General features: G+C 34.5%; 1 long non-coding RNA gene across 2 annotated transcripts; it reads left to right on the top strand.

Moving 5' to 3' along the window:
* Positions 1-73,884: 73,884 nt before the first annotated feature.
* LOC122230503 lies at positions 73,885-119,677 on the top strand. 2 transcript variants are annotated; one of them, XR_006207493.1, is made up of 5 exons: positions 73,885-73,962; positions 110,501-110,573; positions 111,552-111,621; positions 111,717-111,777; positions 119,583-119,677. It is a non-coding gene; the product is annotated as an uncharacterized LOC122230503 (long non-coding RNA). The 2 variants fall into 2 exon arrangements; XR_006207492.1 differs by lacking the exon at positions 111,552-111,621.
* Positions 119,678-144,179: the final 24,502 nt, after the last annotated feature.

Raw genomic sequence — 144,179 nt, 5'->3', positions numbered from 1 at the left:
TACTGTCTTGTTGATTATAGCTTTGTGATACAGCTTGAAGTCCAGGATTGTGATGCCTCCAGCTTTGGTTTTCTTTTTCAAGATTGCTTTGGCTATTCGGGGTCTTTTCTGGTTCCGTACAAATTTTAGGATTGTCTGTTCTAGCTAAGTGAAGAATGCTGGCGTTATTTTGATAGGTATTGCAATTGCATTGAATATGTAGATTGCTTTGGGTAGTATTGATATTTTAATATTTATTCTCCTATCCAAGAGTATGAAATATTTTTCCTTTTTTGTGTGTGTCTTCTTCAATTTCTTTCATAACGTTTCTACAGTTTTCAGTGTATAGATTTTTCACCTCTTTGATTAGATTTATTCCTAGATATTTTATGGTTTTTGGTGCAATTATAAATGGGATAGATTCCTTGATTTCTCTTTCTGTTGCTTCATTCTTGGTCTATAGGAATGCAAACGATTTCTGTGCATTGATTTTATATCCTGCAACTTTGCTGAATTCATGGATCAGTTCTAGCAGTTATTTGGTGGGATCTTTTGGGTTTTCCATATACAGTATCATGTCATTTGTGAAGAGTGAAAGTTTGACCTGCTCTTGGCCAATTTGGATGCCTTTTATTTCTTTGTGTTGTCTGATTGCAGAGGCTAAGACTTCCAATCCTATGTTGAGTAACAGTGGCAACAGTGGACATCCCTGTCTTGGTCCTGACCTAGGGGGAAAGCTCTCAAATTTTCCCCATTGAGGATGATATTAGCATTGGGTCTTTCAGATATGGCTTTTATGATCTCAAGGTATGCTTCTTCTATCCCAACCTTTTCGAGCGTTTTTATCAAGAAAGGATGCTGTATTTTGTCAAATGCTTTCTCTGCATCTACTGAGGGGATCATGTGGTTCTTGTCCTTTCTTTTCTTGATGTGGTGAATCACGTTAATTGTTTTGTGAATATTGAACCAGCCCTGCATCCCAGGTTTAAATCCCACTTGGTCGTGGTGAATAATTTTTTTTAATGTGTTGTTGGATCCATTTAGCTAATATCTTGTTGAGGATTTTTGCATCCATGTTCATGAGGGAAATTGGTTTATAGGTCTCCTTTTTAGTGGGATCTTTGTCTGGTTTTGGACTCAAGGTAATGCTGGCTTCATAGAAAGAGTTTGGAAGTTTACCTTCCATTTCTATTTTTTGGAACAGCTTCAAGAGAATAGGCATTAACTCTTTTTAAATGTTTGGTAGAATTCCCCTGGAAAGTTATCTGGACCTGGACTCTTTTTTTTTGGGGGGGGGGGAGAATTTTTATTACTAATTCGATTTCTTCACTGGTTATCATTCTGTTCAAATTTTCTGTTACTTCCTGTTTCATATTTGGTAGTTTATACATTTCTAGGATTTTATCCATTTCTTCCAGAATGCCCAGATTATTGGCATATAATTGCCCATAATATTCTCTTATTACTGTTTATATTTCTGGTGTGTTGATTGTGATCTCTCCTCTTTCATTCTTGATTTTATTTATTTGGGTCCTTTCCTTTTGCTTTTTTGATCAAACTGTCTAGTGGTTTATCAATTTTGTTAATTTTTCAAAGAACCAGCTTCTGGTGTCATTGATCTGTTCTACTCTTTTTTTTGGTTTCGATAGCATTGATTTCTGCTATAATCTTTACTATTTCCTGTCTTCTGCTGGTTTTGGGTTTTACTTGCTGTTCTTTTTCCAGTTCTTTGAGGTGTAAGGTTAGGCTGTATATCTGAGACCTTCTTCCTTCTTTGGGAAGGACCAGATTGCTATATTCTTCCCTCTTATGACTGCCTTTGCTGTGTCCCAGAGGTTTTGGGCTGTGGTGTTATCATTTTCATTGGTTCCATGTACTTTTTAATTTCCTCTTTAACTCCTTGGTTAGCCCATTCATCGTTTAGCGGGATGGTGAGGTACTTTTTAGTATAATAGTCCCAATTTTTTTCTTATTGCCCCTTATGACATTGCTGTCACTTAATTCATTTATTTGTACTCTGTAATCACCTATGCATGGTCCCTACTATTTACTTAAATACTTATCTTTTAGATAAATTACAAGTAAAAAATACAGATTTTGCTTTCATTTATTTATTTATTTTTTGGTACTTTTCATTTCTTTATGTAAGTCCAGGTTTCTAACCTATATCATTTTCCACCTCCCCAAAAAACTAATTTTAAAATTATTGCAGGACAAGTATTATGGCAATAAAATCTCCCAGTTTTTGTCTGAAAAGGTCTTCATTTCTCATTCACTTTTACAGGATAATTTCACTGATTATAGAATTCTACTCTTTTGTTTCTTTTAACACTTCAAGTATTTCACTCTGCTTTTTTATTCCTTGCACTTTTTATAGTGATATGTCCACTGTAAATGCTTGTTCATCTACAAATAGGGTGTCTTTTTTCCTCTTTTAATATTGTCTTTTTGTGAATGTGTTATCCTTTGGGGGGGTGTGTATGTGTGGGTGCACATATATTTTTCCTGGTTGGTGTTGGCTAAATTTACCTTGATGTAGTTTGGTGTCTTTCATTAATACCAAAAAGTTCTCCACCATTATTGATCTTTCTTCCTTTTTTTTCTAGTAGTATTCTAATTATCTGTATGTTTCTACTGTCTATCCTTAACTTCACTGATTCTGTCTTAGCTATGTTGAGTCTACTGATGAGCCCCAGAAAGGCAATTTTTATTTGTATTATTGTTTCTAACATTTCTTTACTATTTTAGTTTCCATCTCTCTGCTTCTATTATCTCTATGTTCTTTTATGTTGTCTAATTTTTTCATTAGAGTCTTTAAGTTTCTTCATCATACTTATTTTAAATTTCCTATCTGATAATTCTCACATCTATGTCATATCTTAGTCTCGTTCTCATGACTGCTTTGTTTCTTCAGGTTTCATTTTTTCTTGCCTTTTATAATGTTTGCATTTTTTTGAAAGTTGGACTTACTATCTGAGAAATTGGGGAACAGGAAATGAGATAAATATGTCTTTTTTATGAGGATTTAAGTTAATTTAGTTAGGAGTTGGGCTATGTTTAATGTTTGTTGAAGCTTTATGTACCAGGTGATTCAAATGCTTTTGATGTTTCTATGTCCTATCTTGACTTTGAGGAGATGGATATCTTTATAGAGGGTCTGTATTATACATCTCTTTTATCTAACCCCAGTATAATTATGTTACACTGGAACTCTATTTGTGTGGTAATAAAGTGGTGGGGAAGGAGGATGTTCTATAATCTACTGATTGAGAAACAGTGTTTTAGTGAATCTGTCTTTCAGTACTGAGACTTTCATAAGCATTTCTCTCATTAATACTGGAAAGTTCTCCACCATTATTAATTTAAATATTTCTTACATTCTTTGTCCTGTCTGTATTCTATAATTTGTCCTATTCCCTACTTTTTTCCCTGTCCGAAAAACTCCCAGCGTATTTCCTTGAAGCCTTGTCTCCTGTTGACTGTTATTTTTTTTTAATCATTTTTTGGAGTTCATGCTGGAGGGAACTAAAGGGTGGATCATCTCTTTTCCAAGAATGAATAAAGTTTAATAACTGTGCTGTCAAAATAGTTTTCCGTGGAGAGCAGTCTTTTATTCTGCTGTGGTTCATAATATTCTCCCTCTCTTCTGGCCAGAGCCAAGAGGGGATATTTCTTGGATCCTCATAGTGAGAACTCAAAATTTATGGGGTTTATAGAAGGAAACCCACAAAAAACAGGCTGCTTGAGAATGTGGCCCCATAAGTTCCTCACACTTACATTAGTCTTCACTCAGCCTCATGTTCACACAGGTCAACATGAAAAACTTTTTTCACCTTCTCTTAGAAAGTTCTCTAACTTCCACTTTGCTTATCTGCTGATGCTTATAAACAGTATAAAATATCCCATATTATGCATATTAAACATATGAAAATCATAATCTACAACACACCCTTCAGAACAGTCTTCATTCCTAGTCTAATCCTGAACAGGTTTTTGGAATGTGCAAATCAGTCTCCAGCACTTCATGCACTTGTTTTCTGAGTTCTATACCCCAAAAGAAAACCCTGGAGCATACTCTGCATACAAGAATTTTTCCATATAGAGTACCGATTCTCAAACTGACAGCACTGAAGAGTGACTGATTCTATTCGGTCCCTGGATTAAAAAAAGGAACAGAAGTGATTTTTCTTTATTAAACTTTTTAAGTGATTGAAATGTACAAAGGAGTTTAAAAAAAACTGGTATCTGCAATATTAGGCTTGATCAAATTCAACAGCTTTGTGCTTGAAAAGACACTAATAATATGAAAAGGAAAACCGCGGAGTAGAAAAACTATTTGCAAATCATATATGTGGTAATGGGCTTGCATCCCGAATATAGAAAGATCCTTTAGAATTTAAAAACTACAAATAATTCAAGTAAAAAGTGGGCAAAGGATTTTGAATAGAAACTTCACCAAAGATATGGGAATGGTCAGTAACCATATGAAAAGATCTTCAACTTCATTTTTCATTAGGGAAATGCATTTTAAAACCATAATCAGATAATGCTTCACAGTTACTAGAATGACTCTAATAAAAAACACACATAATAAAGTGTTGTCAGGGATGGAGAGATATGAATCCTCATGTATTGCTGATTGGGATATAAAATGTTTCAGCTGCTTTGGAACATAGCTTGGTAATTTCTAAAAATATATATTTTTTAGTATTTATTGATTTTTAGAGGGAGAGAGAGCACACTTACATGAGCAGGGGAGGGACAGAAAGAGAGAAACCCAAGCAGGTTCCGCACTATCAGCACAGTGCCCAATGCAGGGCTTGATCCCACGAACCATGAGACCATGACCTAAACTGAAACCAAGAGTCAGATGCTAAACTGACTGAGCCACTCAGGTGCCCCTTTTCTAAAAATCTTAAACATGAAGGGCACCTGGGTGGCTCAGTCAGTTGAGCGTATGACTTCGGCTCAGGTCATGATCCCACGGTTGGTGGGTTTGAGCCCCGTTTTGGACTCTGTGCTGGCAGCTCAGAGCCTGGAGCCTGCTTCAGATTCTGTGTCTCCCTCTCTCTCTGCCCCTCCCCCCCACACACTGTCTCAATCTGTCTCTTGAAAATAGATAAATGTTATTTTTTTTTTAAATCTTAAACATGAATTTATTCCCAGGTAAGAGAAATGGAAAACGTGTCCACACAAATACTTACATATGAATGTTTATAGCAGATTTTGGCAGAATAATCAAAAATGTAGAGATTGATAACATCAATGGATGAACATACTGTGGTATATCCATATGATGGAAGACTATTGAGCAATAAAAAAAAAAATCAAAGTACTGATGCTTGCAACAACCTGGATGATGAACCTTAAAAGCACTAAATGAAAGAAAGCTAGATGCAAAAGACCACATATTATGTAATTTTGTTTATATGAAATATCCAGAAAAGACAAATCTAAAATGGAAAGTAGATGAGAGACGCTGGGGCCATGAATGAAAAAGGACATTCACTGCAAATGAGCATAAGGATCATCTCAGGGTGATGAAAATGTTCTAAAATTAGATTATAATGATTTCTCAACTCTGAATTTACTAAAAATCATTATATACTTAAACTGGAAAAACTATATAGTATGTAATTTATACATCAAGAAAGCTGTTAAAAGCACTGATTGATACAGAACGTGAGAAGAGATGAATACTAAAAATTCACATACAATAACAATCTGCTGCCTGGTAGAAAAATAGTTGTATAACATAAAATTACTATTCTATGATTTCACACATTAAAATATCAACATATATGACAAAACATACATCACTACTGTCTTTTCAAAATTGAAGATGAAATACATTAAAAATTAACAACTTGGGTTCCCCTATGTACAGAAAATACTTAGCAGAAGTACATTTTGTAGTTTACATAGACCTACATTGAACATGTCTAATATGTTGAGTCCTCTGTGATTTGGGTTTTTTATGTACAAATTGAGTATTCTAATGTTCTCCCCATTGTATTAGCTCTTGTCAGAATGTAAAAGATTGAAATAAAAAGCGCTTAACACAGGCCCAGGAATTTAAGAGAAAATACTCCTTATGATATGTAACTGCATGAACAACTTCCTAGCAGGTTGTATCTGTTTCTTTGAGCTGTGGTAACAAATTACCACAAACTGAATAGCTTAAAACAAAATAAATTTTCTCACGCTTATGGAATCTAGATGCCAAAATCAAGAGATGAGTAAGGTGATGTTCCCTCTGAAGATTCTAGGGAAGGGTCCCTCCTTTCCCATTTCAGGTGGTTGTCAGCCATTCTTTGTGTTTTTAGCTTACTGTCTGTCACTCCATCTCTGCCTTTATTGTTATATAGTTGTTCTCCCACTGTGCCCAAATTTCTTTATTACAAAGATGTTAGTCATTAGATTAAATCCCATCTTAATCACATATGACCTTATCTTGATTACTTGTGCAAAGATCTGGTTTTCAAATTAAATCGCATTCACAGCTGCTGGGGGTTTGGGACTAGAATATATTTTGGAGGAGTAGGGGACCAGATATAATTCAAGCCACAAAACAAGTTAAAATAAACAATTATGTAAAACCTGTCTTAAAAAAAATTACTAGTACTAGGACCAGTCTAAATCAATGCTTTTATCGTGATTAAAATAATTTCCAATAGGGCTTCTGTGAAGTAAGCTGCCTTATTAAATTTTAAAATGTATTTGAGTTATTAAGAGTCATTTATACCCATGTATATATATGTTTCCTCAGGACTCAGTTTTTTGGTGCCCCTTATCAGGAGTTACAAAAGTCTATTTTTTATAAAATATAATAATAAATGTTTCCAGTATAAATTGTTTACACTTATGCAATATCAATTTCCTGAAAACATTTGAGAAACAGGATTTAAAGACAGTTATATATTACAAAATGAAATGAAAGAAGATTCAAATCATGTTAATTTGTGTGTGTGTTTAAGGCATCTTTTACTATTAGCAAGAAAGAAGATTGATTACGAATACACATGTAAGAGACAGTGTAATTATTTTCACAGTCAGGAATTAATCTTGTCCCATATTTGTTTTTCCAAGTTCAATGAAACTTCTGTTGGGTCTCTAACATAACTTAGCTTACAGGTGACTAATGAAAATTAGAGTTGTAGAAAAATTTCATTCCAGCTAATCAGAGAAATAATATATTGTTGATTTGATTTCCTTTTGAGAGATTTGACATTTTACACACTTTCAAGATAAATATATTAAGATCCATTTGTGGAGATAAGCATGTGTCTAACTAAATATACTGAGTTACTAGAAGCTGGACCATAATTGCTTAAGTACATTAAAATAGAGAAGCAATTCAGAAACATGATAATGTTAAAATCCCTCATTGAGTTAAAATTAGTTTTAAAATGTTAACACATTTTTTATTTGAAAAAAATAATTCAAATATTAATTTTGAGTCCTCAAATGAAGCATAATTGAAGCTTTTGTGAACTATTTATTTCGTATCTACTCTGGGTCATCGAAGTCACAACTGGTGAAACAGGTGACAACTTAGAAAGATTTTAAACTTACCTCGCATTTGTCAGTTACAACGTATACCTCAATTTTTAAGTGGATGCTTTAATTCTGATAGAAACATTTATGTCTTATAACCGTCTTGATTCTCCATAGTGCTCTTCTTAAATCTGGTGTTATATGTTCTATAATAAACGGATACATTTTGTAATAAAATGCATTAGGGACAAACAGTTCATAAATCACCAGTGGTGTTAAAATTCCAGTTTAGCAAGTCTTCTCACCACAGAGGTAAATAGACATCTGCACGTGCTCATGTGTGGATCCCCACGTGCACACATCTAAATTCAGAGTTGTTAAAGGTGAAGAGCTCATTCAAAAAGAACAGCTTTATTTGCCAGAGATGCAGAGAACTTCCAGTGGTGGTTTCCACAGATTGTTCCAAAATACTCCTGTTTTCATGTATCTCTTATATGTAATCCAGAACTGTTATTGATTTAGTAGTTTTTCTGTCACATTCGTGGTCTAAAGTCACAATTGATGGCTTATATTCCAAGAACATTAGATCTTGGTGTATTCCTATATAGCAATATATTCCAGTTAATGTCATACAGTTTCTTGAAGACCTGTTGGAACTCTATACAAATTCCTCCCTGCAAAATGATTTTTGTTTTATTTTTAGTTAAATGCATTTTAAAAATAATTGTGACCATAACAATTGTTCTAAATTTTAAAAAAATCCATTTCCTTTTTTTTTAAATTTTTTTAACGTTTATTTATTATTGAGAGACAGAGCATGAGCATGGGAGGGGCAGAGAAAGGAGGAGACACAGAATCCAAAGCAGGGTCCAGGCCCTGAGCTATCAGCACAGAGCCTGACGCGGGGCCGGAACCTACAAACCGCAAAATCATGACCCGAGCCGTAGTCAGACGCTTAACCGACTGAGCCACCCAGGTGCCCCTCCATTTCTTTTTTAATGCAATGTTATTACAAGATTATTGGAACAGAATAAGATACAGAAACAAAGTGATACACAAAACAGAGCTTGATTTGTAGTGTGATCCTAGACACAGCTTTTTCACCTGGATTTTCATATGGGGAAATAAAAAAAAGCCAGATTCTCCCATCTCCTATTGTACTGATTCAGTCACCATTTTGGAATGATCTGCTCCAGACGAGCATATGCACATCTTTGAACCAGCAGTTTCATTCCTAGACATATACCTAGCAGAATTACGTGCACATATGCAGTGAAGACAAATCAGAATGTTCACAGCTTCATTATTTGTGATAATCGCATAATGAAAACAACTCAAATGCCCATCAGTGTAAAATACATAAATGATAAACTTGAAATTATACACAATTAAAATAAGCAAAAGGCTGCACTTCTGAATGTATATGGTACACACATTTTTGAAGTAAACTAGACAGGAAAAAGTGAAACCTATACGATTCAGTTTACATAACTATCAGCCATCAAAATCAAACTTTAAGAAACAAGATAGTAGTAACTTTAAGAAGGAGCTAAAAAAGTAGTGGTTCCTTTAGAGGAGTTTTACAAATGCTGAAAGTTTTCTAAACAGTCCGCCACATTTTATTTACTCTCTTTGATAGTGTTTCAACTTATGATAACACATCAAGCTTCAGGTTTTAACGTGCACTTTTATATATTGTATTCCTAGTATGGTTTTTTCTTTCTCTTTCTTTTTTTAATGTTTATTTTATTTTTGAGAGAGAGAGACAGAGACAGAGAGACAGAGCCTGAGTGGGGAAGGGGCAGAAAGAGAGGGAAACATAGAATCTGAACCAGGTTCCAGTCTCCTAGCTGTTAGCACAAAGCCTGATGCAGGGCTTGAACTCAAAAACCACAAGATCATGTCCTGGGCTGAAGTCCAATGCTTAACCAACTGAGCCACCTGGGCCCCCCAGTATAAAACTTTTTAAGTACATACAATATGTTAATAAAATTTAGATGTCCTAGAGAGAATAAAATTTTTTTAAATAGTCTTTGTTATTAATCTGATAGAATTTTTTTCATGTTGCCCATACTTAAGTTAAAAATGGACTATTTTTATACTACAAAATGTTTTATCACAGAATATTTATCTCATATAGAAAATTAAAAATTTGAAAAAAAATATAAACCCTGCCAACTAAAATGCTTCTAAAAGTTCAGAATGTGATACCAGTGATGAAATAAATATGCAGTAGCTCATAACAGAAATGCATGCAAAACACCCCACACTTTATACATATCAAAGTAAAAAATGTATGGTATATGCTATAGCAGGAACATCTGAGAATGTTATTGAAGTCAGGAGAATGTATGCATGACAACTGAAAGAAGTTTCACAGTCATGAGAACGAAATCTACAAACTAAAGATACATGTGGTTAAATCATTCCATAGACATCACATTTCAAGTTGGCATAAATCCAATTAAATACACTGAAATGTGCACATAAATCTTAGAGATAAATGGGCTTCATTTCTTGTTAGGTCAGTGCATGTCTTCATTTAGAAATAATCAGAAGAAGACCTGAATTATGAATTAAGGCTATTCCATTAACTCGGGATTTATCAAAAAGGTAAAAGATTTGATTTAGTTCTATAAAATCATGTTTTAAATCTAGAAGATATCTTACAGCTCATACAGTCTAAGTCTCATTTTACAGATGTGCACATGAAAAACTCAAAGGAGAGAGGCATGATGACAAAAGAAAACTTGTGTACAGCAGTCTTTAATGAATGATAAACACACACACACACACACACACACAGAAATTCAGAAATTACTAGCAAATTATAATCAAATAGATTCTATAAATCTGCATTTATAGCACCCTTTTAAAGATTAGCAATCTTAATCTACATTAATAGTTCTTAACGGATCACGTACTTGATAGTCATTGATACAAAAGGATCACAAAAGTTCTACAGCTTAAAAAAATGAAAAATAATTAACCCAGATTTTCCCAAGGTTATTTGGCCACAGAATATACTCTCCCTCCCCAACCCTGCCCCCAATCTATAACCCTTACCAGAGAACTGTTGACAGTGAATTCTTATAGTTTTTTTATTAATTGGGGCAGAGGTGCGATGGTAGGGAAACTTCTAACCTGTTCCCTGAGATTTTTCCACCCTTTTTCAAGGAGAGTAGCCTGGGACAGGGTAGTCAAAAGATATGTGGAGACAGTAATTTGCCTCTGTATCAGCCAAGTAAAATTTGAAAATCTACAAGTAAATTTTCTATCTGGAGATTACAAGCACCTAGAACAGTGTCTTTTCAAGTTTCAAGTTTTGAATCTAACTCTTGTTATTACTTCCTTTAGAGATGATTTTCTTTAGTTTGCTCTGGCTATGCAACTAAGGATTGAATTTTGAAGGGCTCTGCTATATTATGTAAAGTAGGGACCTCTCATGGGAGATTTCTTTTATGGGAGGAATATGTGAATATGCTTTGAAAATTAAAAGTACTGAACAAATGTATGTATCCATTACTCCACTATCAATTCAACAAATTATAACTGACTACCTAACCTATGCATGGCTCTAGTTAGAGGAACTAAAAATGATTCCTATCCCCAAGAAACTCAAACATGGAAGATGTTTGAGTGAAAATAAGGTTCATTTGGAAATATCATGAAATACAATGACAAAAATGCAATAGGGAACTAAGTTTAAAAGTCAAAAAAGAATAATTGCATTGGAAGAGAGAAAAGTGGGTCAAGGAGCATTCACAGAAAATCTTTTTTTTTTTTTATTCCACCCTCCCCCCTCTTCCTTGTGAATCTTAACTTAGGAAAAAGAGTCTGAGAAGTGAACGAGAAGGTATCTTGCATTCAGGCACCACAAATTTTTATCAAAGGCACAAAAGAACATACCTTGTTTAGGGAACCATAATTTTTTGGTAATATTTAGGTTTATACATGAAAAACATGAAGAAGAAGTATTAGAACAAGTTACGTCAGCATTAGGTATGTAAAGAAGAAAACTGAAGGAAATGGGGTAGAAGGAAGGTACTAAAGAAAAATTTCACCCAGTTTTATAAAGATAATTGTACTTCATGATTATATTTAATGTTGTATTTATCTATGTTAGAAGTAAATATTGGCTGGATTAAGATAAATTTATATTTTGATATGCAAGTATTTTTCTGAAATGCAGAAAATTATCAAACTTGAGTAAGAATAATAGCATTTATAAAATTTATAGAGATTATAAAGAAGATATTCCCACCGGCCCTTATTTATTTTTGTTTTATTGTGATAAGAGCACAACATGATATCTACTCTTTTAACAGGTTTTTAAATGTCAATATGGTATTGTTGACTTTTGAACGATATTGTTCAGATTTCCAGAACGTATAAATCTTGCATAATTAAAACTTCATACCCTTTGATTAGCAATTCCCCATTTCCTTCTCCTCCCGAATCTGGCAATCTCCTCCCACTATCCTATTCCGTTTCTATGAGTTTGACTATTTGAGATATCTTGTATAAGTGAAATCATTCAGTATTTGTCCTTCCGTGACCAGCTTAGTTCATTTAGCATAATGACCTCAAGGTTCATCTATTTTGTTGTATGTTGCAGGATTTCTTTTTTTAAGCTGAATAATATTTCATTGTATGTATATACCATTTTTTTAGTATAGTTGGCACCCAGTGTTACATTAATTTCAGGTGTACAACACAGTGATTCAATTTCTGTATGCATTATGCTATGTTCATCACAAGTGTAGTTAACATCGGTCACTACACAACCCGATTACAATACCATTGAATACATTCCCTATGCTGTAACTTTTATTCCTTTTATTCGTTAGACTTATTACATAATTGGAAGACTCCCATTGCTTTTCACCCATTTTGGCAATCACCCCCTTTCCTCTAGCAACCATCCATTTGTTCTCTATTTATAGGTCTGATTGTGCTTTTTGTTTATTGTTTTCTTTTTAAGTTCCACATACAAGTGAAATCATATGGTATTTGTCTTTTTGTATCTTTTTTATTTCATTTAACATAATACCCCCTAGGTCCATTCATGTTGTTGCAAATGGCAAGATCTCATCCTTTATATGGCTGAGTAATATTCTATTTTATTTATATATTCCACTACTACTTTATCCATTCATCTATGAATGGGCACTTGGCTTCTGTAACTTGGCTATTGTAAATAATGCTGCAATAGACATAGGCATAAATATATATTTTTGAAATAGTGTTTTCATTTCCTTTGTGTAAATTCCCAATTGTGGAATTAGTAGATCATATTTCTATTTTTATTTTTTTGAGGAAACTCGATACTGTTTTCCACAGTGGCTGCATTAATTTACATTTCCACCAATAGTACACAGTCTCCCTTTTTCTCCACATGCTCAGCAACAGTTGTTATTTCTTGTTTTTTATTTTTATTTTTTTATTGTAGGCATTCTGAGAGGTGTAAGGTGATATCTCATTGTGGATTGATTTGCATTTTCTGGCATTTAGTTGCACATCTTTTCATGTGTCTGTGAGCCATCTGTATGTCTTCTTGGAAAAATGTCTATTCAGGTTCTCTGTCCATTTTAATTAGATTATGTGTGTGTGTATTTTGGATATTACCCTCTTATCATATATATCATTTGCAATATCTTTTCCCATTCAGTAGTGTGCCTTTTTGTTTTGTTTATGGTTTCCTTTTCTGTACAAATGTCCTTTATTTTAGTATAGTCTTAATAGTGTATTTTTGCTTTTGTTTCCCTTGCCTCAAGAGACCCATCTAAAACAATGTTGCTAACTGCTGTCAGAGAAATTACTACCTGTGCTCTCTTGGGGGATTTTTATGGTTTCAGGTCTCCCATTAATCATTAAACCATTTTGAGTTCACTTTTGTGTATGGTGTAAGAAAGTGATCCAGTTTCATTCTTTCACATGTAGGTGTCCAGTTTTCCTACATCATTTAGTAGAGTCTGTTTCCAATTGCATATTTTTGCCTCTTTGGTCATAAGTTAATTAACCATATAAGCATGGTTTCTTTCTGGGCCACATTTTTTGTTCCATTGATTTATGTTTATTTATGTTCTAGTACCATACTGTTTGGATTAGTACAGCTTTGTAATTTATCTTGAAATCTGGTATTGTAATACCTCCAACTTTTTTTGAACTCAAGATTGCTTTGGCTATTCAGGGTCTTCTTTGGTTCCATACAGATTTTTGTATTATTTGTTCTAGTTTTGTGAAAAATTCTATTGGTATTTTCAGAGGGATTACATTAACTTCTAGATTGCTTTAGATAGTATGGACATTTTAATAATAATATTCCATTCCATGGGCATGAACTATTTTTCCTTTTGTTGTGTTTTCTTCAATTTGTTTCATCAGTTTATTATAGTTTTCAGAGTATGGGTTTTTACCTCCTGGGTTAAGTTTATTCCTAGGCATATTATTCTTTTTGATGCAATTATAAATAGGATTATTTTCTACATTTCTTTTCCTGCTACTTTGTTATTGGTGTATAGAAATGCAACTGATTTCTTGGCATTACTTTTGTATCTTGCAGCTTTACTGAATTAATTTATTACTTCTTAAAGTTTTTTGGTGGAGACCTTAGGTTTTCTTTATATATTATTATGTCCTCTGCAAATTGTAACAGTTTAATTTCTTTTCCAATATGGATGTGTTTTATTTCTTATTCTTTTCTGATTACTGTGGCTATAACTTCCAGTACAGTGTTGAATAAAAGTAAAGAGTGAACATTTTTATCTTGCTCTTTATCTTAAAGTTCTCATTTTTTAATTATTGAGCATGATGTTAGCTGTGGATTTTTCATATATGGCCTTAATTAGGTTGGGGAATGTTCTCTCTAAACCCACTTTCTGGAGAGATTTTATTGTAAATGGATATTGAATTTTGTCAAATGCTTTCTCTGAATCTGTTGAGATAATCATATAATTTTTATCCTTCATTTTATTAATGTGGAGTATCACATTGATTAATTTGTGATTATTGAACCATCCTTCCATCTGTAGAATAAATTTCACTTAATCATGGTAAAATATACTTTAAATGCATTATTGAATTCATTTTGCTAATATTTTAATCTATCTTTATTAGGAATATCAACCTATAGTTCTCTTTTTTTGTGATATCTTTGGTTTTGGTATCAGAGTAATGACGGTTCTGTAGAACATAGAAGTTTCCCTTCCTCTTCTATTTTTTTAAATATTTTGAACAGAACAAGTATTAAGACTTCTTTAAGTGCTTGGTGGAATTCATCTGTGAAGTCATTTGGCCCTGAACGTTTCTTTTTTGGTACTTTTTGATTACTGATTTAATTTTGTTACTAACAATTGATCTGTTCAGAGTTTCCTGATTTACTTTTGGAAGATTGTATGTTTTTATGAATATTTTTTTCTGGGTTGTCCCGTCTATTTGGCATAGAACTGTTTTTAATATTCTGTTATAATTCTTTGTGTTTCTATGGTGTTGGTTGTTATGTCTCCTCTTTTTTATTTTATTTGGGTCTCCTTTTTTTAATTTAATTTAATTAATTTATTTTTTTTTTGAAGAGTCTACTAAAGGTTTATCATATTTTTTTTTTTATCTTTTCAAAGAACCAGCTCTTGGTTTCATTGAATTTTCTATTGTTTTATTTAGCCTCTGTGCCATTTATTTCTGCTAGGATCTTTATTATTTCCTTCTATTCACCATGGGCTTTGTTCTTCTTTTTCTAGTTCCTTTAGGTGTAAAAATAGATTGTTTATTTGAGCTATTGTTTTTTTTTCTTGAGGTGGGCTTGTATTGTTATGTATTTCCCCCTTAGAATTCCTTTTGCTAGTTTCAAAGATTTTGGAACACTGTTTTCATTATCAGTTGTCTCCATGTATTTTTTTTTAATTTCTTCTTTGATATCTTCCCCATTGGTTGTTTTGTATCATGTTGTTTAGCAGCTATGTGTTTGTGTTTTTTAAGGTTGTGATGTGTGTGTGTGTGTGTGTGTGTGTGTGTGTGCATGTGTATGATTGATTTCTAGTTTTATACCATTATGATCAGAATAGATGTAAGGTCTACTTTTAATTTTCCTAAATTTATTGAAACTTGTGACCATGAAGTTATCTATACTGGAGCATATGTTCCATGTGCACGTGCAAAGAATGTGTACTGTGTTGTTTTTGGATGGATGTTCGTATATACCTGTTATGTCCATCTAGTCTAAATAGTCATTCAAAGATACCACGTTTACTGATTTTTTGGATGGTACATCTATTGATGTGAGTGGGTGTTAAAGTCCCCTACTTTTATTGTATTATCACCAATTTCTTTATGTATTTAGGTGCTCCAGTGATGGGTGCATATATATTTACAACTATTATATCTTTTTCTGCGTTTGATCCCTTTATCATTATTTAATGCCCTTCCTTATCTCTTGATGCAGTCTTTGTTTTAAAGCCTATTTTGTTTAAGTATTGTTACCCTGGCTCTTTTTTCACAGTCATTTGCATGGAATATCCTTTTTTGTTCCTTTACCTTCGGGCTGTATTGGCTCTTAGGTCTGAAGTGAATCTCTTCAATGCAGCATACAAATTAGTCTTGCTTTTTTTTTTTTTTTTCCATTCTTCCACTTTATGTCTTTTGACTGACGCATTTAGGCCATTTACATTTAAAACATTTATTGATAAACAGGTACTTATTGCCATTTTGTAAATTGTTTTCTAGGTTTTTTTGTAGTTCTGTTTCTTTTTCTTGTGCTCACTTTCTCTGTGATTGATGACTTTTCTGTCTTTATAGTTTTCTCTTTTTTTGTATGTGTTTCTATTACAGTTTTGGGGTTTATGGTTAACATGATGTACATATATATCATTCTAATTATATAGCAGTGTATATTAAGTTAACGGGCATTTAAATTTGAACACATTTTTTTAAAAATTAGTTTTTACTCCCTCCTCCACATTTTATGTATATGTTGTCATGTTTTGTATGTTTTTATTCATAATATTTTTTACACTGAATTATAGTCTTTCCTCTTTCTCTTAAAGAAGTCCCTTTAACATTTCTTGTAAGGCCAATTTAGTTGTGATGACTTTAGTTTGAATTTTGTTTAACTTTTATTTGTCTGAGAAACTCTATCTTTCCTTTCATTCTGAATAACCTTGCCAGGTGTAATATTCTTGGTTGTAAATTTGGTTTTTATTCCTTTAAGCCCTTTGAATATATCAGTATATCACTTCCGGCCTACAAAATTTCTGCTGAAAAACTCAGCTAATAGCCTTATGGGGTTTTCCTTGTATGTAACTTTATGGTTCTCCCTTGCTGCTTTTAAAATCCCATTTATCTCTAAACTTTGACATTTTAATTATTATGTGTTATGGTATAAACCTCCTTGGGTTCATCTTGTTTGGAACTCCCTGTGATTCCTAAACCTGGAAGTCTATTCTTTCTCTAGATTGTGGAAATTTTATAGATATTATTTCTTTAAATAAGTTTTCTGCCCCCTCTATCTCCTTCTGGGACCCCTAAAATGCTGATGTTTGTTCACTTGATATTCTCCAAGAGATCCCTTAACCCATCTTTATGTTGAGGTTTTTTTTTCTTTTTGCTGTTCAGCTTGAGGGCTTTCCATTACCCTGTCTTCCAGATCACCGATATATTCTGCACCCAGTCATCTGTTGATTACCTCTTGTGTATTTTTATTTTATTTATTGTATCCTTCAACTATGGTTCCTTTTAAATATATTCTATCTCTTCTTGGAGGTCTGAGTTCTTCCACCCTCTCTCTAGCCCAATGAGCACATCTTTACAATTATTATTTTTAACTCTTTATTAGACATATTGCTTATCTTTGTTTAATTCTTTTTCTGAGGTTTTGTCTTTTGGAGCATACATTTCTCAGACCATTTATGTGTGAATGTTTTCTCCAGGCTCTCAATTCTGTTCCATTGGTTATATGTTTGTCTTTATGCCAGCATCAGCTGTTTTAAAACTGTAGCCCTGTGATACATTTTGAAATCAGGAATGGTGATATCTCTACTTGTGTTGTTCTTTTTCAAGATTGTTTTGACTATTCAGAATCCTTTGAGGTTCTGTCTGAATTTTAGGGAGGTTTCTTTCTAAGTCTGAAAAAAATGACATTGGGATTATATTAGAGACTGTACTGAATCTGTAGATCATTTGGGGTCATATGTATATTTTAACAATATTATCATGAATCCATGGCCCTGGGGAGGGGGACTTTCCATTTAATTGTGTCTTCTATGATTTCTTTTATAAGTATTTTATAGTTTTCGGTGCACAACTCTTTTATCTCCTTAAATTTACTCTAAAGTATTTTATTCTTGATGTTATTGTAAGTGAAGTTGTTTTCATAATTTCCTTTTCAGATAGTTTGTCATAAGTGTATAAAAAAAGCAACTGATAATTGTATGTTGATTTTGTATCATGCAACTTTAGTGAACTTGTTAATGAATTCTCCAAGTTTTTTTGGTGATGTCTTTAGGGTTTTCTTCACATAAGATCATGAAATCTGCAAACAAAAACAGTTTTCCTTCTTTGTTTCTGAATTCGATGCCTTTTATTTAGTTATTTTGCTTCATTATTCTGGCTAGGACTTCAGTCTATTTTGAGTAAGAGTGGCTAAAGTGTGAGTATTTTTAACCTTATTCTTGATCTTAGAAGTAAAGACATACAAAAAAAGAAAGCTACAGGCCACTATTTCTGATGAATATAGAAGAAAAAATACTCAGAAAAAGATTAGCAATTTGAACTTACCAACACATTAACAAGATCATATAACATGACCTAGTGGAATTTATTACTGGATGCAAGAATGGTTCAACATATAGAAATCAATTAATAGGGTGCCTGGGTGTCTCAGTCAGTTAAGCATCCAACTTCAGCTCAGGTCATGATCTCATGGTTTGTTAGTTTGAGCCCTGTGTTGGGCTCTTTGCTGACTGCTCAGAGACTGGAACCTGCTTCGAATTCTGTGTCTCCCTCTCTCTCTCTGCCCTTCACCTGCTCATGCTTGCGCTCTCTCTCTCTCTCTCAAAAATAAATAAACATTAAAAAGGAAAGAAATCAATTGGTAGGGTATGACACACTAACAGAATGGAGGATAAAAACCACATGCTTATCCTAGTGGAGGCAGAAAAAGTGTTTGTTAAAATTTAGACTCTTTCATTATGAAATTCTCAGTAAAGTTAGAAGGAAATTACCTGAACATAATGAAGGCCATATATGAAAAGTCTACAACTAACATCATAGTCAATGAGCATGGTTTTTCTTTTAATAATGAACATAACTTTGAACTGAAAAAAATATATTCATTATTTTTAAATCTGTAATCATTGTATCTAAATCTTTTCATTAAATAGGTTTAAAGCACTTTTTTATGACAGAATATTACAGTATACTTTAAACAAGGTTATGGATAATTATATAACCATAACTCTCATTTACAAAGTCAGAGGTACTATTTTATGTGAATTGAAACAAATTAATGATTATTAAAGTGTTATGATTTTCTGAGCAGAGTATAGATTTGAAAATGTTTGAAGATAATTTAATTTTGCATTTGAAAACTCTAAGAATGAAAAGAAATTGGAAAATCCATTGGACAAGAAAACATTATGGTTTTACCAAAAATAATTTATTAGAACAAAACAAACAACTAAAATAAGAGATTAATGGGATATCAACTGTTTAAAATGTTTGAAACAAAATGGTGTGTGTTTTTTCTTTTTACAATCTTTGACAATTCCAGCTTTCCATGTAAATTCCAAAAGGCCTGGATGCTTAATTACTAAAATGACTAGGCTACTCTAGAACAAAAAGAAAAAAAAAGCTTGGAATTATTAAAAATGTTTTACTTAAGGCTTATGATCTGGTAGTTAATAGTATGCTTTATATGGAGTTGTCTAGAATCTACATTTTTTAGTAAATTGTGAAATACTATATATGCTCTTTTATAAACTTCTATTGAAACAATAATACCAAATACAATAACTTACATACACAATATAAAATATATATCATTTAATCCTCCTAAAAACTCAAGAAGTCTTAAAAGTTCAAGAAGTTGGACGAATTTACAAAAGAGAAAATTTGTGTCATGGAATTGAAAACTCATATCTAAGGTAACACAGCTAGAATGTGATCAAAGCAAAACAAATTTCATGTACTTTATCTCAAAATTCTACTTTTTCCTCACTTTGCTAAATTTCTAAAGTTACTCTCTTGAATCAGAGGAAAGTCCAGAAAATGAACATAATTGTTGCAGATCTTTATATAAACAAGAAAAAGGGAATGCATTTTAAACTCAAAAATGGGACAGCTTACTTAGCTTATTGGGCATTCTAAAACCTCTACAGCTGATATATGATGAGTAGTAAACAGTCTAGCCCAAGTGGAAGAGCAGAGAAGTATCCTTGTAAAAGTGTCACATAACCAGCACCCTCACCATGTTAATTGAGCACTTGTTCCAAAAACTTAGTTTGCTCTCTTCTACACCAATAGCAGAAAAGTTCCAGATGGCTTTTCTTTCCACTATGAACAGAATCTCTGCTATAATTAATAATCAACCTGTGTCTCAACCAGGAAAGCAATCATTATCTGGTGGTTTGATAAGTGAGAGAGACAGGAAGATAAGATAGCCCAGTCAAAGCACACACCTCATGAAATAGTTATATTGGAGTAACTGATTAAAATTCTCAATTAAAAAAAATCACCTGAGCTACAACCACACAAATAAAAAGCCTTTTTGCATTTAATTTAAAAACCATATTTCCAAATAAATTGAAGGAAAGAAAGACAATACTGGATCTCAAAGTTGAGGTGAAGGATTTATTTCATAAAACAGGAAAAATATAAGTCAAAATTATAAGGGCATATGTGAGACTTGAAGAATAAAGTTAGGAGAGGAATAGTGAAATAGCATACATTCAGGAAAGAGAAGGAATAATTGATCAAATAATAGAGATGTTCTTGAGATGAAAAAACAAAGGACCTCAATTTTCCAAATGAAAGGGTTCACTAATTTCCAGGCTAGACTGATAATAGCAGAATAATAATTAATAATAATAGCAATAATATTTTCATAGAGTACACTTTTATAGAACTTACTACATGCCAGGCACTGCCAGAAGCATTTTCCATACATTCATTTAATGTTTACAGTAATCCTGTAAATTAAGTACTATTTTATGGTTTTGGGATCTATGGCACAGACATATCAAGTAAATCAATTGAGTGTCAGAGTCAGAGGCCATATTCTTAACATTATACTGACTTTTGAAGGACTATGCAAATTCTCAAACATATTGGAAATCTAAGGTTAAAGAGAATGTCTTTAAAACATTGAGGCAGCAAGGGCTCCTGGGTGGGTAAGTCCGTTAAGCGTCCAACTTTGGCTTATGTCATGATGTCACAGTTCATGAGTTTGAGCCCTGTATCAGGTGCTGTGAAGACAGCTCAGCGCCTGGAGCCTGCTTTGGATTCTTTCTGCCCCGCACCCCTCATTGTGTGTGCGAGCGCGCATGCGCTCTCTCTCTCTTTTTCTCTCTCTCTCTCTCTCTTTCTCTCTCTCTCTTTCTCTCTCTCTCAAAAATAAATAAACATTAAAAAAAAATTGGGGCAGCGATGACCTCAAAAGGAAAAACAACCAGATGGATGTCATATTCTTAACTATAACCTTGTAAGCTAGAAAGTAGTAAAAAAAATATTATCCACTTCACATAGCTTTTAAAAAAGTTCATTGAAGTTATACAAGAATTAAGAGTGATTTGATAATCTGAGGCAAGTGGTCATGAAAAGTCCAATCAATTAAAATGAAACACCACCAAAGACATGTGCAAGCAAAGATAAAAAGAAAAGTGAATACTCATGAACAGCACAATTTGCTACATACATATTTCAATTTACATTTAAATGTATAAAGATAAATGTTGGGTTAAGTTTCCTAAGATTCAAGGGATGAATTCTACAAAACCATTAAGTAAGTCTTGAGAAATCCTGTTAGAGCATTCTTAACATTTCAAAGGTTGAAAAAAAGATAGGAAGGGCCTGACCAATTTCTTTTGGGAGATGAAAGGCAAGGTGGAAGATAAATTCATTTTTGTGAAATAGATATTATGTTTGGGGTGGGAAATAGTTCATGCTGTTTTTCAAATAACAGAAAAACATAGTTGTGAACCAGAAAAAGTTTAAAGACAGATTTGAAACGTACCACTTAATTTCCTGTTTAACAATGCATGATGATGTCCAAGAAGTTAAAAGAAAAAAAAAAAATGAAGGGTAACATGTGTTTATATATTTGATGGCCTTGTGGTGGTAGGGGGAAAATAGCAGCCTGATTAGATACTAGAATATGAGATGTTAAAATAAATTGTTCTTTTGGTTTGACAACTGAAATCGGATTCAGTAGAATAGAGAATCTACAAATAGATCTTCATATATTTGAGAATTTAGTATTTACTAGTTTAGGGTCAAAAGAATAGATTATATAATAGGACTGTTAATTACACTAGCTATTTATTTATAAATACAATATAAAAAATACCCAAGTTAAGTCTGGATGGCTTTAGTATTTGAAATACTCAAATTGAGTATTTAACATAAAGTATTTAAAAATAATTAGCAGGATTAAGCAATAAGTTTCAAAAACCAAAATGGAGGTGATGCCAATTAAGAAGACCCCATATCTTTTCACTCAGTTTAAGAATGTATATAATTGACAGTGACTCACAGGTTTAGTGATTCCACTTACACTATAAACTGCTAAAACCATATCTTTAATTACTTGTCTGGAGGTGGGAGCCTGGGAATTGAACTGGAGATCAATGAGCAAGGATTCTGTTTTGCTGTCTTCCTCTCCAGGGATGTTAGGAAAGAAAAAATAGCAAGGAGTTACTTTTTATTGAGTTGTTTACTCTTGAAAGAACTCAAGAGAAGGAGAGTTTGATTTTTGTGGTTACAATAGTTTTATCTTGTTCTGAAGACAAAGTATAGGAATCCTAGGAAATAAAATATTTTTTAATGGCCACATCTTGCTGTGAAGTATAAAGTTTACTTTAGTTTTTTGGGTTTTTTTTTTTTTGTTTTTCTCCAAATTTATATGTTTAAATGAGCATTCCCACCCTCCGCCCACCATCAAATACCAAGAAAATTATATAAAAATCGATGTATCTCATTTATTTGTAATCATATTTATATAATGTATATAACATATAATTATGTATACAATTTTCCTGTTTGGGAAATGAATTTGAAATTAGAAATGCACACTAAATATTCATTTCTTTAAATGATTTGACAGAAAGGTATATGAGGAGCTCATTTAAGCATCTGACTCTTGATTTCAGCTCAGGTCATGATCTCACTGTTCATGAGTTTGAGCCCCACATTGGGCTCTGTGCTGACACTGTGGAGCCTGCTTGGGATATTCATTCTCATTCTCTCTCTCTCTCTCTCTCTCTCTCTCTCTCTCTCTCAAAATTAGTAAGTAAACTTAAAAAAAAAGAAAGGTATATGAAAATCAATAGGACTGGAAATTAGAATTTTTAAATGTACATTAAATGCAGGTTTATGAGTGCTTATGAAATGCATATATCTGATAAATATAATAGGAATTATTTTATAAATTTTACTTCTACTGACCTGGTCCTTCTACATGCCTTCTGCACAATTCTATAATATAGTCCATCTCATAGACTGAGATAAAGATTTCTCTCAACACTGCTCTGGAATCATATGAGAGGTTAAAAATAAAGTGTTAGTTGTAAAGAGAAGTCAGCAATTAAAATATTAGATAGTTCCAGAGTTTTAACTTCCAAAAAGAATATTTGAGTTAAATTGTTTTCTTTATAAATAAAACTATAGATTATTTGTCTGGTTTAAAATACCACCATTTCCTCCTTTATAAATATGCATGAAATAGAGACATTATCTTTTTTTGCAGGGCAAAAATACGGAAGTCAGAAGTTTGTCTGGCTCATCTCCCCTGGTCTCTGCTTCACTCCCCTTGGCTTCAACATCTCACCGCAGGCAAGCCACAGTGTTCTTTCTCTTGTGGCATCACCTGGAGTAAAACAAACGATTGATAAACAAAGACTCTGTTTTGAAAATAAAATTTTTTAGAACTCTGAATTTACTGGGTAACAAATGAAAAAACCCAAAAGGGAGGAAACTCCATAAGGCTAACGATTATTATTTAATGTTTCACATTCTTTCGTTTTCTCATGTACCAATTCGGGGAGGCAGCATTGTGTCCTCTCCCAAGTTTGCCTATTCTTTTTATCATGTTTTCCCTGCCTTTTTTTTTCATCCAGAGGTTGTGCAAATTATTTCCCCTTGTATTCTCTTGTTCTTCTATTCATGTATGGCTCTCTAAAGATTTCACCTATTATTTGTATACAGAGCCCTCTCATAATGAGAATTTGGAAAATGACATCTTTCCTGTCTATTTTAATTAGACAAACGCGAACTACTTCCTGGAAATTTCTACCACCATGGAATATTCTTTTTACTATTGGATAATAGCCTCAGTTTTCTTTTCCTGTTCTTCATTCAATCATTTCAATTCAAACAGTTTAATTTTTCTTGTACTGTGTTTAAACATTAAAACTGAAAATCAAATATATCTGCCCTGCTGCATGGGTTAAATTATATTCCTTTGACGTTAACTACATGTATATGTCAACAAACACATATCACAGTCAAAGTGTGCTTCTTTGAGCTGTCTCTCAAGGAGGTAATTATTAAATGATGAAATTTAAATGACACGTACTCAATTTAAGTATCCAGCACATGGAGAAAAACAGAAGAAAGAGCCTTTTGTCTCTTTATTGACTACCTCCTATGGAGATAGAAGGGTGTTTGTTCTGGTTTTCAGGTACTCCTATTTCCAATTTATATTCCCAGTGGTAGAGATAATACAGGTATACTCACGGTAATTATCAAATAAATGACATTAAACAAATATTTACTGAGTGCCTTTTATGTAAGGAAAAATAATAGGACATATTTGTTTAGGTACGAGATATTCACTTCATTCTTACTTTGACTAGGTCAGATCTCACCATGGGGGTATCATAAAATCACCCAGGTCAGGATTTTATAAATTGCAAAAATCAACATTATAAAGATGCGAATACTCTCCCAATCTGATCTACAGATTTAATTCAACCCATTCAAAATTGTATAAAGACAATAAAAACATTTTTTGGTGGATATTGATAAGCATATTCTAAATTGTCTAGGGACCACAAAGGTTCAAAGAATACCCCAGAAAATCTTAAAGAAAAATCAGGTGGGAAGATTTATACACACAGGTGCAAGATTATAATAAAACCATGACAATTAAGACAGTTTGGATGCAAAGATAAATAGAAAAAAATGTATAATTGAAACAAGCATAATGATAGCCCTAAATGTAAGAAAAAGCTCAATACAAAACATTAACAGAACTTTTTTTCTTTTTTTTTTTTTTTTAATAGGGCTCTGTTGGTTAAGAGTCCAACTTCAGCTCACATCCTGATTTCAAGGTTCATGGGGTTAAGCCCCACATCTGCATCCGGCTTTGTGCTGACAGCTCAGAGCCTGGAGTCTGCTTCAGATTCTGTGTCTCTCTCTCTCTCTCTCTCTCTCTGCGCCTCTGCCACTCAAGCTCTGTCTCTCTGTCTCTCTCTCCAAAATAAATAAAACATTACAAAAATTGAAAAAAAAAAGCTCAATCCAATGGAAATTGAGTTTTTCATTAATTAACTAGGGTCAATTTGAATATGAATGTGGGAAACATTAATATTAACCCCTAAATCATACCATACAACAAAAGTAATTTAATATTGACTGTACCTCTAGATGCGAAAGACAAAAACATATAAATTTTAGAATAACAGGAGATGACTATTCAATGAGATTGGTTTGGGTAAATGTATTTTGAACAGGACATATGCACACACACATAAATGTACTACTCATAAAGGAGAAACACTGATAAATTGAACTTCATTAAAATTAAGAGCTTCTATACACCAAAAAAAAAAAATCACAATTAAAACACTGAAAATGCAAACCAGGAGTGGGAGAAGATATTTATATTATATATGTTTGACAAAGAACTCAAAACCAAATTACATTAAAAGAAACAAGATATATACTAATTAATACAAAAAAGCAGGTAGTCATCTTTTAAATGCATATAGGTTTTCAACAGGCACTTCAAAAGATATACAGTGGTAAATTAACATTTGAAAAATTGTTTAACATCATTATTTATCAGGGGGCACCTGGGTGTCTCAGTCCACTAAGCATCCAACTTTTGATTTTGGCTCAGGTCATCATCTCTTGGTTCCTGGGTTCAGGCCCCACATAGGGCTCTGAGATGACATTGTAGGGTCCACTGGGGATTCTCTGTACCCCTCTCTCTCTGCCTCTCCCCTACTCATGTGTGGTCGATCTCTCTCTCTCTCTCTCTCTCTCTCTCAAAAATAAATAATCATTTAAAGTAAAAAACCATCATTAGTCTTCAGGGACTTCCAAAATAATTCTGGATACCTTTCTTTAAGTTTTTTTTTTAAATTAATTTTTTTAATTTATTTTGGACCTGCTAGGGACATGGAGCCACTGAAACTCATATGTACTGCTGGTAGAACAAAAAATTTACAGTCAATTTGGAGAACTCTGGCAGTATCCACTGAAAATATTACAACTTCTTGTATTATCAATGAGAAATGTGTACATATGTTTGTCAAGAACATGTACTAGAATCATTCATAGAAGCATTATTTATAATAGCCCAAAATTGAAAAAAAAAAGTCCAGAGATCCATCAACAGTAGAATGGATAAATTGTGGTACAGTTATACAATAGAATATGCTAAAATAATGCAAACAAATGAACTGTTGCTAAAGATAACAATGTGCAGGAATCTCATAAACATAAATATAGTGCACACGTACTCAAAAACCAACATAGTGGTTTAATGTGTTATTAATGGCTATACCAAAAACTAAGGATATCATTGCTTGTCAAATGAAATATTATGCAACCATTGAAGTAAGAAAAGGAAAATGTACTGGCATGAAAATATTTCATATTGGAAAGTGAGAGCAAATGAGTGGTATATAGTCTGACATGAGCAAATTATTCAGTATGATTTGAGAATTATATACTTCATGAATTATCTCTGTACATGCAAAGACGGTATTTGGAAACCTGGGCACAGGAAACTAGTAAAAGGCAGCATGGTACAGTGGCCAGAAATGAGGCCTTTATATCTTACCAAGAGTTAGATGGAAAAGGAAAGTAGCCTCAGTTCTTTTCACTGCCCCAGGAAAGAATTGCAGGACAGTGAAATGAACGCAGAGCAAAGTGTTATTAAAGGATGCTCCAAGAGGGGAGTGGGACAGTCAAGATAAAAAAAGGCCCTGGAAACTGTGGAGTGTGGGCTTATATCAATTTTTCTTTTGAGTGGGTCCTAGGGTCCCAACATTTGAATGACGGGCCTATATTATATACTAATTACCAATTATGCATGTCCTTTCCCAAGATGTATTTGAAATGGCTGCATGAAATAGGAAACTGTAACATTATTTCCTTTTTGTTTTTAAGAGAGAATGCATGAGGAAGGGGAGAGGGTGGGGATGGGGGTGAGAGAGAGAGAGAGAGAGGGAGGGAGAAAGAGAGAATCTCAAGCAGGCTCCACGCTTAGGATGGAGCCAGAAATGGGCTTGATCTTAGCACCATAAGATCATGACCTGAGCCCAAATCAAGAGTTGGACACTTAACTGTGCCAGACAGGTGCCCCATATTTCTATCCTAAAGACATAGGTCAATGGGGCGCCTGGGTGGCCTGGTTAAGCCTCCAGCTTTGGCTCAGGTCATGATCTCAGGGTCTGTGGGTTCCAGCCCCGTGTCAGGTTCTGTGCTGACAGCTTGGAGCCTGGGGCCTGCTTCAGATTCTGTGTCTCCCTCTCTCTATCCCTCCTCCACTTGCACTCTGTCTCCCTGTCTCTCAAAAATAAACATAAAAAAAAAACATAGGTCAAATAATAACTGGAGACACAAGAGCAAAAAGCACAACAAACTTAACTCTTCCTCTGCCAGAATTTTTATTTATTTATTTATTTTGAGAGAGAGAGAGAGAGAGAGAGAGAGCAAGAGAGCAAGAGAGTGAGAATCCCAAATAGGCTCTGCTGTCACCACAGAGACTGACTTGGGGCTTGATCTCATGAACCCTGAGATCATGGCCTGAGCCAAAATGAAGAGTCTGATGCTATCTGATTGAGTCACCCAGATGCCCCTTTCTGCGAGGATGTTGTAACCACAAACCGACTGCTGGCTGGGTAGAATGGGGTGGTCCCTGGGCAGCTCTAGTTGGGGTTCTCCATCAGGACGTCTAAGGCTCATCCTCGAGTAGCTCATGACTAGCTTCTTGACTAATATTTAGAGTCACAACACCTGGGTTAAATATTGTCTTCAACAACTACTAGCTGTGTTAAATAACAATGTTTCATATATTCTTCAATTAGTTTCTTTAACTTTGTTGCTTGGTTTAAACATAGGTATTGGAAATATTTAACTTTGTGAAAAGTTTTATTTTGTTTTTATGAGGGTAAAATACAGGATAGTATCTGACACATTGCAAGTTGTTATAATTCCTATAAGTTATTATATGGATCTTATATTAATAATTTTTATTATTTTAACAATAATATCTTGGGAGAGAAGTTGAGCCAGACAAAAAGAAAAAAACTAAAGATCAGATGTAGGTTATAATTATCAAAGTAATAGATCTATAGTAAGTGTTGAAGTTTCAACTGTGCCGTGTCTTTATTTCAAGGTAAAGGATATGATTTGGAAAGACAGGATCTCTGAGATTTGACATAGGAACTTGAAAACCTTGAATTCATAGACTCCCTCAAGTCCTTTGAATGTGTTGATATGGCTCACTCTTCCTTATTAGAAGCAAGTAGTTATTATACAAACATGATTCATAGGGAAATTACTTGTGTCTCTGTAAGGACGTGTACTCACATCCCCTCTGGCCTGACAAATCAGCACCTAGGATTATCTAATAATCCATTTAGTGAAGAATTGGATTTGCCAAGGGAGGAAAGCTCCTACTCACTCAAGAAGTGTAGAACCTAGCTAAGCGTAAATGGACACATGGTTAATAGCAAATGGTTGAATGGTTGATAAGAGTCTTGGAATGAAAAAACAATAGCAGTTTGGGGACAGAAAGTCTTAGGAGGAAACCTATGGATTCACATATGAGAGGGCATGTAGTATGATGATATTCGTGTTGCACATGAATGCCCATCAGAAAGCAGCTACCAAAGCAGAAGCACTAAGAAACCAAGTAAGTAGAATGACTCATCCAGCTGATGTCAGCCATCCTTTTCACCTTTGTATCCATTGTCCTTGCCCACCCCAGTTCCAGATAAATGGATTCATGGGTGGAGTAGCCATAGTGCCATCAATGGACACTATGTGTAAGTCCCAATCCCATGGGAACACACATGGACAAGCTGATATATCTACTGCTACTGCTCAGTGTTCAGCATGTCAGTAAAAAAATGAAAGCTATGCCTTATATATGGCCTCATCCCTCAGAGACCAACCAGCTATTAAGTGGGTAGATTGGCCACATCAGAACCCTTCTAGCTGGAAATGGCAGAAATTCATCTTTACTGGAATAAACACATATTCCCAGTTAGTCTTTCCTTTTTTATTGATGACAGGAGCTTGGGCAGCACCATTCTCTGAATGCTAAGTGTTTGCCCCATCTAAATGGGATCAGCTATTTTCAGAAGTATTCCTTTATAAATCTGATGCACACGTATCTCTACAAGTTCATTACCCAGGGAACCTGTCCAATACAACACATAGGCATGTAATATTAAATATTTGAGAAACAAAGGCAAGCAAACATCTTAAAAACCCCTCGACACACACACACATACACAAAGGCCTATTCAAAGTAGCAATAAGAAGACTGACAACAGGAAAACTGGGAGGCAGAAGTAAAGAAATGACAACCTTAAAGTGCTGAAAGGAAATCTACCAATGTGTCATATCATACCCAAGGAAAATAATATTCAACCATTGAAATGAAATAATTTTCAGAGAAACATAAACTGAGGATTTTTTTTTGCCAGAAATCTTCACTGAAAGAGAGAAAATAGAGTGCCTCAGGAAGAACAGTGATCCCAGGCAGAAACCTGGAAGTGCAGGAGAGAAAGAAAAGAAAAGAAAAGAAAAGAAAAGAAAAGAAAAGAAAAGAAAAGAAAAGAGAAAAGAAAACAACAAAACTTAGCAGGATAGAAATGGAATAAAAATGGGTAATCCAAAAGAATGCAGAAGGAGGAAAAAGGAAAATATATAAATGCAAAATTATTATCTTTTGATGATTCTCTGTTTTGGTTTCCTTTTTGAGTATGTGTGAAGATAGGGAGCCTTTTAACTCACCATTAGAGGAGCATCAAAGCACTTTTAATTACTGAGAATTCTGGCACAAAAGCAAAAGGAATAAATTTCATTGTCCCTATGTCACCATTTTAAGGAATGGGTCTGCATATTACATGCCAGTTCCAAGTTTCAAAATAAAATCCATGGAGTAGAACATACTGACATAATAAAAAATGGGTTTAGAAAATGCTAAGTTAGGAATTTGATTTCTATAGCTGAAATAATCACATGACAAAGATAGAAGGCAGTGAAAAGAAAAATTCTATAACTGAAAGAATTAAATGGATATTAAACAAAAAGGAGAACCACAATGAGGTAAGAGGCTTAAACCAGAAGATAAATCAGTGTACTCAATCCTTCACTGAGAAAGTCTTGAAATGGAAAACAATGTCAGTTTGACTAGTGACTTACTTAATTTAGATTCTGGTAAAAGTCATTGATTCTATGCAGACCCTGTAAACCAATAGCAAATTCATAAATAAAAGCTTGTATAGCAATGATTTCTATCATACCCTATTAAGTAAAAAAGATTTTTTAATAGTTCTTCTTAAAAATATTAATTGCATGGGCACCTTGGTGGCTCAGTTGGTTGAGGATCTAACACTTGATTTTGGATCAGGCCATGATCTCACGGTTCCTGAGTTCAAGTTTTGCAATGGGTTCTGTGCTGACAGTGAGGAGCCTGCTTGGGATTCATTCCCTCTCTCTCTCTCTCTCTCTCTCCCTCCCTCCCTCCCTCCCTCCCTCTCCCTCTCCCCCTCCCCCTGACTTTCTCTCTCTCTAAAATAAAAAAAAAAAAAAAACCTCTAATTGCAGAATAACTTCAAGGTAGACTCTTATCAAAGCATCACTATTCCAGATAACAGCACGAGTAATTTGTCTTATTTCATCATGTCCACGATTAAAAAGAGAATGAAGCAAGACTAATAAAAGTAGTTAATGCTATTACTTTTATAATATGGGCCTTTCACATATTTAAAGGTGGAATTATGTAGAAAGAATAGGTATTCTAAATTTATAGTGCTAGAGAAAATAATTCTCTCTTCATAAGAAAGCATAGAGAGTAATAGTCTCCTAGGAGAGGACACACTTTATCAGAAGAATTCTCCAAACAAAATTCTCCTCTACATCCATAGGTAAAGATACCCTATCCTAAGAAGTAAATTCACAAAAGTTCCTAAAAGTATATTCTACATCGTTTTCCACAGTGGAATTCAAAACATTCTGAGGAAACTCATAATAACTATGGTACAGTTTACCAGTGCTCATTTCTTAAGGTAAAACTACATTTTGAGGTCTCCTTGAGTCAAAATGACTATGTTATTAGTTTTCACCAATGTAGTATGAGTGGAAGTATGATTTCTAGGCTGGGGTGCTGACACTGACAAATGGGAATGTCTTCTGCAATCTTTTTTTTTTTTTTTTCCTCCCAATCCAGTAACTATTTTGAGAGGGCTTAAAGACCTTTATGAGGGGAGAACCACCAAAATGGAATGGAGGAAGACTAGTTTCTGAGTTACTGCTTAAATTCCATTCATTCAGGAGAGCCACCTATTCAGAAATACCCCTTAGGGGAATTGCATGAAGAGAAAATACATTACATTTTTATATATTATGGCACTGAGTTTTTAGATTTACCCTTTACACCATCTAGTATTACTTTCATCAATAAGAAATTAAATCTGTCCCTTTTTCCTGAGTCCATCTATTTACATAAATAGCATGTATAAATTACTTAATTTCTTTCCAAAACATTTGTGGATTTGCCTCATTACTTGATAATCACACCCAATTAAAATATAAAATTCTCTTGAGTATTTAATGGTGTGCAACCCAACATACATATTTTGGTAGATAAATGGGTATTATACCAAGTCTCAGCTCTCAGTGAATTCACAGCCTTACTGGAGGAGAGGACAAAATATATAAGTAATCTTCAAGAAAAGAAGAACAAAATGCCAGCTGGCACAGAGGTTCAGTTAATATAAATCAGGACCATTTCTAAATGGTGTCCACTTGGATATAAGGATGTCAGATTAGGGTATATGAAATTTGAAAACTGCTTATTTTAAACATTTACATGCATTTATAAATCATAAATTTATCAAAATATGAAGTAGACAACTATAATCTCTTTGAATTAGAGTTCTGGCATTAGTTTGTATATGTGTCATAAATATCTATTGTTTATGTTAAGCTGAGTAATATTCATTTAGTGTCCTTATTTTTACAGTTATTTTTATCTTTGAAATTAAATACATTTCTATTTCTATTTATATTCCCCCAAAAAATAATAAAATAGTAAATTATAATACATGCAATGGATGGGAATTAACCAAAATAAAAAAGACAACAAAATTCAGTCACACATGAATACATAAATGATACATATATTTTACTTTGGTTAATTGAATTTTACCAATGTAAAAGGAAATTTTCCTTGGTTTAATTCCATCTTAATTCTTTGCAAGAGAAATTAAAGCTATTTAAGTGACTGATGAACTTGCTGGGAAATGAAACTTACAGATAATTTACAAAATTAGTAGTCCAAATATAGGAAAACAATACAGTTAGACACCAATACAATGCAGTATACTCCCACACAAAGTCTGCTAAGCAATTATTTGCTTGCAATAAAGATCCTTAAATTTCAGTTAACTCATTATCTTTTACTGGTATTGCTAATGTAAAATCTAGTATTTGAAATTTTTTTCTCTTGATTTTCAAGCTTTGTTTTTAAAAATATTTTCAATTAAAATTGAAATTTTGTACATCCCAAAAATTATTGAAATTTTTAAGTGTTCTTAGTTTCTAGAAAATATATATTGAAATAAAGATCTTTTTCTTCATTGCTTAAATTTGAAGGCACACTATATAATTAAATCAAATACTTCTATTTAACACAACTAGCTTAGGAAGAAGCCTCATACGGCACACTATTTTTAGGTATTAGTTGAAGGACACTTTTCCAATTGAGCTTTAGGATTTGGAAATATAGTTACAATATAAGTTTAAGTTCCATAATTGCTTTCAATGACTATAGAATCCAGATATTACAATTGCATGAAAACTTAATAAAATATTAGCTCCTATAAGTATAATTTTATTTGAATTAATATTATGTTCTGGGTTTGACTTGCTAGAATACCATTTTTAGACATTTTTTCATATTAAATTAGATATAACTTTTCAGAAAGTCTCAGTATTAAAAATTTTAGATGTCCCTTGGTTCGTTCTAAAAGTCTAAAATTAAAGTTAACCAAAAGTTATGTTTATATTTAGAAACTGATACAAAAGCTAACATCTTAATTATATAATTAGATTTAAAGAGACATAACATGTCACTCTAGTGGCTATTAGTTTATTGAATGGAAGGTTTCCGTTTGTGTTTTATTATTTATTTACTTTTGTTTCTGTGGGTGGGACATACTCAACAGTGCTATACCAATAATACAGAATAATAAAAAACATGGATTATTTCTAGAATGGTTCAAATTAAATATGTTCCTATAAAATGCCATCATCCATTTCATAAAATGGGAAGCATCTAAAATATTTTTAGGATTCTATTTTCTTAAAACATATTTTAAAACATTTCAGATTTAATATGTAACTGTAAATTTTCAATCTTTATTTTCTTCAATACCTCTTGTAGAAGTGGAGGCTAACTGTATAAATGTGTTTGAAATAAAATTACACTACATAAATTTAGTGGATTCTCCATTTTCTAGCAATTTAAAAGTGATGTGAAAAATCTATTTTCCAAGACTCCTAACAGTTTGCTGGTTAAGAATCATGGAAAGTGCCATGGTTTTTATTTGAGAAACTGTTTTTTGAGGGGAAACCTGGATAAACAGCAATGTGCAGCATACAGGCAGGAGCAGGAAGTGCAGAAAGAGTTCCCAATCATCTGGTCAGGCTGTTCAGCTATTTTTAACTTGTCTGATTATTGACATATAAACTTTTCTGAGCTTTTGTTCTCTTATCTACAAAGTAAGAAATCAGAATTATATTATCTATAAGGTTGCTATTACAGTTTCATTCTCTCATACATAAAAATTATTTATTCAATATTGTTTTTCTCTCCTGTAGCAGTCACTGTACTTGTGGATGTGGCGGTATGTATTTTACTATGACTGTGTAATGAACTTGATGGTTTAAAACAACACAATCTATGAGCTCCATTCTGTAGGTTAGGAATGGGCCCAGCATAACTGGAATCTCTTCTGAGATTCCCACAAGGCTGTGATAGCTAAATTTTGGTCCTATTGTGATTCTCATCTAGAGTTTGGGATTTGTTTCCAAGCTCATTTATGTTGTTGGCAGAATTGTTTCTTGTGGCTCTAGGAATGAAGGCCATGTTTCCTTGCTGTCTGTCAGCTAAGGGCTGTGTTCTACTCTCAGAGGCATCTACACCCTCTATCTTAGAAGCTGGCAATAGAAAATCTGCCTTACGTTGAATCTATCCCATGTGTAGAATTTCTGTGACTTTGGATCTTTCACCGGAAGAGTTCAGACCCCTATAAGAACTCACCTGATTAGGTGAAGCTCACCAACGATAATCTTCCTATCTTAAGGTCAACTGATTTGAGATCTTAATTACATCCACAAAATACCATCATAGCAGCACTCAGGTTACTGGTCAATTGAATAACTGGTAAGAAGTGTGTGTTTCCTGGTCAGATGGGAATCTGGAGACACATCTTAGAATTTTGTCTACCAAGCAGTGAATAATCTCTTCTTTTGCAATGTATAAAATCAAGTTTGGGGAAAAATACACAAATAATGACTTAAATGTATACGTGATAATGTTAAATAAAGAATTGTAGGTTGCTTTGAGTGCAGTTTACCAAAATCATCTTAATTGGACAAAGAAATTGAACTATCCACTTGAACTCAAAACATACCCAGTCTTTAGTTTCCATTGAAGGAATTTATTTCCCTAAATCTTTCTTCAGTCAAAATTTCTCATGCAGATTTTACATGGTATTTGGATATTGCACTGGCTATTATCCATTTACCACTTCAAATCTACATCCTCATTTTTGCATCATGCTTTGCCCACCCCTCAAACCTTCCCCCTGGGAAGTGTAAGTTTATGGACTGTTTTAACTGAGTTCAATACCCTTTGTCTTCTGGTTGGATTTGACAATGGCAGACACCAGCAAGAAATCGTTGGGGGTCGGGGCGGGGGGGAGACAGTGATATTGTGGTATTTTTTTCTCCTTCGCTAACCTGTAGATTGACAGAGTTCCTGTCCAGGATACTGTCCATACAAATACAGGTCTATTTCTCTGGACAATAACACCTCCCTCTAACTGTTTCCTTCAATCTGGCATAGTAATAACTTTCTGCTATTTCTGACCTTGAATTCTTTATCATCTCTCTTTGATTCCCCTTACCATTACTCGAGAATTAATGGTCTCTCCTCAATTATCTTATTTGAGTGTGGAATCTCTTACTGGATACTCTAATACAAATACCTTATTACTACCTGGTATTTTTTTCTGGCCAAAATAACACCCAATTTGTTTAGGGTGGCAATGTGTTATGTAAAGCATATGAGACCATGAAACATAGTTTTGCCCAATTGAACATAATTAGATAAGCATTTCTGGAAAAGCATCTTAATTTCCTATTTCAGATTATGACCATTCCTTATTCTCCCTTCCTGCTTCTTCCTGTTTGGTTGGGAGGAGGAGACATGTAACCATAAAACCACAAGAATGTGGTGAGAGACCAAGCCCCTAGGGTGAGAGAGTAAAAAGATGGAAACAGCCTGAATTCCTAGTGACAACTTTGAGCCACCACACCAACCCTGAGCTTTATGATACAAATAAATTCGACTGTCAGCAGTATATTTTTGTTTCCAGCTGGCAGATGAATGTAATTTTGACCAATATATCCACTAATATATCCGCCTACCCTGTTTTGCTCACACTTCTTTCCATACAACAATGTCATCAGCAGTTTAAGTGAGGAAATATGTATTCGTGGAACATTTACTTTATTACTTCATCAGTCCATGATCAAAGCTCGGGAAGACAAAATAGGCTTGCAATTCCCAAGAGCTTCTTAAACATGCAAGGTCAAGTTACCCTTCATTACACACCTCTAATTTCTTATTTTCAGTAGAAACCCATCAAGATTCCTATCCAGACTTTCTCATAATACTTTGATAGAATTTCGTGTTCCTCAGCCCATAGTTTCTAATTACTTTACAGAATAAAAATAATGTAAAAATCATGGATGGGGTGGCAAGTTCAGTTCACTTTTACAAGATATGTGTGGAGTTCAGCATTCATAGGCATCTGAATACTATTTGATTAAACTACGTGTTTTGTTGTTGGCTCACCTCACACCTCACACTTCTGGTGGCAAAAAAACAAACCACTGCATCCCTCTGTTTTGATTTTTCCTCCATATATATCAACTTGATGGTCTGTGTATTTTGTCCTCGATCTGATTTTTTAACTCATTATATTTTTACTAAATAGTCCTGTGGATCTTTTTTGTCTGTTACATGATTAATATACTCTCTGATTTCTTCTCTGATAAGTACTGGTCATTTCACATTTTATCTGTGAAATGTTAATAGCTGATCTTCTTAATGACATTTAGAAAATTGGATGAACAGAAACAACCTATTTTTTTTAATTCCAGGAATCTCTGATTTCTTTACCCACAATTGAAGCCATATGAGCATTCAGAGATTTCGATCAGACATCTGCCTCTATACAGGTCTTAATTTAGCTCATAGAGGCTTGAAGTAATTAATCCTGATAAAGTTTTTCAGCATATATGGGACAAAATGGATCTGAAAGATAGCAAGGAAGAAAAACCATCAAATGATAGTAAATTTTATTTTATTAACATATGACAGAAGGAGTCTCATCATACATAATGTCTGATAATTAGTGATATTTGGTAGAGAAGAAGCAGATTTGGTGAGGCAAAGATATTTTGAAATTAAAAGACTGGATCATAAGGCAGCATGATACTTTTTTTAATGGGATATTCTTTCACATAACATTGATAGGATTCTGATTTCTGGGGCTGAGCTTTGCTACAGACCATTAAGTTTTGACTGTGAGCTACTGAGATGAGACAGCAGCAGGATAAAACAGCAAACAAAATTTAATGTGAGAAATTGAAATGGTCAGCTTGTTGAACTTGGCTACATTTTACTAATATGAAGAAAAATAAAATCTGTTGCTGAAATGATAAGGAAATGCCTGCAAATGTTTTTATATATTCATTTTCTGTCTCATTATGGTAAACAATTAAAGCTGAAATTGCATTACCAGTATTACTGCTGTTGCAGTGATATTTCATAGATACTATTTTGCCATACACAGAGTGATAAAAGGAAGCAATACACATTTTATGCTTTTGTGTAATAAAGACTTTTCATGCTTCTCTTCAAACTGTGAGATTATTCTTACTAACGAAATTAAATAAAATGATGATTTGGGGAATTCTCTGTCACTGCCACTATGCTTTTTCTGGCTTATATGTACTTTTGAAGGGTTTATGTAAGTACAACACTACATGACACAGCTTGGATTAACTTCCTTTTATCTCCAAATGCAAGAAAGTGCTATTTGTCATATTCTTGAATCATTTTCAGAGGAGTGTGATACTAACATCAAATTTGCCCATATTACATAAGTGGCAGCATGCATTTGTATCTTTAGGTGCCAGAAGTGAGGAAGAAATAGAGAGATGGGTAAACTGGAAGTGATGCCATGGTGGCTGGATGGGAGTCAGACAGGACTTGGTGATAAGATTATAATGTGAGTCCCGAGACATAAACCATAACCTCATACCCACATAAAGCCTGGAGCTGAAACTGAGCTGCCCAAATCTACCATACCACCCCCCCTAATGGATGTAAAGCAGTGGGGTAAATGTTTAAATACAACATATAGCTGTAAGCAACAATTAGGGTAGTAGCATGCTTTCTTTCTGCTTATACACTTGGTCAAAAACATGACCAAGATAAACAAGGCACATATTTAGGTGGCTAATGGATTTGGTCCAATTTGATCCTATCCCTTCCTCTACCCAAACAAAAAAGCGGCCTTGAGGTATTGGATTTGTATTGGTTGTGTTCATGGTGGTCACTTCAGTGACTTCCACAGAATAGATGTTAGTAAATATTTGCTGAATGATTAAGGTCATTTCTTTGCATTTTCTTTTTTATATAGGCAAGTTATCTAAAAAAAGAGTAATATCTACACATATTTTAAAAAGACGTCCAGGAATGGCATCATGCCATGTAAACAAATTACAGATGCCACAAATTTCTTACTAAATTTGATTATATTTAAAATCTTTTTCAAAATGAGTTTGCAGTATATTTCATATATAAAAGTTAAGTTACAGATAAACTTACTCTAAAAGATAAGACGTAAAAGCTTTCATTTCAAAATTACAGGTTTTATTGAAAGAGCTCCATGGATCCATTAATATTTTTAAGAAAAATTATTTCATTCTTGAAAAAAAATTCTACTTATAATTCTTTCTAGCTATATTTTTCAGTATTTGATTTAAAACCATCATTTTAGCATTTTTTTAAAAATTATCCTCTATATTTGCCAATTGATTCTTGACCCACATCTCTTTGTTAATAACAATAATACTAATAATAAGACACAGTGTGGTTAACATGCAATTCTGCTTTAAATATTAACTTTGAAAAGATGCTATTAGGTATTTTTCTCTCATTTGATTATCTCTCCCTTTTTAAAATGATTCATAAATATTTAATATATTTAAAATTCCAAGAAAAAACTACATAAAAAAAGAGTTTTAACTATAGTATTATCTTCAAAAACTTAATTCAATTTAGAAATAATGCAGAGAGAAGACATAAACTTTGAGAAGAAAATCTGATTGTATTAAGTCACTTTATAGTCAATATGCTCATTTAGGCATGTACACCTTTTAATTTGATGGTATTCCTATTACAAAAGTTAACAGACCTAGCGCATTTATCTGAATGTTATTTTTGTTCCTGCTAAAATTCCAGAAATAACATAGCTGGAAGAATTACTGTCTGATTGGAACATAAATAGACACTGCTAATTCAAATGATAATTCTATGATTTAAATACACTTTAACACTTACCTAAGGGTAATTATTGTTAGGTCTGGGTTTGCTTTCCTATTCTCAGTAAATCACTTCAAAGATGTTAATTTTCCCTATTAAACAATCCTAATTATGTCTAAGAGAACAATATCCTTCATCTGTGCCTGAGATGCCTACAACTGTCAATTTTAGTATGAATTAGTTACTTGCACACCAGTTGTGTCCATGGTTTTTGATATTGATTTTCCGTGATTGCAACACCCTGGTTCCCAGCCATTAAAGTCAAAATTCCTTCTGTTATGATATAGAGTCACTGCCTTCTTATTTATTTGAATCCAATAACACTTTTCCCAATTAAAAATCAGAATTGAAAATATTAAAAATAAAATCCACTTTAATTCAAAATTGTTTTCAAAAATGAAATGTTACATATTCTTCTCTCACTCTCTCCCTCATTCTCTCTCTACTCTCTCACTCTCTTTTTTTCTCATTATTTTACATTTGATAATAGTAGCATGTAGAACCTGCTACTATTTTATGTTATGAAATAAATTTCATGTCCTATGCAATGCATCTGACCATAAAGAGTAAATTAGAAATTTAAGAAGTAGGCATTGTTTGTTAATATGATATTTCATCACGGGTTATAAAACTTACCATAATATTATGACTGAAGGGTCAACCTTTCTAGTGGACTGTATTAGTCATACAGTAAATATTACTTTGGCAAATAAGCTAATATAAAATGCTTATTACTAAAAATTTTTCCTGAGAGGATGGCACTTTAATTCTCTTTGTTTCAATCTATTGTAATTATACAGTGAGGGTATATCTGGTTCTTAGCAACAATTCATACTTCTCTAACAGTAATAGGGCTTTGGGAATGTCATTTAGTGTATCATAGTCTTTTCTTCCTATGTTTACATATGAAGGTGAATGCTATGGTTTATTTTATCATTAAATATTTGGTTAGAAGAACAATCAAGGGGTGCCTGGGTGGCACAGTTGGTTGAGCATCAGACTCTTGATTTTGGCTCAGGTAATGATCTCAAGATTTGTGAATTTGAGACCTGGTGACTTCTTGGGATTCTCTGTCTCTCTCTCTCTCTGTCTCTCTCTCTCTGTCTCTCTCAATAAATAAATACCCTTTAAAAAAAATCAAGCTAAGAGAAATGACACTACTTGCAGAAAATAGTTTCATAAAGGGATAACCAAATACAAAAAAAAATATTACTAAATAACAGAGAAAAGATAAGTGGATATAAGTAATATATTTTAGAAAAATGTGACCTACCACTCTTGGACTTCCTACTTCTATATTATTTTCCCTTGTTTGAAGGATTTTCCTCTGTATCCTCTTCTGTTTTTCATTTATTATTATTTTAATTTCTCTAGGAAAATCTATTTTGTATATGTATTGCTGAAGTCTGTAAGTCTTAGAATTCAGTAGAAAAAATGAAAATGAAACCAGAAGTAAAAAAATTAATTTAAACATGCTAATTATACTTTCAAATATTATATGGCATGAGAATCACAAAATATACGAAAGATACTATAGAAGACTAAATACAGCAGACATGATAAAAAAAATCATATTAGAGTAAGAAAATAAAGTTTATTTTCTGGAGCAAAGTTCTGAAAATATACTCTTCATCTAGAACTTAAATGATATATAAGCTTCAAATTTGGTATTATTTCATATCTTCAAAATTTACATATTGATTTCCCCACTTTTAATTATTCTAGAAAGAAGACAGATAAGATTGCTATACACTTATAAAGTATGCAGGTGACTCATTTTGAAGTCTCCTTTGGGACTGTCATTGAACATCATTACCAAAACCCTGTGATAATACTTTGTATTATTATATGTCATTTATCAGACTGAGGAGTTTGGAGCAGATTGAAAGCTATGGAGAGGAAAAATTCATCTTTGTATTATTTCCTGAACCTCAAAAGTGGGTTTTCCTTGTTTCTTTGGCCTATTCTTTAAGTGTGTGATAATCTTCTGTTAGACTCTTTCTTTGATCTTCTATCTGGTCACTAGTTATTGACCAAAAGAAAAACCAGGTATTGTCTATGAAATTAAAGTTTCTTTTCTATTTTTATTTCATAAACATTTTGCATTTGAATCAATACATATCTTAGGAGATTGAAAAAGTTTAATAAACAATGTTATTTTTCCATCATTAGGTAGAATGTTTTTCTTAGGTTGTTTTTCTACCTTCATTAAAAGTTGTTTGGGGCGCCTGGGTGGCTCAGTCGGTTAAGCGTCCGACTTCGGCTCAGGTCATGATCTCATGGTCTGTGAGTTCGAGCCCCGCGTAGGGCTCTGTGCTGACAGCTCAAAGCCTGGAGCCCATTTCAGATTCTGTGTCTCCTTCTCTCTCTGCCCCTCCCCTGTTCATGCTCTGTCTCTCTCTGTCTCAAAAATAAATAAACATTAAAAAATTTTTTTTAAGTTGTTTTTTTTTTAATTTTTTTTTAAGTTTATTTATTTCTGATAGAGAGAGCATGAGTGAGGCAGGGGCAGAGAGAAAGGGAGACACAGAATCAGAACCAGGCTCCAGGCTCTGAGCTGTCAGCATAGAGCCGGATATGGGGCTGAAATTCACAAACCATGAGATCATGACCTGAGCTGAAGTTGGTCTCTCAACCAACTGAGCCACCCAGGCGCCCCAAAAGTTGTTTTATATAGTCATGCCCTCACCAAAGGAACGTATCATGCCAGTTTCATATATTTTAGAGAAATATTTTTAGCTATAATATTTAGTAGTTGTTAATAGCCATAGTCTGCTAACATATTTTTCCTAAGACTTTCAGAATTGAATCCCCAATATATTTTATCAACATATTAATAATAATTCTAATAAAAATTATACTATAATATCACTGTATTTTATATTTCTACTAACATAGAGACAGCTAGTTTGCATTTTCAGTGAATTGTAAAATATGATCTTTCACATTTTGGAGAACGGAAAGTAAAAATTGTATGTATGGAGCTTTCATGTTGAAATAAACTATGCTATGAATTCCTATATAATGTAAATTTTTTTTACCACTTCTCTAATTAATTACTAATGTTCGGACTGTAGTTTCATCAAGAACCCATTCTTTTTAAAGCCAATTTAAATATTCTTATTTTAAAGTTTATTCATTTTTGAGAGTGAGAGAGAGAAAATGGGGAGGGGCAGAGAGAAAGGAAGAGAGAAAGAATCCTGAGTAGGCTGCACAGTTACAGCATGGAGCCTGACTTAGGGCTTGAACCGAAAAACTGTGAGATCATGACCTCAGCTGAAATCAAGAGTCGGATTCTTAACCTATTGAGCCACCCAGGAACTCCTAAATATTCTTTCTTACCATGATGATGTCTAAATATATTATTTGGTAAATTACTTTGTATTTAGCAAATACTACTTCTCTCTAAAACTAGACTTTATCAAAGGGCCTAAGTTTAAATTTTACAACACTTGTAATTTTGTATTTGAGTTGAACTTTTTAAAATTGAACACACTTTTAAAAATAATTATATTTCTTTTTTTTATGTTTATTTATTTTTGACAGAGAGAGAGAGAGACAGAGCGTGAGCGTAGGAGGAACAGAGAGACAGGGAGACAAAGAATCCGAAGCAGGCTCCAGGCTCTGAGCAGTCAGCACAGAGCCTGATGTGGGGTTCGAACTCACAGACCACGAGATCATGACCGGAGCCTAAGTTGGACGCACAACCAACCGAGCCACCCAGGTACCACATAAAGTAATTATATTTCTGATCACTAGATAGCAAAACACTGTATTCCAACTATAGCTCTTTAAATTTGTTTATACCAGAAAAGACATATAACTTCTCTAGACAGAAAATAATACAGCTGCATATGATATAGCAGAGTTAAAAGGATACGGTTTCTTCACAGAAAATGAGGTACTAAAGCTTTTTGTTATTACCAAGCAGGTGGAATAATTTTAATGTTGGTAAAATATAAATGAAATATATGACAAGTTAAATAGTCTGATTAATGGACTGAAATCACATTAGATTCCCAAACTATTTTTATACTTCAAAATATAGAAATTGAAAAAAACTATACGTCATGCATTAAACCAAGAAGTCAAATTTTAATTTTTAAAATAGTAAATTATTTTTAAATAAAATTTTTAAATAAATATTTTTAAATAATTGAGCCTTTCTTTTTCCTTTTCTTTTTTTTAAAATAGTTCAATATATAATACTTTTTTTAAATATGAAATTTATTGTCAAATTGCTTTCCATACAACACCCAGTGCTCATCCCAAAAGGTGCCCTCCTCAATACCCATCACCCACCCTCCCCTCCCTCCCATCCCCCATCCACCCTCAGTTTGTTCTCAGTTTTTAAGAGTCTCTTAGGTTTTAGCTCCCTCCCCCTCTAGCATTTTTTTTTTCTTCCCCTCCCCATGGTCTTCTGTTAAGTTTCTCAGGATCCACATAAGAGTGAAAAGATACCGTATCTGTCTTTCTCTGTATGACTTATTTCACTTAGCATAACACTCCAGTTCCATCCATGTTGCTACAAAAGGCCTTATTTCATTCTTTCTCATTGCCACGTAGTGTTCCATTGTGTATATAAACCACAATTTCTTGGGGCGCCTGGGTGGCTCAGTCGGTTAAGTGTCCGACTTCAGCTAAGGTCACAATCTTGCGGTCCGTGAGTTTGAGCCCCGCATGGGGCTCTGGGCTGATGGCTCAGAGCCTGGAGCCTGCTTCCGATTCTGTGTCTCCCTCTCTCTCTGCCCCTCCCCCGTTCATGCTCTGTCTCTGTCTCAAAAATAAATAAACATTAAAAAAAAAATTAAAAAAAAAATTTCTTTATCCATTCTTCAGTTGATGGACATTTAGGCTCTTTCCACAATTTGGCTATTGTTGAGAGTGCTGCTATAAACATTGGGGTACAAGTGCCCCTGTGCATCAGTACTCCTGTATCCCTTGGGTAAATTCCTAGCATTGCTATTGCTGGGTCATAGGGGAGGTCTATTTTTAATTTTTTGAGGAAACTCCACACTGTTTTCCAGAGCAGCTGCACCAGTTTGCATTCCCACCAACAGTGCAAGAGGATTCCCGTTTCTCCACATCCTCCCCAGCATCTGTAGTCTCCTGATTTATTCCTTTTAGCCACTCTGACTGGCATGAGGTGGTATCTGAGTGTGGTTTTGATTTGTATTTCCCTGATGAGGAGCAACATTGAGCATCTTTTCATGTGCCTGTTGGCCATCTGGATGTCTTCTTTAGAGAAGTGTCTACTCATGTCTTCTGCCAATTTCTTCACTGGATTATTTGTTTTTTGGGTGTGGAATTTGGTGAGGTCTTTATACATTTTGGATACTGGCCCTTTGTCCGATATGTCATTTGCAAATATCTTTTCCCATTCCGTTGTTTGCCTTTTTGTTGATTGTTTCCTTTGCAGTGCGGAAACTTTTTATCATCATGAGATCCCAATAGTTCATTTTTGCTTTTAATTCCCCTGCCTTAGGGGATGTGTCAAGTAAGAAACTGCTGTGGCTGAAGTCAGAGAGGTTTTTTCCTGCTTTCTCCTCTAGGGTTTTGATGGTTTCCTGTCTCACATTCAGGTCCTTCATCCATTTTGAGTTTGTTTTTGTGAATGGGATAAGAAAGTGGTCTAGTTTCATTCTTCTGCATGTTGCTGTCCAGTTCTCCCAGCACCCGTTGTTAAAGACACTGTCTTTTTTCTATTGGATATTCTTTCCTGCTTTGTCAAAGATTAGTTGACCATACTTTTGTGGGTCTAATTCTGGAGTCTCTATTCTATCCCATTGGTCTGTGTGTCTGTTTTTGTGGCAGTACCATACTGTCTTGATAATTACAGCATTATAGTAGAGGCTAAAGTCTGGGATTGTGATGCTTCCTGCTTTGGTTCTCTTCTTCAAAATTACTTTGGCTATCTGGGGTCTTTTGTGGTCCCATACAAATTTTAGGATTGCTTATTCTAGCTTTGAGAAGAATGCTGGTGGAATTTTCATGGGATTGCAGTAAATATACTGTAGATAGCTTTAGGTAGTATTGACATTTTAACAATATTTATTCTTCTAATCCATGAGCTCGGAACATTTTTCCATTTCTTTATGTCTTCTTCAATTTCCTTCATAAGATTTCTATAGTTTTCAGCATTCAGATCTTTTATATCTTTGGTTAGGTTTATTCCTAGGTATTTTATGATTCTCGGTGCAATTGTGAATGGGATCAGTCTTTATTTGTCATTCTGTTGCTTCATTATTAGTGGATAAGAATGCAAGTCATTTCTGTACATTGATTTTGTATCCTGCGACTTTGCTGAATTCATGTATCAGTTCTAGCAGACTTTTGGTGGAGTCTATTGGATTTTACATGTCTAATATCATGTCTTCTGCAAAAAGTGAAAGCTTGCCTTCACCTTTGCCAATTTTGATGCCTTTGATTTCCTTTTGTTGTCTGATTGCTGATGCTAGAACGTCCAACACTATGTTAAACAACAGCGGTGAGAGTGGACATCCCTGTCGTGTTCCTGATCTCAGGGGGAAAGCTCTCAGTTTTTCCCCATTGAGGATTATATTAGCTGTGGGCTTTTCCTAAATGGCTTTGGTGTTTAAGTATGTTCCTTCTATCCCGTCTTTCTCGAGGGTTTTTAGTAAGAAGGGATGCTGAATTTTGTCAAATGCTTTTTTCTGCATCGATTGACAGCATCATATGGTTCTTTTCTTTTCTTTTATTAATGTGATGTATCCAATTGATTGATTTGCGAATGTTGAACCAGCCCTGCAGCCCAGGAATGAATACCAATTGATCTTGGTGAATAATTCTTTTTATATGCTGTTGAATTCGATTTGCTAGTATCTTACTAAGAATTTTTGCATCCACATTCATCAGGGATATGGGCCTGTAGTTCTCTTTTCTTGCTGGGTCTCTGTCTGGTTTGGGAATCAAAGTAATGCTGGCTTCATAGAATGATTCTGGAAGTTTTCCTTCCCTTTCTATTTTTTGGAAGAGCTTGAGAAGGATAGGTGTTATCTCTGCTTTAAATGTCTGGTAGAATTCCCCAGGGAAGCCGTCTGGTCCTGGACTCTTATTTGTTCGGAGATTTTTGATAACTGATGGAATTTCTTTGCTGATTACAGGTCTGTTCAAGTGTTCTATTTCTTCCTGTTTGAGTTTTGGAAGTGTGTGGGTGCTTAGGAATTTGTCTGTTTCTTTCAGGTTGTCCAGTTTGTTGGCATATAACTTTTCATAGTATTCCCTGATAATTGCTTGTATTTATGAGGGATTGGTTGTAATAATTCCATTTTCATTCATGATTTTATCGATTTGGGTCATCTCCCTTTTCTTTTTGAGAAGCCTGGCTACAGGTTTATCAATTTTGTTTATTTTTTCAAAAAACCAACTCTTGGTTTCGTTGATCTGCTCTACAGTTTTTTTAGATGCTACATTGTTTAATTCTGCTCTGATCTTTATCATTTCTCTTCTTCTCTGGGTTTGGGGTGTCTCTGATGTTGTGCTTCTATTTCCTTTAGGTGTGCTGTTAGATTTCGTATTTAGGATTTTTCTTGTTTCTTGAGATAGGCCTGGATTGCAATGTATTTTCCTCTCAGGACGGCCTTCACTGCATCCCAAAGCCTTTAGGTTGTTGTATTTTCATTTTCATTTGTTTCCATATATTGTTTAATTTCTTCTCTAAATGTCTGGTTGACCCATTCATTCTTTAGTAGGGTGTTCTTTAACCTCCATGCTTTTGGAGGTTTTCCAGACTTTTTCCTGTGGTTGATTTCAAGTTTCATAGCATTGCGGTCTGAAAGTGTGCATGGTATGATCTCAATTCTTGTATACTTATGAAGGGCTGTTTTGTGACCCAGTATGTGATCTATCTTGGAGAATGTTCCATGTGCACTCGAGAAGAAAGTATATTCTGTTGTTTTGGGATGCAGAGTTCTAAATATATCTGTCAAGTCCCTCTGATCCAATGTGTCATTCAAGGCCCTTGTTTCTTTATTGATCCTGTGTCTAGATGATCTATCCATTGTTGTAAGTGGAGTATTAAAGTGCCCTGCACTTACCACATTCTTACCATAAGGTTGCTTATCTTTGTGATTAATTGTTTCATATATTTGGGGGCTCCCGTATTCAGCGCATAGATATTTATAATTGTTAGCTCTTCCTGATGGATAGACCCTGTCATTATTACATAATGCCCTTCTTTCTCTCTTGTTACAAGCTTTAAGTTGAAGTCTAGTTTGTCTGATATAAGTATGGCTACTCTAGCTTTCTTTTGACTTCCAGTAGCATGATAGATAGTTCTCCATCCCCTCACTTTCAATCTAAAGGTGTCCTCAGGTCTAAAAGGAGTCTCCTGTAGACAGCAAATAGATGGGTCTTGTTTTTTTATCCACTCTGATACCCTATGTCTTTTGGTTGGCGCATTTAATCCATTTACATTCAGTGTTATTATAGAAAGATATGGGTTTAGAGTCATTGTGATATCTGTAGCTTTCATGCTTGTAGTGAGGTCTCTGGTACTTTGTGGGCCTTGCAACATTTCACTCACAGAATCCCCTTAGGATCTCTTGTAGGGCTGGTTTAGTGATGATGAATTCCCTCAGTTTTTGCTTATTTGGGAAGACCTTTATCTCTCCTTCTATTCTGAATGACAGATTTGCTGGATAAAGGATTCTCAGCTGCATATTTTTTCTGTTCATCACATTGAAGATTTCTTGCCATTCCTTTCTGGCCTACCAAGTTTCAGTATATAGGTCTGCTACCACCTTTATGTGTTTACCTTTGTATGTTAGGGCCTGTTTAACCCTGGCTGCTTTCAGAATTTTCTCTGTATTCTTGTATTTTGCCAGTTTTACTATGATATGTCGTGCAGAAGATCAATTCAATTCAGTCTGGAGGGAGTTCTCTGTGCCTCTTGGATTTCAATGCCTTTTTTTCCCCCAGAGCAGGGATGTTCTCAGCTATGATTTGTTCAAGTATACCTTACCCCTTTCTCTCTCTTCTTCTTCTGGAATTCCTATGATATGGATATTGTTCCATTTGATTGCATCACTTAGTTCTTTAATTCTCCCCTCATACTCCTGGATTTTTTTATCTCTCTTTTTCTCAGCTTCCTCTTTTTCCATAATCTTATCTTCTAATTCACCTATTCCCTCCTCTGCCTCTTCAATCCATGCTATGGCCACCTCCATTTTATGTTGTACCTTATTTATAGCATTTTTTTTTTAGCTCCTCATGACTATTTTTTAGTCCCTTGATCTCTGTAGCAAGGCTCTTCTATCCTCTATGCTTTTTTCAAGCCCAGTGATTAATTTTATGACTGTTATTCTAAATTATTGTTCTGTTATATTGCTTAAATTGTTTTTTATCAGTTCGTTAGCTGTTGCTACTTCCTGGAGTTTCTTTTGAGGAGAATTCTTCTGTTTTGTCATTTTTGGTAATCCCTGGAAGGCTCCAAACTGCAAGGCACTTCCCCTGTGCTGTCAGGAGAAACTTGTATTGGTGGGCAGGGCCACAGTCAGACAGATGTCTGACCTAGCCCACTGCTGGGGCCACAATCAGACTTGTGTGTACCTTATCTTCCCCTGTCTCAGGGGCAGGACTCACTGTGGAGTGATGTGGCCCCTCTCTGGGCTACTTGCACACTGCCAGGCTTGTGGTGCTGTTTTGATGGGATCTGGTGTATTAGCTGGGGTGTATCTCAAGGTGCACAGGGTCAGGATGAGCAGACTTAGCTCCCTTTGCCTTCAGTGGTCCCTGTGGCAGGGGCCCTGCAGCACCAGGAGGGAGGCAGACCTGTCAGAGGGATGGATCCATAGAAGCACAGTGTTAGGTGTTTGTGCCGTGCAAGCAAGTTCGGTGATGGGAACTGGTTCCCTTTGGGATTTTGGCTGGGGGATGGGAGAGGGAGATGGTGATTGCCATCACCTTTGTTCCCTGCTGAGCTGAGCTCTGTCTTCCAGGGCTCAACACCTTTCCCTCCCGGTGTCCTCTCGCCCCACTGCTCTCTGAGCAGTTCTGTTGACTTATAACATTCTAGATGTTAAGTCCCGCTTGCTGTCAGAACTCACAGACTCTGGCCCCTCCACTTTTGCAAGCCAGACTTCAGGGGCTCTGCCTTGCCAGGTGGGCTGGCTGCCCCTCCACTGCCCTGGCTCCCTCCCACCAGTCCGTGTAGTGCACACCGCCTCTCTGCTCTTCCTCCCCTCTTCCATGGGTCTCTTGTCTATGCTTGGATCTGGATAGTCCGTTCTGCTAGTTTTCTAGCAGTTTTCTAGGCATGTGTGGGTGGAATCTAAGTGATCACCAGGACGAGGTGAGCCCAGTGTCCTCCTACACCGCCATCTTCCCTAAAAGTCTATAGATATATTACACTTTTGAACCATGACCCTGTTTGCGTAGTATGACCAGTGATTAGAAAATCCCTGAGAAATATACTGAAAACAATCTAATGTTACTTTAATATATATTAGAATGTATGTACTCAGAAGTAATAAGAGTCTTAAATATCTCCCCACAAATTACTTAATAACTTTAAACTATGCAGTAATGAAACCAGACAATACTTCATACAAATGTTCCAAATTAACATGCCTAATATTGACAAACTGGTATATGTTAATGAAAATGTGATATTCTGAAAAAAAATAATTAATTTTATATTATTATAGCCAAAAATACATAATCTGAACCACGTAATGAGAAAGAAAGTCAAAAAACAACCAATCTCAAATTGAAATAACTGGGAGAGCAAATGCCAAGAAAGACACTGAAAAATTGAGGAAAGCTTCCAGATTAAACAAAACTAACGGAAGATGGTAGAGAACTAGGGGAACCAGGATTTCCCTCATCCCTGGAGCACAGCTGTATTGAGGCCAGAACACTTGGATTACCCATGAAATCAGTCTGCAGAGTTATAGAAAAAATCTCCACAGGTGGATGGAGACAGCTTGACTGAACAGAGGTGTGTGTATGCAAATTGGGAGAGATGAGTGGTGGCGTAGGTATGGAGGGGAGGGAACACCTTCAGTGTAGAGACAAAGGGAAAGAGAGGCTGAAGAAGTACTGTATTGTGTTAGGAAAAGAGAAAAACCTTTCTGGACAATGGACTGGGAAATGATAAATATGGAGAGTGCCAGTTTCTACTTTGCAAACAGCCTTAGGAGCTGAATATCAGAGTGTTCATACATGTGCAACTTTCTCCTGACCAAAGCCTCTGCCATGTGCATGTGCCTGGGAGTTGGATGTTCATGTGCCTGGGGGAATCAGCCCCAGGGTCAGTAGCAATCTTGGGGGCACAGTAAGAACAGTCCCCTGCCTTGAGTACTATGAGAAGAGGGCTTATTGCCCTCCAACCAAGGACAAAAGACTCTGCAGGTGCCAGCCAGAATCAGTCCCTTTGTACGCTGGGCAGAGTGGTGCTACCCCAGAACCAGGGCTGCCTCGTGAGAGATCCTTTAAGTTCCTTTATGAATCCCAACTGAGCGCATAGGAAGTGTGGAAGACTGTGGTACAGGAAAAGCCAGCTGCCTGCACTACTCTGTGAGGGCTGTCTGAAAAGTGTGGTTTGAGACACCTGGTCTGGGAAGGACCCAGGTATCACCATTTTTCTGCCCAACACCAACATGGTGGGGCTTCAGGGAATAGCACACTGGCCCCAAGTGGAGGCAGGACCCGCTTACACAAAACCCACCCACCTGTGCCTGGTAACTGCTTATATACCAGAACAGGACTAAAACTGACTGAACCAGACGGCCTCTCCTCTAGACCATTACAGCCACTGGTCCCAGGCATCAACAGACAACTGTCCTGTGGTTTTGTATGTTAGTCTGTTTTTTTGTTTCCCTCTTTCTACCCTCTTCTCTCTCTCTCTCTCCTCTCTCTCTCTCTCTCTCTCTCTCTCTCTCTCTCTCTTCTTTCTTTTTTTCCCTTTGGAATCAGACTAATAGTTTCTGATTTGATTTTTGGTCAATTCTTTGTTTTCTATATTTTGCTGTTTTGTTTGTTTAATCAGGCATTTTTACTCTATTCTTTTTACACCTTTTCTGTATCTCCTTCTTTATTTTCCTTTCTCTCTCTCTGAATTAAGCCTTATAGTTTATTTGATTCTCTGCTCGGTCTTTTTTTTCTTTTTTCTGACACTTTCATTTTTCTTTTTGTATAAGATCATACAAAGAGAGTTACTTTTCTTTTTTCAAGGGTTACTTCAATGAGCAGATCAAAGCACACCTGGGTTGAAGGTCCAACAATCTACCACTACAAGCAAGGAGGAGCTTTGTAAAGGACTGACCAGTGGAATAGAACAGCCAAATATGCAAAAACAGAGTGCACTCAACATACTCCAAAAACACTTCCTGAAGTGCCAGGCCCTGGACAGTGTATGAACACTTTTTCATATAGTGGTATTCACAGGTGCAGGACATATAATAAGCTATTAAAACGTGCAAAAGACAGAAACTTAGCCAAAATGATGAAAAAGAAGATTCTTCTCAAAAGAAATTCCAGGAAGAAATAACAGCCAGATAATTACTCAAAAGATATATGAACAATATATCTGATCAAGAATTTAGAATAACAATAATAAGACTAATAACTGGGCTTGAACAAAATATGGAAGACAACAGAAAATCTATTGCTGCTGAGATCAAAGACCTAAGAAATAGTCATGATGAATTAAGAAATGCTATAAATGAGATGCAAATAAACTAGATGTAGTGACAGCAAGGTTGGAAGAAGCTTAGGAGAGAATAGGTGAAATAGAAGATAAAAGTATGGAAAATGATGAAGCTGAAAAAAGAGGAAAAGGAAATTACTAGACCAACAAGGGAGAATTAGAGACCTAAGTGATTTAGTAAAACAAAACAATATCTGTATCATAGGAATTCCAGAAGAAGAAAAAGAGAGAAAGGGGCAGAAAGTTTATTTGAACTAATTATAGCTGAGAACTTTGCTATCTGGGGAAGGAATCAGGCATCCAGCTGTCTTCTGACATCCAAGTCCAAGAGGCACAGAGAACTTGTTTCAAAATAAATAAAAACAAGACAACACCATGACACGTCATAGTGAAACTGGCAAAATACAAAGATAGAGAATTCTGTAAGCAGCTAGGGACAAATTAGACTTAACCTATAATGATAGACACATAAGTGTGGTAGCAGACTTGTCCACTGAAACTTGGCAGGCCAGAAGGAAGTGGCAGGAAATATTCAATGTGATGAATAGGAAAAAATATGCAGCCAAGAATCATTTATGAAGCAAGGCTGTCATTCAGTATAGAAGGAGAGAAAAGGCTTTCCCAGACCAACAAAAACTGAAGGAGTTCATGACCACTAAACCAGCTCTGCAGGATACCCTAAGGAGGACACTGTGAGTGGAAAGCAGCAAAGACTACAAAAGACCAGAGACATCAACACAAGCACAAAACCTACAGAAAACACAACAATAACTAAATCCATATCTTCCAATGATCATTCTGAATGTAAATGGACTAAATGCCCCAAGCAAAAGACATAGGGTCCAGAATGGATTAAAAAAATAAGATTCATCTATAAAGAATCTACAAGAGACTCATTTTAGACCTAAAGACACCTACAGATTGAAAGTGAGGGGATGGAGAACCATCTATCATGCTACTGGATATCAAAAGACAGCTGGAGTAACCACACTTATATCAGACAAGCTAGATATTAAAACAAAGTCTGTAACAAGAGATGAAAAAGGACATTATAATTAAGGGGTCTATCCATCAAGAAGGGCTATTGATTGTAAATGTTTACACCCACAATGCGGAAGCACCCAAATACGCAAATATACAAATATAATCACAAACATATGCAGATAATAATATTGTGATGTAGGGGACTTTAATACTCCACTTAGAGTAATGAACAGATCATGTATGCAGAAAATAAGTAAGGAAGCAACAGCTCTGGATGACACATTAGATCAGATGGACATAACAGATATTTTCAGAACTTTTCACCCTAAATCAGCAGAGTACACATTCCTCTCGAGTGCACATGGAACATTCTCCAAAATAGATCACATACTGGGTCACAAGAAAAGCCCTCAAAAAATATAAAAGGGTTGACATCATAGCATGCATATTTTTAGATCACAACATTATGAAACTTGAAATCAACCACAAGAAAAAATTTGGAAAGCCCCCAAATACATAGAGGTTAAAGAATATTCTACTAAAGGATGAATGGGTCAACCAGGAAATTAAAGAAGAAATTTAAAAATATATAGGAACAAATGAGAATAACAACAGTCCAAACCCCTTGGGATGCAGCAAAGAAAGTTCTAAGAGGAAAATACGTTGCAATTCAGGCCTATCTAAAGAAGTTAGAAAGTTCCAAATATAAAACCTAACCTCACACCTAAAGGAACTAGAAAGGCAGCAGGAAAGAAAGCCCAAACCCAGAAGAAGAGAAGTAATAAAGATTAGAGCATAAATAAAGAGTATAGAATCCAGAAAACAGTAGAACAGATCAATGAATGTAAGAGCTGATTTTTTTAAAGAATAAATAAAATTGATAAGCCCCTAGCAAGACTTCTGAAAAAGAAAAGATGACCCAAATAAATAAAATCATGAATGAAGGAGGAGAGATCACAACCAACATCACAGAAATACAAACAATTATTAGAGAATACTATGAAAAATTATTTGCCAAACCTGGACAATCTGGAAGAAATGGACCAATTCCTAAATTCTCACACACTACCAAAACTCAAATGGGAAGAAATAAATAATTTGAACAGACCCATAACCAGCAAAGAAAATGAATTGGTTATCAAAAATCTCCCAACAAATAGGAATCCTGGACCAGAGGGCTTCTCAAGGGAATTTTGCCAGACATTTAAAACAGAATTAATTCCTATTCTTCTCAAGCTTTTTCAAAAAATAGAAACAAAAAGAAAGTTTCCAGACACATCCAATGAAGCTAGCATTACGTTGATTCCCAAACACAAAGGCCCCAATAAAAGGAGAATTACAGGCCAATATCCCTGATGAACATGATGCAAAAATTCTCAACAAGATACTAGCAAATTGAATTCAACAGTATACTAAAAGAATTATTCACCATGATCAAGTGGGATTCATTCATGGGCTGCAGGGCCGGTTCAATATTGACAAATCAATCAACAGAATCATCATATTAATAGAAGAAAGATAAAAACTATAAGATTCTGTTAATAGATACAGAAAAAGCATTTGACAAAATACAGCATCATTTCTTCATAAAAACCCTCAAGAAGGTCAGGATAGAAGGAGCCTACCTTAACATCATAAAAGCCATTATGAAAAACCCACAGATTTTATCATCCTCAATGAGGAAAAACTGAGAGCTTTCCCACTGAGATGAGGAACACGGCAGGGATGTCCACTCTCACCACTGTAGTTGAACATAGTATTGGAAGTCTTACCTCAGCAATCAGACAAGCAAACGAAATAAAAGGCATCCATCCAAATTGGCAAACAAGAAGTCAAACTTACACTTTTCACAGGTACAGGATACTCTACATGGAAAACCTGAAAGACTCCACCAAAAAACTGGTAGAGCTGATACATGAATTCAGCCAAGTGGAAGGATATAAAATCAATGTACGAAATCGCTTGCATTTCTATATACCTATAATGAAGCAACAGAGATATCAAAGAATTGATCCCGTTTACAATTGTACCAAGAACCATAAAATACCTAGAAATAAACCTAACCAAAGATATCAAAGATCTGTAGTCTGAAAACTATAGAAAACTCATGAAAGAAATTGAAAAAAGACACAAAGAAATAGAAAAAACATTCCATGCTCATGGATTGGAAGAGCAAATATTGTTAAAATGTCAATACTTCCCAAAGCAATCTACACACCCATGCATTCCCAATCAAAATAGCACCAGTATTCTTCACAGAGCCAAAATAAAAAATCCTAAAATTTGTGTGGAACCACAAAAGACCCTGAATAGCCATAGTAAGGTTGAAACAGAACCAAAGCTGGAGGCATCACAATCCTGGACTTTAGCCTGTACTACAAAGCTGTGATCATCAAGACAGTAAGGTATTGGGGCGCCTGTGTGGCTCAGTCGGTTGAGCAGCCGACTTCGGCTCAGGTCATGATCTCATGGTTCGTGAGTTCGAGCCCCGCGTCGGGCTCTCAGAGCCTGGAGCCTGTTTCAGATTCTGTGTCTCCCTCTCTCTGACCCTCCCCCGTTCATGCTCTGTCTCTCTCTGTCTCAAAAACAAATAAACGTTAAAAAAAAATTAAAAATAAAAGTAAGGTATTGGCACAAAAACAGACACAGAGACCAATGGAGTTGAATAGAGAACCCATAAATAGACCACAAATATATGGCCAACTAATCTTTGAAAACGCAGGAAAGAGTATCTAATGGAAAAAAAGACAGTCTCTTTAGCAAATGGTGCTGGGATAACTAGACAGCAACATGCAGAAGAATGAAGTCGGACCACTTTCTTACGTTATACACAAAAATAGATTCAAAATGGATTGAAAGAATAAATGTGAGATAGGAAACCATCAAAACCCTAGAGGAGAAAACAGGCAACAACCTCTTTGACCTCGGCCACAGCAACTTCTTACCTGACATGTCTCCAAAGGCAAGGGAAATAAAAGCAAAAATGAACAATTGGGACCCCATCAAGATAAAAAGCTTCTGCAGAGCAAAGGAAACAGCAAAATTAAAGTGGAACCAATGCAATGGGAGAAGATATTTGCAAATGACATATCAGATAAAGGGTTAGTATCAAAAATCTATAAAAAAAAAAAAAAACTCCACACCCGAAAAACAAATAATACAGCGATGAAATGGACAGAAGACATGAATAGACACTTTTCCAGAGAAGAAATCTAGATGGCCAACAAACACATGAAAACATGCTCCACATTGCAAGTCATCAGGGAAATAGAAATCAAGACCACATTGAGATATTACCTCACACCTGTCAGAATGGCTAAAACTAACAACTCAGGAAATAACAAATGTTGAGGATGTGGAGAAAGGGGAACCCTCTTGCACTGTTGGTAGGAATGCATACTGGTGCAGCCAATCTGGAAAACAGTATAGAAGTTCCTCAAAAAATTAAAAATAGAACTACCCTGTGACCCAGCAATTGCACAACTGGGTATTTATCCAAAGGATACAGGTGTGCTGATGCATAGGGACACACGTACCCCAATGTTTATAGCAGTGCTGTCTACAATAGCCAAAGTATGGAAAGAGCCCAAATGCCCATCAATGGATGGTCATGGATGAATGGCTGGATAAAGAAGATGTGGTATATAAATACACAATGAAATGCTCCCCAGCAATGAAAAAGAATGAAATCTTGCCTTTTGAGACAATGTGGATGGAATTGGAGGGTATTATGCTAAGTGAAATAAGTCAGTCACAGAAAGATATTATATGATTTCACTCATATGTGGAATTTAAAAAACTTAAGAGACGACCATAAGAGAAAGGAGAAGAAAATAAGAGACAAACAGAGATGGAGGCAAACCATAAAAGACTCTTAAATACAGAGAACAAACTGAGGGTTGATGGGGGTGAGGAAATTACCTATTGGCATTGAGGAGGGCACTTGTTGGGATGAGCACTGGGTGTTGTATGCAAGTGGTGAATGACGGGAATCTATTCCTGAAGCAAAGACTATACTGTATGTTAGCTAACTTGACAATAAAAAATTTTTTTTGTCAAAAAAAATAAAGAAGGGATACTGAGAATGAAAAACAGTGAAATATTTTCCCCTGAATAAATCCTTTATAGGAAAAGCAAGCAAACAAAATCCTTTGTAGGAGATTATTGTGAAATATAATGAATTTAAATATATAATTCAAGTTAAAGTGTATGTAAATGTTAAATTTTCTAAACATGATAACTAGAGCATTGCTGTTTAAATATGTTATTTAAACATGATATTTATAGCACTGAAATACTTGGTTCTTAAGAAATACACTGAATAGGGGTGGCTGGGTGGCTCAGTGGGTTAAATGTCTGACTTCAGCTCAAGTCATGATCTCACAGTTCATGGGTTCAAGCCCCATGTCAGGCTCTGTGCTGAGAGTTCAGGGTCTGGAGCCTGCTTCAGATTCTACGTCTTCATCATTCTCTGCCCCTCCCCTGCTCTCACTCTCTTTCTCCCTCAAAAATAAATAAATGTCAAAAGGTTTTTTTAAAATTTTAAATGAAAGAAATACACTAAATTAAGTATTAAGGGGTGAAGTGTTATGTCATAACTTGTTGAACCTGGACAAAGAGTACATGGAATTATTTTGTGTATTTTTCCAAATTCTCTCAAAGTTCAAAAATGTTAATTCAAGTGTAATTAACATACAATGTTATATTTGTTTCAGGTGCACAACATATTGATTTTACTATTCTATACATTACTCATTGCTCACCATGATGTGTAGGTACCATCTGTCACCATTCATTATTATAGTATTATCAGCTATATCACCTCTGCTGTGCCTTTTATTCTCATGACTTACTGATTTTATAATTTGAAGGTTAGACTTCGCCATTCTCTTTCTGACTCATTTTGCTTAATATAATACCACCTGGGTCCATTCATGTTGCAATGGCAAGATCTCATTTGTTTTTATGGTTCCATTGTGTGCCTGTGTGTGTGTGTATGTGTGTACATATATGCATATATTATTCTTTATTCCACCAATTATTCTTTATTTTATGTATAAATGGATGCTGGGTTGCTTCTATATTTTGGCTACTGTAAATAATGCTGTAATAAACAGGGATGCATATGTCTTTTTGAATTAGTGTTTTTGTTTTCTTTGAGTTTTCCTTGTAGTGGAATTACTGGATCACATGGTATTTCTATTTTTTTCTTTTCGAGGAAAATCCATTTATTTTCACAGTGGTTGTGCCATGTTAAATTCCCATTAACAGTGCTTGAAGGTTACTTTTTTTCCCCTATCCTCAACACTTGTTGTTTCTTGTCTTGTTGATTGTAACCATTCTGACAGATGTAAAATCTCATTTTGGTTTTGACTGCATTTTCCTGATGATTAGTACTATTCAGCATATTTTCATGTATCTCTTGACCATCTGCATGTCTTTGGGAAAATGTCTATTCAGGTTCTCTGCCCATTTTTAATTGGACTATTTAATTTTCATTGTTGAGCTGCAGAAATTCTTTGTATATTTTCAATATTAACCTCTTATCCAATATATCATTGCAAATATCTTCTCCCATTCAGTGGGTTGTCTTTTCATTTTGTTGATGGTTTCTTTTTCTGTGCTAAAGTTTTTATGTGTAGTCTAAATAGTTTATTTTTGCTTTTGTCTCCCTTGCCTGAGGAGACATATCTAGAAAAATGTTGGTAAGGTCGATGTCAATAAGATTACTATGTTTTCTTCTATGAGTTTTATGGTGTTAGGTCTCACATTTAAGTCTTGAATCCATTTTCAGTTTATTTTTGTGTATGCTATGAGAAACTGGCCCAGTTTCAGTCTTGTACCTGTCCAGTTTTCTCAGCATCATTTATTAAGGAGACTTAATCTCCTTTGTATATTCTTACCTCCTTTGTTGAGGATTAATTGACCATATATGTGTGGGTTTATTTGGGAGCACACTATTCTTTCCGTTATTCTGGGTCTATTCCTATGCCAGTACTATGCTGTTTTGATTGTTACAGTTTTGTGGTATATCATGAAATCTAGGATTGTGATATTTATAGGTTTGTTATTTCTCAAAATTGCTTTGGCTATTTGTGGTCTTTTGTGGTTCCAAGAGATGTTAGTATTTGTTCCAGTTCTGTGAAAAATGTTGGGTTTTTGATAATAATTGTGTTAAATTTATAGATTTTTTTTGAGCAGTGTAGACATTCTAATAATATTCTTCCAATCCTGAATGTGGAATATCTTTGCATTCATTTATGTTATCCTCAATTTCTCTTGTCAGTGTCTTACAGTTTTCAGGGTACACATCTTTCACCTCTTGGTTAGGTTTATTCCTAGGTATTTTTTCCTTTGGTGCAAATGTAAATGGGATTGTTTTCTTGATATCTCCTCCTGCTACTTTGTTATTAGATATAAATGCCACATATTTCTGTATTTGAATTTTGTATCCTACAACTTTACTGAATTTATTCATTGGTTCTAATATTTTTTTTGGTGAGGGTTTTCTATATTTAGTATCATGTCATCTGCAAATAGTGACAGTTTTACTCCTTCCTTACCAGTTTGGATGAATTTATTTATTTTTCTTTTCCAAATACAATGGTTAGGACTTCCAGTACTAAGTTGAATGAAAGTGGTAAAAGTAGATATCCTTGAAATTAGAAGAAAATCTTTTTTATTTTCACCATTGAGTATGATATTAGCTGGGGGTTTTCATATATGACCTTTATTATGTTGAGGTATGTTCCCTCTAAATCCACTTTGTTGAGTCTTTTTTTTTTTTTTATTTTTAAAAAAATTTTTTTTTTCTAACGTTTATTTATTTTTGAGACCGAGAGAGACAGAGCAGGAACGGGGGAGGGTCAGAGAGAGGGAGACACAGAATCCGAAATAGGCTCCAGGCTCTGAGCTGTCAGCACAGAGCCCGACGCGGGGCTTGAACTCACGGACCACGAGATCATGACCTGAGCCGAAGTCGGCCGCTTAACCGACTGAGCCACCCAGGCGCCCCTGTTGAGTCTTTATTATCATGAGTGGATGTTGTATTTTGTCAAATGCTTTTTCTGCATCTAACATAATGACTATATGATTTTTATCCTTTCTCCTTTGTTAATGTGATATATCATATTGATTGATTTTCAGATATTGAACGACGCTTGCATTCCTGTAATGAATCTTCCTTGATCATGGTGAGTGGTTTTTTTTAATGTGTTCTTGAATTCACTTTTCTAATACTTTGTTGAAGTTTTTTTGCATCTATTTTCACCAGAAACATTGGCCTGTAGTTCTCTTCTGTAGTGTCTTTGTCTTGTTTGGGTATCAAGGTAAAGCTGGACTTGCAACATAAATTTTTAAGTTTTCCTTCCTCTTCTATACTTTGGGATAGTTGGAGAAAAATGGGTATTAACTCTTCTTTAAATATTTGGTAGAATTCATCTGTGAAGCTGTCTGGTCCTGGATTTCTGTTTGTTGTAATTTTTTTATTACCGATTCAGTTTCATTACTAGTAATTGATTTGTTCAAATTTTCTATTTCTGATTTAGTTTGGGAAGGTTATATGTTTCTAGGAATTCATCCATTTCTTCTAGGTTGTCTAATATGTTGCATATAATTTTTCATGATATTCATTTGTACTCCTTTGTATTTCTGTAGTATTGATATTTCTCCTCAATCATTTCTGATTTTATTTATTTGAATCCTCTCTCATTTTGTTGATGAGTCGTTCTAAATATTTATTAATTTTATTGCCCCTTGCAAAGCACCCACTTTTGGTTTCACTAATCATTTCTTTTTTTTTTTTTTTGTCTCTGTTTCGTTAATTTCTGCCTTAATCTTTATTATCTCCTTCCTTCTACCTTTGGGATTTGCTCTTTTTCTCACTCTTTTAGGTATAAGATTAGATTATTTATTTGAGATTTTTCTGTTTCTTGAGGTAGGTCTTCCCTCTTAAAATTGCTTTTGCTGAATCCCAAAGATTTTGGAACTTTGCAGTTTCCTTTGCATTTGTCTCCATGTATTTTTTTTAATTTCCTTTTTGATTTCCTGGTTGCCCAATTCATTGTTTAGCATCATGTTGTTTTGCATCCATGTAGTTCTATTCTTTCTAGGTTTTTTTCTTGTAATTTATGTCTAATTTTATGCCATGGTGGTCTACCTAGTGTTTGTTTTGTCACCTAACATGTAATCTATCCTGGACAATGTTCCATGTGCCTTTGAAAAGAATGTGTATTCTGTTGTTTTTAGATGGAATCTTGGTATATATCTGTTAAGTTTATTTGGTGCAATATATTGTTCAAAGTCCCTGTTTTCTTGTTGATTTTCTGTCTGAATGATCTATCTATTGATGTAAGTGGGTTATTAAATTCCCTTGCTACTATTATATGTTTCCTTTATGTTATTATTTGCTTTATATATTTAGATGCTCTTAAGTTGGGAGCATAGATATTTACAATTGGTTTATCATCTAGTTGTATTGATCCCTTTATATGTGGGTCCTTTCTGTCTCCTGCTATGGTCTTTGTTTTAAGTCTGTTTTGTCTGACATAAGTATTGCTATCCTAGAATTTTTCTCTTCCTTTTGCAAGGTATATGTTTTTCTAGGCCTTCACTTTCAACCTCTATCTTTAGGTCGGAAGTGGGTCTCTTATAGGCAGATGTAGACGGGTCTTTCTTTAATCCATTCACTCATATTACGTCTTTTGATTGGAACATTTAGTCCATTGACATTTAAAGTAATTATTGATAGTCATGTGCTTATTGCCATTTTGTTAATTGTTTAATGATTGCTTCTGTAGTTCTTCTGTGTTCCTTCCTTCTTCTCTTTCTCTCTTCCATTCTCATTTGATAGCTGTCTTTGCTGTTATGGTAGACTCCTTTCTCTTTTTGTCTGTGTGTGTATCTATTATGGGTTTTTGATTTGTGGTTATCATTAGGTTTATATATAACATCTTTATGTGTATATCAGTCTATATTAAATTGATGGTCCCTTAAGTTTGAATATATTCTAAAAGCACTAATATTTTACTCCCCTTCAATTTTTTATTTATATGATGTTGTATGTATATCTTTTTATTTTGTGTATCATTTTACTGATATTTATAGAAAAATTAATTTCACTAATTGTTTTTTAACCTCCATACTAGGTTTGTAAGCAACTAATCTGCTACCTTTACTATCTTTTTGTGTTTTTCTGTGAAGTTGTTTTCCTTTATACTTTTCTTCTGGTTTTGTCTTTTATTCTATTTTAAAAATTCCCGTTAAAGTTTCTTGTAAGGCTGGCTTAGTGGTGATAAACTCCTTTATCTTAACTTCTGTTTGTCTGGGAAACTCTTTATTTCTGCTTTTATTTGGAATAATAATCTTGCTAGGTAGAATATTCTTGGTTGTAGGGTTTTGTTTTGTTTTGTTTTGTTTTGTTTTCAGCACTTTGAATATACCATGCTGCTCCCTTTGGCCTGCAGAGTTTCTGCTGGAAAATCAGCTTTTCCAGCCTCATGGGGTTTCCCTTGTATGTAATTTTTTCTTCTTCCTTGCTGCTTTCAATATTCTCTCCTTATCATTATTTTTTTGCCATTTTAATTATTAGTGTCTGGGTGTGGATATCCTTGGTTCAAACTGTTAGAGGATCTCTGTGTTTCTGGATCTAGATGTCTATTTCTTTCCCTAGATTAGGGAAGTTTTCAGAAATTATTGGTTCACATGAGTTTTCGGCCCCTTTTCTCTCTTCTCCTGGGATCTCTATAATACAGATGTTATTACTCTTGATGATATCACTGAGTTTTCTTAAACTATTCTCACTTTTTATTCTTCCTCTTTTCTTCTATCTGTTCTGCTTTGTTGCTTCTCATTACTCTGTCTTCCGGGTCACTGATCCATTCCCCTACATTCTCTAATCTTTTATTGATTCTCTCCAGTGTATTTTTTATTTCAGTTTTTTAGTGTTTCATTTAATTTTTTTATTTTGTAACTTTTTGTTGAAATTCTAAGTTCACCCACTCTTTTCTGAAGTCTGCTGAATGTATAACCATTACTTTGAATTCTTTACAAGGTATATTGTTTATCTCTGTTTATTTAGTTCTCTTGGTGTTATTTTGTCCCGTTTTTAAGTTTGGGACATAGTCCTCTGTCTCTTCATATTCCCTAATTGTCTGTGTTAGTTTTTAATGTATTATATAATTATGTATTTTAATGTAAGTTGTGTCTCTTGATCTTATAAGTAGTGGTTTTGTATAGAAGAGGTTCTATAAAATTATGCCCTGAAGCATCATCCCCTCTGGTCACCAGAACCAGGCACTGCAGGGGTGTCCCCTGTGTGGACTCTATATACCATAGTGTTGTGGCTGAGCTATGTTTGCCTTCAGCCCAGCCAGATGCAATAACCTTCTTTGGCTACGACGGACACAGTGGGCAGTTTGTTCCCTTGCTATAAGATTCCTGTGTGAGGTCACCACAGACTCACAGGTGGGGCAAAGGGGATCAGCAGTCAGAATAGATCTGCCATTAGCCTCTGTCACAGTTATGGTTTCAGCAAAAAACAGAATTTTCTCATTATGTGGCCAACAGAGTCATTGGTGGGCAAGCCTGGCAGTCAGATCAGGTGTCCACAGTTAGCCTCTTTGCCATGGTTGTGGACACCCTTAACCACAAGGCTTTATCCTTGCTCAGCCAGCAAAAAGATTTAGTTGCTGGAACTGCAGTCACACTAGTGGAGGCATTATTTCCTTCTCTCCCCAGGATAGGAGTCACTTTGGACTGGCATTGGTCCCTGCCTGGACCACGTACAAAATATGTTGGGGCAGTAACTTCTTTGGAGGAATGCCTGCCCAGGTGAATAGGTTGAATAGGTGGCTCCACAAAGGAATGTAGGGGCGGGACACATAGTGTTGGCAAGATAGGTGGAAAGTATTAGTGCTGGAGCCTGCAAGTGTCTGTCTATCTAGGATGGGGAAGAGAAGAAAAATGGTGTTTGCCACACTTTTGTATATCTTTTGCTTAACCTGAAGTTCAACCCTGCTGACTTTAAAACTTCCTAAGCTAAGCCCCACTGGTTTCTAAGGTCAGATGTTATGGGAACTCATCTTCCCAGGGTGGATCACTGGTTCCTGAGATGCCGGGGGCGAAGTCTAAGCCACTCACTTCTTTGGCCTTCCATTTGTGGTTAGTTTTGCTGGGGTTCCATTCCCAACTGTGTCTCTGCCTCTCTCACCCTTTTCAACGTGGTCCCCTCTCTATGACTGAATTTGGAAGTTATGCCAATGCTCAGGTCTTTTTCAGAGTTAGTTGCATAAACTAGCTATTATTTAGCTGTTATTTTGTTATGTCCATTGAACAAGTGAGCTCAGGATCCTCTTACTCTGCCATCTTCCCTGTGGCTTTAAAATTTGAAGATTATTTTAAAATAAAATATTAAAAGATAAAAAAAATAAATGTCCAAATCCATGCTTGAGAATCCAAAATTCTTAGCAGCTGAATTATGGACATATAAATTTGAATTATTTATTTTCTTTAAAAAGAATGTGCATTTCCTGAATTTTAAAGAGAGAGATGGAAGATTTATTTACATGAAATTTAGACCAAATCTATCTAGTTCAATAAGTTTATGCATTAAATCTTTCATATATCTGTAAGGGTATCATAAAAATTAAAAGAAAGTAGAAACAAAAAAATGAAGCTTCCTAAAATATTAAAAAGTCCTAAAAGCCAGGTGGAAAAATTAAAATGACTCCCAAGTGATTTAGAATAGTGTCTATTAATTTGGACTAAAAAAAAATTATAATTATATTATTCAAGAATATAAAAGGAGGGGCTCCTGGGTGGCTCAGTCAGTGGAGCATCCAACTTTGTTACAGGTCATGATCTCACAATTCATCAGTTCAACCCCCATGATGGCTCAGAGCTTGGAGCCTGCTTCAGATTCTGTGTCTCCCTTTCTCTCTGTCCCTCCCCAACTTGTGCACTCTCTCTCTCTCAAAAATAAATAAACATTTTAAAATTTTTTCAAAAAGAATATGAAGGGAAATATAAACCACATACATGAGGAATTATATAATTTAAACAAAGAATTAAAATCTAATCTTAAATTTTTAAATGGCTGAAGTTAAGGAATTATTATGTTTAATAGCAGAATACAGAATTGTTCATATGAAAGACTATAAAATATAAAATTATGGAGAACTAAACTGATGAACAGAAAAAGAAAGAAGTAAAGGAAATGCAGAAGTAAGCATAAAAGAGCTAAGGAATACAGGCAAAATATCTAAGTTTAAATAATATATCAGAATAAAAGTAGAATGAAATTGAAGCATAAAAAATATTCAAAACGATACTGTCTACTAAACTTCTAGACTTGAAGAAAGATTTTAACCCACAGAATCATTGAGTTTGGACTGCCCTGTAAAGGAAAAGTAAAAAGAAAGAACCATACACAGACTACCATAGTCAAATTTCCTAAAACCAGAAATGAGGATAAAATCCTTAAAGTGGCAAGAGGAAAAAAAGACACAACAACTTTACAAATACATGGAGTCTTTGGCTCACTATTGAACAGAAACTACAGATGCCAAAAGTTGAAGGAAAGATAATTTAAATGTTGAAAATAAAAAATATATATTAACTTAGAATTATTATGAGAATTGAATACTTTTGGAAAATACATGCAGAATATATATATATATATGTGTGTGTGTGTGTGTGTATATATATATACATATATATGTATATATATGTGTGTATATATATATATATATGTACATATACACTCTTATAAACAAATTTGAAATATTGAAAGCCTGATAATGAAAGGTCTAATGTTGTCTGTTAAGAAGCTAGAGAAATATAAAAACACAAAACAAAAAAGAACAACAAAGAAGAATAAAGTTAAACACATAGGAGATTTTAAAAAGTAAAAAAAAAAAAAATCTTAATCTAGCAAAGCCAAAATTAGTACTTTGGAAAAGATTACTAAAATGATTAACATCTTGAAAGATTAATCAAGAAAAAAAAATTATAGTCGCCATTAATAAGTGTGTTATTACTACAACTATAAGTCAATAAAAGAATGGAACATAAAAGAATCCAGACACAGAGCTAAACATTATGCTAAAGCATACCTAAAACTGGAGGATACAACATTACTATTTGGACACATGATCAATCCAGACATACACTGTGGTTTGAGGTATTGTGATGGCAATACCAAGTTTTAAGTTGTAGCTTTTTCAACTCATATGATCATCAGTTTTTCACACTCTTACTGCTGTACAATTATTTATTGGGTTAGTTGACAGATAATAGCTGTATCACAAAAATTAAAATTCTGGGGATCATACTCTTGTGCACAACAATGAGTATATAAGCTAGAAAGAATATTATCATTAGGAGTGTATTCCTAAGACGATCCCCATATTTCACAAATCTTGTCAATGAATGTAATTTAAAGCCAGGCCAAGAGAAATCTCCTGCTTTGGCACCATTCTTTTTGAGAAATCACCCATTTTCCTCATTTCAATATTTCTATATAAAGTTAATTAGGTAGATAAGAGCCCCATGGAAGAGGGTAGGAAGGGCGGAAAGGAGGTGTGTGCTACACAGACTGGCAGGAGGGAGTCCAGGGGTAGAGGGACAGGCCTCCAGGCAAGGCAGAGCCCCTGAAGTCTGGCTTGCAAAAGTGGAGGGGGCAGACTGCGTGAGTTTTGACAGCCAGTGGGACTTAACATCTGGAATGTTAAAAGTGAACAGCTCTGCTCTCGGAGAACGGGAAGGACAAGAAGACTCCAGGAGGGAGAGTTGTTGAGCCCTGGAAGGACAGAGCTCAGCAGGGGAACAAAAGCACTGGCAAGCACCATTTCCCTCTCCCATCCCCCAACTGAAATCCCAAAGATAACCAGTTCCCAGCACCAATCTTGCTTGCACCATGCAAACGCCCAACACTGTGCTTCTGTGGATCCATCCCTCAGACGGGCCTGCCTCCCTCCCGGTGCTACAGGACCCTTCCGGCAGGGGACCACCGAGGGCAAAGCGAGCTAAGCTTGCCCTTCCCACCCCTGTGCACCTTGTGGATTGAACCCAGCTAATACGCCCTCAGCCAGATCCCATCGAAGCAGCACCATAAGATGGCAGTGTGCAGGTAGCCGAGACAGGAGCCACACCACTTGACAGTGAGTCCTGCCCCTGGGAGAGGGGAAGGTAAGGTACACACCAGTCTGACTATGGCCCCAGTGGGAATAGGTGAATTAGAAGATAAGATTATGGAAAAAGAGGAAGCTGAGAAAAAGAGAGATAAAAAAATTCAGGAGTATGAGGGGAGAATTAAAGAACTAAATGATGCAATCAAATGGAACAATATCCATATCATAGCAATTCCAGAAGAAGAAGAGAGAGAAAGGGGATGAAGGTATACTTGAACAAATCATAGCTGAGAACATCCCTGCTCTGGGGAAAAAAAAGGCATTGAAATCCAAGAGGCACAGAGAACTCCCTCCAGACTGAATTGAATTGATCTTCTGCACGACATATCATAGTAAAACTGGCAAAATACAAGAATACAGAGAAAATTCTGAAAGCAGCCAGGGTTAAACAGGCCCTAACATACAAAGGTAAACACATAAAGGTGGTAGCAGACCTATATACTGAAACTTGGTAGGCCAGAAAGGAATGGCAAGAAATCTTCAATGTGATGAACAGAAAAAAAATATACAGCTGAGAATCCTTATCCAGCAAATCTGTCATTCAGAATAGAAGGAGAGATAAAGGTCTTCCCAAACAAGCAAAAACTGAGGGAATTCATCATCACTAAACCAGCCCTACAAGAGATCCTAAGGGGATTCTGTGAGTGAAATGTTGCAAGGCCCACAAAGTACCAGAGACCTCACTACAAGCATGAAAGCTACAGATATCACAATGACTCTAAACCCATACCTTTCTATAATAACACTGAATGTAAATGGACTAAATGCTCTAAATAAAAAACATAGGGTATCAGAATGGATTAAAAATGAAGACCATCTATTTGCTGTCTACAAGAGACTCCTTTTAGACCTGAGGACACCTTTAGATTGAAAGTGAGGGGATGGAGAACTATCTATCATGCTACTGGAAGTCAAAAGAAAGCTAGAGTAGCCATACTTATATCAGACAAACTAGACTTCAACTTAAAGCTTGTAACAAGAGAGAAAGAAGGGCATTATGTAATAATGACAGGGTCTATCCATCAGGAAGAGCTAACAATTATAAATTCTATGCGCCGAATACGGGAGCCCCCAAATATATGAAACAATTAATCACAAAGATAAGCAACCTTATGGTAAGAATGTGGTAAGTGCAGGGCACTTTAATACTCTACTTACAACAATGGATAGATCATCTAGACACAGGATCAATAAAGAAACAAGGGCCTTGAATGACACATTGGATCAGAGGGACTTGACAGATATATTTAGAACTCTGCATCCCAAAACAACAGAATATACTTACTTCTCGAGTGCACATGGAACATTCTCCAAGATAGATCACATACTGGGTCACAAAACAGCCCTTCATAAGTATACAAGAATTGAGATCATACCATGCACACTTTCAGACCACAATGCTATGACACTTGAAATCAACCACAGGAAAAAGTCTGGAAAACCTCCAAAAGCATGGAGGTTAAAGAACACCCTACTAAAGAATGAATGGGTCAACCAGACATTTAGAGAAGATATTAAACAATATATGGAAACAAATGAAAATGAAAATACAACAATCTAAAGGCTTTGGGATGCAGCGAAGGCAGTCCTGAGAGGAAAATACATTGCAATCTAAGCCTATCTCAAGAAACAAGAAAAATCCCAAATACAAAATCTAACAGCACACCTAAAGGAAATAGAAGCAGAACATCAAAGACACCCCAAACCCAGAGAAGAAGAGAAATGATAAAGATCAGAGCAGAATTAAACAATATAGCACCTAAAAAAACTGTAGAGCAGATCAATGAAACTAAGAGTTGGTTTTTTGAAAAAATAAACAAAATTGATAAACCTGTAGCCAGGCTTCTCAAAAAGAAAAGGGAGATGACCCAAATCGATAAAATCATGAATGAAAATGGAATTATTACAACCAATCCCTCATAAATACAAGCAATTATCAGGGAATACTATGAAAAGTTATATGCCAACAAACTGGACAACCTGAAAGAAACAGACAAATTCCTAAGCACCCACACACTTCCAAAACTCAAACAGGAAGAAATAGAACACTTGAACAGACCTGTAATCAGCAAAGAAATTCCATCAGTTATCAAAAATCTCCGAACAAATAAGAGTCCAGGACCAGACGGCTTCCCTGGGGAATTCTACCAGACATTTAAAGCAGAGATAACACCTATCCTTCTCAAGCTCTTCCAAAAAATAGAAAGGGAAGGAAAACTTCCAGAATCATTCTATGAAGCCAGCATTACTTTGATTCCCAAACCAGACAGAGACCCAGCAAGAAAAGAGAACTACAGGCCCATATCCCTGATGAATGTGGATGCAAAAATTCTTAGTAAGATACTAGCAAATCGAATTCAACAGCATATAAAATGAATTATTCACCAAGATCAATTGGTATTCATTCCTGGGCTGCAGGGCTGGTTCAACATTCGCAAATCAATCAATTGGATACATCACATTAATAAAAGAAAAGAAAAGAACCATATGATGCTGTCAATCGATGCAGAAAAAAGCATTTGACAAAATTCAGCATCCCTTCTTAATAAAACCCCCCGAGAAAGGCGGGACGGAAGGAACATACTTAAACATAATAAAAGGCATTTAGGAAAAGCCCATAGCTAATATCATCCTCAATGGGGAAAAACTGACAGCTTTCCCCCTGAGATCAGGAACACGACAGGGATGTCCACTCTCACCATTGTTGTTTAACATAGTGTTGGACATTCTAGCATCAGTAATCAGACAACAAAAGGAAATCAAAGGCATCAAAATTGGCAAAGGTGAAGGCAAGCTTTCACTTTTTGCAGAAGACATGATATTAGACATGGAAAACCCAATAGACTCCACCAAAAGTCTGCTAGAACTGATACATGAATTCAGCAAAGTCGCAGGATACAAAATCAATGTACAGAAATGACTTGCATTATTATCCATTAATAATGAAGCAACAGAAAGACAAATAAAGAAACTGATCCCATTCACAATTGCACCGAGAAGCATAAAATACCTAGGAAAACCTAACCAAAGATGTAAAAGACCTGTATTCGGAAAACTATAGAAATTTTATGAAGGAAATTGAAGAAGACATAAAGAAATGGAAAAACATTCTGTCCTCATGGATTGGAAGAATAGATATTGTGAAAATGTCAATACTACCTAAAGCTATCTACATATTCAACACAATCCCAATCAAAATTGCACCAGCATTCTTCTTGAAGCTAGAACAAGCAATCCTAAAATTTGTATGGAACCACAAATGCCCCCGGATAGCCAAATATTGAAGAGGAAGACCAAAGCAGGAGGCATCACAATCCCAGACTTTAGCCTATACTACAAAGCTGTAATCATCAAGACAGCTTGGTACTGGCACAAAAACAGACACATAGACCAATGGAATAGAATAGAAACCCCAGAACTAGACCCACAAACGTATGGCCAACTCATCTTTGACAAAGCAGGAAAAAATGTCCAATAGAAAAAAGTCTCTTTAACAAAGGGTGCTGGGAGAACTGGACAGCAACATGCAGAAGAATGAAACTAGACTACTTTCTTACCCCATTCACAAAAACAAACTCAAAATGGATGAAGGACCTGAATGTGAGACAGGAAACCATCAAAACCCTAGAGGAGAAAGCAGGAAAAAACCTCTCTGACCTCAGCCTCAGCAATTTCTTACTTGACACATCCCCATAGGCAGGGTAATTAAAAGCAAAAATGAACTATTGGGATCTCATGATGAAAAAAGTTTATGCACTGCAAAGGAAACAATCAAGAAAACAAAAAGGCCACCAATGTAATGGGAAAAGATATTTGCAAATGACATATCGGACAAAGGGCTAGTATCCAAAATCTATAAAGACCTCACCAAACTCCACACCCAAAAAACAAATAATCCAGTGAAGAAATGGGCAGAAGACATGAGTAGACACTTCTCTAAAGAAGACATCCAGATGGCCAACAGGCACATGAAAAGATGCTCAATGTCACTCCTCATCAGGGAAATACAAATCAAAACCACACTCAGATACCACCTCATGCCAGTCAGAGTGGCTAAAATGAATAAATCAGGAGACTATAGATGCTGGCGAGGATGTGGATAAATGGGAACCCTCTTGCACTGTGGGTGGGAATGCAAGCTGGTGCAGCCACTCTGGAAAACAGTGTGGAGGTTCCTCAAAAAATTAAAACAGATCTACCCTATGACCCAGCAATAGCACTGCTAGGAATTTACCCAAGAGATACAGGAGTACTGATGCATAGGGGCACTTGTACCCCAATGTTTATAGCAGCACTTTCAACAATAGCCAAATTATGGAAAGAACCTAAATGTCCATCAATTGAAAATGGATAAAAAAGTTGTGGTTTATATATACAATGGAACGTATTTGGCAATGAGAAAGAATGAAATACGTAGCAACGTGGATGGAACTGGAGAGTGTTATACTAACTGAAATAAGTCATACAGAGAAAGACTGATACCATATGTTTTCACTCTTATGTGGATCCTGAGAAACTTAACAGAAGACCATGTGGGAGGGGAAGGGAAAAAAAAGTTACAGAGGGGGAAGGAGGCAACCATAAGAGACTCTTAAAAACTGAGAATAAACTGAGGGTTGATGGGGGGGTGCGAGGGAGGGGAAAGTGGTTGATGGGCATTAAGGAGGGCACCTGTTGGGATGAGCACTGCGTGTTGTATGGAAACCAATTTGACAATAAATTTCATATTAAAAAAATAAAGTTTATTAGAAAATTGTAAGGTTTAGAAAATCTCTAGGAATATAAATATGTAGATATGTATATGATGTATATGTATATATGTGTGGCGCATGTGTGTATGTGTGTGTACACACACAACAGTCTTCATTAATGACAGCATAAGAACTTCCTTGAGAAACTGAAAAAGGGTAGATGATGCCTCTACTATATGTAACTACTTATCCATTTTTGTTACTATTCTTCTCATTACATCAGTAGTCTTGGTGGAATTGACCATCCCTGGGTAATTCTTTTTACCATGGCATGGATGATAACTCAACTTTTTGAACTTCCTTCATAGCTTGAAATGAGACAGCATTGGAATAGAAAATGACTCTCTAAAATTCTTTCTTTGTGAACAGGCTTAACATGTTGAGCACTAAGTTGTTACATTCTTCTTGAACTAGAATATTTTTCCCCATGGCTAATCATCTAAATTACTCCATTTGCAAGCTATGGTGGTAAAAATATGTGAAAATCCTAGACGAGGACCTGGAGCTATAACTGGCCCTGGGAAATAAATCTGAGGGAGTACTAAATGGTAGCAGCTATGTAACAGAACAGTCAGTATTTGAGGCAAGACGCTCCTTCACATTTTTCTAGAAAATGAAGAACACCTTAATTGAACAAATGCAGTACTAAAAATTAGGAGCTAACCATCGGGGAATTTTATTGCCAGAGTATTGCAGTAGGATTATTTAGTAACTTGTACTTCATTTTTTGTTTTCTTAAAAGAAGTAATTTCCACCTGTCCAGTCCTAACTCTACCCTCAACTATAGAACAGGGATAAAGAAAGGACACATGGTGTTTTAGGCTGAGTATTGCCTGTTAAACTTCATTCATGGCACAGACACATAAATGCAAATATTATTGAATCAGTAATATCTGTTCTGAGATTTGTTTGCCTTTTTTCACTAATCATTTTTTCTTCTTTTGTGTGGATCACATCATAAACTACATTCAGTCTGTCTTTATCATATCTATAATGGTAATGATTTTCAAAAACTCATTATGTCTATTTTTCCATTCTTGTCTCAGAATGAATATTTTGATCTTTCTGACAATAGTATAGAGACTGACAGAAGTCTCCAAAGCAAAATAGGAGCGTATCTAAAACCTGGTATTTCTCTGAGCATTTTATTATTGAATCGACCATTTTTAACTGGCTATTGCTATCTTATCAGAAAATAAACAATGGTGCCCATACTAATAGTTATAGGCAGAAGGTTGGTGGAAACAAACAAACAAACAAACAAAAGCCAAAACCCTCACTTTTAAATGACAGAAAATGGCACCTAATGCTGAGTAGAATGACTTAACTAAAAAATAAATAAATAAAACAATACAAACCAAAACCAAATAAAATGATAGAGACACAAAATAGAAAGGTAAGATCTTGATTCAGTGCCTTAGGTGAAAGTTGTATCTCACATTGTCAGTAGCATGATTTTATGATCTTTGAATAGCTCTCTTTCATTTGATGTCTTCTATTTATGGAGGACTTTTGAGAATGCATAGTTTTAAAACTCTCACTGAGGTGGAGACAAAGATGATAAAGAGTGACAACTTGTGTGTCTTTTCAATTGAGGGTCATCTATTGAAGGACCTATCTCCTGGTGATTAACTGCTATTCTAGTGGCTATAAGTATATGACAGTGTGCCATTTTTAATGCACTTCTAAGACATTTTAATTTTAGGAAAAGACATCAAAAAAAGTCCTCAGATTTTGAGCTTGTGGAGACTCCTTGGAAGGATCCTGAGAACAAGCAGATTGCACCTGGATGCAATAAGGCTAAGTTTATTTCATGAGTCCTTTTAAGACCTTTTCATGTCATCTTAAACTACTTTAAAGTCCAAAATTGGGGGAGAAATAGCCAACTTTGTAGAATAATACTTGATAACTTTTACTGTGAGAATCCATGATTCTGTAGGGCATACAGGCCAGAGAGAACACAATTATCTATGGAAGCCCAAGAGTATCTGATTGTTTGGATACTATGAATTGAATAATGTCAGTGGCTAGCTCTCCCTGAAAATGGAGGAGGAACAATAATATTTTATATAAGACAAGGATTTCCAAAGCTCTTTTATACAGTCTCAACAAACTGGTTGCCCTTATCATTAGAGTAATAGATTGGAATTCTCAAGTTGAGAACTCAAAATCTAAGTGTGACATCAGCAGGATGGAGGATTATGAAACGCTAGACACTCCTTGTCATGGAGACATGGATTAACAACAACATTCTGATATAATACGTCAGTGAGAAATTCAGAAAGCAGTTAAAAGGTTCCTACATCCCAGGTGAGAGCAAAACTAATTGCATCAAATCCCCAGTAGGAAATTTGTGACACTTTCTACTCTCTCAGGCTTCTACCCTCCAACCCCACATTAAGTGCAGTACATTTGGGAAGATACCTCCAATTCACATCTTCCTGAGGCAGGAAAGTCAAAAGTACATCCAATTGACATTTAGGGAGGCTAACCAAGGGACCACTTTTTGTCTCTCCTGTATCCAAGTACTGACAGGAACTGGGCACTTGGCTGGGGTCTCTGAAAACAAATATGTTAACTGTGCACTTGAGTCTGCAGCACCATAGATGAAGACTAGCAGTAATCCCAGTATGGTGATTTACTACAGGACCAGAGAGGGTGCAATATCACAGACACCAGGGGGATCCTTCTGAGCAGAAACTAGCAACCTTTTCAGATTGGAGATTACATCCAAAAGCCCAGAGAATATGTACCCAGAAAAGGCTTGAAAGGTCTCCAAATCTCTAGCAGTAATGAGACCACAGGGTCTGAGATATTTGGCTGACTCTTCAAATGCTGAAATCCCAACAAAATATAATAAGACATGCAAAGAAACAGGAAACTGTGGTACATTCAAAGAAATATATTATATCCCAGAAGTTGAACCAGAAATTGAATTATCAAAGAAAGCAAAATTACCATTGTAAGGATTCTCAGTCAATTTAAAAGAGATCACAGATAGACAACTAAATGAAATCAGGAAAATGTATAAAAAGTGAGTGTATGACCAGAGGGATAGAAAATATTTATTAAAAATAAACAAATTTGGACCTAAAAGAATATAACTGAATTGAAAATTTTACTAGCAGAAACAACACCTAACTTGACCAGATAGAACAAAGAATCTGAATTTGAAGGAAAGACTTCCAGATTTACCAAGGCAGAAGAGCAAAAAGAAAAAAAAAGAAGACACATGAAAAGATCCTAAGGGATTTATAGAAGACCATCAAGTAGAACCATGTATGCATTATGGGAGCCCCAGAGGGAGTAGAAAGGAAAAGGTGCAGAAAATTTATTTAAAGAAACAATGGATTCATTTTTTTTCAAATCTGAGAGAGAAATGATCACATAAATTCAAGAAACTTAAAGAACTCCAACTAGGATAAATTTGAAAACAGCTACACCAAGACATGTCATAAGCAAACTGTCAAAATCACAAAAAGAAAAGGCAAGAACTTTCATGTATAAGTAAACTCAGATTATCAGTATTTCCCAAGAGAAACCTTATAGGCTATAGGGAATGAGACGTTACATGCAAAGTACTGGAGGGCAGGGGAGATTGCCAACCAAGAATACATTATCCATTAAAACTGTCCTTTAAAAACAAAGAAAAAATTAGGACTTTCCCAGGTAAACAAAAACTAAGGGAATTTGCCACCACGAGGCTTACCTTGTAAGAAATGCTAAAGAGTCCTTTCTACTAAAGTAAAAGATGATAAGCAGCAACAAAACCACACAAAAATATGAAATTCCCTAGGAAAGGCAAATATAAGATGGACCACATGTTAGGCCCCGAAATTTAACAAATTTAAGGAATATCAAAACTATACAAAATATCTTGTCTTAACAAATTTTAAAAGATTGAAACTTATAAAAAGTATCTTCTCTGACCACAGTGGTATTAAACTAGAAATAAATAGAAGGAAAATGGGAAAATCCACTTGGAAATTTAGAAATGCCTTCTTACACAACAAATGGGTCAAAGAAAAATTATAAGAGAATTTAGAAAATATCTGAAGATAAATGAAACTGGAAACACAATACATCAAAAGAGATGCAACAAAAGCCGTACCAAGATGAAAGTTTGTAGAGGTAAACATACTAAAATTTAAGAAAGAATCAAATCAATGACCTAATCTTATGCCCCAAGACACTCCAATAAGAACAAACTAAACCCAAAGTGAGCAGAAGGAAGGAAATAATAAAAATTGGACCAGAGATAAATGATAGAGGAGAAATAATAGAAAAAAATTGGTAAAACCAACAAAATGGACAAACCCTTAACAATCTAAGAAAAATAAGTAAATTCAGAAATAAATTGTAGAACACTACTATAAACAATTTTTAACAATTATAGACAAAATGTATAACCTAGATGAAATGGATAAATTCCTAGAAACATATAGCCTAAAAAATCGAGCCATGAAAAATACATAATCTGAACAAAACTACAACTTAAGGGCTTGATGCAATAGTCAAAACCTGGCAATATAAAAACGTCCAAGACCAATAGATTCCCTAGAGAATTCTACCAAACTATTTTTTAACGTTTATTTATTTGAAAGTGAGAGAGTTTGAATGGGGGGAGGGGCAGAGATAGGGAGAGAGAATCCCAAGCAGGCAATGGAGCTAGATGTGGGGCTGGATCCCACACTGAGAGGTCATGACCTGGGCTGAAATCAAGCGTCAGATGCCTGGGGGGGGGGGGGGGGGGGGGCGCCTGGGTGGCTAGGTGGCTTAAGCATCAGAATTTGGCTCAGGTCACGATCTCGATCTCGCAGTTCATTAGTTCAAGCCCCACCTGAGGCTCTGTACTGATAGCTAAGAGCCTGGAGCCTTCTTCAGATTCTGTGTGTGTCTCTCTCTGCCCCTCCCCCACTCAAGCTCTGTCTCTGTCTCTCTTTCAAAAATAAATAAACATTAAAAAAAAAAAAAGAGTCAGATGCTTAACTGACTCAGCCACCCAGGTGCCTCACTACCAAATTTCTAAAGAATAACAGCAGTATTTCTCAAACTCTTCCAAAGACTCAAAGAGAAGACGACATTCCCAAACATATTTTATGAGGCTGGTATTACCCTGATAGCAAAACCAAATAAAGACACAACAGAAAAAAACAAAAACAAACAAACAAAAAAACCACAAAAAACAAAAACACCTACAGACCAATATCCTTGAGGAATACTGATGAAAAGTCCTAAACAAAAAACTGGAAAACCAAGTTCAATAGCACATTTAAAAGATTATATGTCATGAACATATGGGATTTATATCTGGAATGTAAGATGGTTAAATATATAAAAATCCATGTAATTCATAACATCAGTAGAAAGACAAAACCATATAATCATCTCATTAGAAACTGAAGAAGAATATGACAAAATCCATCACCCTTTCATGATGAAAACATTTAACTAGGAATAGAAAGAAACTATCTCAACATAATAAACACCTATATGAAAATCCCACAGCTAACATAATGGGGAAAGACTGAAACCTTTTCTTCTAAGATCAGGAATGAATGAGCAACACATTTGTTTCCCACTACTATTCCAAATGATACTGGAAGTTTTAGAGCAATCAAACAAGAAAAAGAAATAAAAGGCATACAGATTAGAAAAGAAGATTTAAATTTATCTATATTCATATATGAGAATATATTATATGTAGAACATCCCAAAGACTTTACACACAACCACAAACAAACAATAAAAAGCCCTGGTACAACTAACAAATTAATTCAACAAAGTTGCTAGATATAAAATCAATAGCCAAAAATCAATTGCATTTCTATACCTTAACAATGACTAATCTGAAAAGGAAATAAAGAAAAAAAATCTGATTTACTATAGTACCAAAAAGTAAAAATAAAACACTTGGGAATAACCGAGGAGGTAAAAGACTTAAATGACTTATACACTGAAGATTACAAACCATTGGTAAGGAAATCAAAGACAACCAAAGAAAGAAAGAGAAAGGAAAAAAAAGAAAGAAAGAAAGAAAGAAAGAAAGAAAGAAAGAAAGAAAGAAAGACAGACATGACCATAGATTATACCACTTACTATTTAAATGTCCACACTACCCACGACACAAAGCAATCTACAGCTTCAATGCAATCCCTATCAGAATCTCAATGTCATTTTTCGCAGGAATAGAAAAAAAAAGTCCCACAATTAATATGAGATCTCGAGTGACCCCAAACAACCAAAACAACATTTTTTTTTCTTTTTGAAAAAGGAAGAGTTGGGAGGTGTCACACATCCTGGTTTGAAAACATACTATAAAGAAACAGTAACGAAGATGATGTGCTATAGGCATAAATTGTGTATATAGGCCAATGAAACAGAATGGAGAGTGCAGGAATAAACTCTTGCAAATATGGTACAGGGATTTTTGCCATGGTGCCAAGAATGCAAATGGGGAAAAGCAGTTTCTTCAATAAATGGTGGTGGGAAAACTGAATATGCATATGCAAAAGGATGAAGTTGGAGCCATACCTTACATCCTATACAAAAATTAACTCAAAATGGATTAAAGACCTAAATATAAGACCAAAAACTATTAAAACTCTAGAAGAAAACGTAGGTTAAAAGCTTCTGGAGGTTGGATTTGATTTGATTCTTTTGATATGACACCAAAAGTATAGACAACAAAATTTTAAAAAACAGACTAATGGGAGTTTTACAAAAGAGCTAATGTCAGGAATTCACAAGGAACTTCTACAATTCAACAACAACAAAATCCACATAACCCAATTTAAAAATAGGTGAGACTTAAATATTTCTCCCAAGAATATTTACTAATGGCCACTAAGCACATGTCAAGATGTTCTCTTTTACTAATCATTAGGGAAATGTAAGTCCAATTACCTCACACCCTAAGGGTGGCCACTATCAAGAGAACAAAAAATAGCAAGTGTTGTTGAGAATGCAGAGAAATTGGAAACCTTTATACACTCTGGGGAATGTAAAATGTAAACACCATATGGAAACCAGTATGGAGGTTCCTAAAAAATGTAAAATAGAATCACCATACAATCTAACATCCAACTTCTGAGTACCCAGAAGAATTCAAAGCAGGATCCCAAACAGATATTTGCACACTTGTGTTTATCACAGCATTATTCACAATTATCTAAGACGTGGAAACAACATAAATGTCCATCAACAGGTGACTGGATAAAGAAAATGTGATATATACATAAAATGAATTATGCAACCTTAAAAAAGAGAAGTCCTGTCACATGCATCAAGGTAGATGAAACTCCAGGGCTATATGTTAAATGAAATAAGCCAGTCACAAAAGGACAAATACTTTATGAGTGTATTTATATGAAATATGTAAAGTAATGAAGGAAACAAATAAGTATTTGCAAGAGCTGGAGGAATTAATGTTCAATGGGTAGAGTTTAAGTTGCAAAATTAAAAGATTCTAGAGAGCTGTTGCATAGCAATGTGAACATATTTAACACCATTGAACTAAACTCTTAAAATTGTTATGATGACAGATTTAAGTTATGTGCTTTTTTATCATAATAAAAATCTAACTATAGTTTTGCTAGCAACATAGCCATAGCTGTTCGTCAAAGTGAACCCGCCATCCATCTTGAGAATAATGAAATGATAATCAGGATTCTGGTTTTCAAAATTCATCCTGGAGGTGGTTGTACAAAATCTATTTGGAGATATTTAAAAGAATCCTACTTTTTGCACTCTTTCCATATATACCGTGTACACAAAATTATCTTGGTTACATATTAGACATTTATCAGGAACATTTTCAGCTATTTTTGTAGATTGCTGAAGTTGATTGAGTATACTACTGGCGATTTGTTTTGGCTATGGTGGGTAATTTGAGGTAATTTTTTTGCAAGATTCCATTTGATCCCTTATGATGTCATCAAATATTATCCTAAAGGCCCCAGAGATTATAATGTTATTTACAACCACATTTTCCAAATATTTCTTTTCTGATTTTGGAGATGATTGCTGAGCCATCATGGGTTCTTTGATACTCTCCAAAGAGCACTTTATTACCTGGGTAGATTTTGGTGATTGCTCCCTTTCTGGTATAAAGGTCAGCTGAGGCATTTCGTAGGTATTACTCCCTTTTGTACAAGGCTTTACCTTTATACATCTAGGCAATAGAGCACTTAAAATATACTCAATCGTTATAAAAAAATAATGTTTATTTTTGAGAGACAGAGCGTGCGCACGCGCGCACAAGTGGGTGAGGGGCAGAGAGAGAGGGAGGCACAGAATCCAAAGCAGGCTCCAGGCTCTGAGTGGTCACCAGAGAGACCCCTGTGGGGCTCAACCTCACAAACCATAGATCATGAGCTGAGCCAGTCAGATGCTTAACTGACTGTCACTCAGGCCCCCCAAAATATCTTTACTCTTAATTAAGTTTCTGAGATCAAATAATCTTGCGGTTTCTGTATTATCCCAAATCATGGCCTACTCCAAAAGTATTGCTTCTGTCAGCAATTAGCTTTCTTATTTATTTCCACATGCTTAGCAACCTCAGTGAATGATGAGTGAGTTCTATAATCTCAACTGAGGTTTGTATCTGGTAAGGGGACCTATTCTAGGGGTGAAATCAGATTTGTTGTGTTGTATAATGCCTGACATTTTCCTGTTCACATCATAGACTATGGTCCCTCAAATACAGAATTTTCTAGGGAAGACCATTTTAATAAATGTACTTGAAAAATGGACAGTTGTCAGAAAGATGGTAGAACATTAGTGAGTTTTCCCTTCTTTTAGTAGTAAAAGGAAAGTTGGATGGAAATGTTAGAGGAATAAAGGGATATAAGAATTTACCTCCAAGGTATAAACCATATCCTAGGGGATTTATTACTTTTGACAATATTAACACATGAATTGGAAGTTTAATATTCTTTATGAGCTAAAATAGGAGGTAGGTAGTTGTAATCAATCTTAGAGGTCCCCTCATATTTAATACAAAGAGGTCATTTGCATATTTGGATAATACGAGAATTACAGGGAAATCTATGGATCCTCAAGGTCTTAATACTTGAAAAGTACTAAGGACAGTGCCTCAGTAAACACCATAGACATAAGTGTCTCAGTATATTGTTGTGTTTTCCAAAAAATAAATGACATTTTTTTGTTGCAAAGGGACACTCATGTAAAGATTATAGACTGGGGCATGGGAAGTATCCATGGGTTATTGAAAGCAGACTCTGAGGCAGAACTTGTGTGACAATGACAGATGTTTGAGTTTCATATTCCCATACCTTCATCTATCAAAAATTTGTAGACTTGTTATTTAATATTTAGATGAATATCTCCATGATTATTTAAAGATAAAGTAGAAAGTTGGGCACTTGATTCTCATTCAGATCACCTTCACTGATCAGCCGCTTAAGTTTATTTTTCAGTTTGTTTTTTTTTTTAGTGAACAGGACACTTTCTTATAGAAACAACTGCTTGCAGTTTCTGCTGGTGCCTTCTTAAAAGGCTCTCTTCTCTCATACATTCCTGTATATGTAATGACCAGAAGGGATCACCTATTGTTTTGTTTGTAAGGCTATCAGCATCAGTTTTTCCTGGGTCTCATTCTACTTTATTCTCAATGTTCAGAAAGTAGTTGGAGGTCTGGCAATGGGACAATCTCCTGTTACAGTTTTGATGTAGTTTAATCTCTCTGTTTCTGGTTAAGGCTAGTTACAAAACATGAAGACAAAGATTGGACACATCTGCTTTGAGAATGTACATCTGGTTGGTGCATAAAAGGATTAACCTATTCCTGAAGTCTTTTCTTTGCTTGTAGGACTGTATTAAAATATAATCTATTTTCATGAATGCAAAGATATTATAGAGAATTTTTAGCATTTTGAAACCACCCTAGTTCCTTATGCAAAATGGGGTCTCTCAAATCAGGATCTTCCTTTTCTTCATTAACAATCCATTACATGCATGTGAGATTCATTCTTAGAACTACTCTAAATTCTTTTATAAATTGATGTTCATCTTTTTGGGTTTTAGGATTTTAACAATATCTTTCACCTATTACCAAGACAAGGTCTTAAAATAAGCTATAAGGGGCTTGTTTTATTCTAATTATAACTCAACTTTAATAGGCAATTAGGCATTGGAAGTTTCATTTTGGGGGAGGGGGGTCAGCCGATAGATCAGATAGAAAGGTAAAGGCAGAAAGCAATGGACTCATATATGATAAGGGAAGGCATATGTTGGAATAAAAACCATTAAGTTCAATTTATTGTTTGGGGAATGTAAAAGAGTTAAGTTCTTCATATACTTTGCCTTTGTGACACAATTTAAAATGATTTTGTAATCTGAATCTATTTGGAAGCTTTCTTACATCAGTTAAATGCAGAACATTGGATGATTGGGGTTTTACTTTTTTTAATTCTAACTTATTTTTCAGATGAATAATTTATTTTATTTATAAGTTTAGATTTGGCAAACATAGGAAGAAAAGGGTCTTAGTGAGCAAATCTATTTTTTTTTGAAAAGCAAGCGGTTTTGGGTTTTTGTTTTTTGTTTTTAGTGTGTAATTTATTGCCCAATAGGGCAACTGTTGCCCAGATGAGCAAACTATTTGCCTAGATAAATTGCTTTTCAAGAATTTGCTGAAGCAAATTGTAAAGTTATTTATTGGTTTGTGGACTCATTTTCTGGGCAAGCATTTACTGAAATAAATACCTAAGTTAGGCTGATAAAGACTGTCTATGTTCTAAGTCCCAACAGTTGAGTTATATTGAAACACATGGTATCAATTTCACAGAAAAGTGTAAATCTTCTTTTCAATTATTAAAGCAGGCTATTGGTATCATTGGTCCTAAATTTATTGGGGGGAAAAAAAGGTAGAGTCTGCATACTCTATCACCCAGATCTTTGGGAAACATGAAGTTATACAGGAATTTTATATATAAAAATCCATACATACTATGTAGTAAAGAATTTAACCTGCCCAAGGAGAGGTCTGGCCTTTTCTTTCAGCTCCTGAGAGGTAATCACTAATATTTTGGAATATCCTGCCTGATAAAAGTGCTTGTTTCCTTGGGGGCCTTGGGACACACTAAGTTGTCTACCATTGTGATTTCTGGTAAGGATCCCAGTCTTATTGTATCAACTGGACCACCAGATGGCCTGGAGGGTGAGGTCAGCCATGTGGACAGTTAACCATGTCCTGGTGATAAAGTCCAGGTAAAGTCTCTACCCATGATGTGTCCTGAGTAACCTCTTGTTGCCAAAACTACATGCATTTGTCATACATAATTGCTGGAAGGAGAGGGCAATTGGAAACTCCATGTTTGGAAACTTTTAGACGCTGCCCATGGGTCTCTTCCCTTCACTGATATTAATCTGTGTCCTTTTATTATAACAAACCATAAAAGTGAGTATGACTGCTTTCAGTGAACTCTGTGAACCCATCCAGGAAATTAACAAAGCTAAGAGTGATCTTAGCAACCACTGAATTTGCAACCGGTGTCAGAAGTGATGTTGATCTTGTGGTCTGTTTCATAACTTTGCATATACATATATACATGTATATATTTAATATATGTATGTGTATATACATAAATACGTACACATACATACATATATACTTGCCTTCCTCACTTTTAATATATGAGATATGAAAATGTTACTTTTATAGATGCTACATAGTGTATATCTATCATACAGATGTATCAAGAATTCAATCATGAAAAATAATTCATCTTTTAAAATAGTCTTGCAGAAGTTTTCATTTACGAATGAGCACTAAAATATTATTATTTTGAGGTTTTCTAGTTTATTTTCATATAATTCAGTCAAAACTGTATAAAATATTACATCAGTGCTCTCTTGAAATGCTTACACATAGTTAAATATAGATGTATTATTATTTCTCTATTTTAAAACTTTAAAGGCATTTCTTTAATATTACCCAATTTTTCTTATAAAAAGATTTGTATGATAAACAATTTCTTTCATTCAAAAGAAATAGAAACTTGGTTTAATTTAAAGGGAAAAATATGACTGCAGATGATTTTCTCTGTAAGATTTTATTTTCCTTTGGTTAATTGGGATAATTTTATTTTACTTTAGCAACCAGAAAACTAAGAATCAAATTGAAGCCCAATGTAAAATATAGTCACAATCAGATAATTAAGGTTAAGTCCTTTAATATCTGTATCTAAATATTTTCCTAAATACTAGCACAATGTTTCTGAAACAGAACTGATTATTATTTACTAATGGCAAATAATGCACCCCAGTTTTCCTATGCCATAATTTCCCCCCTCTAGTGTGATGTGATGAGAAGCAGATATCACCCTAATATACCAGGTCAGGATTATAGGTAAGGAATAATAATAATAATAATGAATCTGTGCGTTTATTAGAATTGAGAGACAGCTGATGTTTCACCCCTTCCCATTTTGAGAGTCTCCTTAGGAACATAAGGAGAAGGTCCTAGGTCCTCTTGCTTTGTAATGTAAATAAATTTCATCAGGGGAAAGGGTATGGGCCTGGCTGGCTCAGCACATCCCTCTTTTTTTTTTTAATTTTTTTAATGCTTATTTATTTTTGAGAGAGACAGAGTGCGAGTAGGGAAGGGGCAGAGAGAGAGGGAGACACAGATTCTGAAGTAGGCTCCAGGCTGTCAGCCCAGAGCCCGATGTGAGGCTTGAACTCACAAACGGTGAGATCATGACCTGAGCTGAAGTCAGACACCTAGCCAACTTACCCCCCAGGCACACCCTCAGCACACCACTCTTGATCTTAGGGTTGTGAGTTCAAGTCCCACATTGCTCGCAGAGATTACTTAAAAATAAAATCTTTTTTAAAAAAATTCTTCACTGGGGACGTAAACCTGGAGTTTCCAGTCTTACAACCCAGGTATGTCTCTGCCACTGCTTTACCAACTGAGTTTATGTAATATTCTCAATCCTTTATTGTTGTTTCAAAAATATTCACAGCATCTTCACTGGGAGTAGAATCTATGTCAACAAGCCACTGATTTTGATCCATAAGAAGCAACTCTTTCATCCTTTGAAATTTTATCATGAAATTGCATGATGTAAATTCATTTACATCTTCAGGCTCCCTTTCTAGTTTTCATGCTATTTCTACCACATCTGCAGTTATTTCCTCCACTGATGTCTTGAAACCCTCAAAGTCATCTGTGAGGTTGAAATCAGTCTTCCAAACTCCTGTTCATGTTCATTTTTTACTTCTTCCAAGAATCCATTCTAAAAGGTTTTCAATGTACTTTGCCCAGATTCATCAGAGGAAACATTATCTATGGGAGACAACTATATTTCTTCCACAATAAGACTTGAAATTTGAAATTACTTTTTGATCCATGGGTTGAAGAATAGATATTTTGTTAGGCATGAAAATAACATTAATCTCATTGAATTTCTTCATCAGAGCTCTTGGATGGCCAGGTGTATCATCAGTGAGCAGTCATATTTTGAAAGAAATGTGGTTTTTTTCTCTCTTTCTGAACAGTAGGTCTCAACAGTGGGCTTAAAATATTTAGTAAACTATGTTGTAAACAGATGTGCTTTTACTCAGGCTTTGTTATTCCACTTCTAGAACAGGAGCAGAGTAAATTTAAAATAATTCTTAAGAGCCCTAGGATTTTTGGAATGGTCAATGAGCATTGGCTTCAACTTAAATTCGCCAGCTGCATTAGCCCCTAACAAGAGAATCAGCTTATTTATTGAAGCTTTGGAGCCAGACATTGACTTCTCTCTAGCTATGAAAGTCGTAGATGGCATCTTCTTCTACTAGGAAGCTGTTTTCACTTATACTGAAAATCTTTTGTTTTAGTGTAGCCACCTTCATTATATTTAAATATTCTGGATAACTTGTCACAGATTCTACATCAGTACTTGCTTTACCTTGAACTTTTGTGTTATGGAGATGGCTTCTCTCCTCAAACCTCATGAACCAACCTGTGCTAGCTTCCACCTTTTCTTCTGCAGCTTCCTCACCTCTCTCAGCCTTCATAGAATTGAAGAGAGTTAGGGTCATGCTCTGGAGTAGGCTTTGGCTTAAGGGAATGTGTGATTGGTTTGATTGTCTATCCAGACCATTCAGACTTTCTCCATATCAGCTATAGGCTGTTTTGCTTTCTTTTCATGTGTTAAAAAGTAGTACTTTTCATTTCCTTCAAGAGCTTTACCTTTTCATTCACAACTTGGTTGTTTGGTGTAACGACCTAGTTTTTGGTCTATCTCAGCTCTCAACAAGCCTCCCTCACAGAGCTTAATCATTTCTAGCTTTTTATTTAAAGTAAGAAATGTGTGACTCTTCCTTTCACTTGAACACTTAGAGGCCATTATAAGGTCATTAATTGGGCTTAATTTCAACATTGTTGTATATGAGGGAATAGGGGGACCTTAGGAGATGGAGAGAGATGGACCAGTCAGGAGGACAGTCAGAATACATGAAACATTTATTAAGTTCACCATCTTATATGGGCACAGTTTGTGGAACCCCCAAAATTACAATAGCAACATCAAAGATGACTGATCACAGATCAACATAACAAATATAATAATAATAATAATAATAATAATAATAATAATAAAGCTTAAAGTATTTTAAGAATTACCAAAATGTGACATAGAGACACAAAGTGAGTAAATGCTGTTGGATAAATGGTGTTGATAGATTTGCTCAACAAAGGTTGCCACAAGCCTTCAATTTGTAAAAAGTACAGTATTGGTGAAGCACAATAAAATGAGGTGTGCCTTTATGCCACTTAAATTTTTGTTTTCTGTTTGTTTCTCCATTTTTGTAGAGAAAAATATTTAGTCTCTCTGTGTTCTCTTTCCTGTGGGTTCATTACTTTGTAGAATTCTCTTTTTATGGTTTTTCTAAGGATTGTTTTAAGTATACATTACATCAAATGCAATGTGTGCAACGTGTGTATGCATTACATTATATTAGAATTGATTGTTGCTATTATTTTAGAGTTTTACTAAAGTGTAGAAATCTTATGTCTCTTACTATGCCTTTGGTCTTCCTTATTTGTAACTGTCTTCAATATTGCTATAATTTTTTTATTTAACCACCAAGCAAAATTGAGAAAACTCAAAAGAAGGAAAATCTATTGGATTTACCTTTACTTACTTTTTTCTATTGCTCAAGATTCCTTCTTAATCATTCTCTGAGGGTGAGTTTTCTGACAACAAATTCTCATTGTTTCTTTGTATCTGAAAATATCTTGATTTCCTTTTCATTCCTGAAGGATATTTTAACTTGATATAGGACTCTGGGTTGCCAGTTCCTAAGAAAGGGACACTGATGTATCACTTCCTTCTGGTCTCCATAATTTATAATGAGAAATTCACTTTCATTTGAATTGTGTTTCCTTCACTGATGAGGTTTTGTTTCTCTCTCACTGCTTTCAGTATCTTTAGTTCACAGTTCTCTCCGACACCACCTGGGCATCTGTGAGGGTGGATTAGGGAATTTTATTGTATCTTTGTAAGTGGTGGATATCTAGCCTCTCTACTCAGCTTTTGGTGGTATGGATTGGGGTGGGGCCAGTACTTGCTGTGTTGTTTGTCTGTAGTCTAACAGTTTTCTAGAAGTTTTCTGTTGTCCAAAGCTGTTCCTTTCCTTGTCCTTTAGATACAGACAGCAGGAATTTTGAAGGATTACTTGCTCCCATTGACATTTCTGAGTTTGTGGCTTCTTCAGCACAAAGTATGGGAATCGTGGCAAAAACAAAACTTAAGACCTCAACACTGTGTCTTCCATTGGGTTGCAAGATCCATAGCCAGTCTGGTTTTGTATGTAATGTTCAGGGGGTTTAGTTGTATTTAATGAGAGAAATGTGCAAAAGTATGTTTCCTCCATCTTTCTGAAAGTGAAATCCTTCCATTGGCTTTGTAGATGGCATTTGTTTCTTTCCTCTTTCTTTCCATCTGTCATCTATATACCATCTATTATCTATCTGTCTCCAAAATGTTCCAAAATTATCTTTGGTTCATTATTCTATAATGCCTCATGCATTCCCCTCCCTATTTTCATTTTTAAACAGATTCTACACAAAAACTGTGAGGAAATCTTAAATCAGTTTTGTTCTGAGTATATGTGCAGGAAAATGTGCTCAGTTTGCTAGTTTTCTTTTATGGCATATAACATAATAGCTATACTTATTTATAGTCCATTATTCTGCAAAATAATTTAAACACCAGAGGGTTAAGTATGCAGTGACTTCCAAGGTGTATCTAGGAAATGTAATCTAATCAGGCAACTAAGATATACCCTCCAGCAAGTAGAGTATATGAAATTGTTAACCTAAGGTTAGAAATAATTTCAGAGGGAATGACTTCCAATTAAATGCAATTCCTGTCTCAGTGTAGGCGGAATCAGCATTGTACATGCAATTTTATGCATTGCAGAAATAAAACATCATCAACAAGTAATCAAAGATTCTAAACCTCATGACCAGATTTTTCTTCTTTTCTGTTTTCTAGATGAACTCAATTTCAATCTATCTAGGACCATTTCAATAACATGGAAACATTTCTAACACAGATATCTATATTACTAAAACTGACTGATTTACATAATCAGCATATCATCAGATATTGAGTACTGGGAATACTTGTAAAAAAATGTCTAGAGCTAGAAACACTTTGTGAACAATACTGCTTGTACTATGGTTCTATAATAGTGACCAGCTGTACCTATGGAACAATCTCATTTGGTTTTTATTACTTTTTATTTTTAACTTTAGCACTAAAGTGCTGAGACAGCTAAGTAAGCACAGAGCACTTTTTGAATACTAATCTCTTAGATAGCAACCTCTGTTATAGCAAATACATTTTTAATGGAAAAAAAAGATAGAAAGTTTGAACACTAAATTAATTTAGAATTTACCTTTTTTTCTTATGAGATGTAAATTTTCTACCTCGTGATTATTCTTTTTATTACTTTAGTAGAGTAAATGTCATTTGCAGAACTCGTGAGCTGCTACAGAATACTATTTATAGCAAAAACAACTGCTACTTTAATCATATTGACACACTTTATGGCTATGCTGTAAAGTATTTTTTATACCTGACACTTATGACAGAAAACCAAATCAAACTAAGCCTTATGATTGCTGTTACTCTCTGAATATATGAAGCAGAAGAATGTAATAATAACTGAAAATATATTTTCAGGAATTAAGTATTCAAGAACAAGTAAAATAAATATTTAAATTTGATCAGAAGCAATATGTAATTAGAAAGTGAAAGAATAAAATCTCTATCAAGTATATGATTATGCAGGTTATATTTTTTATAATTTGGAATAGGGCATATTTTCAATTATTTCTAATAGATGAAAAAACCAGAATTAATCATCTAAACGTTATCATGAACTTATTTCCTTGATTCCTCAATATTCTTTAATATTTACTGAAGCTAATCACAGGTAAATTGGTGCCTAGGCTATTATTAAAACATCAGTTTAAATGCCCTGTTGTAGTAATTTTAAGTGTTCACTATACAGTGATCTAGCCATCTTTATTCTTAAGGAATGTGCAAATTTCCCAAGATAACTTATATTTGAAATATCACCAGCAATTTCACCATTCTCTACTTAAGTTGATTAGGTACATCTAATTTAGTGGTGGGTGTCACCACATAAATATATGGGGACTGGCCAAAATCAAATAGTCTCCTTTAAGAACTGATGTCACTTTAGGGTAAGTCAGATGATTAACTGAAGGAAAGAATAGAATCTGAAAAAGTATCAGGTATTGCTTTCTGGCCAATTATTTCACCTAAGCAAACACATCAGATGGGAGATACAAACTCTTTTGATCTCTATGTTATATATTATTATTGAGATAAACTTTTAAATAATGTTTTATTGTCTACAGGGGGAAATTTTAAGTTTTCATTTTTATCAGTGACTCAAGTATTTTTCCTAAATACTGAAATAAGTGCCTTATGTGAAATATTTTATTGTATAGCATTGTATTATTATTTATTATAATTGTAATGTTAAGTCTATATTTGTTATGGGAAGTTATTAATTTGTATGTACCCTATATAGATAGATTTACACATTTGTGTATGTGTATACATATGTGTGTATAGATACAAATATTTTATATATAAGAGTTTGCTTTCCCCAGCTTTCACACTGTATTAGTAAATTTAGATTTTTCTTTGACCCTTTTATTATGTAATCTAATTTTCATATAATTAATAACATTGAATTTATGTAGCAAAAATACCTTTACAAAACAGACAGTATTAAATTATTTATTATACAGCAAAATGTTTTCTTTTTTATTGCAGATGGTTGACATACAATATTATTAGTTTCAGATGTATATCATAGTGATTTGACAATCACACACGTGAAATGCTCACCACAATCATCACAGTTACCCTCTGTCACCATACAGAACTTATTGCAGTATTATTTACTATATTCTGTACTTTCTATCCCTGTGAATTATTTAATTTATAACTTGAAGTTTGTATCTTTTATCCTCTTTACCTATTTCACCAATTTATCCACCTGTCACTGGCGACAGTTTTTTTCTCTATATTTGTGAGTCTATTTTTGTAGTTTTGTGTTTTGTTTTTTAGATTTCACATATACGTGAAACCATACAGTATTTGTCTTTCTCTGTCTGATATACTTCTCCTAGCATAATACCCTCTAGGTCCATCCATGTTGTCACAAATGGCAAGATTTCATTCTTTCTTCTGGTGGAGTAATATTTCATTGTATAAATACACAACATCTTCTTTATCCATTCATCTATTGATGGACATTTAGGTTGCCCCCAATCATGGCTATTGTAAATAATGCTGTAATAAACATAGAGGGACATATATATTTTTAAATTACTGATCTTGCTTTTTCAGGTAAAAAACCTGAAGTGTAGTTATTGGATCATACGGCATTGCTAATTTTACTTTTTTGAGTAACCTCTATACTGTTACGCATAGCAGTTGATCCAATGTACATTCCTAACAGTGCATGAGGTTTTCTTTTTCTACACATGCTCATCAACATTTCTTATTTTTGTCTTTTTGATACTAGCTATTTCTGACAGGTCTGAGGTGATATCTCATTGTGGTTTTGATTTGCATTTCCTTGATTAGTAATGTTGAGCATCTTTTCATGTGTCCATTGACCATCTGTATGTCTTCTTTGGAAAAAAAAATGTTTATATAGGTCCTCTGTCCGTCTTTAAATCAGGTGTGTGTGTGTGTGTGTGTGTGTGTGTGTGTGTTCAGTTGTAGACATTTTTTACATATTTTGGACCTTAACCCCTCATTGGATGTATCATTTGCAAATATGTTCTCTGATATTTGAGGCAACAGTAGGTTGCCTTTTAGTTTTCTTGATGGTATCTTTCTCTCTACAAAAGTTTTTTTTTAGTTTAATGTAGTTCCATTTGTGTATTTTTGCTTTTGTTTCCCTTGCTTGAAAAGGCAGATACAGAGAAATGTTTCTTAAGGCCAGTGTCAATGAGATTACTGCCTATACTTTCTTTTAGTTTTATCGTTTTAGGTCTCCTATTTAGTTTTTTAATCCATTTTGAGTTTATTTTTGTGTATGATATGAGAAACTGTTCTAGTTTCATTATTTAGCTGTCCAGTTTTCCCAACCCTTTATTAAAGATACCATATTTGCCCCATTGTATATTCTTGCCTTATTTCTCATAGATTAATTGCCCATATAAGTGTGAGTTTGTTTCTGGGCTCTCTATTCTATTGATCTGTGGGTCCATTTTTGTGTCAGTACCATAGTGTTTTGATTACTACAGTTTTTTTCTTTATTCTCAAGATAACTTTGACTATTTGAGGTTTTGTGGTTCCATATAAATTTTAGGATTATTTGTTCTACTTCTGTAAAAAGTACTATTATTATTTTGATAAGGATTACATTGAATCTGTATATTGCTTTGGACATTTTAACAGTATTTTCCCAATTCATGAACATAGTATATCCTCCCTTTATTTGGGTTGCAATTTTTTTCATTAATGTCATAGTTTTCAGAGTACAGGTCTCTCATCTCTTGGTTAAATTTATTACTACGTATTTTATTCTTTTGCTACAAAAGAATATTGTATTCCTATTGTAAATAGAATTGTTTTCTTACCTTCTATTGTACTTTGTTATCAGTATATAGAAATTCAACCAATTTCTGTACATTTTTTATCCTGCAACTTTACTGAATTTATATCTTCTAAGTTTTTTGGTACACTCTTCAATGTTTTCTGTGTCAAGTGTCATATCTTTGGCAAATAGTGACATGTTTTACTTCTTATCAGTTTAGATAAATTTTCTTTTTTGCTATGTTTGTTGTGGCTAGGACTTCTAGTCCTATGTTGAAAATTAAGTGGTGAAAGTGGACATCCTTGTCTTATTTCTGATCTTGGAAGAAAAGATTTAATCTTTTCACCATTGAGTATGATGTTATTTGTGGGTTTGTTGCATATCGCCTTTATTATATTGAGGTATTTTCTCTCTATAGCCACTTGATTGAGAGTTTTTATCATGAACAGACATTGAATTTTATCAAATGTTTTTTGTATTTGTTGAAACAATCATATGATTTTATCCTTTGTTTTGTTGATGCAGTGTACCACATTAATTTGCAGATATTAAACCATGTTTGCATCCCTGGAAGAAATGCCAGTTGATCATATTGAATGATCCTTTTAATATATTGTTGGTTTTCTCATATTTGGTTGAGGATGTTTACATCTCTGTTTGCCGGGATAATTACCTGTCATTTTTTTGTAGTGTCTTTTTTTTTTTTTTTTTTTTTTTTGGTTTAGTATCAGGGTAGTGCCAGACTTATAGAATGAATTTAGAAGAATTTATCCATTTTTGTGGGGGTGGGTAGTTTTAGAATCAGTATTAACATTTTTCTTTTTTCTTTTTCTTTTTTTTACTTAAATTGATGATATTTTATTTATGTATTTATGTATTCGTTTATTTATTTTAATATAATTTATTGTCAAATCGGCTTCCATACAATACCCAGTGCTCATCCCAACAAGTGCTGTCCTCAATGCCCATCACCCACTTTCCCCTCTCCCCCAACCCCCATCAATCTTCAGTTTGTTCTCTGTATTTAAGAGTCTCTTATGGTTTTCCTCCCTCCCTCTCTGTTTGTAAATATATATATATATATGTATACATATATATATATATGTGTATATATGTATATATATGTATCCATATATATATATCCATCCTTCCCTTATGGACTTCTGTTAAGTTTCTCAAGATCCACATATGAGTGAAAACATATGATATCTGTTTTCTCTGACTATTTCATTTAGCATAATACCCTCCAGTTCCATCCATGTTGCTGCAAATGGCAGGATTTCATTCATTCTCATTGCCAAGTGGTATTCCATTATATATATATAAACCACATCATCTTTATCCATTCATCAGTTGATGGACATTTAAGCTCTTTCCCTAATTTGCCTATTGTTGAAAACCCTGCTATCAGGGAAATACAAATCAATGCCACACTGAGATATCACCTCACACCAGTCAGAGTGGCTAAAATGAACAAATCAGGAAACTATAGATGCTAGTGAGGATGTGGAGAAATGGGAACCCTCTTGCACTGTTGGTGGAAATGCAAACTGGTGCAGCTGCTCTGGAAAATAGTGTGGAAAATTAAAAGTAGAACTACTCTATGACCCAGCAATAGCACTGCTGGGAATTTACTCCCAATTTATGAGAGGGCTGATGGATAGGGGCACAGGTATTAACTTTTTTCTTAAATGTTTGATAGAATTTACTTGTGAAGCCATTTGGTCCTGGACTTCCATTTGCTGGGATTTTATTTATTATTGATTAAGTTTCATTACCAGTAATCAGTCTATCCAGATTTCCTGTCTTCCTGGTTCACCCTTGGAAGATTGTATGTTTCAATGAATGTATCTATTTCTTCTGTTGTCCAGTTTGTCATTTAAATTTAAACTTATTGAACTAGCCCTGCATTTTTTTTTAATTTTTTTAACCTTTATTTATTTTTGAGACAGAAAGAGACAGAGCATGAACGGGGGAGGGGCAGAGAGAGAGGGAGACACAGAATCGGAAGCAGGCTCCAGGCTCTGAGCCACCAGCCCAGAGCCCGACGCGGGGCTCGAACTCACGGACTGCGAGATCGTGACCTGAGCCGAAGTCGGACGCTTAACTGACTGAGCCACCCAGGCGCCCCCTAGCCCTGCATTTTTAATCCCCCCTTCACATTTTATGTATATGATGTCATATTTTACATCTTTTTATAGATATAATTTCACTACTTTTGTCTTTTAACCTTTATACTAGCTTTAAAAGTGATTAATTTACATGTTTGCTTTTATCAGTATAATTTTTTCATTTCACAATTTTCTTGCTCCTGGTTATGGCATTTTCTATTCTGTTTAAATACGTCCCCTTACCATTTCTTGTAGACTATTCTCAGTTGTAAGGTTTTTTTTTTTTCTTTTTTCTTTTTTCTTTTCAACACTTTGAATTTATCATGCCATTTGTTTCTTGCCTGCAAAATTTCTGCTGAAAATCAGCTAATAGTCTTATGGGGTTTGTCTTATATGTAGCTAGTTGTTTTTCTTTTGTTGACTTTCTATTTAAAATTTATTTATTTGTCTTGAGAGGAAGGGGGCAGGGACAGAGAGAGAAGGAGGGAGAGAGAATCCCAAGCAGGCATTGCACTGTCAGTGAGCCTGATGCAGGGCTCAAACTCAGGAACCATAAGATCATGACCTGAGCTGAAACCAAGAGTCTGATGCTCAACCAAGTGAGCCACCCAGATGCCTCCTCTTGCTACTTTTTTTTTTTTTAACGTTTATTTTTGAGACAGAGAGAGACAGAGCATGAACGGGGGAGGGTCACAGAGAGAAGGAGACACAGAATCTGAAACAGGCTCCAGGCTCTGAGCTGTCAGCACAGAGCCCGACGCGGGGCTTGAACTCACGGACCGCGAGATCGTGACCTGAGCCGAAGTCGGCCGCTTAACCGACTGAGCCACCCAGGCGCTACTTTTAAGATTTTATCTTCATCACTACTTTTTGTCATTGTAATTATTTTGTGTCTTGGTTTGGCCCTTTTGTGGTTCAACTTGTTAGACACTCTCTGTGCTTCCTGGATCTGGATGCCTGTTTCTTTACCCCAGATTAACAAAGTTTTAATCTATTATTTCTTCAAATAAGTTTTCCGCTCATTTCACTCTTCTGAGACCCTAGAATGTGAATTTTAATATGCTTGCTGTCATAAAAATACTTTAACCTATTTTCTTTTTTCTGTTGAGCTTGGGTGGTTTTCATTACCCTGCTTTCCAGATCACTGATTCATTCTTCTACAACTTCTAATCTGCTGTTGATTCCCTCTAGTGTATTTTTCAACTCAGTTATTGTATTCAACTCAGATTCATTTTTTGTTTTGTATTCATGATCTCTTTGTTGAAATTTTCTTATGGAGTTTGTTTCTAGTTCCTTAAAGCTGGTGAGAATCTTTGTAGTCATTACTTTGAACTTTTTATCAGGTAGACTGCTTACTTTTATTTTATTTCTTTTTCCAAAGTCTTGTTTTTATCTTTAACTTATAGAATATTTCTGTCTCCTCATTTTGTTTATGTGAATTAGGAGAAACAGCTACTTTTGTCAGTCTTCAAGGAAGGAACTTACATAGGAATGTCCCCTGTGTAGATTGAATATGCCTGGTGGCTTTGGTGGGCTGAAGCTGTAGGTGAGTTCTGGAGCATTCTTCACCAGGGCTGCCATGGTGAGACAGCTGGAGCCAAAATAGAGATAGGTCAGTTGTTTCCAGCACTATCCTTGTAGATGGCTGGCACTAAAATGGGAATGGGCTGCTGCCTCCTGAGATATTCTGTGCAGGGGACACTCTGTTGAGATGGCTGGAGATTAAGCAGGTGTAGGGTGGATTTTTTTATTGTTTTTTTTTCCCCTGTGTCACCTGGTGAAATACCTGGGGGTGTCTTGGTGTGTACTGCATTGGAACCACCTTGGCGGAACGGCTAGACCTTAAGTGGTATGAATGAGTAGGGGGGGAATACATTAGGGCATGGCTAGAGCTGGTATGATTCAGGGGTCTAGGACTCACTGAGGCAGTAGGTCAGCTAGAGTACCCAGACCTTACACTCATCTGTGTTATCAAGGTGATGGGAGAATGCAAGCAATGGCACTCACTAGCACCATTCATCCCAGAGATAGCTCCAGCAGTTCCCCCACCATTTGGCAAATTCTCTAGTGTTAGTAAATAGGTTTAGTTTTCTTATACTCTAATTGCCCTTTAAATTATTTGTATTTTTTTTCTCTGTCTAGGGCAGGTGAATCTGCTTATAGGTCCCTCAGTGCTATCTTTCCCTCTAATGTGTTTTGCAGTATGGGCCCGGGTGGGGTTCCTGTTGATATTGTGTCATCTCTCCTGCCATTCTCTTTGTGGTTCCTCTATACTTTGTTATGCAGGAGCTATGCAATTGTCCCTCAGTTCTTTTTCAGACAGAATTGCTCAATATGTAGGTGTAGATTTGGTGTGTCTATGGGAGGTGATTATCTCAGAGTCTTTCTATGCTTAATCTTGGACCTTCCTTGTTTATTGTTAGTGTTGTAATTATTTTTTGTCATCTAGTCCCTGAATATTTGTTTGAGACATACTCTTAAAATTTTCAAAAAATGAGTATCTATTTTGGAGATAAGAATAAATGGAAGTAATATTTAAATGTTTCCATTTTCCTTGTTAAACTATTAAGCTTTTTATTTTGAACTAATTGTAAACTTACAGAAATGTTGCAAAAATAGCGTAGATAATTCCATTATATCTCTTAACCAACTTCATCACATGATTCAAAAGGAAATATGAACCTTGGAGAAACTCACAGAACATGACTCCATCTCAGAAGCAGTCTTAACCTAGATCTTGCCACTGTACAAGGTCAAAGCTACAGAACTGAACTATGCTACATGATTAATGACCTTGAAATAAAATTTTGGAGAATCTGATTTTATTTTAGCTAGCTTTTGTATCTTTTTTTCATGATTGCAAGTAGTATGTTTATTTTCTCAAAAATGGATATTAAGCTGAAACAAGATAGGAAAGTCCTCAACCATCACTCATATGCATTGCTAACTTCTTAGGGCATCCAAGGTTCAGAAACTTCCTGAGACCTAAAGAATCTGTTTCATTGATTAGATGTTTTTCTCTCTGTGAGTGTGTGTGTTGCATTTTGCAGTACAAGTTAATGCATTTTAATCATATAAATAACATTTTAAACAGTGGTTATGTTAAACTAATTAGAAGATAGTTATTATTGTAATTAATAACATTATTTAATTTTAACTATATACTCTATTTGTTTTGTTGGCAGTCTTTTTTTTTAGTTTTCATTCAGCTAAAAATAATGGTGAAACTCTGTTTTCATAGTACCCCAGACACTGCTATCTAATTTATTTTGCTGCTTATATTTCCTATCACTATATGTACCTTTATATTGTATTCACTTTTGCTTTTCCCTTAGCCTTGAAAGCTTTGCATCTGTAATGATTTGTCCACATCGTATTGCTTCCCTTTTGCTCTATTGTAAACTTAAATTTCCCGTATTCTATATTTTGCTATTACTTTGGTCATAACACAAGAAGAGCCCTTATTATGTTTCATTACATTTAGCTTTATGATCTTCTCTTTCCTCTGCTAGATAATGACTTACACCAAGCAAGGCCACCTAGGCATGTGTACATTCACAGAGCACAGAATAATTTCTGGAATGTAGTGGACATTCAATATAGAGATTTTGATTCAACAAATGAATGAGGTTTCATAACTAAGATAAAGTGAAAAAAATGTGATTGTATAGTTCTTCATTAAAATAGCACATTTTAAGTATTAACCAATTCAATGTTAGCCAAAGCTAGATAGATACTTAAGTGGGAATTTGACAGGGTATCACACTGTGGATGGAGGTGTTATGGGGAAGAATTTTTTTTTCTTTTTCTTAAGAGTTTAGTATTGCATTTACTTTCTAGTGTTAAAAATGTTATTTGGGTAACACTACATGCAATTAGACAAGATAAAGACAAAAATGGCTTCAGCGTCTCTTTATTTCTCTCTGATTAATGAATGGTTGACATTGTTAAAGTGATTACTGCAGGCAGATCTAAATTCTTTGCATGTATAAATTCTTCTAATCCTTACATGTTTTCTGTGATGAAAGATACTGTTATTTTTCTAATTTAAAGATACAAATCTGTCACAGAGGCTAGACTTACCAAAGAACAGTCAGGTAGGATGTTACACAGCTCAGCAGCCAGGGGTCTGGCTGCTGACCGTGGGTTACTCCTATGTTGCACTGCTCCTCAGTACTGACAAGAGCAAGCTGTAGAAGGAGCAATGGGTTAGAGCAAAGATGGGAACAACGATGCCTTGAGAGTCATATCCTAATAATTGAGGCAAAATAAGAGTTTGCATTGTTAGACTCACCATATTATTTCTAGTTTTCTTTATTTGCTTGAATCCTCGCTTTCTTCCTGTATTCTCTTCTTTCACCCACAGAAAATAAGGTCAACATGTAGGTACCAGAACATTATCTCAAAGCTAAAGGGATGGCTGGCATAAATTCTATGGATTTAGTGCAAGAAAAGTGTAAGAATATGTGTGTGTATCTACCTACACACACACACACACACACACACACACACACACACACACACACACACTGTATAACTGGTAGTCCCATTTCAAAGTGTTTGCTTCTTTGCATCTCTGACATGCTGAGATCTATTTTTTTTCAATGACTGGAGGAGATTTCAACTCTATATGTATCTCCTAGAAAAATGCTAATTTTCTTGGCAAGTCAAGAACAGAACATCTGCTTTTATTGACTCTTTAGTTGAAAAACAATAAGAAAACCTTATCTTTTTCTGTGCTGGTGATATGACTGTAATACCCTATTGCATATTAATGACTCTCTAGATCCATCCTTGTTTGAATTTGAATGGTCAGAAATAAAATGATGCAATATTGAGTTACAAAACAGTAGTAAACCATATTTGCTAAATACTTTCTTCACCAAATGGAAACATACATATATGATATAACAGTAAAATGAATGAAACATTTTAAAAGGAAGTTCTTGTTTATAATGTTTCTTCCCTAGTTACATGACAGCTAATGTAGTATTCATGGTCAAATTTAACTTTTGAGACCATCTGCTCTATGCAAGATGTCATAGAAATAAAAGCTGTTTTGAAATGAAAAGAGAACAAAAATCTTATTCAGAGAACACCTCCCAGCTGTGTTACCAGTTACTGTGTAATCATCTTTCATTATACATGCTGTATGGGGTATAGAGGATGATTAGAAATGCAAACCTGATGTTCTGGATTTGTACATCTCTTTTAGGGACAGATCGGCTCAGCAAGGAATTTAGCCTCAGATTTTGATTGTGTCTCATGAAATGTTTTGCTAAGTCACTAATATTTGTTGAGTGAACATTTTCATATTCTAAGAAACAACCCAAAGACAACTTCTAAAATTCTTGTATTTATAGAATACTCAACACTAACCAGCATGAGACTAAGCAAAATTAGGACCATATATGCTGACAGTTCAGAGCCTGGAGCCTGCTTCAGATTCTGTGTCTCCCTCTCTCTCTCTGCCCCCTCCCTCATTCATGCCCTGTGTCTCAAAAATAAATAAGCATTAAAAAAATTTAAAAATCAGGACCATACTATTATCTTCATTTCCTTTTTTCTTCCAATTTCCACTAAAAGGATGAAAAGCATAGTAAGAAGACCAGTGCTGCAAGTATTTAGAATCTATGTATCTATATATTGTCTTCTCAAGGTCAAAAGCTTGTCAGTTTTGGAGGGCATCTTCTCAGATATTCTACACTTTTGAGAGCACAGTTGTAGAATATAGCTAGGTAATGTCTTAAATAGGGAAATAATATGTATACTTTGTAGCTTACTTTTGCATTTCGTTTATTTTAGATCATTCCATAGTGGGTAGTAAGAGCTGATTCATTGTATGAGTACTGCATTGCAGACGTATTTCCAATTGTTCCAGATGTCCATTGCTATGGAACTACTGTACAACTCAAATTTACTGGTTAAAATGTCAATGATTTTATTGTATCTCATCATTTTTGAATAAGGTAGATGCATAAGACCTAGCTAGGTGATTTTCCTGGTTCACATTGTATAAACTGGTTACTTGGTAATAATTACTTGATGCCAGGATGGATGATAGAAGATAGATATCCCCACATGTCTGTGGCCTTGGTGGAGATAGTTGGAGAACTGACTTCAGATGGCCCCTGTCCAAGTGGTCTCAAGGCTTCCCTATGTGGTACCAGTATGGTAATTGGCTTTCTTACAAAACAGTTCAGAGCATTATGATACCAAAGTGGATGATGCCAGTCTTTTCAAAGGGGATGCCCCACACTGATACAGCTTCATTACCACCAAATTCTTTTGGACAGAGAGTACTCATAGATCAGAACAGATTCAAGGATAGAGGACATAAGTTATTCTTAATAAGAGGAGGAATATTAACCCATGGTCATTTTTAATCTGCCATACCAGTTTTTGGTCAAACAACAAACTTTAATAATTATTCTTGTGTAGACATTTTTGTGATTATAGTAGTAGACACATTCTTACAAGTGATATTGATGAATTATAAAATGCTGATTTGCATTTATGATTTTGACAGATATTACTCTTTTTGTGGAAGTATTGTACAACATATTGATCTTTCTTTATCTCAACACTGCCTAACACAAAAGGTGTTCTCAAATACTTAAACAACATAGCACTGAAATGTAGAGGGCAGGGTGAAGAGATGAAGAAATTTATAGAAACAGAAAAATAGTAGAGCAAGTAAGAAATCTAATATTTAAAAGTCATTCAATTTCCTGTTATCTGTATCTTCTCTGTTAAAATTATATAAGTAGATTATATAATTTCTTAGGATTACAAAAGGATACTAGTAGAATGGACCTATGATTGTATATATTTTAAGATTTTGTAAAGCATTGTAATGAAGCAAAAATTTAAAGACTTTTTTAAAATTTTTTTTAAAGTTTATTTAATTTTGTTGGAGACAGAGTGTGAGCATGAGCTGGGTAGGGGTGGAGAGAAAGGCAGACACAGAATCTGAAGTGGGCTCCAGGCTCCAAGCTGTCAGCACAGAGCCTGACGTGGGGCTCCAACTCATGATCTGTGAGATCATGACCTGGGCCAAAGCCAGACGTTTAACTGACTGAGCCACCCAGCTGGCCCAAAAATTTAAAGACATTTCAAGAGAACATGCAAAATCTGAGGTCCATAAATACTTCAAAGTTGTTTTTTTTTTACTCCTTAATGCTTGCTTAGCAATTAGAGCTAGCTTAATTTTATATGATCATCTTTACTAACGCAAGTATTGAGAATAATTTTTGAGAACATAATACATATGATTTGATTATAATAGTATCTGTTTAAATATTTATATAACTATTTATTGTAATATCCAAAAAGACATTAGATATTCTAAAGAGATCAAATTAGTCAACAGGACATATTGTCAATAGCTTACCATTTGCTTCATTTAAGTGAGATCAAAATTTTGAAATTGTTAATATCATCCATATTTAATGTATATATCTATAGTAAATGGTAAGACCAAACTTATTGTATGATATCATGAAAGATATACAAAATATAAAGTTACATGAATATACATGAAAATCTTATGAAAGTTTAAAATCTGGCTTCAGAATTCCTGTGATCATAGGTATCACATATAATAAAAAAATATTTGGTGAATATGTCTCAACTCCTAAAGTTTTGACTTCAAGAAGATATTAAGGAAAATTTCAACTGATATATGACACCTTATGAAAGTTGTATAAATGACTCTTATTTCCAAGACCAGTTTTACTTTTTAAGGCAATTTTATTTGGGGTAATTTTTTTAAATTTCAAAGATAATATATCCTAATTAGTTTTTTTAATTACAGTATAATTAACATGCTATATTAGTTTCAGGTGTATGATATACTGATTCACCAATTCTACATTACACATTGCTGATCCTGATAAGCATACTATTAATCCCCTTTACCCAACCCCCCAGTCCATCTCCCCTCAGGTAACCACCAGTTCTCTATATTTAGTCTGTAGTGCTTTTGTTTTGTTTCTTAAATTACACCTATGAGGAAATCATATGGTACTTGTCTTCCTCTGACTGACTTATCTAACATTATACCCTCTACATCAAACCTATGTTGTTACAAATGGCAAGATTTCATTATTTTTATGGCTGGAAATATTCCATTGTGTGTGTATCTTCTTTTTTAAATTTTTTAAGTTTTTATTTAGTTTCTGTAGAATTTTGTGATCCATCACTTATATACAATACCAGATGCTCATCACAAGTGCCTTCCTTAATACCCATTTAACCCACCCCCTGCTGACCTCCCCTGGAGCAAACCTTGGTTTATTGTCTATACTCAGTTTTATGGTTTGCCTGTCTTATTTTCCTCCATGTTCATCTATTTTGTTTCTTAAATTCTACATAATATATGCTTTTTCTTTATCCATTCACCCATGCATGGACCGTTGGGTTGATTCCATATTTTGACTGTTGTAAACAATGCTACAATAAATATAGATGCACATATATCTTTCTGAATTAATGTTTTTTATTCTTTGGGTAAGTATCCAGTAATGGAATTACTGGATTTAACTTTATGGAGAATCTTCATACTGTTTTAGATAGTGGCTGCATACGTTTGCAATACCCCCAATTCTTGCTATTTCTTGATTTTAGCCATTCTGGCAGATGTGAAGTAATAGCTTATTGTGGTTTCCCTAAAACGCTGAGTGATGTTGAACATCTTTTCATGTGTCTGTTTCCCATCTGTATTTCTTTGGAAAAATGTCTGTTCATGTCTTCTGCCCATTTTTTAATTGCAGTATTTGCTAATATAGCAAATGTTTTGTATATACTTTGGAGACAAACCCCTTATTAGTTATGTCATTTTCAAATGTCTTCTCCAACTCAGTAGGTTATCTTTTTGTTTTGTTGTTTCCTATGCTGTGAAAAAGCTTGTACTTTTGATGTAGTCCAAATAATTAATTTTGCTTTTGTTTTCTTTGCCTTAGGAGACATCCAGAAAAACGTTGCTATGGCCAATGTTACAGAAATTATTGCCTGTGCTCTCTTCTAGGATTTTTATAGTTTCCCATCTCACATTTATGCCCTTAATCCATTTTAAGTTTATTTTTGTGTATGGTGTGAGAAGGTGGTCCAATTTAGTTCTTTTTGCATGTAGTTGTCCACTTTTCCCTGAACCACTTGTTGAGAGACTATTTTCTCCATTGCATATTCTTATGCCCTTTGTCAGAGATTAACAAATTGTGAATTTATTTTGGGGCTCTATATTCTGTTCCATTGATCTATGTGTCTATTTTTGTGTCACACTGTACTGTTTAGGTTATTATAGATTTGTAGTATATCATGAAATCTGGTACTGTGATACTTCTCATTTTCTTCTTTTTTTTTTTTTTTTTTTTTGATAGATACTGAATTAAATCTGTAGACTGCTTTGGGTAGTATGGATATTTTAACAATATCTGTTCTTCCAATCCATGAACATGGAAAGTCTTTCCATTTGTGCTGTGCTCAATTTCTTCCATCAGTGTTTTCAGAGTACAGGTCATTCACCTCCTTGGTTAAGTTTATTCCTATGTATTTTGTGATTTTTGGTGCCATGGTGAAAGGGAGTTTTTTTCTTAATTTCTCTTTTTGCTACTTCATAATTAGTGCACAGAAATTCAAGGGATTTCTGTATGCTGTGACCTTACTGAATTCATTAATTCAATCTTGTGGTTTTTTGGTGGAATCTTCAGTCTTTTATATATCAACAGAAAATAGTGAAAGTTTTACTCCCTTCTTATCAATTTGGATGACTTTCATTTCTATTTCTTGTATGACAGCTGTGGCTAGGACTTCCAGTACCATGTTGAATAAAAGCAGTGAAAGTAAACATCCTTATCTTTTTCTGATCTTTGAGGCACAGCTCTGTTTTTTTTCCCCATTCAGTATGATGGGGAGTTTTTCATATATGGACTTTATTATGTTGAAGTATGTTTCCCCTAAATCTACTTTGTTGAGAGTTTTTTTTAACATGAATGGATATTGTATTTTGCCAAATGTCTTTTCTGTATCTACTGCTATAATTATATGGTTTTTATTTTTTCCCTTAATGTGATGGATCACATTTTTGATTTGTAAATATTGAACCACCTCTGCATCCCTCGAATGAAACACAATTGATCATGGTGAAACATTTTTTAATGTATTGCTTTTTTTATATATTTTTTTACATTTATTTATTTATGAGAGATGGAGTGAGACAAAGTGAGAGTAGAGGTGGGGAAGAGAGAGAGGGAGACACAGAATCTGAAGCAGGTTCCAGGCTCTGAGCTGTCAGCACAGAGCCTGATGCAGGGCTTGAACCCACAAACCTGTGAGATCATGACCTGAGCCGAAGTCAGATGCTTAACCAACTGAGCCACCCAGGCACCCCATTTAATGTATTGTTTAATTAGTTTTGCAGATATTTTGTTGAGGATTTTAGCATTTATCTTCATCCAAGATATAGGCACATGTTTTTCTTCTTTGTAGTGTCTTCATCTGGTTTTGGCATCAAGGTAATGCTGGCCTCATTGAATGAATTTGGACCTTTCCTTCCTCTTCCACTTTTTGGAATAGTTTGAGAAGAATAGGTAGTAACTTTTTTTTTTTTTTTTTTTTTTACAAGTGTTGTAGAATTTACTGTGAAGCCATCTGGTCTTGGACTTTTGTTCATTGGGAGTTTTTTTTTTTATTTTTTTAAGTAGTCTTCACACCTGTGTAGAGCCCAATATGGGACTTCATCTCACAACCCTGAGTTTAAGACCTGAGCTAAGATCAAGTGTTGGAGATGTAACTGACTAAGCCACCTAGCCACCCCTGTTGGTAGTGTTTTTGATCACTGATTCAGTCTCCTTGATGTTAATCAGTCTGTGCAATTTTCTGTTTCTTCCTGATTCAATTTGGGACATTATATTTCTCTAGGAATTTATCCATTTTTTCTAAAATATCCAATTAGTTGGCATGTAAGTTTTCATAATATTCTCCTGTAATCCTTTGTATTTGTGGTGTCGATTATTTCTCCTTCATTTATGACTTTATCTGACTCTTTTTTTTTTATGAGTCTGGGGCTAATGACTCACCAATTTCCTTGCTCTTTCAAAGACCTAGCTCTTGATTTCATCGTGTTCAATTTTTTTAAGTCTCTCTATCATTTACTTTAGTTCTACGCTGTATTATGTCCTTTCTACTGGTTTTAAGCTTTGTTCCTCTTTAGTGTAAACTTACATTGAGATTTCTCTTCATTCTTGTGTAGGCCTATATTGCTATACACTTCCCTCTTAGAATAGCTTTTGCACCATCGTATTATCCTTTTGGTTTGTCTCCATGTATTTCATTAAATTTACTCTTTATTAGTTGAGACATTCATTGTTTAGTAACATGTTATCTAACTTCTATGTGTTTGTGTCTTTCTAGATTTTTTTTGTGGTTGATTCCTAGTGTCATAGCATTGTGGTTGGAAAAGGTTCATCTGACTTCAGTCTTTTGAATTTGCAAAAACTTGTCTGTGGCCTAACAGGAGATCTATTCTCTAGAATATTCCATGTGCACTTGAAAAGAAAATGTATTTTATTCTGTTTGGATACAATGTTCTGAATATATCTTTTAGATCCATCTGGCCAAGGTGTCATTCAAAGCCACTGTCTCCTTGTTGATTTTTGTTGGATGATCTATCCATTGATGTAAGTGGGGTATAATATAATACTATTATTTTATTACAATTGATTTCTTGTTTTATGTCTGTTATTAGCTCCTTTATGTATTTGGGTGTTTCATGTTGGATTGTTTCCCTTATGATTAGGTAGTATCCTTCTTTGCCTCTTGTTATGGTCTTTTAAAGTCTATTTTGTGCAATATAAGTATTGCACTCCAGCTATCTTTTTACTTCTATTTGCATGATAAATGCTTTTCCATCCTTCACTTTCAATCTGCATTTGTCTTTAGGTCTGAAATGAGGCAGCATATAAATGTATAAAATTGCTTTTTTATACAGTCACCTCATATCTTTGTCTTTGGGCATTTAGTCTATTTAAATTCAAAGTAATTATTGATAAGCATGTGTTTATTGCCATTTTGTTACTTGTTTTATGATTGGTTTTATAGTGCTTTCTTCTTGCTCTATTCCTTTGTAATTGTATGTTGTTGTTGTTTAGTATAATGCTTGGATTCCTTTCTCTTTGTTTATTGTGTGACAGGTTTTTGGTGCATTGCTACCATTAGGTTCATATATAATATTTTATGTGTATAGCAATCTATATTAAGTTGATGGCCACTTAAGTTTGAACCCATTCTGAAGTACTAAATTTTTACTCCTTGCCCACATTTTATGTATATGCCACACTTTACATTCTTTTTTGTTAATCTTTTGACTGATTTTTGTAAATATAAAACCATTATGTAGGCTAAAGTAGTAAAAGCAATTATAAGTGATTAATGTACTCTATTATATGTTTGCATTTTTACTTGAATTTTTTTCTTCTCATAATTTTCTTATTCCTACTTATGATCTTTTCACTCAGAGAATTTTCTTTGTTGTTTATTGTAAGGCTGGTGTAGTGGTCACAAATTCTTTTAACTTTTGTTGGGAAACTCTCTCTCCTACTCTGAATGATAGCCTTGCTGGAGAGAGTATTATTGGTTGCAGGTTTTTTGGGGTTTTTTTGTTTTTTGTTTTTTGTTTTTTTCCTTTCAGCACTTTGAATACATTGTGTCTCTCCTTTCTGGACTTAAAAGTTTCTGCTGATATGTTGCTTACAAGAGATTCACTTTAGGCACAGAGACACATGCAGACTGAACATGAAGGAATGGAAAAATATTTACCTTGTAAATGGAAGCAAAAAGAAGGTTAGCATAGCAATACTTAGACTTTAAAACAAAGGTAATAATAAGAGACAAAGGATACTACATAATCATAAAAAGAACAATCAAAAAGGAGAATAATTTTACATATTTATGCACCTAACATGAAAGCACCTAAATACATGAAGCAACTGTTAACATAGAGGAATTAACATAGAGGAAGAAATTGATAGTAAAGCAGTATTAGTCCAGGACTTTAAACCCCACTTAGATTATCCAGATGGTAATCATCAAGGAAACAGCAGATTTTAATGATACATTAGACTAATGGATCTCTCAAATATATGCAGAACTTTCTTTCTCTCTAAAACCACTGGAATAGACATTCAAGTACACATGAAACATCTTCTAAGATAAAGTTTGAAATTATATAATGTATCTTTCCCACCCACAACTCTATGAAAATAGAAATTACAGGAATAAATATAGAAACACTAATACATGGAGGCTAAATAAAATGACACTAAAAAATTAAGGGGTCTACCAAGTAATCAACAGCAAATCAAAAAACACATGGAAACAAATCAAAACACAATGGTAGAAAATCTAAAATATAAGTTTGTAGCAATACAGACCTATGTCAAGAAAGAAGAAAAATCCTGAATAAACCTCCTAACATTATTCCTAGAGGATCCAGAAAAAGAAAAAGCTTAAAGAAGTATAAGGAAGAAAATAATAAAAATAAATATCAATGAAACCAGACATTTGTTCTTTAAAAAAGATAAGATTTATAAACCTTTAGCCAGACTTACCAAAAAGAGAGAGAGGACTTAAATAAAGTAGGACAAATATAAAGATAATGTTATGAAAAACTATATGCAAACAAATTGGATGACCTAGAAGAAATGGATAAGTTTGTAGAAATCTATAACCTTCCAAAACTGACTCAGAAATAGAAAATTGAAACAAACTAATTAGTCACAATGAAATGGAATCAGTAATTAGGAAATTCCAAATGGGGTCCCTGGGTGGCTCAGTTGGTTAAGCATCAAACTCTTGATATCAGCTCAGGTCACGACATCACAGTTTGTGGGACTGAGCTCTGAGTCAGGACTCACTGACATTGCAGAGCCTGCTTAGTATTCTCTTTCTCACAAAAACAAGTATACATTTAAAAAATAATATTAAGAAACTCCTAACAATCAAAAGCCCAGGACTAGATGGCTTCACAGGTGAATTCTACCATTTAAAGAAGAATTAATACCTGGTGTACCTGTGTGGTTCAGTTGGTTAAGCAACAGGCTGTTGATTTCAGCTCAGGTCATGATCTCATGGTTGTGAGACTGAGCCCTGCATCAGGCTCTGGCACTGCGTGTGGAGCCTGCTTAACATTCTCTCTCTCCCTCTGCCCCTCCCAGACTCACTGTCTCAAAAAACAAACAAACAAACAGGAAGAGAGTACCTATTCTTATGAAACAATTCCAAATAATAGAAGAGAAAAGAAAACTTCCTAATTCATGCTACAAGCCCAGCATTATCCTGAAACCAAAAATAGACAAAGATACTACAAAACAAGAAAACTACAGGCCAATTATATAATGGAGATAGATGCAAAAATCCTCAGCAAAATATTAGCAAACCTAATCCAATAATACATTAAAAAATTATTCACCATGATCAAGTGAAATTTATTCCACAATTGCATGGGTGGTTGAATATTTATAAATCAATGTGATACAACACATTAATAACAAGAGAAATGATAAAAACCAAATAATCACCTCGATAGATGCAGAAAAAGAATTTGACAAAATACAACATCCATGGATAAAAACTATTAATGCAAAATCAGAGGAAACGTATCTCAACATACTAAATGCCATATATGAAAAAAAAACAGCTTTTCCTCTGAGATCAGGAACAAGACAAAGATGCACACTCTCACCAGTTTTATTCAACATAGCGCTGAAAGCCCTAGCCACAGCAATTACAAGAAATAAAAGGCATCCAAAGTATTAAGGAAAAAGTAAAACTTCACCTTTTGCTGTTGGCATGATACAATATGTATAAAACCCTAAAAACTGCTCCAAAAAACTACTAAACTAATAAATAAATTCAGTAAAGCTGCAAGATACATTAATATACAGAAATCTGTTGCTTTTCTGTACAGTAATAATAAAGTAGCAAAAAGAGAAGACAATAATCCCATTTATAATTGTACCAGAAAGAATAAAATGCCTAGGAGTAAACGTTTAAACCTTCAAAAACTAAATAGGCCACAAACTATGGTAAAGATATCCTAAACTCATGTATCGGAAGGACAAATATGGTTAAAGTGTCCATACTGTACAAAGCAATATACAGATTTAATATAATCCTTAAAGTTATGAGACCACAAAAATCCTTGAATACCCGAAGTCATTTTGAGGAAGATGAACAAAGCTGGAGGTGTCCCAATCCCAGATTTTAAGATACACTACAAAGCCATAGTAATCATAACAGTGTGATACTAGCACAAAAATAGGCACATATATCAATGGCGCATAACAGCCAGAAATAAACCCAACATTTATGGTCAATGTAATCTGTGACAAAAGAGGCAAAAAATACAATAGGGAACAGAATAGTCTCTTCAACAAATGGGCTAGGAAACCTGGACCACTTTCTCACACCATACATAAAAATAAACTCAACTTGGTATAAAGACCTAAATGTGAGACCTGAAACCATAAATCTCCTGGAAGAAAACAGTTAGTGATTTCTCTGACACAGCCATAGAAACATTTTTCTAGGTATGTCTCCTTAGGCAAAAAAACAAATGCAAAAATCAACCATTGAGACTGCACCAAGATAAAAAAAGTTCTGCACAGCAAAAAAATGAAACAAAAAAATTAACAAAGTGAAAATATAACTTACTGAATAGAAAAATGTATTTGCAAACGATATTTCATATGGAGTTAATATCCAGAATATATGAAGAACTTAGGTGACACCAAAAATATTCAATTAAAAATGAATAGACATTTTTCCAAAGAACACATCCATATGGCCAATATACAAATGAAAAAATGTTAAACATCACTAATCATCAGGGAAATGCAAATCAAAATCACCATAATATGTAACCTCACACTCACCAGAATGGCTAGAATCAAAAACATAAGAAATAACAAACGTTGGTGGGAACGCAAATTGGTAGGTGCTGTGGAAAACAGTTCGGAGGTTCCACAAATTTAAAAATAGGATTAACATATAATCCAGTAATTCCATTATGGTATTTACCCAAGGAAAATAAAAACACTGATTTGAAAAGACATATGCACCCCCCATGTTTATTGCAGCATTATTTACAATGGCCAAGATATGGAAGCAAGACATCTATCAACAGATATAGAAGATGTGGTATATAAGGAATATTGAAATATTACTCAGCCCTGCAAGGAGATCTTTCCATTTTCAACAAAATTAATGGACCTAGAGGAAACAATGCTAAGTGAAATATGCCAGAAAGACAGAAATTCCATATGATTTCACTCAAGTGTGGAATTTAAGAAACAAAAAAAAAAAGAGAATAGACTTGGAAATACAAAGAACTGGTGGTTGCCAGAAAGGAGGTGTGTGTGTGGTGGGGTGGGTGTGTGTGAAATAGATAAAGGGATTAAGAGTACGTTTATGATAAACACTGAATAATGTGTAGTATTTTTAATAATTATACTTGAGTAAAAAATTTAAAATATTTACTTTTAGACTGCCAGACACTGTAGCAATAAATCAAATTGATTTTCTGATAGCTTACTTCATAATTTAATGTCATCTTTTATACACAGACACCACTCCTGCTCTCACCTTGTTGGTTGGCCGTTCTTTCAGGAATTCTCTGTTGTACTCTCCATTGCATTGGTGAGTCATTTTTGTTTTAAAATATATCCTGGAATTCTTTTAAAGCAATGATAACATTAATTGAATATTTATTATATATGCAGAAGTTCAGTGCCTTTCATATAAGTCTTTAATCTTTAGCCTTAAAAAATAATGAAGGAAGAAGTATAGTTCATTATCCTTCAGAGGAAATGGAGATCAAGAGAAGCAGAGTTACTTAGCTAAACACATATGCCTAGTGATACACAAGTGTGCCTGTGTAGCCTCCCTGTTTTTCATCCATTCAATGTACCATATATTGATTGCCTGTTATGTGCCTCTCTTACTATTAAGCATCCAAGAGTCTAGACAAATGTGGTTCCTCTCCCTGTGGAATTGACAGTGGCCGAGTGATGACAATTTTACTAAAGAGTAGCAAGGAAAAGAGTACACTATTGAAATCTGCACTGTGGAGCAGGGACAAATCTTTTATTAAGTAGTATCTAATAAAAAGTTAAACTGTGATCTGAAAAGTCATTTATATTTAGCTAAGCAAACACTTATGAAAGACAGGAGTCACTGGACAATGCTTAAAAAATAAATTTTCAAAGTGAACCATGTTGAGTTTCATAAAATGAAACAAGGATAGTTGCCTGGGGCTCAGAGAAGCTGAAAGAATTTTGTTTTGTTTCCTCTCTCTTTTCAAAGACTCTTTGTATACTTTGTGTTTATGGTATTTAAAAAAAAAAGCTGAATATATGTCAGTATGTTTATTGAAAAAATGAGAAAATCATATTTAGCACGAATAAAAATAAAATACATCTCTGATAGCCAGAGATAACCACCGTTAGCTCTTTGATGTTTATCCTTTCTGATATCCTCTCTATGTAGGAATGTGCACATTTTTACAGAGAAAAAAATATGAACTCACAGATTGCTGTGAAGACTTTTCATTAATGTGATATTTTTAATTCTTTTCCATATGCATAAATTTTCATCTGCAAAATAACACATGAATAGTATGGTACTATATAATAATGGACAGATAGATCACTGTGCTACTGTACACAAACATCAGACTAAAGAAGAGGTAATTTATTTAAAAATTATTTTGAAACATTTCTTAATAACATGCAAAAACTCTATTTTAATCCTTAACTTCTTTTTTTTTCATATACTCTACAGATCTCAACATGAATGACTATTTTGCCTAAATTTATACTCACAGACTTGGAGTAAGATGGAGGTATGAAATGAACATGAGCTTTCAAATGAGATTATTTGTAACATAAAAACAAATTGATCCCACTTAATAAATTACCAATAAGCTCTACTTAATGACTTCATTGGTATTATACAATATTTCAAGAGAAAATTACAAACATACTTGCAACACAGATAAAGCGTTGATATGTAAGCAGCTTGTATAATGTGGGAAAATTTCCAATGCTCAATTGGAAAATCTGGTAAAATTCATGAGCAGAATAAAATTTTAAAACATACCTGACAATCTCACCCACACACCAAACAAAAAGAATCCTCAACTCTTCTGTAAAATTTCTCTTTATATTCCTGCTATATGACATCAAGCTCACTTCTGATGATGCTTTTTCTCTTGAAGCTCTCTTAAAAGGTGTAAGACAGGTGCACCTGCAGGGGTCAGTAGGTTAAGCCTCTGGTTCTTTATTTGGGTCAGGTCCTGATCTCACAGTTTGTGAGTTCAAGCCTGCATCAGGCTTGATATATCATCCATGATATTACATACAACCCTCTTTTCTGTATGCATAGACTAGCATTTAAGGGTCATATCTCCAACCATGATGTAGATTCACTCTTACTTTCTCAGGGACAGTTTCACCAGTTCTCTTACTCTGTAAGCAACATGAGAGAACATCTTCAAAAATATGTTTTGTTTCCTGTCAAATCTCCAAAGCCTATAATAGTATAGTACTTCGAACCTAGTGAGTACTAATGAGTGAAGATAAAATGAAAGAGAATGATATATCATTTTTACCAGTCAAATTTAAGGTACTATTTTTTAAGTTTATTTATTTGAGAGAGAGAACTTGTGCATGCAAGTGGGGGAGGGGCAGAGATAATTCCAAACAGGCTCTTCACTGTCACCACAGAGCCTGATGCAGAGCTGGAACCCACAAACCATGAGATCATGACCCAAACTAAAGACGTGTAACCAATTGAGCCACCTAGGTACCTCATAAACTACTATTTAACCTGTCAGGCAGAATGAAGGGATTACTCACTGCCATGGTAGATAGGCATTTGAAATTAAATATTTTTCAAAAGCAGTCTGACAAAACAATCCTAGATTCACAGACTCAAAGCCTCAATATGGCAATCTTACTGTTTATGGCCTCCTTTAAGTAACAAGGCAACTATTAATAAATATATAACAGATTTGTTTATGAAATGTCAATTTGAGGGAAAAAATTAAAAACAAAGCAAATATTTAGACCAAGTATGATGAGTCTACATGTTCATAAAATGTATGTGCTATTGCAGTCACATGCATAAAGCACTTCTATTTACTTTGGAAAATGTTTGGTATTATGGCCACCTGGAATGCCACTCAAGGCGTGGCCCAATCTTTAACCTCTTCCTAGAGGATTACTCCTATAATCCTCACATGAGAGAACTAGCCAAGAAGTTTTGAATATTTTTTTTATTACTAGCAGTCAAGTTCAATACACTAAATACATCTCTCAGCAACATTACCCCTCCCCAAAGTCATGTCTGATTGAAAATCTATGAGCCAGCCCAATACTAGGGTAGCCTAATGCCATCTCTTTGAGTGTAAGTGAGGGTAAGCAGGTGGTTTCTTGAGGAGATATGCAGGAAGTAAGGTCTGGTCTTAAAATTATTTCCCAATTAAAAAAGAATAGTTTATGTTTTTAATAATTACACTTATTTATGGCCATATATTAGACTGAAAAGTATCTCAAATGGAGTTTTGCTTTTATACCTATGCATATATAATACATATACTCACACAAAATGTAAGAATACAAGCCTCCAGAAAAAAAGATAATAAAGTCACTTGTGAAATCAAAGCTTCAGTATCTGCTTGCTTCACCTGCCGAAGAAAATACTTGGGCTTATACTTTATGGTTAACAAGACTGAACACTTTTGAAACATACTTCTCTAGTCACCCAACCTGTAAATTAAATACATCAGCAATGCAATTATTGCACTGTGCTCTTTTCACAGGTATAAATCACATACAAAAGAATTGCAGAACTGAGAAACAAAACTATAATTTATGTTTTACTGTTAACACCTGAAACTCCACATGTAAACCAGTGTTCTGAAGTTGCAAATAGGTTCCATGCCAGTTATAATGAGGTAACTTCAGAACTAGAAAAGGAAATCAGACTAGAAAGCAGTGATATTTTATGGAACCATTCTCTTTCATAACTTGTTTTTTTCTGTGTTTTACATACCTTTAATAGAATAGTCACGCAATTTTTTTAAATAAAAATTTAGGAAAATAAAAACCACAGTATTAGTTGGTTCTAAAAACACCCACCAGAAAGTTATTATTAACAATATAATTATTTATATACAATATACAAATTGTATATAATTGCACACATAGTATAATTATAGATGTACTATTGCTCAATGCAGAAAACACTTAAAGACAAACATTTTATAATTTTTTTTAACGTTTATTTATTTTTGAAACAGAGAGAGACAGAGCATGAATGGGGGAGGGTCAGAGAGAGAGGGAGACACAGAATCTGAAACAGGCTCCAGGCTCTGAGCCATCAGCACAGATTCCTGACACGGGGTTTGAACTCACGAACCGCGAGATCATGACCGAAGTCAGACGCTTAACCGACTGAGCCACCCAGGCGCCCCAAGGACTTCAACATTTTAACAGCTTTTCTCAATTCAGGGATTCTACTTTTCCTTAGGATTTACCTAAAGAATGTTTTGATTGTAGGTTAATATTTTCTTTTACTTCCTCTTTCTCATTAACCTTGCCAGATCCTTCCTTGATCTTTTCAGAGTAATCCTTCTATTATTGAATTTATTGAATTGAATTTATTTTCATTTTATTTAATAATTTCTATTTTTACAGCCCTTTATGGTTGCATTTTTTACATATTGATCTACTTAACACTATGATAATTTTGTTTTAATAATGAAAGTATTCACAGTTTTAAGAAAGTATTTTCAAGATAACCTGTGTTTGAATATTGATTTGTTTTTACTTATATTTCCAACACATTTAAACCATACTAGTTTTCTAAAACATGGTCTGAAAGTGGAACTTTGTATAATTAAAATAAATCAGGTTGCAAAGCATTTCCTAGACTTCAGATTTCAAATAGGATTCTCAGCTCTGGCTGCACAGAAGTACCTGGTGGGGAGAAAATATACCAGATAATAAGGCCCTGTATCTAGATTCTGTTTAAGTTTCTTGTAATATATAATCAGAATTGAGGACTATTTAATTTAGGGTTACAGATTGAAATAAGAATATAGACAATATGATTTGGGCAAGTACAGCCCCAAAGTATAAACAGTGTGTCACAATTTTTAACTTGCTTTCTGATCCATAATTTAAGTAATTATTTTCCTATTTCCCAATTTTATAAATTTGATAAATTTAAAACGAGAATATAAAATAATTCATGTACTTAAAAAATACAGAAAAACAACTTGTCCCTGGGTATGGGCAAAATTTCCATCAAGTTAATTTTGCCACTCTTTAACTTTCAGGATTTTATTTTATGGTAAACCAAGTGTCCAAAACAGTCTTACCACTCTTTCTTACTCCAACTTATTATAGGATAAGTCTCTTCTTTGGTCTAGAAATAAGGAGAAAATCAGTGACCAACTGAAAAATCAACACTCATTTAATAGGGAAACTATTCTTTAACCTGGCTGGGCATAAAATTCAACTTTTAACAAAGATTCCCAGACTATATACCCAAGGTGCTGGATCAGTGGATCTGAGTTAAAGTCCTGCTTCTCTGTAATTTTTAAAGCCTTAACAGTGATTCCGATGTACATTCAAAAAGAAGAGCCACAGTAGCAAACAAATAAAAGCATTTGTTTATTATAAGTCATTTAAATCAGGAGCCTCTAGTATAGTAAGTGGTCATTGGAGGCATGGCCAACTACTTTCTTTTTATAAAGTTTATAAAATTGCTCTATTTAAATTGATAAAACATACAATTGCATAATTTGCATATTATGAATCCCAAATAAGCTTTATATCCTTGCTATTTACTAAAATTTGCCAAAGACCATGATGAATTAGCATATTGAATGTCTCCTGATTTTCTAGTTGTTAATCATTTTGTTGCTATTAGTGCTATTTGGTTTTAGATTCTTTTTAGGTATCAAGTACTTCAGTTGAATGTTGAGAAGTGTTCTTTAATTGGCTAGTTTCCATTTATTATCCTCAGTAGCAACCTCTTCTTTCAGTGATTTCTTTAGCTTTAAGAATTATTTTTATATGAGTACTTAATATGTCAAATAAAATTTAACAGACCTGTTGATTAAAATGGGATAACAAAGTCCCCTTCTATTGTAGTATTGCATATATGTTTTCCCCTTAGATCATTGAGATGAAAACCAATAATAAAACATTTGCCTTAAGTGACACATTAGGTCACATAGACTTGAAATACACATGGTTTATCCTAAAGTAAAAGAACACACATTCTTCTCAAGTGCACATGAAGTATTCTAAAGGACACATTGCATTTTAGACCACAAAACAAGTCTCAATAAATTTCAGAACACTGAAATCATAATGGTATGATTTCATACCACAATGGTATGAAACTAGAAATCAATTACAAAAAGAAAATTGAAATACTGAATAGTATGTGGAGATTCAATAATATGCTACTGAATAATCATTGGGTCAAAGAAAAAAAATGAAAAGAGAAATCAAAAAATACCTTGACAGAAATGAAAATTAAAGTACAAGATATCAAAACTTATGCAGCAAAAGCAGTTCCAAGAGGGAAATTCATAGTGATAAATGCCTAAATCAAGGAACAAGATGATCAACAACCAAACTTTACACATTAGTTAACTAGAAAACACAAAGCCCAGTTAGTAGAAGAAAGAAAACAATAACGATTAGAGTGGAAATAAAATAGAGGCTAAAAAGATTACAGAAAATAACAATGAAACTAGGAGCTGGTTCTTTGAAAAATTACCAAAATTTACCTACACTAAGAAAAACAAAGACTACTCAAATAATTAAAATCAAGTGAAGGAGGAGATGTTAGAACTCACAAAACAAATATAAAACATAAGAGACTACTATGAATAATTATGTCCCGACAAATTGGATAACCTAGAAGAAATGGATAAATTCCTAGAAACACATAACCTGAATCTTGAAGAAATATAAAATGTGAACAGACTAATTACTAGTATGGAGATTGAATCAGAAGTCAAAATTCTTTCAACAAAACACCAAAACCAGACTGCTCTATGGTGATAAACGCTATCAAACATTTTTTTTTGTTTGTTTGTTTTAATGCCAATCCTCAAACTCTTGCAAGAAAGTAAAAGAGGAGGGATTACATTCAAACTCCTTTTACATGGCCAACTATACCCTGATCCCAAAATGAGAAAAAGAGTACATGAGAAAGAAAATTACAAGCCAATATCCCAGTGAACATAGATACAAAAATATTCAACAAAATATTAGCAAACACTATCATCAAGATCGTAAAGATCACACACCATCATCAAGTGGGATTGGTTACAGAGGGGCAAGGATGGATCAACATATGCACATCAATCAGTGTGAGACACCACATTGACAAAACAAGGGATAAAAATCATCCAATTATTTCAAAAACAGAAAATGCATTTGTCTGAATTTAATATCAATTCATGATAAAAACTCTCAACAAAGTGAGTACAGAGGAAATGTATTTCATCATAATAAAGACTATATATTACAAGCCCATAGCTAACATCATAGCAAAAAGCTGAAACTTTTCCTTTAAGCCTGGGACTAAGACAAGGATGCCTACTCTTGGCACTTTTATTCAACATAATATTGCAAGTCCTCTAGCTGCAGAAATCAGACAAGAAAAAAGGGAAAAGACATCCAAATTAGTAAAACAAATAAACAAAACATTTGCAGATGGCATAATTTTACGTCTAAAAAATTTAAACTGCACCAAAAACTAAATTAAAAAAATTAAGTAAACTCCATGGTGAATGTGGGGCTTGAACTCACAACCTTGAGATCAAGTCACAGGTTCTACTGATTGAACCAGCCAGGAACCCCCCCCCCCAAAAAAAAATTCTTATAATAAACTAATTTGGTAAAGTTTCAGGAAACAAAATCAGTACTCAAAAATCTGTTACAATTTCATACACTAACAACTATTTGAAAAATTAAGAAAATGTTCCCATTTACAATTGCATCAAAAAGAATACCTAGAAAAAGGATACAAAGATACTGACTTAAAGGTATACATGCACCTTGAATTTTAGAGCAGTATTAACAATAGTCAAATTATGGAAAGAGCTTAAATATCGACTGATGAATGGATAAAGAAGACGTGGTTTATATCTGCAAAGGAATACTACTCATCCATCATAAAGAATGAAATCATGCCATTTGCAGTGATATGGATGAAACTAGAGTATATTATGCTAAGCAAAATAAGTCAGAGAAAGACAAATACCATATGGTTTCACTTATATGGGGAATTTAAGAAACAAAAAACATATGAACATAGGGGAAGGGAGGAAAAAAAAGAGGAAGACAAATCATAAGAGACTCCCGATGATAGAGAACAAACAGGGTTGACGTAGGGAGATTGGTGAGGGATGGGCTAATTGGATGATGGGTATTAAAGAAGGTACTTGTGATGAGCACTGGGTGTTATATCTGACGAAAAAGTCACTAAATTCTCCTTAACCAAATATGACTCTATAACTCACTATAATTTAAATAAACACTTGAAACAAAAAAAAAACACAGCTAAAATAAAGGATTATAACAGTCTATGGGCAATTGTACACCAACAAATTGGACAATATAGAAGAAATGGGTAAATTCCTAGAAACATACAACCTACCAAGACTGAATCATGAAGAAACAGAAAATCTAAATGGACCTGTTAATATTAAGGAGATTGAACAAGAAATCAAAACCCTCACAACAAACTAAAGTCCAAGATGAACAGCTTCACTGGTGAATTCTACCATACATTCAAAAAATTAATACCAGTCCTTTTCTCACTCTTCCAAAAACAGAAGAAAACATGCTTCCAATTTCATTTTAGAAGGCTAGCATTACTGAAACCAAAACTACATGAGTATGTCATGAGAAAAGAAAATGACAAATATCCCTAACAAACATAAATACAAAAATCCTCAACAAAACATTGCCTAAACAAAGTCAACAATACATTAAAAGGTTTATATACCATGATCAAGTGTGATTTATTCCAGGGATGCAAGGATGATTTGACATCTAAAATCAATGTTATATACTGCACTAACAAAGATTAGCAATCATATGATCATCTCACTAGATTCAGAAAAAGCATTTACAAAACTCAACATAGTTTATAATAAAAAGTCTCAAAGAGGATATAGAAGCAGCATAATAAAGGCCATGTATAACAGCCCACAGCTAACATTATACTCAATGGTAAAAACCTGAAAACTTTTCCTTTAAGATCAAGAACAAGATAAAAATTCCCTCTAATCACTTTTATTCAACATAATATTGGAAGTCCTGGCTAGAAAAATTAGGCAAGAAAAAAAAATTATTAAAACACATCCAAATAGGAAAGGAAGAAGCAAAACTGTCACTATTTGCAGATGGCATGATTTTACATATAGAAAACCCTCAACACTCCAACAATTCTGAATTCATTTATTCTGAATTCTCTTATTCTAAAAGTTGAAAGATAAAATCAATATACAAAAATTTGTTAGTTTTATACACTAATAACGATCAGAAAGAGAAATTAAGGGGAGTTGGTGTAAGTTGTGGTGTAAGATCTTGAACTCATTCTCTTCCCCAGATACAACAAACATATAACTACATATGGAATAATTTCCACTAAGGCCAAAAAGTTGGATAAACAGAGCCTCTCCAAAAGACAAAAGGACAACACTAAAACAGGTAAGAGAGACAGACATACCGTGTTGCTGAAAATCCACATAGATCCACATATCAGGAGGGATCTCAGAAGTATGGAACTTTTCCCTGAGGAGTGAGGGGTTTATCCTCCATACCAAGTACCCTAACCTTTAGATCCTGCTTGAAAGATGATCCCCCTAAACGCTAGTCTTTGAAAACCAACAGGAATATCCAAGATAACCATAAATCTATATGGAATAAAGAAATACCTCTTAAAGAGCCCTTGTGCATATTTGCTCACCTCAGGACCCTGTGTAAAACCACTAATTTGAAAAGCACCCAGGCTGCATGTGAAAGAGAACAACTTACTAGTCTTAAAAAAACTAAGGAAGAGGAAGAAAGCTGGGACGGAGACACTGATTGGTCTCCTATTTGTGACTTCATTCTACCCTGTGAAGGCCAATGTTCACCATTTAGGAACTATTCCTTTAAACTGCTAGGGTTGGAATATGCACCCAGCTAAGAACCCCACCCATCCCCACGGCACAACCAGATGTTGTAGCCAGGGTTGAACAGAACTGCCAATTCCTGCTCATTTCAGTCTGGATGAGCATCAGAACCACTGACTTCTATGCTCTACTGTAGCTGCATGCTACAGTCAGGCCAATTGAGAGCCCGCCCGCCCCCCCATAACTTTGCTGCATTGCAGCCACACATGGCAGTTGAGCTAGGCACCAGCCCTGCTTACTCCCATGTCTCAGCACAAATGCATTGCAGCCAGAGAGGGCATCAGTCCCACCCGCACCTATACCTCAGATGCAGCCCAAGCAAAGCAAGTAGGCTTTGAGAGCCTAGCTCTGGTTGTTAAAGGTTATTGTGCTACTGGGCTCCATTTTGCATCTCCTATAGAAGACTGTCCCTTCAAGAATAGGATAGGTAGTTGATTTGCTAATACATAAGAACACACACAGAGACAAAATGGGGAGACAGTAATATGTTCCAAATTACAGAATAATGCAACACATTACAAAAAAGACATTAATGAGATGAGGATCAGCAATCTACCTGATGAATTCAAAATAACAGTAATAAAGTTGCTCACTCATAGGTATGGAAGATCGTGGAGTAGAAGGATCCCTAGCTTAACTCCCACAGACACATCAAATCTACGGCTACATATAATGCCTTTCACTCTGAAAATAACAGAAAATTATCAGACTATGGATACCACAACTATGGATACTTAAAAAAAATCAAGAGGTGTAAGAGGGCCAGGGATGTGGTTTAGACTGAACTTCTGGCATGGTGACCCACAAGTGAGAATGTTCACGGGTAAAGAGATACACCCTGAGGACCAAGGGGATCAGACCCCACATTGGGCACCCCTGGCAGTAGGTACCTGTACTGGGAAGATGCGCTCTTAATGATTTGCTTTGAAAAACAGAAGGACTTAACTACAGGAGAGCTGGAGGGCTTTAGGAAACCAAGACTTTATTCTTAAAGGGCCAGACTACTATACCACTTGGTCAGAGACCCTGCACAGTGGCAGCAGTTTGCAAAACATCTGGGTTATGGCTAGAGAAAATTTGTTGACTGAATTGAGGACATGTGCCTATGGGAAGTGATCTGCAAGAGCTTTCTCCAAGAACAAAACAAAATGTCAGAAAAACAACTAAACAAAGTAAAAAACCAATCTATCTATTAAAGAGCTAAAAGTAATTATCATAAAGATATTCACTGGACTTGAAAGAAGAGGGGATGTTGCAAGTCCTAGTCTCAGCAATCAGACAACAAAAAGAAATAAAAGGCATCCAAATCAGCAAGGAAGAAGTCAAACTTTCACTCTTGGCAGATGACATGATACTCTATGCGGAAAACCTGAAAGACTCCACCAAAAAAAAAAAAAAACTGCTAGAACTGATCCATGAATTCAGCAAAGTTGCAGTATATAAAATCAATGTACAGAAATTGGTTACACTTCTATACACCAATAATGAAGCAGCAGAAAGAGATATCAAGGGATCGATCCCATTTGCAATTACACTAAAAACTGTAAAATACCTAGGAATAAACCTAATGAAAGAGGCAAAAAATCTGTATGCTGAAAAGTATAAAAAGCTTATGAAAAAAATTGAAGAAGATGCAAAGAAACAGAAAAACAGTCCATGCTCGCACATTGGAAGAACAAATATTGTTACAATGCTGATACTACCCAAAGCAATCTACACATTCAATGCAATCCCTATCAAAATAACACTGGCATTTTCCACAGAGCTAGAACAAAAAAAAATCTTAAAATTTGCATGGAACCACAAAAGACCCTGAATAGTCAAAGCAATTCTGAAAAAGAAAACCAAAGCTGGAGGCATCGCAATTCTGGACTTCAAGCTGTAATCATCAACCCAGAAATGGACTCACAAATATATGGCTAACTCATCTTCAATAAAGCAGGAAAGAGTATTTAATGGAAAAAAGACAGTCTTTTCAGTAAATTATGTTGGGAAAATTGGACAGCAACATGCAGAAGAATGAAACTTAACCACTTTCTTTCATCATACACAAAAATTAACTCAAGATGGATGAAAGACAAAATGTAAGACAGGAAACCATCACAGAGAAAATAGGCAGCAACCTCACATTGGCTGCAGCAACTTCTTACTAGACATGTCTCCAGAGGCAAGGGAAACTAAAGCAAAAGTTAACTCTTGGGACCACATCAAGATAAAAAAAAAAAAAAAAAACTTCTGCACAGTTAAGGAAACAAGCAATAAAACCAAAAGACAACTGAAGAATGGGAGAAGATATTTTCAAATGACATATCGGATAAAGGACTAGTATCCAAAATCTATAAAGAATTTATCAAACTCTACACCCAAGAAATAAATAATCCAGTGAATAAATGAGCAAAAGACATGAACAGACACTTTTCCAAAGACAATATCTAGATGGGGGCACCTGGGTGGCTCAGTCGGTTAGGCATTTGACTTTGGCTCTGGTCATGGTCTTATGGTTTGTGGGTTTGAGCCTTACATGGCTCTGTGCTGACAGCTCAGAGCCTAGAGCCTGCTTTGGATTCTATATCTCCGTCTCTCTCTCTCTCTGCCCCTCTCCCATTCGTGCTCTCTCAAAAATAAAACGTTAAAAAAGTTAAAAAAAAAAAAAAAGATATTTAGATGGCTACCAGACACATGCAACGATGCTCAATATCATTCATCATCAGAGAAATACAAATCCATATCACAATGAGATACCACCTCACACCTGTCAGAATGGCTAAAATTAACAACTTAGGAAACAACAAATATTGGCAAGGATGCAGAAAAAGGAGAACACTTTTGCACTGCTGGTGGGAATTCAAACTGGTGCAGCCACTCTGGAAAACAGTATGCAGGTTCCTCAAAAAAATTAAAAATAGAACTACCCTATGACCCAGCAATTGCACTACTAGGTATTTATCCAAAGGATACAAAAATGCTGATTTAAAGGAGTAGATGCACCCCAATGTTTATAGCAACACTATCAACAATAGCCAAATTATGGAAAGAACCTAAATGTCCATTGACTGATGAATACACACACACACACAGTGGAATATTACTCAGCAATCAAAATAATAAAATCTTGCCATTTGCAACAACGTGGATGGAACTAGAATGTGTTATGCTGAGTGAAATAAGTCATCAGGCAGAGATTGATAAATATCATATGATTTCTCTCATATATGGAATTTAAGAAACAAAACAGATGAATATAGAGGAAGGAAAGGAAAAATAATATAAAAAGAGAGGAGGAGGCAAACCATATGAGACTCAAATACAGAGAACAAACTGAGGGTTGCTGGAGGGATGTTGAGTGGGGAATGGGTTAAATGGGTGATGGGCATTAAGGAGGACACTTGCTGGGATCAGTACTGGGTGTTATATGTAAGTGATGAATCACTAAATTCTCCTGAAACCATTTTTTACATTATATGTTAACTAACTTGGATTTAAATAAAATTTTAAAAAAGAAGAATGGATGTACTCAAGTGACAAATTTAACAAGAAAATAGAAAATGTAAAAATCTCTCAGAGCTAAAAATACAATAAGTAAAATAAAAAAAAATAGAGTAGAGGGAATAAACAGAAAAGAAAACAGAAAACAGAGAAAGAGACAGTTTAACAGACTTCTTGGCCACGATCAAGTGTGTTAACATTTACATTATGGGAAAGTGCCAAAAAGAGAAGAGAGAAAGAGGCAGAAAACTTATTTCAAGAAATAATAGCTGAAAACATCCCAAACCTGGGGAAGGAAAGAGATATCCAGGTCTTGGAGTCACAGAGAATACCAAATAAGATGAATAGAAGGACGTCTACAACAAGACACATAGTTATTAAAATGTGAAAAAATTAAAGATGAAGAGAATCTTAAAAACCAGAGAAAAAACACATTTACACAGAAAATAAATCCTAAAGTCTAGCAGTTGATTTTTAGCAGAAACTATGCAAGTCAGAAGGGAGTAGCATGATAATATTGAAAGTGCTGAGAGGAAAAAATCACCAATCAAGAATAGTTATACTACAAGGTTAACATTCAGAAATGAAGGTGAGTGAAATAGTTTCCCAAACAAAAGTTAAGGGAATCAATCATACTAAACTTCCTTACGAGAAATATTAAAAGAATGTCTTTAAGTGGAAAAGTTTGTAAAGAAAGCAATTATAAAAGGAAAAAAAATACACTGGGAAAAGTAAACACATAGTAAATGTAGTATCTCAATCACTAATATGAATATTGAAAGACAAGAGTAGTAAACTCAATTAAATCTATAAAAGCCACTTAAGAGACTTACAAATTAAAATGATGTAAAATACGAAATCATATACATAAGACATAGAGGAATGTAAAAATGTAGAATTTTTGCAATGTGTTTGAACTTAAGTAATCATTGACTTAACATAGACTCCTAAATACATAGAATATTACATATTTACTTCCTGATAACCACAACAGTAACCTATAATATGTACAAAAGATAAAGGAATCTAATAAAATCGTTAAATCACAAGGGAATAGAACAAAAAAGAACTACAAAAATCAAGAATATGAAAATTAACAAAATGGCAATAAGCACATACCTACATACCTAGCAATAATTATTATAAATGTAAATTAACTAAATCAGAAGTTATACGGTGACTGAATGGATACAAAAAAGACCCATCTACATGCTGCCTAGAAGAGATCCACATCAGACTCAAAGACACATAGACTGAAAATGAAGGGATGGCAAAAGATATTCCATGTAAATGGAAGCAAAAATAAAAGTGCAGTAGTAATACTTATATCAGAAAAACTAGACTTTAAAACCAAAACTATAACAAGTGACAGAGAAGGACATAACATAATGATTAAGAGATCAATCCAAAAAGTGTATATAACAATTTTAAATATCTAGCACCAAACATAATAGCATTTAAATATATAAAATATATAATATGTATAATATATATATTAACAGACATAAAGGAAGAAACTGACAGTAATACAATGATAGTAAAGGACTTTATCACTGCACTTACATCAATAGATTAGACAGAAAATCAATAAGGAAACAAAGACTTTTAATGGCATATTAGACCAGATGGATTTAACAGATAAACATTCCATCCAAAAACAGCAGCAAATATTCCTTTCAAATGCTATTGGAACATTCTCCACGAAAATTCACATGTTAAGACACAAGTCTCAATAAATTTAAGACGACCAATCATATCAAGCAATTTTCCTGACCACAATGGTATGAAAAGGGAAATCAATCATAAGAAAATATGGAAAGAACACCAATAAATGGAGGCTAAACAACATTCTACTAAACAATAAATGAGTCAACCAAGAAATCAAAGATAAAATTCAAACAAACAAACATAGAGAGCTACAGGAGTGTCTCTGTTGGTTAAACAGACTTCGATTCAGGTCATGATCTCACAGTTCATGGGTTCAAGATTCATGTCAGGCTTTGTGCTGACAGAGTGGAGCCTGTTCAGAATTGTCTGTCTCTGTCTCTCTCTGTCCTTCACCCCACTTGCATGCACTCTCTCTCAAAAAGAAACATTAACAAAATTAAAAATTAAAAAAAAACATGGAGACAAACTAAAATGAAAAAACAAGGATTCAACAACTTTGGGATGCAGCAAAAGCAATTCTAAGAGGGAAGTTTAAAGCAATACAAACTTAACTGCAAGAAAGAAGAAAAGTCTCAATCTACTCTTACACCCAAAGGAACATAAAAAAGAAGAAGAAATCCCAATATTAATGGAATGAAGAAAATAAAAATAACATTAGAGTGGAAATAAATAAAATATAAACCAAAAAAATAGGAAAAACAATCAATAAAACTAAGAACCAGGTCTTTAAAAAGATAATCAAAATTTATAAACTTCTAGCAAGACTCATCAAAAGAGAGAGGGAGAGAGGACTCATATATATGAAATCGGAAATGAAAGAGAAGTTACAAAGAACACCACAGGAATACAAAGGATTTTAAGAGACTAATATAAAAATTATATACCAACAAATTAACCTAGAAGAAATGGATTAATTCTTGGAAACATACTATCATCCAATAATGAATTAGGAAGAAATAGAAAATCTGACCACAATGATTACTAGTAGTGAAACTGAACTGGTAACAAAAAGTTCCCAACAAACCAAAGTCCAGGACCAGATGGCTTCACAGGTAAATTCTACAAAAAAATTTAAAGACGAGTTAATACCTATACTTTTCACATTATTCAAAAAAAAATAGAAAAGGAAGGAATGCTTCCAAATATATTCTATGAGGCCAGCATTTTTCTGATACCAAAACCAAACAATGCAAAAACAAAGACCCAATATCAGAGATGAACATAGATGCAAAAGTCCTCAATATATTAGCAAACTGAATTGAACAATACATTAAAAGGATAATTCACCACAAACGAGTAGGGTTTAATACAAGGGGTTAAAAATCATACAACACCAAAAAACAAAAACAAATTATTATGCTAAATGTAATAAGTCAAACAGAAAAATACTGTATGATCTCACTTATATGTGAAATCTAAAAAAGAAGCAAAACAAACAACCCAAAAACTGAGATCAAAAAAACAGATTGGTGGTTGCCAGAGGTGGGGGTTTAGGAATGAGGAAAAATGGGTGATGGGGTCAAAAGTTACATATGTCTGGTTATAAAATAAATGAGTCATGAGGATGTAATGTATAGCAAGGTGATTACAGTTAATACTGTACTGCATATTTAAAAATTGCTAGAAGAATAGCTCTTAAAGTTATAAGAAAAAATATAACTATATAAAGTGATGAATGTTAACTAGACATTGTGGTGACCATTTCACAATGCATACAAATATAAAATAATTATGTCAACTACAGTTCAAATTTAAAAAGTTATATAGTAAATTCCTGAATAAATATTCCTTTAAAACATAAAATATTGCCTTTCAGAATGAAACTCAGTATTTTCTGTCTCCCTTTTCCCATATTGCAAGGATTTGGATATTACAGTGTTCATCCTCATAGCTGGGCTAATCAGGCACTATCACTACACTTACTAGGAGTTGAAATTTTACTAAGAAAAAATTTGTATGTTTATCTATCTAAAATATCCTTTTGAAAATTATTTATCCTATGCCTAGTCCAAAATGAAAGTCTTGTTTCTATTTGCATTGGAATGAATCAAATTTTATCTCTCAGGTTTAAAATGCTGGAGAGTTAACAAATTGAAAATGCATAGTGCAGACACAATAATCTAGCGTGAGGTTAAGTTTTCACAGGCAGAACAAACTGTTTTTAATTTTATTTCTTTTATATTTTTTAATTTAAAAAAATTTAATTATTTAGTTTGAGAGAGAGAGCAAGCACAAGGTGAGGAGGGGCAGAGAGAAGGAGAGACAGAATCCCAAGCAGGCTCCACGCCATCAGTGCAGAACCCAATGTGGGGCTCAAACTCACAAAATGTGAGATCATGACCTGAGTCGAGATCAAGAGTTGGACGCTTAACCAACTGAGCCACCTAGGCAACCCCAGTACAAACTTTTATTGCCATTTATATGCAATTGGTTACAATTTTTCCCAAGTACAATTATAAACATTAATGAATGTTAGGTAATGTGTAGAAAAGTATGTGCATATTTACACAATTTTTTCAGTACTTTCAAACTGATTATATATCCATTATAGCTATAAATCTAACCTTTCATTTATCCTGATTCAATAATCATGTTTTTACTCCTATTTGCCATAAAATTTTTATTTTTTTTTTAATTTTAACAAATGATTTTAGGGGAATTTTTAAATCTCATGCAGTATAGAAGAATGACACAGTATCAGTATTGTTTGCAACTAATTTAACAAACATATTTTACCACCTAAATTAATGTGAGAAGTATCAAAGATCGACAGCAATAGAGTTTTTCTTACCCCTCTACTCAATCTTCTCCCTAACCTCCTACCTCCATTTCCTTGTTTTTGTTTGTTTGTTTGTTTAAGATAACTGATCAGCTCTGTGACTACTAGAGACAGGGGTGTAGGAGATGGGGAAAGTACATGAAGGTGGCCAGTATGTTGTAACTTCCAGTTATAAAATAAGTACTAGGGCTGCAATATACAATGTGATGATTATAGTTAACACTACTTTATGGTATATTTCAACCTTGCTGAGAGTAGATCCCCAAAGTTCTCATCACAAGGAAAAAAACAGGCTTGGTTTTCTTTTTTGATACCTTTGAGATGATGGATGCTAACTAAATTTGCAGTGGTGATCATTTCACAGTATGTATGTCCAGTCAGTATGCTGCACACCTTAAAATTATAAAGTGTTATATGTCAATTATGTCTCAAAACTGAAAAATAAAAAAAAGAATTGCGAATTTAGGGAACCATCTATTCATTAGTTTCCATCCTGCATTGTTAGTATGTTTTCTTGGTAGGTATTAACACCCCAGAACTTGAAGGCAAGCTTTACTTTAAGATAAGCAGGATCCACTTGGCCTCCATTACACCAGCATTATAGAAACCTTAGGGACTAAGAGTGATAGATGCACTCACCATGGTTCAAGAAGATGCTGAAGATCAAGAAGATGAAGTGGGTCAAAGTCCACCAAGGAGTGTTAGTTTCAACTCTGGCTCCTGGTCTTACAGGTGATGATAAGCAACATGAGGCAATGAACAAGTGACAAATAATAAATGCCCACAAAATACATATGATACACTAATAGGGAAATTTATGGGACAAAAATTCACTATGATTTAACAAATTATTTCTGTGAAGTAAAGTGACATTGGGAATAAATTTTCTAGGGCTGCAGTAACAAAGTGCCACAAACCAGGTAGCTTATAACAACAGAAATTTATTCTGTTTCTGGAGACCAAAGTTAAGGTGTCGGCAGAGCCATCCCCGCCTCCCCCCCCTCCCCCAAGCCTCCAGAAGAATATCCTTTCTCACCTCTTACAGCTTCTGGTAGCACTAGATATTCCATGGTTTGTGGAGCAGAACTGTGATATTTGCCTTCCTCTTTACACGTGTCTCTGTAACTCTGTGTATTCACATGGCCATCTTCTCTTTCTACTTCTCCCCTTTCCTTGTAAGGACACCTGTCACATTGAGTTAGAGCCCATCCTACTCCAGTAAGACCTCATCTTAAGGTCACATACTAAAATAATGGGAGTTAGGACATTTAGTGTATCTTTTTGGGGGTGCCCCATTAAACTCATAAAAGCAGACAAAAGAGGATTTCCATTTGTTAATCTATATTTTTCTGATATGTTTGTAAATATTTGCTAATAATATTCTGGAAATAATTGTAGTTTGTCTCACTCTTGTACTGAGAAACTCAAGATGAAATAGGTATTGCTAAATGAGCCACTCAAAGAAAAGAGAAAAGGACACTGAGGAAGTAGGGCCTCTGCCTGTATCCTGTTTGACTTCTTGGAACTCCATGAAGTTTTGACCTGTTTCAACCCCACCTTGTCAATTGCAACTGGGCCACTTCCCATAACACATCCTTCTACTTCAGACTGAAAGAGAGGTAATGTAACACTTCTAGATAAATAGCCAATCATGTAGGAGATAGTTTAAACTTTGCCGGCAGCAATCATAATTCTTTCAAAATAATTTATGTAACTATGTTATATGAACCTGCACACTCCCCATTTGAAATTTGAAGCACACCTTGGAGTTTGGTTCACTCTGTGTCTCCCAGATTACAATCCCTAAGAACCCAAATCAATGCTTTTGGTTGCTTTAGAGCCTCTTCTTGGTCCATATACCCAATACTAGTTCCCTTTTTCACATGCCTATGTATGCCATGAACATCAAATACTCACTCACCTAGTTCTCCATGCTGCTGGCGATGGGTCTCTGACATATCCATGGACAATAAACACAGATGTACTTACCTTTTTTCCCCCCTTCCCTTTCTTTTTACTTTGAAAGAAAACAGGATGTATAGGATGGCACAATTTTATGAGCATAAGAGGACAAGAAAATTTATTTAAACAACCAAAAACAAAAACAACAAATAATTGGCCATAAAATCCTAAGATTAATCTAGCAGCCACTTAACTCCAAGACTTCTTGGTACATGTGAAACAAAGCACTATTTGTGTAATTATTGTTTGTGCTTTCTGTTACCTGGAGATAGACTCATACTAAATAATACTTGTGTGAAATGTGTTTTGGATAAATCTTAAAAAAAAATTTAAGTTTATTTATTTTGAGAGAGACAGAGACAGCACGAGTGGTGGAGAGGCTAGAAGAGAGAATCTCAAGCAGGGTCCATTATGCCAGTGCAGAGCCTGACACAGGGCTAGAACTAAAAAAAAAAACACAAGATCATGACCTGAGTCAAAACCAAGAGTTGGATGTGTAACTGAGCCACCCAGGCACCCCTATATCTTAAAACTTCATAGACTGAGAAAACTGGTAAGCTGGTATCTCAAGCAAAGGATATTAACATATAAAATGTATTTTGCTTACAAGTTTTGGAAGATATTTTAGATAAATTGTTCTATTTCCTTATGGAGAATCTAGTTCCTAGAAAACATATCAGATGTTAATATGAAAACAAAACAAAACACAAAACAAAGCTCCACTCTTACTACCAAGGTAATAATTTTACTTATTTTTTGATAGTGTCTAAATAGACATCAGGAGGCATTGAGTATATAAAATTCAATGGGAAGCATTTAATGTTGAATGCTAGACTCCAGTTTTGTTTTGTTTTTTTTTTTTAATAAAAAGGTAAACTGGTAAGCTGTGAAGTACAATTGAGTAGTCTTTGCACATTTTTCTGATAGAGTAAATATTAGGAGCTCTCATATAGTGTTTCTAAAAAGGATTAAATATTTTATCGATTATTTAGTGTTTTAATAGTTTAGGAATATACATAATGATTGATCTTTTTTGAAGCTTGATTTATATGAAAGCCTTATCACAGATAAAATGTGATTAGTAATAACTGATTTTGAAAACCCTAAATTTTAGGTCACACTTCCTTATTAAAATAGATAACATCTTGTGTAAATTTTGGTTTCGGAATATACTCATGTATCTTAGGCACTGTTTAACTTTACAGAAAGTTAGCAATAGTATAAGATTATCAGTCTTCATGAAAACTGCTTAGTTGTGCTTTCCAATGAACTTAAAAAACTTGACCATGTCCCTAATAGGTATCACAAATTAATCCATATTTTTTAAATGTTGATAAATACATTCACAACCCAAGTGATGATTCTTTGTTTTTCTCTCTGAAAAATAATGTTTTTATTTACATAATTATATATAATTTTACAACAGTCAACTTTGGAAGAGAAAAGAAGTTTCTGCTGTTGCTCGAGAAAAATCTTTTAGAATGCATTTTTAAAATATTTAGATCACCAATTCTCTTTATTTCCTTGAGTTATTCATAATTATGTCCAAACAATTAATTTCTTCTGTGTAGATAATATAATCAATTGTCTCTCTTCTTATTTTGCTTTTAGCATGTATATTGATCATTCTGGATGTGTGTCATTAGGATGAGCAATAAAGGGGATGAGTTCTCCTTGTTGACTGCTGAAGGGCAACACAATATGTATATGATGTGGCATATGCCACCTGGCTGTCCTGTCTTGGAGCATTTTGAACAGGCTTGTGTAGCCAAATTTTTAAGCACACCTGCCAAGTACAGAATCCCATGACAGAGTGACATTGAAATTCTCCCCCTATAAAACAATAACACACACAGGGTTTCTTTTCATTATTATAAATAACCAAATTCCTTACAAAGCATTTTAAAAATAAAAGAACATCAATCATACACATACATGCCAAATAATGAATAAATAAAATAAGTAGCTTTCCCTTATTGATTAGGATTTCTCTACTTTTGTCTCAAGAAATGACCAATGAAAACAGAAGTAAATATGCCATACTTGGTAACAAATTGGAATCCAAATCATGGATATAAAAGATTATCACCTTTCAGATTTGAAAATGCCATTATGTGTAGTCTCATTATTTTCCAGATTACTTTATTTTTCCCAATGGTAATTTGGGAACAAAAATATTCAGGTGACAACCAGGCGGGAAAGTTTTTTGGTGGAAGGGAAGAAACAAGTATCCTCTTTTTTCTTTTATTGAAATACAAAAATGGGCTTAAACCATATGAAACCATAGCTATTAATAAATGTTGAACTTTTCTAATCTTATTTTGTGAATCAAGATGAACAATTAAATAAAACATCGTTGCCTTGAACAAGGTAATGGCAGCAGGACTGATTCCAATGGGACAAAATTTTGCAGGACACATACATATATAATTGTCTTGTTGAGGATTGGTCCAGGGTTCAGCCATGACTGAATTGTCAGGACAGAATAGGGAGTATGCAACTCAAGAAGTTTTGGGACTGACCTAGACCATTAAGTGAACACAAAGTGAAATAAATAAAGCTATTCTTTGTAAAAAATTATGAGAAGCTTTTTAAATTCCCCATTTTAAAATATGGATAGCCTTAGAACATAATATTTCTAATTTTTCTGTCCATATAGTAATTTATTACAAAAGATTCTAAGCTTAATGTATAACTTACACATTCTTCATTTATATAACCATTGTATATTTTTGTGTAGAAGAAAAAAAACAAATATTTAAATTTAGTATGTCATATTTGTTGCCTCATGTTAAGCAGCCCTTTTTGGCTTATAAGAAGGACATTCTTTTTTTAATATACTACCTGAACTGTTATAACCCAGTATTTTTTGCCTATGTTAAAGGGGGCTTTATTAATATTAAATTTGAAAGTAAAGAAGACTGAAAAATAAAACTGTGCACACAGATTTTTGTTTAATGATTAACATTAAAGTTCACATAAACCTCTTTCAGAACAGTTCCATTCTATAATTTATAAAATTGAGAATTTTTTTTTAAATGAGAAAATTATGCAGGAAAGACTAATACTTGAGAATCCAGTATTTACATTTTTTCTTCCATGCCATGCCAGCTGCCACAGCCATATATTTAGAAATATTTCATGGTTATTAAAGTATTTTACAATTGTATGAATCATATTTAATAATTCAAATTTTTTCAGATATATTTACTTAAAATTCTTCATCTGTGGTTTTCTTATTTTACATAGGTATTCATAAATAAAATTCCATACTGCTACAGTTAATTGAGACATAGATTCAGATAAAACAGTTTTAAAATCAGGCTTTATCTGTCATTTGCCAGATTTAATACAACTTTCTTAATTTGTATATACTCTAATGTCCTCATCCATAAAATAAGAAAATAATAACTCACTACTAATTTGGTTATGTTTATTAAAGGATAAAATGCATCTAAAGTACTAAGACTACTTGGCAGAGTAAGTATCTAATACATTTTATTATTAGTTGTTTATTTTGTACATTATCTTTTATCTTAGAAATAAAATGAGATACTGCAAATGTCACATCATTATTCACCAAAGTATTCCATTAGACTAAGCTGCATTGGTATATTTTCCTCTAAAATTATATTCAGTAGGGAAAATAATTTAATTTGAACTGGTCAAATTGATTTCCTTGCACTTCACAAGCCAAAGTTTGTACTTGCACATTTTGTTTCTTGCAGATTTGTTATGTGCATACATAGAACATCCACTGATGGCCTAAGGAGGGAATTCATTACAAGTGACAGCACAAGAATTATCCCAGAAATGTTACAGATTCAACTACAAATACTGTAAAGAAGTTTATGTAGACACTACAGTTACATTGCATTTTTCAGGGTGACATTTAAAACTTAAAGGTTTGGGGGAAATTTTATATGCACTTAGGATACTTTTCAAAAATATTGGAAGCTTGATGCATGCACATGTGTATACAATCCTATTCTGTGACTAAAAATAAAGCATATGTGCATCAATCAAATAAAAGTTTCCTGAAAATTCATATAGTGGAGATAGTCAATAAGGAGTTGGATTATCCACTTGGGTCAACAAAGAGCCTAAACTAATACACCAGAAAAGAGCACAAGGTCAAGTTTGGATGGATGAATGAAGAGAACCTGAAAGAAAATGTTCAAAGTATCCTTGAACATAATCTGAATGTCTACATAAAGAGACTAAATTAGATATAAAGCAATGGGAGAGGATCTTTGTTTCTAGAAACTTGAGGTGAGAACAAGGAGGATTACAGCACATGGAAGCTTACACTAGAAGAGGTAGAGGATTATGGAAACATGACTGTGAACCCCAGCTTTCGTTCCACCATTGAGAATTCCAAATCTATCTTTCTTGCCAAAACCAAGGGACCACTGGGGTTTAAAGGCACATAAGTGGAAAGAAGACTGTTCTGTAGTAGTTAAGGTAGAGAGGACTGATACATGGTTTTCTCTTCCATGGGTGTCAATGAATTTTGGGACACCAGATTGAGGAAGCACAGATGTGAGTTTGCGAGGTCCTCAAATCAGAGAATGCTGATAATAACAGGACCTTCAGTTATCTGAGCATTCTGGCCGGCAGAGATTACAACACACTCAAATCTCTACCAGAGCAAGAAGACCAATAAGGAAATGAAGGAGCAGGTTAAGATGTGAGCCTACCCCAGGGAATTGGAAAACTTGATGGGATACATAGTTAGGAGAACAGTTCATGTTCCATGGCCTTAGAAGTGTAAGGAAGGAAAAAGTTTTCCTCAACTGTTTAGGATCCCTGGCTGGCTCTAAAAATTAAACTGGCAGACAGATTTATAGGAGTAAGGCATACAAATTTTATTGAATATATGTATAAGGAAGACTTCATAAGAGAATGGAGACTTAAAGAAGCGAACAGAACAGGAAGCCTTTATACCTTTTAGACAAACATTTGCAAAGAATTGACAAGATAAAGGAGTTTGGGCTATGGTTAGGGTAAATGGGACAAAAGTAACAAGGTTTTTTTTTTTTTTAGTGCCTTCTCAGCGCTAAATTCACTATGGTGATAAAGAGGTGTTCTATTTTCCTGGTACAAGGAAGGTATCTTTCACATGGAAGACTTATCTCCTGCTTTCCAGGGACAAAGGGGAGGCAGTGCAAAGAAGGGTCAGATTGTCCTCCTTGCAGCAGCTATTTCTTTAGTATGCCAGGGTGGTATATTTTGATGTAACATATTTTACTACTCTTTACCAGTTTTGCTTATAACTGTTGGCTATGTAAGAAAAAGTTTTCACATTATCGACTGCACTGGGTAAGGCAAGAACCAACCCTGAGCCCCAGTGAGCCAACTCACTCAACAAAGATCAATAGCAGTATGTCTAAGCTGGACCAGTAGCCACGGAGATCTGTCAAAAGTTTCACATATTAAAAGCAGGTGGGCGAGGATGATTAAAAACAAAACCAAACAAAAAGAGCATTAAAGGGCATTCTGAAGTTTAAACAGACAGAAACCTACATTTTTAAATGACATACTCACATAATTAAAAAGAGGATAGTCACTGTTGTTACCACAAATTAGTGGCTTGAAAATATAAAAAAGTATTGCCAAAAACAAAAAATGTAAATAGATAAAACATATGAAAAAAAAAAGGGTGACACATGTAAGGCAATCCAAGACACTCAGTGTGCAAATAACACTTCAAAGGAAAGGAAAAAGAGCAGATACTGGATAGGCAATGATTAAACAAATAATGGAAGGGAATCTAAGCTTTAGGAACACCTGTGTCTGGATACAAATACAACTATCAGGTCCTAAGGTGGATTAATGAAAAAGCAATATACTTGTTAGGCGAGGCATTTTTGAATTTTACAGATAAAGCTAAAATCTACAAGTTCCTAGAACATAAAAATAATTTATGTTGTTAATAATAACAGGTTAATAATATCTACACAGGTAAAAGGACTGGAATCAAATTTCTCATTTGTAATACTTGAAACTTGAAGAGGCTAATATAACATTTGCTGACTACTGAGAAAAATATTATGTATCCCTCAAATCCTATACCTACTGACAAAAGTCATCATCTCACAGAAGATGGTTAATGTGCAATGATATAATTGCATCTGAGGGAGATGGTTGAGGAACTACTTAAGGACATTTGAAACAGAAAGAACATGCTAAACTATAGGAAAATTTTAATCATAATCAAGAACTAAAATTTTTAAGTAGCTCATCCAGGACTTGGGGCATTTAAAGGCCCCAGAGTGAAGATGGAGGGGTGGCAAGATAGTATGAATAAAAGTGTTTTTTAAGTGTCTCAACTGAATGGGATGAGTGACACAGACCATCTTGTGGGGAATCACTATGCCATCATGGGGAAATATTTTTTGCCAAATAATAGTAGATATATGTATGTAATTCTAAATACAGGGTCAGGTAAGGTAATAAAATAAAAATTATAGTTAGAATATCCGTGGGCACCTGGATGGCTCAGTCAGCTGAGTGGCTGACTCTTGTTTTCTGATGAGGCCATGATCTCATGGCCATGGAATCAAGCTCCACATCAGTCTTCTGTGCTAGGTGTGGAGCCTGATTGAGATTCTCTCTCCCCCTCTTCCTTTGTCCTTCCCCTGCTCATAGGCTTACGCTATTGCTCAAAAAAAAATCCAAATATGTGGGGAAACATAAAATTAATAGCAACTTGATAAAAACACGTAAAAATTAGGAAATATAGAAAATAATAGTTTAAAATAATCAGTAAACATAAAATAAGATGGAAGAAGCATGACAGCTATTATAACCATTACTCTCTGTGTGTCTAGAATTATGACTCCTACTAAAGGACAGAGTTCAAATGCACCAGTTTAAATGAAGGCCATTAGAGACAGACTTAAAACAAATAAGAAAGGTTGAAAATAAGGGGTTGTCAAATAGGTATCTGGAAAACTCCACAATAGAAGTGGCTTTATTGGAATCATACATACACAAGCTATAGTGAAAGGTTAAAGGTATGATAGAGAATGAGAAGAATATTGTGTCGTGATAAAAGATACACTTTACAAAGAAGGTAAAACAGGAATAAACTTGTATAAAACTAATAGCAGCTAAATTCACAAAGCAGAAGTCATTAGGAATGCAAAAACTTCATGAAAAAAATAGATTTTTAAAAGGAAACTTCAATAGAACAGAGGGAAGTAGGCAGAGAATATGACGATTCCCTGAAGAACTGGCAGCTGATGTTTAGAGTCCCAGAGGCTCCATTATGAATAGAGAGGAAGCAGTCAAGATTATATGCCAGTTCAGATAATCATTATGAAATCCCTGCATAAAATCACTTTAGTGATGATGGAAATAGAAAGCCAAGATACTGAGTGCCCAGTTGCAAAGTGTGCCAGGAACATACAGAGAGTGCCCTGGTAGGCACTATAGGAAATTGTGCTGTTTCCAATCAAAGATTCTGTATCCTTTCTCCCTATTAAAGAAGCCTGTATCCTTCCAAAAGGAAAGTATACAGAACGAGGGATTATGACATATGCCTATCACAGTAAAATTTGCAATGGAATTACTCAGAAATATTATTTATTTCCTTAGTAAAAAGTGTAATTTTAAATTGCACATTTGACTTTTTACCTCCATCTATACTTAGAGAGTACTGGACACCTTACTAAAAAAGCTAGAAGACAAAAAATCAACATGTATGACGTCATTTGGTGTAATTTCTAAGTTAGAAAAGGAAAAATAATTTCTATCAACAGGCACTAAATCACACTGAGTAATAGACACTTAAAAAAATAAGGTTCAGTTCAAGATGGTGATGTGGAAGGAGCTTGAATGCACCTCCTGCCTTGGACACACCAAATCTACAGCTACATATGCAACAACTTCCTCAGGGTAGGAGTACTAGTTGAGCAACTCCTACACATTGAATAGCCAAGGAAAAACCCATATCGAAGTGGGTAGGGGAAGCTGAGACACAATTTTGACATAAACTCCAACACTGGCACAGAAACCCACATATAGGAGGGAACTCAAAACCTGGAGCTTCTCCCTGAGTAAAGGGTTTGAAACCCACCTTGAGCACTCTAAATTTTAAGACCTATACCTGAAAGACAATCCCCCAAAACTTCTATATTTGAATGCCAACAGGGTTTGTGTCCATAAGACTCACTAAGCCATAGTGATCTGAGAAACACTTCTTAAGGGGCTAGCATACAAAGACTTACCATGGCCTGAAACAGAGGCAGTCAACTTAGAAGTACCCATAATTTCTGTGAAAGAGGCCTAATTGATTATCTTAAAGCATCAGCCTGAGAGGCATCTAATTTGCCACACATCTGGGTGTTTACTGATATACTCTCCAGAGATAGAGGCCAATGGGCACCATTCTGGCCCTTTCCCTATGCCTCATGCCTGGTAACAAGAATCTCTCAGAAAAGAGTTTATACCTCATCAAGTTCCCTGATTTTTGCAGCTGCCACCCAGGGGACATCTTTAGATTACCTGGCTCTGGTGGACAGTCAGGCTTACACTTAAAGGTCTCACAGTCTATAACCAATGAAGAAGAATTTATTAACCAGCTACCATCCCAAGGGCACAAAATACTTTTTGTGGCTGTCACCCAGGGACACCCATTGATCATCAGGCTCTTGTGACCAGTAGGGATTATGCTTATATGAGTTTGATTTCCATTCAGTCTGAATATAGGTACTGGCTGAGATCCTGCTTGGGCTTCTTTCTCTCCCTCCCTCTCTGTCCCTCACCTGCTCTTGCTCTTGCTCTTGCTCTCACTCACTCTGTCTCTCTCTCCCTCCCTCCCTCCCTCAAAATAAATAAGCATTAAAAATTAAAGTAGGCTGCTTGGACAATCACAAAATTTGAGAGACACCCCCAAATAGGGCAGGAATAAACAATAAGGTCATCTCTTATATAAAGACACTGTGAAATCTGGAAGTGGTGGCTATTTTATCTAATGCAGGGAAAGTAACACAGAGGGTCAAGGAAAAAAAAGAGGAATAAATTCCAAAAAAAAGTAAGATAAAACCTCAGAAAAAGATCTTACTGAAATGGGGCTAAGAATTTCAACAAAGAGACAGAAAATATACGAAAGTACCAAATAGAAATCACAGAGCTGAAGAACACAAACACTGAAATATTTAGGAGCTCAACAGCAGGCTCATTGAAGCAGAGGGAAGGATGAGTGAACTTAAAGACAAGGCAGTGGAATTCACCCAAACAAAATAGCAAAAGAAAAAGAAAAGAAAAAAGAGTAAAGCTAGCTTAAGGAAATGATAGGACATCAAACAGATTAACATTCACATTATAGGAGTCCCAGATGGAAAGTGTGAGAGAAAGGGGCAGAAAATCTATTTAAAGAAATTATGGCTGAAAACTTCCCTTCCCTGGGGGAAGAACATACAGATCTAAGAATTCTAGAGAGTTCCAAAAAAGATGAACACAAGAACCTATACAAAGATACATTATAATTAAAGTGTCAAAAGTCAAGGAGAGAATTTGTATTTATTTTTATTTTTTTTTAAATTTAATGTTTATTTTTGAGAGAGAGAGAGAGAGAGAGAGAGAGCAAGCAGGGGAAGGGCAAAGAGAGAAGGAGACATAGAATCTGAAGCAGGTTCCAGGCTCTGAGCTGTCAGCACAGAGCCCAACGAAGGGCTTGAACTCAGGAACTGTGAGATCATGACCAGAGCTAAAGTCAGATGCTTAACTGACTGAGCTACTCAGAAACCCCAAGGAGAGAATTTTTAAAGTATCAAGAGAAAAACAACTTGTTATATACAAAGAACTACCATAATATTATTAACAGATTTTTCACCAGCAACTTTGCAGGCCAGAAGGGAGAGGCATGATATATTGTGCATGCTGAAAGAAAAACTGCCAATAAAGAATACACTATGGGGAAAAATTATTCTTCATAACTGAAGGAAAGGTAAAGATTTCCCAGATAAGCAAGGCTAAAGGAGTTCATCACAACTAAACTGGCCTGAAAAAAATGTTAAATGGGTTTTTAAAGCTGAAATAAAGGGGTGAAAATTAGTTACAGGAAAACAATGGAAATATAAATCACACTGGTAAATTTAAGTATATAATAAAATTCAGAATTATCAAATGTTGAAATGGTGGTGGATTAATCACTTATAAATTTAACATGAGGGTTAAAAGACAAAAGTTGTAAAAAATAGCTCTAATTTGAACAATTTAAGGGAAGCACAAGATAAAAAGATGTACATTGTAACATCGAAAACAAAAGGTGGAGGGGGAGTAATAATGTAGAGCCTTAGAATGCATTTGAAATTATGTTGTTAGCAAATTAAAATAGACTGTTATAAATATAACTTGCTTTAGGTAAGGTCATAGTATCCAGAAAGTAAACCTATAATAAATACACAAATAATAAAGCAAAAGCAATCTAACCATACCACTCTAGAAAATATTCAAAACACAAAGAAAAATAGTAAGAGAAGAAAGGAACAGAGAAATTATAAAATAGCTAGAAAAAAATGAAGAAAATGGCAATCAATACATATTTATCAATAATTATTTTAATGTAAATGGACTACATTCTTCATTCAAAAGATATAGTGTGGTTGAATGGATAAAACACAACATCTATCTATATGCTGCCTACAATAGACCCACTTCAGATTTAGGGCACACACACAGAATGAAGAGATGAAAAAAGATATTCCATGAAATTGGAAACCAAAAGCAGCTTGGGGTAGCTATACTTCTATCAGACAAAATAAACATTAAGTCAAACTGTAATAAGAGATAAAGAATCTCATTAAACAACAGGATATAACATTTGTAAATATTATGCACCTAACATAGAAGCACTTAAATATATAAAGCAAGTATTAACAGACCCAAAGGGAGAAATAGAAGGCAACACAAAAAAATAGCAGGGGATTTTAATACCCTACTTTGACCAACAGATAGATTATCTAGACAGTAAACAATAAGAAACCATTGGCTTTAAGTAACATGTTAGACTGGCATGTCTTAATAGATACATACAGAACATTCAATCCAAGAGCAACAGAATATATATTATTCAAAACACAGATGGGATATTCTCCAGGATAGATCATATGTGAGGCCACAAATCTTAATAAAGTTAAGATGATTGAAATCATATCAAGCATCCTTTCTGACCACAATGGTAAGAATTTAGAAATAAGTTACAAGAAGAAAACTATAAAATTCACAAATATTTAGAGACTAAACAACATGCTGCAGAACCAATGAGTTCAAGAAAAAAAAGAAAAAAAAATATCTTAAGACAAATGATAATAAAAATACAACATACCAAAACTTATGGGATGCAGCAAAAGTAGTTCTAAGAGGGTCATCCAAAGGGCAAACTGCCTACCTCAAGAAATAAGAAACTACTCAAATAACCTAATTTACACTTCAAGAAACTAGAAAAAAAAGAACAAAAGCCAAACTTATTAGAAGGATGGAAATAATGAAGATCAGAGTGGAAATAAATAAAATAGAGACAAAAAACAATAGAAAATATCCATGAAACTAAGAGCTGACTTTTTAAAAAGATAAACAAAATTGAAAAATCATTAGCTAGACTAAGAAATAAAGAAAAAGTGAAAGGGTAGAAATTACAACTGACACCACAGAAAAACAGATTCATAAGAAGCTAATACGAATAACTATACAGCAGCAAATTTGACAACTTAGAGAAGAAATGGATAATTATGAGAAACATATAACCTGAATCCAGAAGAAATAGAAAATCGGAACATGCTAATTACTAGTAAGGAGATCAAATCAGTAATCATAAATCTCCCAAAAGAAACCCACAAAAGTCTAGGACCCAATGACTTCACTGGTAAATTCTACCAAATATTTAAAAAATAATGACAATCCTTCTCAAACACTTCTGCCCCCCAAAAAAAGAAAGGAACGCTGCCAAACACATTTTATAAATCCAATGTTATCCTGATACCAAAACCAGACAAAGACACAAGAAAATGGAAGCTGATAATAGTGATGAAATAGATGAAAAATCTAAGCAAAATATTAACACACCAAATTCAATAATACATTCAACGGATCATACACTTATCTAATGAGATTTACCCCAGGCATGGAAGGATGGCTGAACATCTACTAATCAATCAATGTGATACACTGCATTAAGAAAAGGAAGGATAAAATCATATAACCATCTCAAAATATACAGAAAAGGCATTTGAAAAAACTCAATATCTATTATGATTAAAAAAAAAAAAAACCTCTCAACAAAGTGGATATAGAGGGAAGACACCTCAACAAAATAATGGTAATATATGAAAAACCCACAGCTAACATCATTCTCTATGGTAAAAAGCTGAAACCATTTCCTTTAAGATCAGGGATAAGAATGCCCGATATCACACTTTTATTCAACATAGTACTGATAGTCCTAGCCAAAGCAATTAGACAAGAACAAGAAATAAAATTCATCTAAATATGAAAGAAGTAAAACTGTCACTATTTGAATATTACATGATATTAATATACAGAAAACTCTAAAGACTCCACACACACAAAAAAAATTAAGAACTAAAATAAATTAAGTGAAGTTGCAGGATACAATATCAATATACAAAAATCTGTTGCCTTTCTATTACTAATGAACTATCATATCAGAAAGATAAATTAAGAAAACAATCTTGTTTACAACTGCATCAAAAAGAATAAAATAACTGGAAATAAATTTAACCAATAAGTGAAAGTCCCATGCCATAAAAACTATGTTTATGAAAGAAATTAGACACAAATAAATGGATAGACCTTTCATGTAATTGTGTTGGAAAGAATATTGTTAAAATGTCCATACTACCCAAATCTGTCTACAGATTCAATGCAATTCCTATCAAATTCCAATGATATTTCTACACAGAAGTAGAATAATCCTAATATTTGTATGAAACTATAAAAGATAGCCGAAGCAATCTTGATAAAGAAGAACAGAGCTTGAGGCATCATGGTAATTTTAAACTATAGTACAAAGCTACAGTCATCAAAACAGTATGGTGTTGGAATAAAAATAGACCCATAAATCAATGGAACAGAAGAGAGCTCAGAAATAAACCCATGCATATCTCATCAATTAATTTATGACAAAAAAAAGGAACATACAATGGGGAAAGGACAGTCTAATAAATGATGTGGGAAAATGGGACTACCTCATGCAAAACAATAAAACTTGATCATTGCCTTATACCATACACAAAGAAATTAATCAAAAATGGATTAAAGACTTGAACATAAGAGTTGACACCATAAAACTCCTAGAAGGAAACATAGGTAGTGAACTTATTTACATCAAACTTGTGAAGAAATTCTGGATTTGAAATCAAATGCAAAGGGAACAAATCTAAAAATAACAAGTAGAACAATATCAAACTAAAATCTTCTGTGCATAATAAAAATGAACAGATAACCTGCTGTATGGGAAAAGTACTGCAAATCAAACATCTGATAAGGGTTAATATTTAAAAATATAAGAAGAACTCCCATAACTCAATAGCAAAAAGTAAACAATCCTATTTAAAAATGGGCAGAATCTGAATAGACATTTTCCAAAGAAAACATAGAAATGGCCAACAGGTACATGAAAAACTGCTCAACATTGCTAATCACCAGGGAAATACAGTTAAATATTATCTCCTATCTTCTAGAATGACTATGGTCAAAAAAAATCAAGAAATAACAAGTATTGGAGAAGACATGGAGAAAAAGGACTCCTCAGTCACTGTTGGTGGGAATGTACATCATTGCACACACTGTGGGAAATAGTATGGGGGTTCCTCCAAGAAATTAACAATAGAACTACCATACTATCCAACAATTCTACTTCTGTATACTTAACCAAAATGAACAAAAACTCTAACTCAAAAATATATATGCACCCCATATTTGTTACAGAATTATGTATAATATCCAAGATATGTAAGCAATCTAAGTATTTGTCAATGGATAAATGGATAAAGAAAATTCAGTATGGATATGAAATGAAATATATTTAGCAAGAAAAATGATCTTGCCATTTGCAAAAACATGGAGAGAGCTTGATGACTTTGTATTAAATGAAATCACACAGTGA

Source organism: Panthera tigris, chromosome C2, assembly GCF_018350195.1.
Source record: "Panthera tigris isolate Pti1 chromosome C2, P.tigris_Pti1_mat1.1, whole genome shotgun sequence".
NCBI classification, from domain to species: domain Eukaryota; kingdom Metazoa; phylum Chordata; class Mammalia; order Carnivora; family Felidae; genus Panthera; species Panthera tigris.
Note: the sequence above shows the minus strand (reverse complement) of the source record. Positions and strands in the feature narration are given on the sequence as shown.